At 39.8% G+C, this 144,179-nt stretch overlaps 8 protein-coding genes and 1 long non-coding RNA gene across 13 annotated transcripts in view; 4 read left to right on the plus strand and 5 right to left on the minus strand.

Annotated features, from left to right (window-relative positions):
- Positions 1-14,152: 14,152 nt before the first annotated feature.
- On the minus strand, positions 14,153-25,395 carry LOC105054091 (26S proteasome regulatory subunit RPN13). 2 transcript variants are annotated; one of them, XM_073245688.1, is made up of 14 exons: positions 25,173-25,395; positions 24,852-24,900; positions 18,895-18,987; positions 18,705-18,764; positions 18,244-18,282; positions 18,069-18,143; positions 17,906-17,972; positions 17,731-17,824; positions 16,344-16,462; positions 16,237-16,260; positions 16,039-16,133; positions 15,885-15,962; positions 15,747-15,801; positions 14,153-14,515 (listed from the first exon to the last, which is right to left on the minus strand). In XM_073245688.1, the coding sequence occupies exons 1-14, from the start codon at positions 25,307-25,309 to the stop codon at positions 14,367-14,369; spliced, it is 1,134 nt and encodes a 377-aa protein (XP_073101789.1). In that variant the 5' UTR covers positions 25,310-25,395; the 3' UTR covers positions 14,153-14,366. The 2 variants fall into 2 exon arrangements, with proteins under 2 accessions (XP_073101789.1, XP_010933797.3); XM_010935495.3 differs by having other exon boundaries at positions 17,731-17,827; positions 25,173-25,388.
- Positions 25,396-26,431: 1,036 nt separating this feature from the next.
- LOC105054090 (mitochondrial import inner membrane translocase subunit TIM23-1) lies at positions 26,432-27,474 on the plus strand. The gene has a single exon (XM_010935494.4). The coding sequence runs from the start codon at positions 26,652-26,654 to the stop codon at positions 27,222-27,224; it is 573 nt and encodes a 190-aa protein (XP_010933796.1). The 5' UTR covers positions 26,432-26,651; the 3' UTR covers positions 27,225-27,474.
- Positions 27,475-49,559: 22,085 nt separating this feature from the next.
- LOC105054089 (AAA-ATPase At2g46620-like) lies at positions 49,560-51,660 on the plus strand. The gene has a single exon (XM_010935493.4). The coding sequence runs from the start codon at positions 49,872-49,874 to the stop codon at positions 51,363-51,365; it is 1,494 nt and encodes a 497-aa protein (XP_010933795.1). The 5' UTR covers positions 49,560-49,871; the 3' UTR covers positions 51,366-51,660.
- A 7,987-nt stretch (positions 51,661-59,647) lies between these two features.
- LOC105054086 (uncharacterized) lies at positions 59,648-70,761 on the minus strand. The gene is made up of 5 exons (XM_010935491.3): positions 70,448-70,761; positions 67,175-67,475; positions 64,187-64,345; positions 60,841-61,133; positions 59,648-60,422 (listed from the first exon to the last, which is right to left on the minus strand). The coding sequence occupies exons 1-5, from the start codon at positions 70,640-70,642 to the stop codon at positions 60,207-60,209; spliced, it is 1,164 nt and encodes a 387-aa protein (XP_010933793.1). The 5' UTR covers positions 70,643-70,761; the 3' UTR covers positions 59,648-60,206.
- A 3,866-nt stretch (positions 70,762-74,627) lies between these two features.
- LOC105054352 (kinesin-like protein KIN-14E) lies at positions 74,628-82,407 on the minus strand. Of its 4 annotated transcripts, XM_073245941.1 has the most exons (21): positions 82,275-82,401; positions 81,846-82,181; positions 80,692-80,990; positions 80,422-80,593; positions 80,267-80,337; positions 79,993-80,173; positions 79,802-79,911; positions 79,586-79,685; positions 79,421-79,507; positions 79,119-79,295; positions 77,994-78,267; positions 77,737-77,898; positions 77,427-77,642; positions 77,091-77,128; positions 76,795-76,958; positions 76,546-76,671; positions 76,328-76,453; positions 76,170-76,235; positions 76,011-76,076; positions 75,868-75,930; positions 74,628-75,347 (listed from the first exon to the last, which is right to left on the minus strand). In XM_073245941.1, exons 2-21 carry the CDS (start codon positions 82,066-82,068, stop codon positions 74,877-74,879), a joined length of 3,192 nt encoding a protein of 1,063 aa, XP_073102042.1. In that variant the 5' UTR covers positions 82,069-82,181; positions 82,275-82,401; the 3' UTR covers positions 74,628-74,876. The 4 variants fall into 4 exon arrangements, with proteins under 4 accessions (XP_073102042.1, XP_073102043.1, XP_073102041.1 ...); XM_073245942.1 differs by having other exon boundaries at positions 76,011-76,073; positions 81,846-82,407; XM_073245940.1 differs by having other exon boundaries at positions 81,846-82,407.
- A 2,605-nt stretch (positions 82,408-85,012) lies between these two features.
- LOC140852564 (uncharacterized) lies at positions 85,013-89,046 on the plus strand. Its single transcript, XR_012135445.1, has 2 exons — positions 85,013-85,585; positions 88,727-89,046. It is a non-coding gene; the product is annotated as an uncharacterized lncRNA (long non-coding RNA).
- LOC105054085 (uncharacterized) lies at positions 86,581-87,591 on the minus strand. The gene has a single exon (XM_010935490.4). It carries the CDS (start codon positions 87,531-87,533, stop codon positions 86,847-86,849), a length of 687 nt encoding a protein of 228 aa, XP_010933792.1. The 5' UTR covers positions 87,534-87,591; the 3' UTR covers positions 86,581-86,846.
- A 1,163-nt stretch (positions 89,047-90,209) lies between the features above and the next one.
- Positions 90,210-111,401, minus strand: LOC105054084 (protein HLB1). The gene is made up of 15 exons (XM_029267253.2): positions 111,300-111,401; positions 110,826-111,183; positions 109,258-109,383; positions 108,982-109,051; positions 107,320-107,433; positions 106,074-106,157; positions 105,269-105,319; positions 103,727-103,756; positions 103,508-103,570; positions 103,298-103,363; positions 102,994-103,116; positions 97,991-98,026; positions 94,200-94,319; positions 92,368-92,547; positions 90,210-90,635 (listed from the first exon to the last, which is right to left on the minus strand). The coding sequence occupies exons 2-15, from the start codon at positions 111,152-111,154 to the stop codon at positions 90,525-90,527; spliced, it is 1,503 nt and encodes a 500-aa protein (XP_029123086.1). The 5' UTR covers positions 111,155-111,183; positions 111,300-111,401; the 3' UTR covers positions 90,210-90,524.
- A 31,813-nt stretch (positions 111,402-143,214) lies between these two features.
- Positions 143,215-144,179, plus strand: part of LOC105054083 (cytochrome b5) — a 4,410-nt gene continuing 3,445 nt past the window's right edge. Inside the window, exons 1-2 of the mRNA XM_010935485.3 lie at positions 143,215-143,350; positions 143,450-143,539. Coding sequence (XP_010933787.1) covers positions 143,453-143,539 — 87 coding nt within the window. The 5' untranslated portion in view covers positions 143,215-143,350; positions 143,450-143,452. The remainder of the gene's footprint in view (positions 143,351-143,449; positions 143,540-144,179) is intronic.

A 144,179-nucleotide genomic window follows, 5' to 3' on the forward strand; every position in this document is an offset into this window, starting at 1 on the left:
GGACACTGTGGAAGGTCGACCGTCGGAGGGGTCCGGAGGGAATTTATGCATTGGAGGGGTCTGGTTGGCGCTGTTGAAGGTTGATGGCTGGAGAAGTACGGAAGACACCGGAGACAGTCGATCACTGTAGAAATTCGACTACTGGAGCCCGTTTGTTATAGAAGTTCGTCTGGAATCCAATTCTGTTGTAGAAGTTCGGATGGAGTCCGATTCTTGTAGAAGCCCGGAAGGAGGCCGCTTACTGTAGAAGCTCGGATAGAGACCGATTGCCGTGGAAGTCCGGATGGAGATCGCTTATTGTAGAAGCTCGGATGGAGACCGGTTGCCGTAGAAGTCCGGATGGAGACTGCTTATTGTAGAAGCTCAGATGAAATTCGGAAGGCGGTCGACCACTGTAGAAACTTGGATGGAGTCTGATTACCGTAGAAGTCCTGCTGCCGGAGAAGTCTGGACATTGACGAAATCTGGAAGAAGCTCGGAGTAAAATCGATCGTGACAGGAGGAAGTCTGAAAGAGATTCGAAGAGTAGTCGATCACTGTAGAGAATCAACTGATAGTGAAGCCCAAAGAGCATTTGGAGCAGTCCAATAGACGACTGAAGGAGCTCATTATTGGAGAAGTCTGGAGGGTACGGTAGGAGTTCATCCGTTGAAAGAATCTAGAGGACTCTGTGGAAGGTCGACTGCTGGAGGAGTCCGGATAGTATTGTGGAAGCTCGGACGGCCGGGGTAGTTCAGAAAGACGCCGCACAAGGTCGGAAGTCGGAAGAGTCTTGGGAGGGTTGGCCTCTTACGAACTTCGGCTGGGATTATTTTATACCCAACACCAGTCTCCCTACTTTTGAGTTTGGGTTTCGAATGAAGGAAGTACAAAGAAATTTTTCCAGCCGAATTTGCCCCCTTGATTTTCATACTCGATTATTTCCAGATATCTTGGCGTTTGGCGTGCCAGTGCTGGGGTCTTTTCAAATCGAGGCGATCCGAAAAGATTTTTTTAGAATTTTCACTGGAGCATCGCCCCAGGTACGGTACAATAATATTCTGTCAGTCGTCAGCCGTCTGCCACAACGAGTGGGACATGCGATGGTTGTAGGTCAGCCAAAGAAGATCTGTAATCATTATTGCGTCGGACCTTGAGGTCTATTTAAACCCGTCTCCCTCCTTCAGGGGTTTCACCTTGTCTGAGATTTTTCTTCAGTCCCCTCTTCTTCCCCGAGAGCTTCGTCTTCCTCCAGTGTCCCTCTCGGTCTTAGGCGCCCCTCAGGTCAACCTCCATCGCCTTCGCTGCCCTCCTGCACCTCTCGAACCGGCCTAGGTTAGTTTCGAAACTCTTCTTTTTCTTGCTGCTCTTTCATTTTTCCTCCTCTGCATTCCGCCCGTTCGGTTTCTCCACGAGTGCCTTGTTTCCTATTTTTTTTAATTTTTTTGGGATTTTTTGGGGTTTCCATTTGATTCAAAATATCCTCCAACACTTCCTCCTCTAGCAGTTCTAGAAGTTCGTCAGCTCCAGCCCCCCAAAATCTTAGTACTGTAGATGAATCCACACTTAGGACCGAACCTCGTCCGGTCTTCATACCGACACCATTCCTAGCTCTTTGACCTTGGACGAACTCTCGCTGATTAGGATTCAATACAGGGTTCCTTCGGAGTATGAGCTTGAGCTTCCCAGGCCAACTGACCGGGCTAGCGCCCCTCTCCCTGGCCACTTTTGCTTATACCAGGAAGCCTTCCGCCCCGGACTTCGACTTCCACTTTCACCTTTTGTTGTTGCTCTTTTTCGCTTTTTAAATATTTCTCTAGTTTTTGTAGCACCGAACTCCTTTAGATTTCTGATAGGATTTCTTTCCCTCTATCATTTAGCTGAAGTCCGGCCAACTCTTTCCTTGTTTAGAAACTTTTATACCTTTAAGCGTTACCCCTCGACAAAGAACTGATGGTATTTTTCTCCCCAGTTCGGTAGGAAGGGGTTGCTGAAAGGTGCCCCCTCTTCTATCCACAACTGGAAGGAGAGGTACTTCTACGTCCGATGCCTGACTCTGAGGCTTGGGTTGCCCCCCTGGGACTCCCTGAGAGACTCTGTCCATCGGGCTTCCATCCTGGAGGAGGACGACCTTGAAGCCTCCAATAAACTTAAGACTTATCCAGCTCCTCTCCTCTCTGACCTTCTGAAGGAGCAGCTTTTATTTAATGTCGGTCTGAGCCCTCTCAACCCTGTCGGTATTTTTTTTTTCAGGTCATTCGCTGCTTCCTCTTTTCTCTTATTATGTTTCTAAGCTGTGCCGATCTTTTTTCATTGCAGATATGGACGCAGACGCAGCTCGGATACTAGCCAAGGGTCTCAAGGCCCACAAGAGAAAAGGTGCCACAACTTCTGGGTCGACGAGGAAGGCGAGGTTAGAGGAGACAAGCTCGGCCATGCCTGCCCAGGAGGCCATTACCGTTGATGCCCCCTCCAATGTCGAGCCCGCAATTCTTCGAGCTTCTTCAAGAAGCCCTCCGACCGAGGTTTTCGCTCTAGAGTCTCGTCCCGAGGAGGCACCGAGGGTCGAAAGGAGGAGAAGGAAGAAGACGGTGGCCCGCAAGATCCGCAGCAGCAGGGCTGCCATCGAGGGGTCCAACGGCTCTGAAGAGGATCCGGGGGAGAATCCCTTCAACAACAGGGATTTAATAAAAAAGTTGGTCGACGGATGCATTTTGCCCGAGATCATCCACAGGATCGTCCATGCCGATCCTGAACAGCAGGTTTGGGACTCTCTGGGGTCCTTCCTTGAGGTAGGCCGATTTACTTTTTTCTTTCTTTCGCTTTTTCACTTAGTGCATTCTTTAGCTTTCACATTGACTTTCTGACTGCTCTTGCAAATTGGACACCAGCTCATCGCCAATATCGAGGCGATGAACAATGCCAAGAAGGAAGCAGCCCAGGTGGAGGAAGGTCGCCAGGCTGAGGCTACCCGTCTTAAGGAGAAGGTCGCCGAAGTCACGAGTCTCCGAGAGGCACTCCTGAAGGAGGAACAAACTTCGGCAGATCTGAAGGCTGCTTTGGAGGAGGAAAGAAGGAAGGCAGAGGCCGAGGTTTCCAAGCTGAAGGAGCAGATCCCGACCCTAATCTCGGAGGCAAGGGCCGAAGCAGTGGAGGAGTTCAAGACCTCCTCCGAGATGAGGGATCTAAATATCAAGTTCGGCCAGGCCGCCTTTATCAAAGGCTTCGAGCTTTGCCAGGAGAAGGTGGTCGGAAAGTTTTTCGAACTCGACCTTAGCTTTCTGGATGAAGCATCCGATGATGAAGCCGGATCTTCCGAAGCTGCTGCCGGTCTCCCTCCAGCTAGGACCTCTTCAACTGCCGTAGCTGCTGTGACCGACCTTCCAGGGGCGTCGAGCTCCTCCACTTCTGCTCCAGAGATCCGAGACCTCTAATTTTGTACTTTTCTTTAGTTACGATTTTTTTCTCTTTCTCTTGTACTTAAGAATTATTCAATCAATGAAATCAGATTCCTCTTTACAAAGAGCTTCTTTTTCTTCTTCTACTTCTCTTTTCTCTCTTTTTTTTTTTGCAATGATTTACATTGTGACACTCTTGTTTTCCGATAACAGTGTCCTACCGAAGCTCTTCCCCTACTGCAGGAGATTCTTTTGAAGTCTATGATCCGGGATCTGAGAAGAAAAGTTCGTCACCTAACGAAAAAATCAAAGAAGATGAACGACGAACTTCACAGGCTGAGGAAGAGCCATTCGGAAGCTACCGTGGAGGTTACTCGCCTTCGAAACCTCCACAAAAGGGGCTTCATGGACTACATCCAGAAGAAGGCCAACTTCGTGAAGGAGCTTGAGAAACTCCAGAAATGCGCCAGTGACCGGTCTTGGACTCAGGCCTCCAAGATCAGCTCCCTCGAGGTCGAGTTGGCGGCCGCATAGGAGAAGATCGATCAATTGGAAGGGAGCTTGTCCTGGCTTACAACTCAGGCCGACCACGGCTGAGACTGGTCGAAGAAATTCTCCGACCTTCAGAAGTAGCTACAGGATGCCGAGATGAATTACAACACTCACCGAGTCGGCTGGTGCGGGCAAATAGACAACTACAGAAGGAGGCTCAAGACGACGACCGATGAGGTTGCTTGCCTTCAGAAGTAGTTGTCCGAAAGAGCCCAGGCTATTTCGGTTCAAGGCTCCAATGAGCTCCGATCCTTGAGGGAGACCATGGAAGAACTGTCCGTAGCCCTTGGGAAGGAGAAGGCCAAACTACAGCGGCTGAAAATTCAGCTGACCTATGAGCAGCAGGCGGTCAAGGATGTAGAAGCAGAGTCCGAAGTTTTGAGGAAGAGGCTTCGAAAAACGGAGGGCGAAAGCCGGTGGTTTCACCAAATGTATCAGGAGATGCTGTTAAGAAAGAAGGAACTGGAAGAAGAAGTTGAGAACTTAAAGCAATCCCTAATAATGACTGGAACCGAAAGTTTGAAGTTAGAAGAAGCCGAGCTTCCTTAGAGCTTCTTTTACTTTTTGTTCCATGTATTCTTTTCTTTTCTTATTTTTTTTTGGCCTTCAAAGGCTTTTGTAATGCTCTCTTTACTAATGAAATGAAAAAAAAATTTCTCATTACCTTATTTGTTCTTGCTCTAAGTTGTCATTTACCGAATTTCTCTTATCTTTTGTCTTATTCGATATCGACATTGTTTGAAAGTTTTCGATCATCACCATGTTGATTCATCCTTTTTGTTCATGACCGAAGGTCTTTTTGAGACCATTCGAATTTGACGCTTTTTTCCGATGTTCGAGCTTGGGGCCTGAACTTCTCGTTACTATGAGGAAGTCTATTTTCTTCTACTAGTGTTGGGTTCCCTCTTAGAGATTGAGGATTTTTGACAAGAGTTTTCTTCCTCGTTGAGACGAAATCCCTTGTGTCTTAGATGTAGTTCATTTTTTCCTTATCTCTGACATAGCTCGTCGCTTTTTCTTTTTCTCTCTCCTTTTTTTTATGTTTGGACGAGGGTTTTTTCTCTGCTCCTAACGGGGTTGTAGGGGTGTAGAGGAGCCGTTGAGGAGATTTTTTTTCTCATCCGATCTTAAACGATTAGGTCTTCGTTTATGTCAAGACGAGGTTCTTCTCCTGTTTCTGACATAGTCAATTTCAGCTCATGTTAGGACGAGATTTTTCTCCTGTTCCTAACAGGGCTGTGGGGGCACATAAGGGTCATTGCGAGGGCCTCTCCCTCCATCCGATCTCTTAATAACCGGGTCTTCGCTTTGCTCATGTTAGGATGAGGTTCTCCTCCTGTTCCTAACATGACTGTGGGGGCACATAAGGGTCGTTGCGAGGGCCTCTCCCCTAATTCGGTCTCTTAATAATCGGGCATTCGATTTTGCTCATGTTAGGATGAGGTTCTCCTCCTATTCCTAACATGGCTGTGGGGGCGCATAAAGACCGTTGCAAGGGCCTCTCTCCCCATCCAATCTCTTAATAATCGGACCTTTGATTTTGCTCATGTTAGGACGAGGTTCTCCTCCTGTTCCTAACATGGCTGTGGGGACGCATAAGGGCCGTTACGAGGGCCTCTCCCCCCATCCCGTCTCTTAATAACTGAGTCTTCAACTTTGCTCATGTTAGGACGAGGGCTGTGGGGGCACATAAAGGCCGTTATGAGGGCCTCTCCCCCCATCCGATCTCTTAATAACCGGACCTTCGATTTTGCTCATGTTAGGATGAGGTTCTCCTCCTATTCTTAACATGGCTGTAGGGGCACATAAGGGCTGTTGCGAGGGCCTCTCCTCCCATCCGATCTCTTAATAACCGCACCTTCGACTTTGCTCATGTTAGGACGAGGTTCTCCTCCTGTTCCTAACATAGCTGTGGGGGCACATAAGGGCCGTTGCGAGGGCGTCTCTCCCCATTCGGTCTCTTAATAACCGGGCCTTCGACTTTACTCATGTTAGGACGAGGTTCTCTTCCTGTTCCTAACATAGCTGTGGGGGCACATAAGGGTCGTTGCGAGGGCCTCTCCCCCCATCCGGTCTCTTAATAACTGAGCCTTCGACTTTGCTCATATTAGGACGAGGTTCTTCTCCTGTTCCTAACATGGATGTGGAGGCACATAAGGGCCGTTGCGAGGGCCTCTCCCTCCATTTGGTCTCTTAATAATCGGGCCTTCGACTTTGCTCATGTTAGGACGAGGTTCTCTTCCTATTCCTAACATGGCTGTGGGGCACATAAGGGCCGTTGCAAGGGCCTCTCCCCCCATCCGATCTCTTAATAATCGGGTCTTCGATTTTGCTCATGTTAGGATGAGATTCTCCTCCTGTTCCTAACATGGCTGTAGGGGCGCATAAGGACCGTTGCGAGGGCCTCTCCCCCCATCCGGTCTCTTAATAACTAGGCCTTCATTTGTGTCGGGATGAAGTTCTCCTCTTGTTCCTGACACGCTTAGTTTCGATTGTCTAAAGGAGCTACTCCCTATCGTTATAAGCTCATGCCAAAAGAAAAGATATGTGAATATGAAATTTTTATTTAAGGCAAAGTTATCGGTAATACATTCGTAAATTTTTCGAATTCCATGGTCGCGGAAGGTCCGCTCCTCTGAGCTCTTTTAGATAGTATGTTTCGGACCGGACTACCTCCCTGACCTCATACGGACCTTCCCAGTTTGGGGCAAGTTTTCTTTGATTTTGAGGTTGTGAAACAGCGGCTCGCCGAAGTACTAAGTCCCCTACTCTGAAGGCTTTGCTTTTGACCCAGGAGTTGTAGTAGCAGGCTACTTTCTGCTTGTAGGCTGCCATCCGAACTTGAGCTGTCTCTTGCTTTTCTTCTAACAAGTCGAGGTTGACCTTGAGATCCTGTGAGTTGCGCTGCTCGTCGAATGCCATGACTCGCATCGACAGAAATTTGAGTTCAATCGGGATAACGGCTTCTGTTCCGAAGGCTAAGACAAAGGGGGTCTCTCCCATGGGCAATCTTTGAGTAGTTCGGTATGCCTACAATACATGATAAAGCTCATCTGCCCAAGTTTTCTTTGCTTTTTCAAGTCTCGCTTTGATTCCTTACAACAGAGTCCTGTTGGTCACCTCGGCTTTGCCATTTGCCTGTGGATGGGCTATTGACGTGAAGTCATGGGAGATGTGTAAGTCCTCACAAAATTCAGCAAATCTTGCTTCAGCAAATTATCGTCCATTATCAGTAATGAGAGTTCTGGATAAGCCGAACCTTCAAACGATTTACTTCCAGACGAAGTCCTGCACTTTAGCTTCTTTGATTTTTGCCAAAAGTTTGGCTTCGACCCACTTGGTGAAGTAGTCAATTACCATCAGGAGGAACTTTCGCTGCCCGGACGTCATGGAAAAAGGTCCAAGGATATCCATCCCCCATTGTGCAAATGACCATTTGCACTCAAGGGTGTAAGTTCAAAGGCAGGCTGTCTTTGGATATTCGCATATCTCTGACACCGATCACACTTTCTGACATATTCAATGGAGTCGTGGTATATTGTAGGCCAGTAATAACCTTGTCAGAGCAGTTTGTGGGATAAAAATCTGGCCCCCAGGTGACTTCCGCAGACTCCTTCATGTACCTCCCACAAGGCAAAGTCGGCTTCAGAAGGTCGGAGATATTTCAGGAGGGGCAAAGAGTATGACCTCTTGTACAGCTTGCCCTCATAAAGGATATATTGGGAGGCCTGGTTTCTAAGCTTCCGAGCTCCTTTTACATCATGAGGAAGAACCCCGTCTTTGAGGTATGCAACCAGTGGGTCAATCCAGCTGGGTTCATGGCTGATCTCCGTTATAAGTTGCGGTCCTTCCGTACTTGGACATTTTAAGACTTCGAAGAGTACTTCCTTAGGTAGTTCAGTCGGAGCCAGGGTAGCCAACTTGGAGAGAAGATCGGCTCTGGTATTTTCTGCTCTTGAAATCTGCTTGATGTTAAAGTTGCCAAAGGCAGGGGTGATCTCTTTTACTTTTTCGAGGTACTTGACCATACTGTCCTCTCGAGCTTCATAGTTTTTGCTGACTTGTCCCACCACCAATTGGGAGTCACTGTAGACTTGGAGCCGATCTACTTCTAATTCTTTGGCGATCTTCAGTCCTGCAATCAGAGTTTTATATTTCGCTCCATTATTTATTACAGAAAATTCAAAGCGCAGCGCGTACTCTGTGATAATTCCTTCCAGATTGATCAAGATCAGGTCCGTACCTGCGCCAGACATGTTGGAGGAACCGTCCACGTAGAGGGCCCAAAAACCATCAGGGAGATCTGATCTTTCCTCAGGGGAGTTTGGCTGGAGCCCCGGGTTGTCAGCTTCACCTCGTTCAAGTTTAGCTTCTTCCGGGATGGTGCATTCCACTATGAAGTCTGCAAATATTTGGGCTTTTATCGTCGGTCGAGGTTGATAGTTGATGTCGAATTCTGTGAGCTCGACCGTCCATTTTGCTATCCTTCCGAAAGCATCCGTCCGATGCAGAACTGCCTTAATCGGCTGGTCGGTGAGCAGTGTTATGGTGTGCCCTTGAAAATAAGGTCAGAGCCTTCGGGCTGCAATCAACAGGGCATAAGTTAGTTTCTCTAATTTAGTGTATCTGATTTCAGCGTCTCTCAATACTCGACTTATGTAGTAGATCGATCATTGAATTTTTGCTTCTTTCTTAACCAGTACTGCCGTGAGAGCCACAGGGGAGACCGCCAAGTACAGGAACAACTCCTTTCCAGATTCGGACTTTGCCAATAGCGGAGGTGAGCTGAGATAGTTCTTCAATTCTTCGAACGCTTGCTGGCATTCAGTGGTCCAACAGAAGTTCTTTAACTGCTTGAGAGTCTGAAAGAAAGGTAGGCACCGTTTGGCCGACCTTGAGACGAAGCAATTTAGAGCTGCTACTCTCCCAGTAAGGCACTGAACTTTCTTTATTGACTTCGGGGTGGTCATTTCCTGGATGGCACGAATCTTTTTCGAATTTGCTTCGATCCCGCGCCCCGATACCATAAAGCCCAAGAATTTTTCTGAAGTTACTCCAAAAGCGCACTTGGTTGGGTTCAGCTTCATTTTGTATTTTCGAAGGGCGCTGAAGGTCTCTTCAAGGTCAGCGATGTGGTTCATTGAGGATTTGCTTTTTACAAGCATGTCATCCACGTAGACCTTCATGTTGCGGTCGATCTGCTCTTTAAAGATCTTGTTCACCAGCCGTTGATAGGTCGCCCCTATATTTTTAAGGCCAAAAGGCATGACCCTGTAACAATAAAGACCACGGTCAGTGATAAAAGCAGTCTTTTCTTCATCCTCCGATGCCATCTTGATTTGATTGTAGCCAGAGAATGCATCCACGAAAGTGAGAAGCTCGTGGCCCGAGGTTGCATCCACTAATTGATCAATTCTGGACAGAGGATAACTATCCTTCGGGCAGGCTTTGTTTAGATTTTTGAAGTCTATACATATCCTCCACTTGCCGTTCGCCTTCTTGACGAGAACCACATTGGAGACCCAGTTTGGATAGTTGACTTCTCTGATGAACCCGACTTTCAGGAGTTTATCAACTTCCTCAGTTATTGCCTTCTGCCTTTCTGGTGCATGACCTCGAATTTTTTTCTTCATCGGTCGATGTTTGGGATCAACAGCTAGACGGTGTTCCATGACTTCCACGTCAATCTCCGGCATGTCCGTCGGAATCCAAGCGAAAACATCCGCATTCTTTTATAGAAAATTGATGAGCTGTGTTCGTACTTCTTTTCTCAGGCTGGAGCCGATCTTCACCACGTGCTCTTCATTCCCATCGTTCAAAAGAATTAAGACAAGATCTTCAATTGGCTCACCCCGTTCTTTAGCAAGGTCATCGCGGGTGTCTAATCCATCAACCAGACAGGGGTCAGACTGACCATTTCTTTGTAAGGCTAAGTTATAGCAGTGTCTTGCTAGGACTTGATCTCCTCTGACCTCTCCGACCCCTTGGCTTGTAAAAAATTTCAATTTCAAATGGTAGGTCGATACCACAGCTCGGAGGGCGTTGAGGCCGGATTGGTCGAGTATTGCATTGTAGGTAGACGGCGCCCTTACTACCAGAAAATTCACTTGCGCTCTAGATTGTTTCGGATACCAACCTACAACTACGGTCAAAGTTATTACTCCTTCTATTGACACAGCATCACCAGTGAACCCTACCAATGGGGAGCTTATCGGCCCTAATCGATCGTTCGGAATGGATATTTTTGAGAATGCATTGTAAAATAAAATATTGATCGAGCTTTCATTATCAACAAGAATGCGGCGTACATCATAGTCAGCAATATTTAAAGAAACTACGATCGCATCATTATGGGAGAATTGAATCTTTCGAGCATCTTCTTTAGTAAAGGTTATAGATTTTTCAGTCCTCTGCCGTTTGGGCGGTCCGACCGATCTACTGGCTGCTCCCCGTCGGGGTCCTCTAGAGATGGTGTTGATGATCCCGATTGGAGGCCGATCTTCAGGCTGTTCTTCCCTCCTTGGCGGCTCTGGTTGTGGTAGGGCCCTCGACCGATCTTTCCTACCTTCAGGCCGGCGTCGGATGAATCTGTTGAGCCGACCTTGTTTGATGAGCTCCTCGATCTCGTCTCAGAGCTGAATACACTCCTCCGTGTCATGGTCATGATGATAGAGGCAGAACTTGTTAGGATTGCGCTTCCCGGGGTGTGTGCGCATCTTTTTCGATCTTGGCAGCTGCTCCATGATCTCCATCAACACTTGAGTTTTTGAAACATTGAGAGGGGCGTAGCTGTGGAATCTTCTTGGGGGAGAGCTCCGTTGAACTCTACAGTCCGGGCTTCTCTGCATACGAGCTCGGGGGGGAGTTCGGACACGCTTGTGTCCGGAGGGAGTTCGAGAACGTGGCCGAGCTTCACTCGGCCCTTTTTCAGCTGCGGGCTTGTTGGAGTCGCCCGCCTGCTGCTCCCTCGCGGCCTCCTCGTCCTTCAGCTTGAAGGCTTCTTCTGCTCGGGCATATCCTTCGGTCCGAGCCAGCAAATCAGCGAAGTCCCTGGGATACTTCTTTTCCAGGAAAAATAGAAGGTTATTCTTTTGAAGATCACTCTTCAGGGTGGCCATTGCAACTGATTGGTCCAAGTTTCGGACCTCCAATGCGGCAGCGTTAGAACGGTTGACGTAAGTTCAGATGGATTCTCCCTCCTTTTGCTTGATGTTGATGAGGGACTCCGAACCTCTCTGGGGACGTCGGCTGCTGACGAAATGAGCTGCAAACTAGTGGCTCATTTGATCAAAAGAGAAGATAGTACCCGACTTCAGTGTCGAGTACCAATTTCTTGCTACTCCCTTCAAGGTAGATGGGAAAGCTCGACACAGGATGGCGTCTGGCACGTCATGGAGTAGCATCATTGTCCGGAAGGCCTCCAGGTGGTCAACCGAATCCGAGGTCCCATCGTAGCTCTCAAATTGGGGGAGCTTGAAGTTCAACGGGATCGATTCCCGTATAATTTTTTGAAAAAAAGGAGGGTCAGTACAGATATCCTCACCATAAGCAGGGGGAGTATGGCGGAGCTCTTCGATCCACCGGTTCATCTCTTGGAACCTTCGATCCAGGAGATCCTCTCGATCGCGAATCTCGAGGGTCTTCTGGCAGAACGGAGGTAGGAATCCTCCGGGGGTGGAATCGTGATCAGACAAAGGGCTCTCCGCCCTCTGCTTCTCCTTTCCGGGGGATACAGGGCGACTGGCCCAAGTGGGCCGCCTGATCGTCGGATTCTGGAACTCCAGTGGTGCTCTTTCCAGCCGCACAGATGCCTGCGGCTGCTGCTATTGCTGCTGCATGGCCTGCACCGCTTCGGTGAGGCCCCTGACCTGCTGAACCAGCAGGTCGAACTGCTCCATACCGACTGCCATTGCCGGAGGAGGAGTCTGAGAAATTGGAGATGAGACTGGAGCTGGCGGATCTTGCTGAGATCTGGCCATGGAGGCTGTAGATTGCCTAGTGGATGCCTTTCGGAGAGGCATCATGTTGGGATCTGGTCGGAGAAGAAGAAGAAGATGACTGGAGATAGTCCCGTTGAGTACTCCTTTAAGAACAAAGGTCCTGCGAAGACACAGCCCTCCTTCTAGCGTCAATTCTGTTGGTGCAGAATTCTGTTGATGCCGGAGAAACTGGAGACGAGGGGATCACGGCCGCCGCTGGGACCTGTAAGGAAAGTCTAAACCGGAGTTGGGGGTGCTCCGGCAAGATCCTTCGACGCTCAAGTCAGTACTCTGCCTCAATAGAGCCGCTTACTGTAGAAGCTCAGATGGAGACCGGTTGCCGTGAAAGCCCGGATGGAGATCGGTTGCCGTGGAAGCCCGGATGGAGACCGCTTATTATAGAAGCTCGGATGAAATTTGGAAGGCAGTCGACCACTGTAGAAACTTGGATGGAGTCTGGTTACTGTAGAAGTCCTGCTGCCGGAGAAGCCCGGACATTGACGAAATTCGGAAGAAGCTCGGAGTAAAGTCGATCGTGATAGGAGGAAGTCTGGAAGAGATTCGGAGAGTAGTCGATCACTGTAGAGAATCAGCTGATAGTGAAGCCCAGAGAGCATTTGAAGCAGTCCAATAGACGACTGAAGGAGCTCATTATTGGAGAAGTCCGGAGGGTACGGTAGGAGTTCGTCCGTTGGAGGAATCTGGAGGACTCTGTGGAAGGTCGACTGCTGGAGGAGTCCAGATAGTATTATGGAAGCTCGGACGGTCGGGGGAGTTCAGAAAGACGCCGCACAAGGTCAGAAGCCGGAAGAGTCTTGGGAGGGTTGGCCTCTTACGACTTCGACTGGGATTATTTTATACCCAACAGGTATGAAGGACAAATAAGTTTTATTGTAAAGTTAGTTTTAACTCGTAGCCTGTTTGATTCGAGCAAGTAGGTCCGAAGGATATTTTATACTTAATGCCCTAAAGCCATCTGATTTGGGAGTCATTGACTGAAAATTCGCTACATGAGTCAAACAGAAAGCTTAAGGGGTTAAGACATTTAATAGCGGTATAACGTTAAAAAAAATAAAAAAAAATCAATAAATGAAGGACGGAAGTAATAATATACTTGTCCATATGAAAGTTAATGATTTAGAGATAAAGATAAGAATAATTTAGAAAAATTCAGAAAAAATTTAATGTTCTTAGTTTGACTCTCATATTGATTAGTATTAATATCCAAATGACATATCTTACTCACGCTCTACTGAACATCAATGGTCCTTTTGAAAATTAATTGGTAAAATTCAAAACTTTAAGTTAAACGGTACTTAATTCTAAATTCTTTTTTTACTTGAAGATGAACAAAATTTATGCACTTTTAGGAGAAGGTCAGATATGGGACTTGACCGCATCATCATAAAGATAAGACTAGATCCACTATCTAGATGTGCATCACATGCGATGCATGGGTAACCATATAAGAATCAAAGGGATAGATATCAAAACCGGCACATAGAATGATCCAATCATCGGACAAGATTTCTATTGAAGATATTAAAATTTTAAAATTATTTAAAATATAATATATATAAATATTAATAGATTTCTATAATAAATATTGGTATTATCTTTTAATTGATGTATAAATAAAAATAGTCATGAATCATCTACTTCCAAAAAAATCATGTAAAGAAAATCATATATAAATTTTGCAATTATCTGAATTTATTTTCATTTTTCATCCAGTATCAAACATATATCAAATGACGTAAAAATATGAATAATAATATATCTTCTCATTGTTCCAAATCTGGATCTTGAAAATGGTTAAAATTCAAATTTGAATTTGGTTATATATATATATATATATATAGACACATGCACATGCTAGATCATATCTAGATCCTATTAGAAGTAAGAAATTCTTCACCTTTTTCTAATGAACAAGAAATTTTATCCTTCAAATGTGGATCTAAACTTGACGAAATTTATAAATATGCATCTAGATCCAAGCGGATACAAAAATTCTATCTGAAACCAATCCAAAATGAATACAAAAATGGATATGATCAGAATAATCATCGAGCACAAAATATGTGACAACTCTTAAATTACCCTGCGCAGTCCATATGCACCAAACGGTAAAGATAACTCCGTCATTTGGGAGGTCAAGCACCTAGAGGTGGTTCTTGGTAACTAGCTTGCATCAGATTCTATAAAACCCACGGATATGGGAAAATAAATGACCACACAGGATTAGAATTAAAAATAATGAGAAGTTTATTGATCTGTGTCTATCCATCAACATGCATGGTTGAAATGAATGTCACAATCACGCTGACCATCCAAAACTTGCATAAAGATTATCCATGTGATTATAAGCCCCCCAATCCTCTCTCTCGCCTTTGCTTCCCATCAGACACGGAATAAAATGATATGAAATTTGTTCCCACAATGCCAACTGGTAGAATCAGCTTTCATCCATGGCGCCACTTCCACCACATTGTTGTGACTTAGCATCCTTGTTCTCGTCTTGCCTTGAATCTGTCTCTTCAGATTCTGATGATTTTCCCACTGTGTCTTCTAAAGCCTCGAGAAATGAGAGAACAGTGAATTTATCTGCAGACAAGAGAGATGTTTTAGGTACTGCATTAACTTCACATAGTCACAGAATTAAAAACTAGTATCAAATAAAAACAGTGCCGATGCTCAATCACAAGAATTATATTCTATATTCGTTCATTGGCTTATTGTTTTTTATGATTTAAAGATTTTCCTTATTCATTGTACAGGCTCCAATATGAACTCCATCAAGTTTTTGAAGGCTTTTTATTTAAAAAAATATATATTTTTTCATTCAGGAAAGGATCCTTGGTTACATTTCAGTTCATGCTAACTAGAGTTCTCCAAGTTCTGCAGCAAGCACCTCAGTTTGCCAGGTTACAATGACCAGTATCATGCACATGTACACAGAAGGTTGGCAACCAGCGATGGGTCAGTGAAGACATTAAACTTTGCCCATACAGCAAAACCCATGCTGACAGGGGTGCAACGGTTTACCAAGCTTTACTTGAGGACTTGTACGACTGAATGTGTGCGCGAGTTTACACAGGTTGCAGTGCATAGTTAGCTAGGGATGTAATGTAAATGAGCTAAGCTCAGGTGACCTAGGCCCAACTCAAGCCAGTTCATTTTGCAATCAAGTTGAACTCAGCAGGTAACTTGTTTTTGAGCCTAACTCCAGATGCTCATGAACTTGTTTAGAGAAATGGCTTGAGGTTCCTCAAGATATGTGTGTTTACATACACACACACACACAGAGAGAGAGAGAGAGAGAGAGTGCGCGCGCGCGCGCTTTAACTCCTAGAAAAAAGAATTAACGATTCAAAACCGGACTATGCTTTAACTCCTAGAAAAAAGAATTAATGATTCAAAATCAATAATGGATTGCATAAATTCAAAATCCAAGCCATTAAAATGATTTTTTTTTAAAGCATTATTTTTATTGTAGATTAAACTATCCTTATTAATAAACAAGAACTAAATATTATATATAACATATGTTAATCATTTATTTGTTTATATTTTGAGCTTTAATCGAGCTGAGCTTGAACAAGCCAAGCATATTAGCTTTAGCTTGGCTTCACCATTAATAAGTCAAATGCAAGGCAAGTTTCAAGCCAAACATGAGCTTTTCATGAACAGCTCACTTGTTTGACAGCCTTAAGCGTAACACAGTTCTATATAAGATTTAAATTTCCCAACCAACAACTTCATATTTCCATTGTGAATAGTAACAAGAAATTTGTAGTGCCAGGCATTGAATAGGGAGCTAAGAACTAATACTTACATTTGCTTGGGTCAATTCCAAACTGGGACAAGTCTATCTGTCCAGTCCGAAGCACCTATCAGACATTCAAAGAATAGGCAGGTTACCCAAAACTTGAAATAACCGCATCTTTAGTCAATGGCAAGGTAAATTTCTTACATGAGTAAATGTATCTACTTGCTGCCGGAATGGGGGAGACTGCAACAAGTCCATGAGATCAGCTGGAGTCCATGAACCCTGAAACAGCAGAACAATCAAAAACGGCAATGGCAGGTTACCATGTCTCCTATAAAATCTACCAATTGGCAGATACCTCAGGCAAGTATGAAGCCAATTGTTGTTCAAGTGGCAAAGTTTCAATCAGTGGCATGACTAAATCAGGCTTCAAAATATCACCTAATCCCAATCCTGCTAACCAAAATAAAATCATGAGTTGCCAGACAAGGAGGTCATGCACAGGCACACGCACATGAACACATATCAAAACCTCAAAATTTAGCTAGCACTTTACCTGCATCAGGATCTTCAACAACATCTACAATACCAATAAAAGAAATAAATCTCAGCAGCTCACAGTATCAAAGTAAAAGACACAAGATTAGGAGAGAGAAATGATACCTGATGGCTGAATGCTTCTCAATATTCTCTGTAAATCTGCCAATTGTACAGGTCCGGCAGATGAGGTTACCTCACCAGACAATTCAGCAGCCATGTTTTGATCAACCAAGTTTCCAGCTCTAAATATACGAAAGCCCAAAGAAAACATTAGAACCTTTCAGAAAAGATGCAAAAAAAAGAAAAAAAAAGGTTGGAAAAAACAACAAAACATTCAATAAACTCAGAGAAAAGGCAAGAAAAGAAATCAAATCCTCAGCATCCATATTATGGAGATCAAAAGAAACTGATCAAGTAGCCTGATTCTTTAGGAGAGTATAGATGCCCAGATTGGGAAAGGTCTTAAGACAGCCATCCATTGCTGGTTTCGAAAGACCAGTCTCCAAAACGAATGATCTGTGCAAGTTATCAGCAGCTATTACTGGGTGAAAATTATCTACTAGTGCTAAAATGTAGCATTTAATCCCTAGATTTTGCATCAATTTTCTCCTACTTGATACGAATGCAAGAAACAAGTATTTGCACCCACTCCAACATTATGCTTATGAATTATATCACGATTCGTATCATTGAGTAGTTATTAAGCTTTATCATCTTCTCTTGAACATCAATGTCACACTTGCTAATCTCATTTAACCAATGTGCAAAACCAAGTTTCACTTAAAATTTTTTGAAATGAGCATAAGCAAGCAAAGCATGCCAAGATTGATCATCGTTGTCTGATAGTTATATGCATCTCACTTTATTCCACCTGATTTACCTAGCAGCTCACAAACTTCAGGAAGATTGATAATAGCTTGCATTTTCAACTCTTTATTTCTGAGTTAACCATTAGTAGGACTGCTGGTCAGATGAGGATCCACAAAGCCGATCCTGGCACTTTCAACTCTTTGCTTTTCTTTGTCTTCCTTTTGAGGGGAACTGCCCTAGATGGTGGATTCACCATGAACATGCAAGATGCAACATTTAAACAATCCCTCTTTTAGTTAGTGGGTTCATCGAGTGAAATAAACATAATTAAGATAAGAAAATAATTAATGACTTGTATACCACAATCTATATGCCTTCCCTCTACTTAATACAGGTCCTACAATCTAAACTTTAGCCTGATATTGTTAGTAAAAATAGAAGAATTCTACTATAAGTATCATTCCTTTGACCAATTCCTGTGGCCAACTAATGAACTAAGCAATTAAACAAGTTAAATATGCAATTTAAGAGTTGCTGAGCAGGAGAGTCTTCCCCATGCAAAACAAAAATAAAACAGCTCCTAGACTCAGAACTCGGTTAGAATGCATGAACACAGTCAGGGCCTATTAAAATTTATATAACACAATTAAGCATCAGACTCATTGCAACATATCCTAGCTTGCTGACACTTTGTGCATACCTGGATGAGAGATCATCCTCAGCAGTATCTTCTGACATCTCAGACATTTGCATAGCAACTGAAGCTTCCACCTCATCTTCACCAATTGCATCATCTCCTTGATTGGAAAATACAGTTTAAAGAACAGTTAGAGACAGCATTATCACAAACTGGCACCTGAATGAATTAGATGTACCTAAAGGCCGGTTGAGGTAGTTATTAAATGAGTTGCAAATCTGTGAATCTCCATCAGCTCTTGGCTCCTGGAGTTAATGGAATATATAAGTATCCAAAAATGCACAGTAAATGGTAAATAAGCTCTTATGGGAAAACAAAAAATAGGATGTCCAAATGCAAACCTGCATCCAGAAAAAGAATTTCCTGTCATCAGAGCTGAACTTTAAGATGTACACTCTTTCAGAAGATTGAGTCACCTGAATACGGAGGGAAAAAAGAGTAAGAGGCATCAGGAATGCATAATCAAAATGTGCACTGAAACCAAAAGCATCAATAGTTTAATAAGATATGAAATACCTTCTCAAAAACAGCTTCAGCTGGGAAGATGATCTGATCCTGTGATATCTAGTCAAGAAACACAAACCTGAAAGTTCTGGGATGAAGTGTTTATCAAGAAACAAGAACCTGAAATAGCATGCTTGGTTAACCGTAAAGAAAGCTGTTTCAGGTCCATGAAGGAAAGAACTAGCAAAAGGAGAAAGAAAAGGAGGGTCAGTTGATAAATCAAATTAATTGGTGATTGTAGAAGCACTATGACACTTGAGCCTATTTATTACAACCAAGAATTGAATACATACAAAAGAAGTCCAGCCTGTGGATGAATGAATTTCTTTAAACATGTTAATGAGATTAAAAGGGAAAGTACAAAATGAAAAAGGTCTTATCACAAACAATTAACACCCATGGTAGCGTCGCAGACAGTAGTTTGCATAGATGTCTCTGTAAAAATATAAATTACATGAAATGAAAAGGGATACTTCTTCAACTGTGTTCTGGTTCCGATCTAGCCATTGCAAATGGACCAGTCCTTCCTCACCCTAATCATCCAAGCCCACAGAAATATAATTTTATTTCGACAAAGATTAGAAAGTGAAAAGTAACTCAAAAATCAAGTAGTCCAAATCAGTATAAATTTGCCACAAAAAACTTGTTTTAACATTAGCATACCCTTCCTATGCGGACAAGCCCTTTGCGAGTATCTGGAACCACTCGTGTTCCATCAAGGTACATCCTGCCAGCACGAAACTCCAACATGATTTCCTGGTTAAAAAAAAAATACTCAAATTTTGTGAGAAAAAAAAAAAAAAAGAAGCAACAGAAGATCCTAAGGATTCATAGTAGAGCATATTTCTACAAATCATTATAAAACACTCTGCGACCAGGCCAAACTCTATCTCCTTTTAAAACAAATTGCCACAATAGTGCAATAACTCTATAAAGAGAAAACACTTCACTCAATCCGCATGGAAGATCCACAATAACAATGCAATCTATTTCTATCAGGCAACCCGGATTGCATCCCCAAACCCCAAAGCGACAAACAAAAAATCAGTTCAGAAGTATAATTATTATTTCACAAAGTTTTTATAAAGAAGATGATGGATAATTAAATAAATAACAAGACATTTATAGGACTAAACAACCAAGAGATGAAAGAAAATAATCAAAGATCTGCTGCATCAAGGTCTTGAGCATTCCAGAAATACCTCTGTTATAAGAAAAGAAAAGAAAATCTTAAGATTTACCGACTTGGAATCGCACTCCTACCAGCCAGCCAACAGTACAAGTTGGTATGCCCCTATACCAAACCGTACTAGATCCGAACTAACATGGAAACAAAGGAGAACCAGAAAGAAAATAAGGGGCCGGGGGGGGGGTGGTGGAGGGAGAGGAAGGCTAGTGGTGGCCACCGGAAGGCTGCAAAGGCCCTTAGGTCCTATTTCGAACCCTCGACATCTGCAGGGTGGATTTCTACTGTCTGATGACCTCTCTGCTACCTTCCCCTCATTCCATTTCTCTCCCTCTCCCTCTCTCTTTATATCAGGATTTTTCATACCATGCCGAACCGGCCGGTACACCCCATATCGTACCAGACCGACGGAGAACCAGCACGATTCGGTTGGTAAATTCGATACACCGGCGTACAGGGGGGAAGAGAGGGAAAGTGAGAAAGAGAGAGAGGAGGAGAGAAAGGGAGGTGGGAGCCATTGGAGGCCAGCGATGGCCGACTGCGGCCGCCAAAAGACTTCCGAGCTCCGTATCACGCGATAGGACTTTCAAAAGAGCGAGAAAGAGAGAGAGAGCGCTTGGGGGGGCCGACCTACCGAACGGATGGCGCCTCCGTCTCCGTCACGAGGCCCCTGATGGCTGGTGAGCCAACACCGACGCCAATGCCTGAGGGCGGTCGAGCAGGCGGAGCTCCTCCGCAGCTCCGCCCCCTTCTTTTTCGAAACAAGTCATCGCCTGTTTTCATTTTTTTTTTTTTTGGTTTTAAACTGATGAAATCGGCAATCCAGTTGCCGACTTCAGAGATTTTTTGAAAAAAAAGTTAAAAATCATGAAGTTCATAAACTATTTGCTGACTTCATTTAAAACCAAATTTTTTAAAAAAACTCGCAAAATAGGAACGTCGCTCCTGTTTCACGCCCGCAGTGCCGCGCCCGTGGACTGCACCCTCCGGCGACCACGGCGGCCAGTCGGAGGCCGTTCGATGGCCTCGTCGGCTCCTTCCCCTCTTTTTCTTTCTTCCTCCTCTCTCTATTTCTCTCTCTTTCTCTCTTTTTCTTCTTCCGATTTGGGTCTGCTTGCCTTCGTTGGTTCACCTCGATTCAGTATGATATGAAATCGTACCGAACCGTACCGTCGGTCGGCCGATACAGCTGATGGTACCGGCTCAAGAAGCCTTACTTTATTCTCTCTAATCTCTCTCGTGTTGGACTGCAGAGCTCTGGAGGCCTTGGCGGCCCTCCAACGACCTCGATAGACCATCACTGGTCTGTCCATCTCCTTCCTTCCTCTTCTCTCTCTCTTCCTCTCCTTCCTTCTCCCTCGCTCTGTTTTTGCCGGCATTTTGAATTGAGCATCCGAACCGCACTGATTGACTACTGGTACAGTTCAACATGCCTCGAACCAACATCTAGTTCGGATTGGTTCGGCAAACCATGGAAAATCCCCTCACATCTTAATTGACATTCACTACATAAATTAGCATTCTTTTCCCAGCATTGCCATTTGAAGCCTATCAGACACTCACTTTCAGCACTTGCCTCAAATGTTCTACAATGCTATTCCCTATTCCCCCATCATATAGCTAGGAGCAGCAAAGTCCCACCTGAAAGAATAAGAAAGTGGAATGCCAATTTATAGCTCTCCCAATTCAACATGGACAAGGAACAAAAACAAAAGAACGTCCCCCACTTCTATCTCTCAAAAACATACAAATAATTCCAAACAACCACCTTCCAAACAAGTTAACATGTGAGGATGTTCTCTAGCACAAGCCAAGAAAAGACATTCTTTAAGAACCAAGGCTTCAAAACCAGACTCTATCATTACAAAGGAGGCTTCCTACAATGGAAAGAAGAGAACAATACTCAAAAGAGAAGTCATCTTTGGCACCTCATCTCCAAGCTCTTGAGTGATGATAAACAACTAGAACTTAACCCTCTCATATTGGTTAATTTTGTTCCTTTAGAATCAGCCATTCCATTCTGCCTCAAGTTGAAGCACTCTCATATGATCATTAACAAGTGAGAGGTAAGGCCTTAAAAAACACCATCCATACGTTGTCCCCTCAAGAAAGAGCATTTGGACCCCTCAATAGAGAAGGATGGTCAAAAGTCAACCAGTGGACCAGACTGCAGATATTTTTAAGAACAAATCATGCTTCTTTTCCTACTTTGACACGAACAACCAATCCCTCACTGCTCCCCCCAGCAACCCCCCGCGCCCCCCCCCAAAAAAAGGAAAAAAAGCAGCCTCCAGGATCTCAAAACTAGATTCATCATGAAGTTTTCAAAACAAAATCATCCTCTGCATGCTCCCCAATCTCCAGCTTGCAAAGCGAAAGCAGTGCTTCCCCTCTAAATGTCCCCATTTGAACTAAATTGCTTCCCGGAGTCCCCTTTTTTTCCTAACCTCCCAAATCATTTTCACAATAATCACTCTCAAGAAAAAGACCTACCACCCTCCAAAGTCCATTTCTTAACAAGAATGGTTTCATCAATTATATTTAACAAAAAAGGAGGCTCAGCTTGTGCTAAACTCTCCGTTCACAATGTAGACACCAATATTTGCGATATCATTAATACATTTCTTTAATAAGCAGGGTTCTTACATCTATTCTATTTTATTATATGTAACTAAAATAGAGGCTTAGCTCGTGCCAAGCTCTCTATTTGCCATATAGACACCCGTATTAGTAATTGATACAATTCTCTAATTTGGATAATACATAGGGCTCTTATAGCTGATATAAGAGGAAGAAGATACACCAATAATGGTTACTTATTTATAGATATCTGTTATAAATTGATTATTATAATATCTATTCCATTAAAGAAAAATGAGTGTAAATGACAGGTAATATAGTACCTCACTATTATCGATACTCAGTATAATTTATACTTTATTGAATTGATATAAGTACAATTGATACTTGAGAATACAACTAAAATGGATAATTATATTATCTAAACTGATATTAAATATCAATTTAGATATTTGACGGGAGTTTTTGCTTGACCGTCATTAAAAATTCATTGTTTAATGTGCAACAAAAAATCGACTATTAGACCTTCTATTTATGATAATTTGTTATTGTTATATTCCATTTCAAGAACCATTGGAAAAAGGAGGAAAAAACTATACCCTGCACGATGCATGGAGCTGTTATTAGTGACATTAATATTAATGACAAAAGTTTTTTCATGAAGGCTCAACTTGTGAAAAGTTCTCTGTTCGCTATGTAGATATTGGTATTAATAACATTGATATTAATAACGGAAGTTTCTGCTCGGACATCATTAAATTTAATTGCTTAATTAACAATAGAAATTAGCTATTGAAGCATTCTATTTATTATAATTTATTGCATTGCTGTATTGCATTTCAAGAACAATTGGAAAAAAAAAAAGAAAGAAGAAAAACTATATCCCATGCACTATGTGGATTATATGCTAGTCTCCTAATTATCATATATGCCAAATTAAAAAGTGAAGCTAGGGTTTGGTCTATGATATTTTCTTCCAAGTTTGCCAATTTTTTTTTTTTTTAAAGAAACTGGGCAACTATGAACTAAAGCGGAAAATAGCAAACACTGGTTTCACAAAAAAATGTTGTCCTAAGTATAACCCCAGGTAGCCACTCTCCCTCTTCTACTTCCTCTCCCTATGTGCAACCTGCTACTCTTCTCTCTATCCTCTTATTTCTCCTGCTCCTCCTCCCCTTTCATCTTTCTATCACTCTTCTTCAGAATATAAGGCCTGACCTAGCATAAACCTCCTCTAGACACACTCTTCTCATTTCCATATCAAGAACCCATCAATTTCTCTACAAATAAATCTACAATCTGAAAAGTTCATCCAAGAACAGCAGCACCATGATAGCATCTCCATGCGAACTCTTTCAATCTGAACATGTCCTATATTGGAATCATATTTGAAATCAGAACCTTGGTCAAACTCCCATTTGGCAATCTTGAAGAAGACATGCATTCCTAGAAAGTTCTGCCACATCCAAGATTCTAGTTCCAGCTAACTCTGACCATGACTTGACTAAAAATTCTTCTTTATATCTGCCTTTTGGTCTCTTGTCATCTTGTACAGGAAGTCAATTTGAAGCACACAAGAGATTATCAATTTTGGAACTATCAATATGGTTGGTTGGGGATGCTCTTTTTTTTTGGGGGGTGGGTGGTGTTGTGGGGTTCTTTTCCTTTCCTAGTTTGGTGTCAGTTATTCTAGAACATCCCTATTTCCTAGTCAGGCATTTGTGGCTTTGGATTGTTGCCTCTGATGTAGTTCCCTTTTTGTCCTTACACATGTTCTTTGGATAGGGATTTTGACTTGGTCCAATTTCAACACTTGAAATAAGTCAAATGATGTCACATAGGGCCACCTCTGGAATGGATTTGGATCTCATATCCTACAGAATGCCAGGTTGAAGAGCAGAGGAACCAAATAAAAAGAAAGAATAAAAGAAGGGACAGAAGTTAAGAAAAGGTAGAAATAAAGAGAGCAATAACCAACATATGCATATATCGAGAGGCTGTGGAAAGAAGATATGCAGAGGAAGAGGGAAGAATGGACATGAGTGAATGTATATTTTTGGAATAATAAATGTTTCCTTTATTAACCAAAGCTACTAGCTTTACTTGGCATGGGAAGGAAATGTATGAAAGCGATCACAGCTGCATAAGTTTCTTTTTTTTATAAACCAAATCTAATAAAAAATTAATATAGTTGGTAAGTAGTGAAAATGAGCTTCCCCTTTATCTTTAGTTTGAAAGCCACCACATACCCTTAGTAACTATTGCTCCCCCCCCCTCCCCCCCTCCTCCTCCGAAAAAAAGATATCTATGTAAATTATAACTAAATTGTGTTGCTCTTAACTCTCTAATCCTTATTTCTTAATATAATTGGACTCTACTGAATAGCAAATGACAAGGACGGGCCCTAGCAAAGCGGTAAGGTTGCTTCCTTGTGACCAAGTAGGGAATTCACCAACTCATGCTCTCTTAAAGTCACATAAAACTATTCCATGCATTCAGCCATACCCAACATCTCCACAAAATCCACAGCATTCTATTTAAAATCATTAATAGACCCTAACAAAGCCTACCAAAAAAGAAGAGGTTTATCCTTCACAGCATAAAACCTCTGTGGATTTCAAAGTTTAAATTTTCCAGTATGGTCCTTCTATTAAGTCTTTAACATATTCCAGCATGGTCTCAGTAGTTTCGAAGCAAATCAGCTCTCCTATCACACACCAAGTTATAATCTTTATAGGAAACAAACTTCTTTTCCTCGGTACAAGGCAAATTTGAAGCAAAATATGGAACGCTATGGAGATCAATCACAAGAGCAGCATAAAAAATAAAAATCAGCCAACCAATTCACGAGTACCTGCAATGGAGCAACGTTCTCCATGGATGGTGATCCAATAACTCCAGACCTAAGTTTCCATGACAAGAAATGATTAATGCCAAACAAGTATGGATGTCAAACTAACCCCAATCGTTCCACACGGAAACAAAACTACTGATAATAGATGTTAAAAACTAAGTAAAAATCAGGATAGTTCGGAGAAAAGCAAAACGAAAATTGGGGGAAGAGGGTGGGGGGTGAAATCATCCAAAAAATTAGGGTTTCCACTTAGTGCAAGCAAAACCTAATAAATCCGAAGAGACGAACGAACTGAGGAACAAAACTGATAGCTTTCCTCACCTTCTAGCGAGCAAAATCGAATCGGGGAATTGATCGAGTTTCGACGATTTCGACGATGACGGATTGGATTCGGCGGTGGGAAGGAGTTCGTCAGGGGTTTTAGAGACCCAGGGGCGATCTTTTATCAACGACTTCATCCATCATAGAAGCAGCGAGATTACCATAAAGTCCTTGCCTCTTGTGGGGAAACCTGGTCGAGAAACGTTCGGCGGGCGGACCGACCGACCGACCGACGGCTTGCATCCAAAGGGTTTCGCTTGGAGCACGGCAATAAGTCGCTCCGGGTTATGTTAGCAGGATTTGGGCACGTCGAGGCATGAATAAGAATAAAGATGCACCAAGTCGAAGAAAAACTTTTAGATTTACATGTAAGAGAGCAAAAACGATTATTTTACTCTTTGGTCAATACTTTCAAAACCAACGTTATCGATCATATAATAATAAAATATTTATTTGTCCTACCAAGATAATTGAACATTATGTTACATCTTTGGGGCACATCATTCTTTAATGCAAGAAAAATGATATCACTTAAATTATTTACGTAATTAATAGAAGCAAGAAAAATAAAGTGTTGCTCTGTTTTTGCTTTGGTTATACATTATGTTTCTTGTATCTAAATTGGATGGAAGCACGTGCCTTTCTAGATATTTTGAATTATATTGCCATTAGATAGAGTCTACAATCTTAAATTTTATCAATTATCATTGGAATACAATGCTGATGAAATGATCTATAATTTGAGTTGTTTTTGATACGGTTGGTGCATGATGGTTATGATAAAATTTCTCGATATTGAAAATTTTGATTTGGTTATGTACTGATAGAATTGTTAAGTTGTCGGTTTAGTTACCGATTGAAAAAAAAAAAAAATTAATTTGACTTCCATAACTAGTGTGTATATATTTTCAAAAAATTCTGCAGGTAAAAATATGACACGTGTGAATGGTAGACATACATACGAATGCATTTGACCCAGAATTTCAATTTTACAATTGCATAAATATAGAAACATCTTCTCTTTGTATCATAGAAGTTGGGTTTAGGGTGCATATTACCATATTTCAAACATGTGATCTAACTAGTTGGGCGGGAGAAAGATTCCGGATTCCACAAATCGTATCAAGAAATGGACGGTCAGATCCAACCGCAGTTTTTCTCTCAACAACAGACTAGATTCCAGAGAGCGCCAATACATCGTACCACACAATTCCAGATCTCGCACTACAATATAATATCAAAAAATCCAAGGGACAAGGCTACGATCTGTCACACAGCTCATCGATACCCTAATATAAAACCCTCTCCTCTCGCCGCCTTCGCATTCCCCTACTCTCTTCCGCTCCGGCGTCCTCGGAGACCAAATAAAAGGAACCTCTTTCTCCCTCTTCTCCTGTCTAAATCCGTCGCTCTCTTCCCGCGAATCCACCCAAACCCTAGAATTCAGAGACGAGAGGAGAAGAAAAGAGAGAAGATTCGATGGCCGATAGGGGAATCTACGGCGGCGACGAGCTCGATCGCCGGCAGGAGCCCAGCCGGCGACTCTACAACCCCTATCAGGATCTCCAGATCCCCTACCGGACCCTTTACGACCTTCCCACCTCGCCGGAGTTTCTCTTCCAGGAGGAGTCCGTGGCCCAGCGCCGCTCCTGGGGCGAGAACCTCACCTACTACACCGGCATCGGGTACCTGACAGGCGCCGTCGCGGGCGCCTCCCTCGGCCTCCACCGCGCCCTCCGCGCCGCCGAGCCTGGCGACACCCTGAAGATCCGCGTCAACCGCATCCTGAACTCGTCCGGCCAGGACGGACGCCGGATCGGGAACCGCCTCGGCGTGCTCGGCCTCCTGTACGCGGGGATGGAGAGCGGGATGGTCGCCACCAGGAACACCGACGATTGGATCAACAGCGTGTCTGCTGGGCTCGGCACCGGGGCCCTGTTCAAGGCCGCGAATGGGCCGCGCTCGGCGGCCGTCGCCGGTGCCATCGGGGGGCTGATGGTGGGAGCTGCTGTTGCTGGGAAGCAGATGTTGAAGAGATACGTGCCTATCTAGGGTTTGTTTGGAATCCTCCTCGCCCCTGATTTCTCCCTTTTTGTTTCCTGATTCTAGAGGAGAAGATATATGTGTCTCAATTTTGCACTTACATGTAACCATGAAAATGACCGGAAAGGTCGAATATTTGATTGGAATTAGCCGATAAAAACAATTTTATCCATTTAAACTTTGCTATGATAGTATAACGGTTTGTATTTTGGAATTTGAATATTAATTTATGTGGCTCTGTTCTTGTTGTTTATTTCAATCTGCCTCGGGTTCCTGAATTGAATTTTTCTTGTTGTTTTAATTTTTTATCTAATCCTGTATAATATTTGATGACATACGAAAGAATCATGGTTGAATGGAAAGTTTGTCATTTTAGGGTGACAGTGAATAAGTTCATGGTCATAAGTTTCATTAAAAGAATCTTTAAAGTTTAGTTTAAATATCAAGAAAGTTGTTGTGGTTATGGGATATGACAAGAAGTTCGCTTGATCCTTCCTAGCGCATTTATTTAATGAATTTTGCCTAAACATGTTTCTGTGAGTGCATGTGCTGAGTTGTGGGGATGGACGTTGCAGCATAGATAGAAATTCATAGGATTTTTTTTTTCTTTCTGGATATAAGATTGAACGATGGTTGTCTAGTTTTTTTTTTTTTTTTTAATAAAATTTTTAAAGAACTTCATTTCAAGAAATCCTCCTTCTAGCATTGTTATGAAGTGTGTGAAGAATCGTCATGGTGACTTTATGTCAATCTAGAGCTGTTTGTGTTCCATTAGTGGATCCTTCTAGCCCCTTCTAGCGGTGGGAAGAAGTTTGATTGTTTAGTCATACAACATAACTAAGCTAGGCATGCTTAAGGAACAAGGCTTGCTCTAGTTCAGTGCCCTGACAGTCTACAAGGTTTACTGAATCAATATTGGAGCATGGAGATTGCATCGGCTGGCGACTGGTTTGGTATGGCATGAGTGCATACCATGTTGTTCCAAGATATACCAAAAATAAAGAAAGGGAGAGAGAGAGAGAGGAAGGGGGAGGGTCAAGGGAAATCCTAACTATAATATAGTGTGGGGGGGGGGGGGGGGCGGAGGAGGGCCGAGGGAAACCCTAACCCTAGGTCTAGTAGAGCAAGAAAGATTGTGGGAGAGAGGGAAGGAGGAAGGGGGAGGGTTTAGGAAAATCCTAACCCTAATCCTAGCATGAGTTGGGGGGGGGGTGTGCAGAGAGAAGGGGTGGGGTGTTTTGGGGAGAGATTTAATTTATCAAAAAGTCTCGAACAAGGGTACTCTTGAACCATCGTGAATGGCTTGTTTTTGGGGGAGGGGACAATGAGACAGTTTGGAATACCTATTTCTAAATGTAAAAATGCATGAAACTCATGATTGCATAGCATTAATGCCCAATCATCAAAAAGGAAAAGCTGGTTTTGATTTATGGAGTATCTTGAAAGCTTTGATACTGATTTCTTTGTAAGTGGCAATGGTATAAATCTAAGGGATTACTAGGTGGTTGAAATTTGTAGAAGCCTATCTCTCTTATAATGAAGTAGAAGATCTCATTGGCAGGTTTGTGGTAGAAAGCATTTGTGATTAAGCTAATTATTTTTCTCTTTTTCCTTATTTCTTAAGTTCTGATTTTGGGCTTAAGAATGAGCTTTCAGAAAAGTTCATTGATTGGGAGTTACTCGTGACAATCACTTACTATTTCTTGTACAGTTGTCCTCTATAAGTATTTTGATTTTTTGAGTCTTGTAAATTGTAAATTGATTAACTGGGATTGTGTTGGATAGGTAGATAAAATTTGACAACATAACCACCTTGGTTAAAACTTGATATTTCATGAGTATTTATGTGCCCATCTTTATATAGTCCAACCTTTAAAAAATGCAGTTTCTTTTAGAGAAATTGCCGCATCCAATGAGTTGAGTTGTTCTTTGCTTGCTTATGTCTTAGGCAATCATTAGTTTGAAAGAGATGACCTTTGCACAGTCAAGCATAGAATATCTAGGTTTGATATCCTAGAGTTTCTTTCGGAATTGATGGTGATGTTTGGACTGTAATCCAGGGATAACTCTAAGAAATGATAATCTAACAAAGATGCATATTGAACTAGACAAAAAGCATTCTGAATGCTTGTCTTGCTCTTTCATTATTTCAACAGTAGTTTATATTCTATATCAAGTAATTGGTGCAATGCAAATAATTATTTTTAAATATAGAAATCTCTTTTGAGTTTTTGAGGTAGCTTGGTATAGGATATCTTTGATCTGGATTTGCATGTACTTCTTGAAACTTTTTTGTTTACATCCCTAGGTGGGATCGTGTATATCAAATGTAATTAACTGTCAGTTGCTTCTCTTCTAGTATGTCAAAGCTGTAGCATTATTACAAGGATCACTGACCCAGAACTAGACCTCGTGCTGGCTGGCCGGTGGGATGAGTCGGTATGGTCCCCTATTGGGCCTGAACCGACATAAAAATCGAGATGAACCAGGGAGGAAAAGAGAGAAAAAGAGAAAGGGGGGAGGGAAGGAAAGAGAGGCCAATGAAGATGTCGGCGGTGGCCATCGGAGGGCTGTGGAGGCCGTTGGAGGGTCGTCGAGGCCTCCTGGGCTCCAAAGTCCTCCATGAGAGAAAATGAGAAGAGAAATAGAGAGAGGAAAGAGGAGGGAGGGGAAGGCAGCAGGGAGGCCGTCGGAGGGTAGCTGGATGGCCCAAAACAACCCCATGACCGCCGTAGGTTGGATACAAGATCTTTGCCCATGTTTCGTCGGATTTTTTTTAGAAATTTTGATACATAGTGAAGCCGGCAATGGATTTGCCACCTTCATTGTTTCGTCGGAATTTTTAAAAAAAAATCTAATATGCAGTAAAATTGGCAATGGATTTGCCGACTTTATTGTGTATTGGATTTTTTTTAAAAAAATTGATGAAATAGGGGTGAAGTCCCTCTTTCGAACCACAGTGGCCATGGAATTGTTTTGGGCTGTCTAATGGCCAGTCGATGGCCCTCCGATGGCCTCTCCACCGCCTTCCACTCCCTCCTCTCCCCTCCCTTCCCTTCTCTCTATCTCTTCTCGCATCTCACAGAGGATCGTGGAGATCTAGAGGCTTGGCAACCCTCCGATGGCCTTGACGGGCCACCGACATCCTTTCCCTCTCTTTCCTCCCTTCTTCTCTCTCTCTCTCCCTATCTCTTCCACTCTTTTCTTCTCTCTTGCACTATTTTTGCCGGCGTTCCGAATCGAATACCTGAACTGCACCGATTAGCCACCGGTATGATTTGGGGCGGTTTGGCGAATTATGAATTATATTATGTTTTTAGCCTAATGATTCATTCTTGTGCTTTTTAAATATCTTTAGCACCCAAGTAGTGCTCTACATATATATGGGATGATTGTGGTCATTAACATGATTATCAGTTTCATATTTGGAACAAAATATCTCAGATTTGAAACTTCTGTAGATCTTTTGTAGACTGTTGTAAAGGGTAAATTTATATTTGAAGGGAATGCAAAAACAGACTTAGTTTTAGCCATCTAGCATTGCATTTAAGTCACTCCTATATTCCAGTCAATTGATTCCTTTAATAGTTTCTATTACCTGCATTTTTTAGTTTATTTGCTTCATTTACTTTTCACCTGAATTTTACATTGCATGTTTTGAAGGTTTCTACTTTCATCCACTAATTGAGGACATGAATATTGACCAGGAGCAAATATCGATTATTCTTTGTATGTTGGCTAATAATTTTATGTGTCCAATGAGGATTTGCAATTGTGACTATCTAATTGTTGCTGTCATTCCATTGCAATGATTCTCGTGCTATGTCATTCCAGTGCTATGTCAATATGAAACTTGAGTCTGTGCATCTTAGAGGTGATGAGTTTATCAGCATCATTCTTTGGATCTTGTATCAATCATGGCTAGATAGTAATTGTCCGAGTTTATGAGGATAATGAGTCATTCTATATACTTGAGATTGTGACATTTCTGCAAATTATTTTTGTGTAAAGAGTGTAATATAGGCTTGATTATAAATTTGACTAGCTCTTTTGCCTTTTTCTTTTCCTATGAATGTAGAAAATCTGGTAACTTCGGGAGGTTCCCATTATGATATTCTGTAACTTCCTTGTGAACCAGGTGACGAATATATGAAGGGCTAGAAAGATAATGAAATTTAGGTGAATCTTGGGTTATATTTTAGTACATATCTGTTAGGTTAGGTATGAATTGCTATTAGTCATGAAAATTTGCTTGATAATAGTGAAGTTGATGTTCCGTTGGAATCCCTGCATAGCTACTTAGATTTATGCCAAAAGTATTAATGCCAAAGGGAAAAAGAAGGCAGAAGTTGGATATTTGATTTGTCTTCCTCATTTCTCGTGGATCACAGTACTCGTGTCATGCCTTAAAATTTTATTTTCTTTCCTGCATTCTTGACCTCTCATTTTATCATTTAGAACTGATTAATGTGAATGCTTATCTAAAGCTATGACTCTGTTGTGAATTATTATCATGAAGTATGCTTCATTGCTTCTTGTCTGTAATGTTTCCCTGTATCTAGTTTACTGGTCTCTTTACAAGCTTGATGATTTTATATGAGTAATGGTTCGAATTGTCAGTTCACCTTTTGGAAACTTGTTTGTCTTTTTGTAATCTAAGGATAACATCAGCTATAACCTTGATATACTTCTTTCTGATGGCCTTCCTCTGAAAATAAAGTATTAGGTTAAGGGGGTAATGGAAGGTTTGTCCTCTCAAATCCATCAAGCAAAGGGGGTAGATGTAACTTTATCATATGATAAAGCAGAACCCAAACTGTGTGGTCAAGGCTTGATGGTAATTGACAAACCATAGATCAGGCCCTCAATACTTCGTTGTAGGAATGGAAGGAGAAATCCTGAAGGTTAAGAAAAAGAAAAGGTTCTATGCAGCCAAGCTCAGATGGTTAGGGACAGCAGAAAATCTGTTTGAATGGATATTGTGTCGGTTTTCCAGAAATGGAAATGGGTGTGGAAGATCGTCAATCATAGGGAGATTCACTTTGTTAACTTGAGTGTTGACTTGACGTGATTCCTTTGGTGTATATACTTGAGGAGGTGAAGCACTTGGATTAAAAATACAGTAACTTTCCATATGATTATGACAAAATATTTTGAGTGGCAAATGATGATTGGAAGCCAATGGCTTTCAGTCTTGCAGTAGTAATGAGCTGCTAGGGAAAAGAAAATGTAAATATGGTTACCCCTATTAGATGTTTGCAGGTGACCTTAAAATGAAGAATGGAAGGAGTCGGCTCTGGAACGTATCACAAATGTTCAATGTTAGCGACAAATTTTTTTTTTTAATGGGTGCTGCTTGTGCTACAAGCTTGATATTTATTCTGGAAATTGTCCAAGTGATCACGATATCTTGAGTTTCTTCGCAAGGTTTTTGAACTCGGGACTTGCTTCTTTTTTTTTTTTTTTTTTTTCCTAAAAAAAATTAGGACTGAATGAATATCTGACTTTAGATATAAAGAAAAGTGAGATTGGTAATCTAAGTTCCTTAAGAATAGCATCAACCATCTTGCGAATCTGGTTTGAGCTTGTTTTGTCATCATGTTGGAATTCGATTTACCAAGTGTAAAGCGTCTCTAAGATTATGCCAATCATGAGTTTTCACGAGTGTCTTGGCACTATCTTTTTGTCCGCCCCTCTCTTCAAATTAAAATTAAAAAAATACATTCTATCGCATAACAAGAAAATTTGACTTATTCCATCAGCTTTTTATCCTTTTTATGCCGCTGAACTGTTAGTGCAAGCAGATGTGCCAGGTGTGTGCCACTCAATATAGGAGGCAAAATGTCCGTGTGAGGATGTTTTCCATTAAAAACGCTCTTTGCCATGATTTTAGCCTAATCCCTGTGTCTTAAGGTCAGGCTCCTGATGATTAAGGAAATCAGTTGTCATCAAGATCGGCAAATTCACCTTCCCCTTTTTGTTTGAAGGGTTTATTATATCGGGCATGTGAATGTGCCTCTCAGCTTGAACAGGATGATGTGCTTATCTTATCGACTACATTTCTGCAGATGAGAGAGTTTTATTTCGTGTTTGATCACATGAAATTCATAGCTTAAGGTATATCAAAGTTTGTTTTTACCTCCCATTCTTTTGTGTCATCAGTAGATGAATAATATCAGCCAAAGAAATGAATACTAGGGTTGGAAGCTGGTTGCTTGCATAATTTGTTTAGAATTATAATTATGGGTATGTAGTACCTTTTTCTGACTGCTGACTCGTGAAATGTCTGGAATACCAGGGACTTGTTATTGTTTGCTAATGCTGATCCTGGTGTTACAGTTCTTATTATGGCTGTCATCATTTGGAAATCCTCTGCTCAACTAACATTTTTGACCTGCTAGTAGGCTCCATGTTGTATGCAGGTGGAGCCGTTATTATGAAGTGGAATGTGGCATGATTTTGTTGCCTTTTATATATTTTGTGGATATAGATGATGATCCTAAGATGCTCGACTCGAACTGTCAAACATGCAATGAAGGAATTCAACATGGATTTCCGATTACACAGGCCGAGCAATCTTGAACTGCTTTCACCTTACAACATGGACTTAAAGGGAGGCCATAAACCGCAGACTTGCCCATAAGACAAAACGTAATTAATCAAATTCAACAGATGTCCTAATTACATGACAAAAATGCACTTCTCATTATAGAGAATGATTTTTTTGTAAACAATAATGAAGATTTACAAAAGAAATACTACATATTAATGCTGTTAGAAACCAATGTCTCTGTATGTGTGCAAAAAGATTGAAGACTGAAGCGTGGAAAAAAATCATATATTAATCAGATCGGAAAAATTGTAACAAAACGGCAAGAAAGGATTATCAGATGCAAAACCTATCAGGCAGCAAGCTAAACATGAGGATGACACCTCATTAAAAGAGAATCTAAGGCTAAAGGAGAGTCCTCCAAATGGAATGGTTTGCTGGTTCTGAGCTATATACATGAGGTAAATGTTCTTCTAAGCCCCATTAACTCCTTTGAAATAGCATAGGTTCCATCATACAATTGCATTGCATATAAGTTAACAGTCATAATACAACCTCAGATGGTTGGGACAAGGGTCTGGTGGTTATGGTTATGGTGCACAATTTATAATCATAAGCCTAGTTAGATGGTTGTCCTAATTGTAAAGGTATTTAGATATTCTTAAGCTTTCCATCTGAAGTTTCCCTCAGTGTTATTATAATCAACAAAAATATTGCAAAATTTAATAATTGTTGGTAAAACTTGTGAAAAACACATGGTAAGCATGATATATTCAACTTTTTCCCTGAAGGCTTACATCTTCCTCTTAATTCCCTTGTTTCCTGCATATTCATCTGTGCTTCATCTTTTCAATTTTTCTTTTCCTCCAATTTTCTTAAGTATATTTGAGTACGGTATATTTTTTTAATCATGCCAAATGAATTTCAGATCTTGAATTTTGGAATAAAATTCCAGCAGGACAGATTCGTCGAACTAATATGAGGGTTGGGTGAAAATTTTAAAACTTGGCTGTCAATTTTCGCAACAATTTAGAAGGAAGGAACATCTAACTCTAAATGGGGAGAAGAAAACAAAGGAGCTAAGCACATGGAAGCAAAACACGGAATCCAGCAGTAAACTAATAGCCAAATTTAGAGAACCAATCAGATGGATACATCACGCTAGAAAGACTTGCTCGAGTTTCTCATCTTACTTCAGTAAAAATTCAATTTTAGTTGAGTAGGACACTGACTTACTGCTCAATATCTAAGATTCACACTGACAAAGATGACTAAAACCTATCTTTTCTTAGGTAAACTACAGCAGAGTTAAAGAAAAGAGGGAACATTACAAAAAAAAAAAAAAAAGAAAAGAAAAGAAAAGAAAAGAGGGGAAAGCTGAAGGCAATCATCATGACCTTAAAATGTGCTGCAACAAGCCCAGACTCAAAAGGCTGAAAAGAGTAGGGATGAGGCCATTCCTCCCAATACACAGCCCAGCATCAAAATTTTGTACTCTGGAGAATGCTTGGTGATACAGCTAAAGAATATAAGCTATGCATACATTTATCACAACAATCTTGTTCAAATAATTCAGTCTCAGGCAGTTAGATTACAGAAGAAAGAAACACAAAGCATCATAGGATAAATTTATAGTGGAGATTCTCACTGTTTGTCAGCCAGAGATCGGACGATCAACAGCATCGACAATCCAAATCCCCATAATGGCTGTAGAGCGGTAGACGCAAGGACCCTGCAACCAACACCAGCTGGCGCCAAGAAAACAAAATCACTATCAGACCCAATCCTCTTCCAACACAGAAAGAAAGAAAGAAGGAATGGGAGAAATCATCCCCATGCTAATGTGGAGATTCAAATCTCGACACACAAAAATGGCAATCTGGATAACATAAAATTATTTCAATGAAGTTCTTTCGCACATCCAAAGCCAAAGGCTACTCAAGGCAAACAGACGGACCAGTATTAATTAACTAGATCGATCAACCGGCATTGCCAAGAAAACGTCAGATTAGTATCTATTAACTCCAGAAATCGAAACTTTTGAAAACCCTAGAAGCCAATCCAACAGAGCCAGTAGATCTACTGCTCTTAAGGGGAGGGAGGAAGAAGTGGCGAGGGAGTGGACGACGAGGTACTTGTTCTTGAAGGAGTTGAAGGCGGAGGAGGTGGCGATGCGATCTTTGTTGGTCTTGCTCGAGTCCAGCACCGCCACCGACAAATTCCTTGGACGTCAGGTGGTAGAACACCTCCATTCTTTTCTCACTTTTTCCCTCCCCTCCTCCCACGGCGACCACCGTTCTCCGTTTGCCCCTTGATTCAGAGACAGAGAGAGACAGAGGGGGGTTTGTTGAGATTATTTGAATGTGGCTTTTGGTTCTCTCTTCTAACATTTTTTTCCCGGGAGCCCAAAACCCTGTTAGTTGGGCATATTCCAATTTTCTAACCACGCATCAAGCCATGCCATTATGGGTTTGTCAAAATGTGTTATTTAACCTTGTTTTTCCTAAGATAAACAAATTTGTTGACTATAAAATTGGATGATCTTAGGTTTGTTGAATATATTATAACACTATACCCAATGACTATGTTTTAAGTGGGGTTCTTTGATGCATTCATCTTGTTGAGCATGATCACAATCCACCAGCGTGCTTTGCTTAATCAGGGTAGTGGCACGGGCCGAATCCCTTTTATATTTAAATCAAATCAAAGTTTTACATTAAAATGAGTTATTTTTCTGAGACTTGGGTCTGATCGGGTTTAGATTTTACTATTGTTATCTAAGATTTTTCTGGTGAAGCTAAATTAAAAAAGATATCATAAATAACATGCATGAATTGCATTGAGGAATGTTGTATATCGAATAGATCAGGACTTCATACTCATGGATCCACTAATCTAATAGCTTAAGTTATTAAATTATATTTTAACATATTGATTGCTTGATTATTTTCTTAATATATTATATGGAAAAAATATAGATTGTTCTCAATAATTATTTGGGTCAATTTTGGTTGGTTTTGTTGTTCACCTATCTATATATAATTTAGATATAAAATTAAGCATATCTTTTGTGAATAATGGGCAAGAGGGAAATTTACCAAAATTGAGATGAATTAGGGATTGAACCTAAATTAGTCATCTTTTTGAATCCAAATCTAATTAACTGACTTTGGTTTATATTGGATAGATTTAATATTTATAATTAGTTTTTAGTGAAGTGGATTAATGCGATACATTTTCAGCAAAATTAAAACCAGCTAGCATTATTAACCCTATGAAGATTGGTGACTGTCAGTTTTTTTAGGTCCAACCACCATCAGTCCTATTGGAGGTTAGGTGGCCTTTCAGAGTGTATCCCATTGGTAGCTTCTCATGGAAATTGACCTTGTGCCCGTGTTCAAAATTGACCTTGGACCTACACTATTAGGGCGATCACTAATACACTTGGCCCTCTGAATATCCCTATTGGATTCCTTTTTATGCCTTTTCTGTTTAGTTCTGAAGCTCCATATCTTATAGACCAACAATTTGTTCCTCTTTATGTATTTTATGATCAACAGCCATCCCATGAGTGCTATCTATCGCCCCCCTTGGGCCATGGACAACTAGGTTTTATTCTTGGGCTCCCTGCCTGCCCATTTGTAAGCGCAACTAGTCCCGTTTTCCATTTCTTTCAATCCCCACCCGCCGCACCCGCTTCCCCCTCCTCCCCACCAGCGCTAGACACGAGCATTTGGATATATGCTTTGTCTTCCATCTTAGAGGTAGATCAGAACACCCAATCTCCAGCTGAAATACAGCTGGACATAGGGGTCAAATGACCATCTGATGGCTATGATGCTAATAGTCTTCATTCACCCTTCATTTTTTTTTTGGGTACATCTTATAAGTTATTAATAAAATATTAAATCACATGAGTACAATGTCTTCTGGTTTTTTTATCTGTTGCATAAAATAGTCATTGGTTGGCTAAAGGCCGATGAGTTGCACCTGATTGCTTGACGGCAGAAAATTTATAAAGATAAATTTGCTTGTCGAAAATTATCCGACAAGGAATCCTCCGATACTTAAGTAAGATAAAGAAAAAGAACAATTGAAAAGGCCAAAATGAGAGAGCCCAAAAATTTTGCGATCAGAAAACTTATCCAATTTTTTTGCTTAACACTTTATATAAGATGGAGAGTATAGTTACTGTATAACCTCTATCGCTTAGAATTTGGAACATGGGAGTTATTGCATTTACTAGATGATTATCTCATTAATTATCGTTAAAACTGAGTAATAGGTCATTAATGGATGATTATTGCGTAAGACCCCATAATTATGGGTAGTTAGTACCTACACCAGATAACCATCATTTGATCCCTAAATTTACGGGATTAAGATAGTCGGTGAAGCATCGAGGAAGTTGTCGGTCAAATGCCGATTGTATATCGAATTTAGTTGGTCAGATACCGATTCGGATTTCTTCCGTCAGTTTAAGTTGGCTCAATTCATAATGTCGCACATTTAATTGGTGGGGAGACGAAGATAAATGTTAGTCGGCCAGGCGTTGAGGGCCTACCCCAATAATCGTTAATCTTGTATTTTACTCTACCAACTATCCTGATAGCTATATCAAAGCCAAGATATTTGGATAATTTGATCATCTTATAAATTCTATAATTTTCCATCTTAATTGAAAGGTGTCCCGCTCATGTGTCAACCCATTTTCTTAGGCTAATGCGGAACTAAGGGATTGGCGCAATTTATGAGGAAATTACTATGAATCACATGAGATCGACCGAAGAATAACGTGTTGCATCTATTTTAAATCGGCACATGAAATTAAGCGGGATATGTGAGACGTTCGATAATATTTTTCCAACTGAAATGAGATAATATTACATTTCACTCTGCGTTATACATTAATGCAGATAGTCCAAGTATTAGCCTTCCAAATTCTTGCCGGTGAAAGAGTGTGTTTTGGCTGCAAGCATGTTTTGTTGGAACATGGTCTGTATCCCTGACTTTTCAACTATATTAATAAGCAACACTTATTTATTAAAAAAGAAAAAAAAAGTATGTGTTTTGGTAGAGTGTGAGATTTGGCGTGAGAATAATAAGACAAAGAAAAAAAAAAAAAAAAAAGTGAACTTAGAGATTTTTCTTTTTGGTAAATAAGTGAACTTGAGGGCCGTCAGCAGCCGAATTTTTTTAAAAATAATATTATTTAAATAAAAAATTCTAAAAATATTCTCATTTAAAAAGTATTTTTGAAAATACGATAGATGAGCCGACGGCAGCAAAAATCATGGGTTCAACCTATAAATTTGAGGCCCACGTGGCCAATTCATGGGTTGAGCCCACGAATATTTGGCCCAGCTGGCGAAAAAACTAAAATCATAGGTCGAACCTATGATTTCTTTTAAACTAATTTTTTAAAAAAAAATTAGGCCGAATTCATGGGTTGAACCCACGAATTCAGTCCGTAGCCACGCGGCCCACATGCAGAAGATCCACGTGGTTAATTTTTTTTTTAATTTCTGAAATCGTGACCGGAGGTCACGATTCTGACCGACAGCCTTAACCTACCTCCGACTAAGTTTTTTTTGTTTTTTTTTTCTGCTTCCCTCCCCTCCGACAGTCCTCCCCGATGGACCCTCCTCCGCGGTGCTCTCCTCCCCTCTCCGCCGACCCCTCCACGCCCCCTAGCCCCCTTGGCCACCCCGGCCTCCACGCCGGTCACCCCCCTTCAAGCCCCCTCGGGCCGCCACCCTCCTCCACGGCTCTCCCCCGCCCTCCTCCCCGATCCCGGCCACCGCCCTCCTCACCGGTTCTCCCCGCCGGCACCCCCTCCACCGCTCCCCTCCTTCCCCTCCGACTGCATCAACGAAAGGTATATATTTTTTTAATTATTTTAATTTCTGTAAATAATTATTAATGTTATGATTTTTATAATTTTAGGATTTTGTGAAATTAAATGATATTGTTATTTTCTAAAATTTTGTAAGTTTAAAAATAAAATTAATAAGTATTAAATGTTTTAGTTAGAAAATTAATTTAGTTAAATTATATAATATTTTTAGTTGGTATAAGTGAAAAAATGAAATTAATAATTATAAAATTTTGTTAAGTATGTTTAAATTTATAATATTATAATTTTTTGAATTATTATTAGTGAAGAAATAAAATTAATTTTAATAATTTTAATAATTTTATAATTATTGAAAGTAAAAAAAATTAATAATTATTAAATTTTTTAAGTATCTAAAATTTATAATATCATAAATTTTTAAGTTGTTATAAGTGAAAAAAATAAAATTAATAATTATAAATTAATTTAAAAATATAAAATTTTAAAATATTATAACTATCTGAATTGTTAGTGAAGAATTAGAAAATAAATATAAAATTTTTGTAAGAATGTAAAATTTTATAATGTTATAAATATTTGAATTGTCATTAGTGAAAAAATAAAATTATTAATTATAAATAATTTAAAATTATATAAATTTTGGTAAGTGAAGAAAATAAAATTGATAATGAAATATTTTAAAAGAATGTAGAATTCTATAGGTGAAAAAAATATCGATATAATTTAAGTTAATTTTTATTAAAAATTTTATTTTAATTGTTAATTTTGATCAATGTGGTTTGTTTTACATAGAGCATGCTAAAATTGTTGTATTTATTATGTCTGTAGTGATGGAAGAAAATATTACGGTCTTATGTTACATAAATGGTTCTACAATTTATGGACCGAATGGGATTGAATACGTTGGTCATCCTAAAAGGGCAGTTAGAATTAAATCTGGAATTAGATTTGAGAAGTTGAAGAATAAATTATGCAGACTCTTTCATATAGACAAAAGCAAAAATAGACTCACAATAATATATATAGATATCCACAGGTTGTACAGCCGACATTGTTAAAATATCAACCTGTTTCGATTACTGAAGATGATGATATTGAAGTAATTTTTTCAATGATTAGTTCTCACCTATGTTTATCGGGTGCAGAGTTGTATCTAGAAGTGCAACCTATTGAAACTGAAGAGAATGATTATGAAGTAACCGATAGAGATATAAGAACAACTTAGGACATTCAACAGATCGGTCTATCTCCAACAGCTCAGGGCATTGAGCATGTACCAGAGACTCAAAGTTTCAGACATGCAGAGGATCAATTTTCTCTAATTGATCCTGATGCGGTTGGTGTCACTATTAGAGAATCATCAGTTTATACATCTGTCAATGATATGGTACATATAGATAATCGATTATTTGAGGAAGATGACATACGGAATGGAGATGAGATGGACTTCCATCCTCAGGAGATGGTACTTCTGCTCCTGTAGATTGCGGACCTATGGAAGAACATCCAAGTTTAGGGGTATTTGAAGCTCCGTTTGCAATATTTAGATCAATTGATTGGACAGCAGCTAATGTATCATTGTCTTCTGGTTTGGAGGCATGGTGCACCAGCTAGGAAAAAGGTGCCGAGTTGTTAAAAGGACTTCATTTTGCAGATAAAATAGAACTACAAACTGCAGTAAAACAGTATCATATTGAGAGGCATTATGAATTTAGAGTTGTCGAGTCGGAGCCAAAGCTTTGGGTGGTAAAATACAAAAATAGAGAGTCAGGATGTAATTGGATGCTCCGAGCTATTAAACGAAACGATTACTTTGAAATCACAAGGTATATCGGTTTACATACATGTATTTTAGCTATGCTTTCTCAGGATCATTCTGGTCTTGATTCGAATTTTATTACCAATGAAATTCGGGATGTTGTAAAAGAAATACCCATAATTTCTATTGTCGGTATCGGTGCAATTATCAAAAATAGGTTCAACTATATGGCCAATTATAGAAAGTTGTGGGAGGCAAAGCAAAAAAGCAATGGCATTGATATATAGAGATTGGGATAAATCTTATGATCTATTGCCAAAATGGTTGCGTGCTGTATAGAAATTTAATCCCGGCTCTTGGGTGAAGTTCATCAGCACTTCTACCGATTATCCTTCATTGGCTGCATTTGATCATGCTTTTTGGATATTTGCACCATCAATTAAAGGTTTCAAACACTGTAGATCGGTTATCAGTATCGATGTTACATTTATGTATGAAAAATATCGAGAGAAGCTGATGATTGCAACAGCTGTTGATGGAAACAATCAAATTTTTTCACTTGCCTTTGTTATAGTGGACGAGGAGTCTACTGATACATGGGGCTGGTTCTTGGCTTGTTTTAGATGTTGTATTGGACCACGTCGTGGTATATATCTTATTTCAGATCGACATTCAGGTATATTATCAGCTTTACAGAACGAATATCTTGGCTGGCACCCTCCAGATGCACATCATGTTTATTATTTGCATCACATAGCGAGTAACTTCAATACTCGATTTTGGGACTCCAGACTCAGAGATTTAGTGAAAATAATCGAAATGCAGACACAACTTAAAAAATTCAATAAATTTTTGGCTAAGATTGAAAAAGTGAATTCGGAAGCTATTCAATGGTTGAATGAAATTCCAGTGGAGAAATGGTCTCGTGCACATAATGGTGGTCGAAGATTTGGAATGATGATCACTAATTTATTTGAATATTTTAATGGTGTATTAAAAGATGTACACTTCCTATCAGTAACTTCATTGGTCCAATTGACGTTTTTTCGACTGGTATCATATTTTGAAGGTCGACGTGCACAGGCAGATGAAGCATTAGGTAGAGGTGAAAGATTTGTTCTATTTGCTATAACTTGTGTGATTGCCAATCAATCTAAAGCAACATCTCATAATGTCACAAAGTTCAATAGAGCAAGTGGAGTATTTCAAATCCAAACAGCATTCCGTGGGCTGTATAACAATAAAGGCAACAATACTCAGGTGATGGTAGATTGCTGTAGAATCTATATGTTTAAGTTATTACTTACTATGAATAAAAACTATATGTTTGATCTATTGAACTACTATGCTTGCAGATAGTATGATTACCTGAGCATTTATGTACGTGTCAGAAATAGCAGTGTTATCATTTACCGTGTTCTCATGTGATGGCTGCCTGTGCACATGTGTCAATTGATTTTTGGCAATATGTTAATCAATGTAACACACTAAAGGAATATCATCGTAGTTACAGCCATAAATTTCAACCAATTCCGCATGCAGATTATTGGGCGCAACAAACAACTGACATCACCATTATACCATAGAAAGAACGATTGCGACAAAAGAGAAGATCACGACCTTCTAGATTAAGGAATGAAATGGATTGGACGAAAATCAAAAACAGAATTAGGTGCCGAAATTATGGTAAAGTTGGACATAGTAGACGGACATGTCCGACAAATAGACAATGATCTTTTGTATTCAAAATTATATTATTATCAGAAAAAATCTTATGTTATTATCTATTGTAATATGGTAGTAATTTTGTTCCGACTTATATCAAATATGTGTTTGATTTAGTAACAAAATTTTTTTTTTACAAATATGTTCTATAGCCTCATGCACATGGAGCCAGGACCGGTAGATCAGACGGTCTTATATGCTCAGGCATCTCATCGATCTTCTACTATTTGGGATGGACAGGTATGTATTTATATTAAATATATTTTAAAATTTAAAGATCTGAAGTAACTTTTTTTTCACTTTTGCAGGAGTATTCATTTCTTCGATGTCGATGGCGAGAGCTAGCTTTTTCTCGGTCGACCCCACTAGATATACGGATAGTTCCACTGTTGCAGCAGGTGGGTTTTTACGGACTTAGTCGGGTAGGCTTCATCTCACTGGATTGGCATTTGATCACCGCATTCGTAGAGCGGTGGCATCCAGAGACACGTACATTTTATCTGCCACCTGATGAGTGCACTATCACACTGGAGGACGTCAACATTCAGTTGGGTTTACCAGTTGACGGTCTTCCAGTGATAGGTAGCACACGTCAGGATTGGTGTCAGGTATGCTTTGATTTGTTAGGTGTTGTCCCAACCGATGATAAACTAAAGAGTTGCCGATTGAATCTTGCGTGGTTGGGACAGTAGTTTTCTGAGCTACCATTGGATGCAGATGTTATAGCCATACAACGTTATGCTAGAGTTTAGGGTTTAGAAATTTTAAAATAATTTTTTAAAATTATCAGATGATCGAAAATTATTCAGTTTAGGGTTTAGTGTTTAGGATTTCAGATTTAGGATTTAGGATTTAGGGTTTAGGGTTTCGGATTTAGGATTTAGGGTCGACCAAAATTCTCAGGTGGTTGATCGATTCGGCACGACTTGCCTGCCACATCGTCGATCGACTATGGTTCTGAACTCGATCGATGAGCTCGGATTGCGACACCGACAAATTTTTTGATTTTTTAATAATTACTCATTGTACACTAACTATTAGATTAACCACTTTGCTGCCAAAATCATATCTTAAATTGTACATAATTTTAGTCAGATTATAATACATCTAAAATTACAGCAACAAAAGAAAGGTACATATGCATACATCAAACTAAAGTATATTTCTCTAAGCATAAATGACGAAGATGGCAGATCTTCGAGTGAAGCCACACATACTACTCTAATTGCTGAAGCTTAATCATCCAGAGTAGGATCTTCTTGTGGTGGAGGAAATTGACGATAAAAATATTGTATGAACTGATCAAATCGGCTAAAACCCTCATCCAATCGGACACCCATCTGTGTGAATCCTTCATTTAGTCGAGAATCCATATGTGCAAATCGCTCGCTAACAGATATCTCCAATGCGTCTATGCGATCAGATAATGCATGCTTATCGAATGACTGCTGATCAGACCATGTAGCATGTGTGGGCTGCTCTCTGTTGGTAGGCTGACCACCTTCGTCACCGTTATATTCTTCTTCATCTATTTTAGACGTACGCATCCATACACCATCGTGAAATGTATACCCCATATGCCTCAGAGATGCATGATTGTAAATATCACTACGTTTAACCTTGACAACTTAATCATCGGCCATGATGTGGACATCAAATGCTTTGAATATAGTAGTCAGAACAGCTCCATATGGCAAGATGGTTTTTAAACTTTGAAAACATTCATTCATATAGAACACAATTAAATAGGGCAAATTAACTCTATCACATGAAAGAATCATCCTAAGGAGATAAACATCTAAATATGATATATGTTCTCTATGACTTCCTCTGGACAGAAAATTAAATGTGAAAATATGATGGATTAACCTAGTTTCAAGTGATAATAGATTTGCATCAGGTTTAGCGGTCGCACTTATATGATCGTCAAAAACAGTTCTAATACAGGAAGTATAGTCTAATACTGGATGATTCCAAACAATACTATTATTGAAAAATCTATCACCATCCGATGGAATATCTAAAATTTGATCTAAAATTTCACAGTCAAATTCGATTAGTTGTCATTTAACATACGATGAAATAGAACAAGACTTACTATTAAAACTAAAATTACTATAAAAATAGTGAACCGGAGTAGGATACATTGGTTTGTTGAGTGTAATAATAGATAGCTAACGCATCCTTTCAAATAAAAATTTAATACGAAAATCACAAAACTATTTAAATCGACTATCCTATCTCCTACAACTTTTCTTTCAAAAAAATTTGATTGAAATTTTTCACTATACTCATTATCTAGAAACAAGGACTTTTCATACCTACGAGATGGTTGCTTCCCTTTCTCTATTCGAGCTCTCTTTTTTTTCGATAAAACTTCATTTTTTTGGAAGCCATAATCGATTTTAAGAAAAGATGAGTAACAAATAAGAAGGTTGAAGAGTGTGCACTTGAAGGGAGGGTAGGATGTGAATGAGTAAGAAGGAAGTGTGTACTTGAAGGGAGGGTAGGGTGTGGATTTAAAGACAACAAATTTATGGGTTAAACTCATGTTTTTTATTTAATTTTCAATAAATTTGTGGGTTCAACTCATGAATTTGGTGCAACGGTCGGAATTTAAAGCAAATTCGTGGGTTGAACCCATGAATTCTATTCAAATCCAACAGCTATATTGAATTCGTGGGTTCAACCCATGAATTTGCTTGAAATTTCAAAAAAAAAAAAATGGTCGGAAAAAATTGTGGGTTGAACCCACGAATGTCGTGCGACCGGCTCAAAATCATAGGTTTAACCCACGAAATATCAATTCGTGAGTTCGACCCACGAATTAGCTTCGAATTCGTGGGTTGGCCCACAAATTTGTGTGGAATTTAAAAAAAAAAAAATTAAATAAAATCATGGGTTCAACCCATGAAATTATTTTTTAGCCACGTGGATTGAATATTCGTGGGCTCAACCCACAAATTGTCCATATGGATCTCAAGTTCGTAGGTTGAACTCATAATTTTTGCTGATATAATCCATCCATGATATTTTTAGAAATAATTTTTAAATGAAGATAGTTTGGATATTTTTTATTCAAAAAATATTATTTAAAAAAAAATCCGCAGCAGCGAGCATGTCAAGTGCACAAGAAGCCTCATAGTGCATCGACAAATTAAGATACGGTCAAATCGGAGCTGCCACCGCGCCGTTTCTTCTGCGAAACAAGACCGAGACCATTCGCTAATCGCTGATGTCAGTATCATGACTGGATCTTTCTTGCTTTCGTTTTATACTTAATGGGTCAGAGTAGGTTTAGGAGATTTTGAGTGCCCACTTAAATGACGCCAGCAAGAGATCCAATAAAAGGACGTACTCGTCCTTACAAAATTCTCTATAGCTCTTTTATAAAACACACACCATACTATCCAAACATATTCAAAGAAACAAACACAAGAAGTGCATTAGTATAGGAGTTGGAGTGTATATATATCACGGATTTAAGGAGTTAGATGAGGTGACGGATGTTAACGGAAAAAATATCAACGATAATATTATACCAAATTTATAATAAATTAATAAAAATTTTTATATTCTATCGATTATTATGTATTACATTGATTTCTACGAAATAATATTTTATATTATTTTTATATATTTTATATATTTTTAATTTTTAATTAATTTATTATAATAATAATATGATATCATCATTGCAATGAATATTTTTTCCACGTGTCTGGGGCGGGTCCAGTCTGACCGGGGGATTACAGTTTCCGTCCGAACGAGGTCAACTTCGTGCAACGTGCCGGGGATTTCCCGTGGCCATGCCGTTACGTCCTTCCGGGTAACTTGCCTTACCCAGGCGGTCGGACATGCTCCATTTGGTGACCGTGGGTCAGACTTGAAAAGGTCCTGACGCAGCTGGCAGCTCGGAGAAGATTAAAGCGGAGACCACGCGGCCTTTCCGAGTTTCTTCCCGTAGGGTTTGTAATAAACGCCTTGTTTTGCTTGGCTGAGCTGTCATCTCATTTCCTGTCAGCTACGGAACGGTGTTTTCTGAAACGGTAAACTTTGACAAGCACAGCCCGTTCTAGAACTTAGAAAAAAGACTCACATTTTTTATGATACTGCAGGACAGGGATGTAACTCATGTGTGAAGCCACGTCCCCTTCGATATATAGGTAAATTAAAATATTTAAAAATATTATAAAATATATATAATATTAATATTATAAAAAAAATTAATTATTTTTTTCACATGAAAAATATAATTTGAATTCAAAACTATAATATTTTAAAATATTAGTAGAGATTCTAGATTGGTATAGATAAAGTGAACCATTTGAGCTAGACTATTTCAATTTTGATGGTCCTACTAGATATATATGAGCAGAGTTGTAAGTCATTCGAGCTTCATTTGTGATTCGAATTCAATTTGAACGAACAGCTAACCAACTTGAGCTTCTATTCATTTTTGCATATATAAATTGTTTAATCTCTGTTTGTCTATGATTTTAGGTTCAAAAAATATTTATTAAGGATATTATGAAATGGGGCATTATATTTTTATGAGTTGATCAGTTAATTTTTTGCACCCAAAAATCGACAGTTATTTTATAAACTATTGGAGGAAGCTTGCATCTCCACCGTTATGTGCTTTTTTTTTTTTCTTTTCTTTTTTTTTTTTGGTATATGTGTATTTTTTTCTCCTTTCCCTCCGTCTTAATAAGGTGCTTGCATGTGATGATCAAGTTTACCATATTCGGTGAGCCAAGGTTGTTTCTGGATGGACACCCATCATTCCTGTACCGGGTCCTGCTCACGGATCAACTGCCAAAATGATGGCCTGCTCACCTTTTGAAGGAACTGTTTTCGGGTGTTCCACGCCATTCTCCTCGATGGTCCCCAGGCTTTGATGGAGTTGTCTTGGTCCATGGGAGCAACCAACGAATGGACATTGAAGAATGGACGTCTCATGAATCCAAACTAAAACCTTCGTATCCTCCCAGTTGGCACAGCTCTTCCGGGTTAGGTATTGGTTAATGCCTTTGGTCGTGTTTTTTCAGTTAATTTTTGGTTCAATATCGCTCAGGTCTTTAATTTTAGTTTAGATTTTATGGCTGTGGTTGCAACATCTTGTCACATTTGAATCGACCTGCTTGGAGACTAGCATATCTAAACCATGGGTTGAGTCCAGATTGTAACCGGCATATTTGGATGATAGAAAAGCCATTCAAGATAGGTCTGCATGAATCCATACAAGAGTAAATATGTATATATATGCACATATGCATACATACATATACATACATTATATATATATTCACACGCTCAAGCTTGGATAAGGTCGATTGGATTTGGGCTCGAATTCGATCAGATGAAAACACTACAATGTAAGTTCTATATCGATGATCCAAGTTATAAAATATAATCTATTATCTAAAAATTACTTACACATAAAAAATTATATGATTTGAAGATCCCTAAACTGTGCATCAAGTGATCAAAAAATATATCAATTTAATTTTATTTAGGTTATCGAATTTTTGACTACTTGATGCATAGACTAATAATTTTCAAATTATACGATTTTTTATGCGTAAGTAGTTTTGAGGTAGCAGATCACATTCAACAGCTTGAATTATTGATGTAGGATCTCTATCATAAAGTTTTAACTTGATCAAATCTGATCGATCTGATTTTAGTCTGATGCTCTCTCTCTTTATATATATATATATATATATATATATATATATATATATATATATATATATATATATTTATGTTTGAATCTTTGAAGTATAAAGCAACTCTCTAATAATATCAAAATTATAAAGATTTTAATTGTTATTAATCAGTCTAATAGGAATAACGATCTTATTTGTCTCGGCTAAGAGCAAATGGAAATAAAAAATTATTTATTGTGATGGCCAACATTTGCTATTATAAACGGTAAGTGATGGGCAATAATGGAAAGATAATGATTCTATTTACTTAAATTACTGTTCCCAAAATAAAACAAGCAAAATTTTCAATTGTCACATAGTTATGAAGTCAAAATCATTTTGTCAAGGAAAAATGTCAAACAACATATATAATTTTTATTGTACAACAGATTTTATAAAATGACATCAGTCAAACAAGTTTAATTTTTAACTTTCATCGATACAATAACAAAATGAACCGCCTTATGTGAAACCAGGACATTACTTTGGACCACCCAGCCCCAAGGGGCCACCTATCCTATACAAGGAACCCCCGAGTTACAGGGAGCCACAGATTCCCAGTGCAGTTCATTTCCACCTCTAGTTCCAGAAAATCTAATGGTGCAATCTGTCATCGCGTGATATGTGGTCGGTATATCATCATCCTCAGGACACGTGGCGTCGTCCTGCGCTTTCTCACCGGTTAAATTCCCAGCCCGCGATCCCCAGCCAATGTACCTCTCTCCCCAGTTCCCACCCACAATTCTGCTTCTGGAAAACCTTGCAATGCCACCGAAATCCCCATTTTATCCCTTTCAATCAACATCTTCTTGTATACGCGTGTTTGTCCTCCCTCTCCTCTTCCCCCTTCTTTGACCAATCCAAAGCCGGCGAATGCCGTCCCGTACCTGCCATCTCCAACCCCCAACTCCCTCCACATAAAATCAAACCCCTCCCAACTCCTCCCCTCCCCAACCCCCATTCCCTCTCTATCTCCACCCCCATTAATTCCCTTCTAATTCCAATTCTATTCCGTCGGTAGTTCGAGAGGACTAGAATTCTAACAATAATCCCCATGATAATCCCGGCTAATCCCTTCTCCGTAGTCCTGGCCGCCGTCTGCGGTCTGGCGGTCCTGCGGACCATCCTATCGGCGAGGGCACTGCTCTACCACCTGGGGCGGTGGTGGCGGTGGGTGGACGAGCGCGTGCAGGTGTACCAGTACTTCGAGATCCCGCGGTACAACGAGAGCTCCCAGGAGAACCCCCTCTACCGGAAGGCCGCCGCCTACGTAGCCTCCCTCCCCTCCCTCGAGGACGCCGCGGCCGCCACCCTCTCCTCCTCCGGCCGCAAGCCCAACGACTTCCTCCTCCACCTCGGCCCTGGCCAGTCCGCCCACGACTCCTTCCTGGGCGCTCGGGTCTCCTGGTCTAGCCGTTCTCCCGGCGGCGGGTGTCTCGTCCTTCGCGTCCGCCGTCAGGACCGCACCCGGGTTCTCCGCCCCTATCTTCAACATGTTGAGTCCGTCGCCGACGAGATCGACCTCCGGCGGAGGGAGGTCCGGCTGTTTACGAACGCCGGCGGCGGCGGGGAGGGGCCGCGGTGGAGGTCGGTGCCGTTCACCCACCCGTCAACGCTAGACACGGTAGCGATGGACCCGGATCTGAAAACCCGAGTGCGGGCGGATTTGGAGGCGTTTCTTAAAGGCCGGGCATATTATCACCGCCTCGGCCGGGTGTGGCGGCGGAGCTATCTGCTATATGGTCCGCCGGGGACCGGCAAATCCACCTTTGTGGCTGCCATGGCCAAATTCCTTGGCTACGACATCTACGACGTGAACCTCTCCCGGCTCGCCGCCGACGGGGCGGATCTCCTGTCTCTCCTCCTCCATACGACACCGCGGTCGGTGATCCTCGTGGAAGATCTCGACCGGTATCTAAGCGGGAAAGAAAGCGGGTCGTCGTCGTCGTCATCGGCGGCGGCGGCGAGGCTGACGGAGATGCTGAGCTTCATGGATGGAGTCTTCTCGTGCTGCGGGGAAGAGAGGGTGATGGTGTTCACGATGAGCGGCGGCGAGGGGGGAAAGGAGGGGTTGGACCCAGCGGTGCTGCGGCCGGGGAGGTTGGACGTCCACATCCACTTCCCGATGTGCGATTTCTCGGCATTCAAGACGCTGGCGAGCAGCTACCTGGGGCTCAAAGACCACAAGCTGTACCCCCAAGTGGAGGAGGTTTTCCAGAACGGCGCTCAGCTGAGCCCCGCGGAGGTGAGCGAGATCATGATCGCCAACCGGGGCTCGCCGACCCGGGCGATCAAGTCGGTGATCAGCGCATTGCAGCAGTCTGGAAGGAAGCTGAGCGAGAGCAGGTCCGGGCGGCGGACGGAGGAGACAGGGAGCGAGTGGAGCGGCGGCGGCGGGTTGGGCTTCGGGAGGGATTCGACGACGATGAGGGAGTTTCGGAAACTGTATGGTTTCATTAAGATGAGGAGTGGGAGCAAGAAGGAAGGGGTGATGCCAGTCGAGGCGGCCGCGGCCGCTACTCCTCCAGATAAGGAATATTCACACTGAACAACAGAAGGAGAAAGAGTTCTTATTTTGGAACTTAAGGTAATTAGAATTTAGATGATTTGTTTTTCCTTTTTCTTTTCTTTTTTTTCTCCTCTTCAAACTCCAGGTAATGGAATTTTATCTGGATTTTAGTTTTTTTTTTTTTTAAAAAGGTTTATGGGAAGGTGAAACGGGGATCGATCAAGGTGTAGAATGTAGAAAGAAATGGTTATGTAAACGGTGAAGTGCAAATGGCACACTGTTTTCTGTTTGGAATATGAAGATGATAGCTCAAGATCTTGCTTTATTCTTGAAATATTTATTGTTTTGAAAATAAAAAATTATTGGAAAATTTTGTTGTTGTGTTAGGGGTCCTTGAGTGTGATAGTTCTAGTTTAAAAACAGATTATCATGTTTCTATGAATCAGATTGATGGTGGAAAATTAAAAAAGCTAAACAATACACTACATATAATTAGTTGAATATCCAATAAATAGGTTATATAATTAGCTGGAGATAAAGAGAAAGTAAGGTCTAAATATGCTTAGCCTGCTTTAGGAATCTAGCATGGTTTTATTCTTCTTATATTTAGATGTTTGAATTTTGACTCTCCAGATATAAAGCTATTTGATTCTTGCATGAATGGAATAAACATTTTGTAAAGGGAATTTTACGGGAGGCATGTCGGCGCTCGAAAAAAAAAAGTTCAAAGTGAAAAAAAAAAAAAGGTAAGACAACAAGGAGGAAGATAGAAAGATGGAAATTTATTCAAAAGAAAACTATGTACAATCAAACATCCAATATGAAAAACATGTGACTTGATTATTCTTATTCTCAAGCAAATAGTATTAAAACTCAATTTATAAGCAAGATTCCATCTAGAAAACATACAATGGGCTTAACTCTCCTACTCAACTCCAAACTACCAGCATTATAAGTTAGCAACTCTCTCTGGACTCCCTTTTTGACTCTCATGAAAAAAGCTTGCTCTGGAGAGGAGCATCATTTAGAAAGTAAGCCCTAAAAGAAAGCTTTTGGAAGAAACCTCATAAGAGCTACCATAAGTAGTTAGAGGATTTCATGTGTTCATGCTTTTCAGTTCTAGGGATCTATATGAAACCCACTAAGAAGTAGTATCAAGTTTCATCATGTTATAATTCTCAATGATATGGTGGTGGTTCTTGGCATCATGTTTCCTTGAAGAAAGAAGTGATGTCAAACTTCGGAAAAGGTACATACTATTTCTTAGGGTTGCTTTAGCCATTTCTAGGCAATGCTCATCAAATTTTGTCAACAAATTCTCTATAAAATATTTGTTACTTCTCCAGCATCCAACATGGAGGTAAACATGTGCGATCTACGTGGATTCATGCTCAGACGATCAGCTTTTCTTTTTTCCAGCAGAAACGTGGATAGCCTGCCTTCTAAGAATCACGTTAGGGAGGTCTAATTACTTGCAAGAACAATCCTCTATTACGAACAAATCTTGATGCATTATTTTATTCCTCTACGAGGGAGAATAAGTTGGACTTCCCGTCACCGGATTAAGTGTCAGAATTCACGCGGCTCAACAAATGACGACAGCGTAACGCAAACGCTGACCCAACCAAGAGCTGACCCAGCCTTTGCTAATTAACTCTACGCGTGATTATCGCGCAAAACCACCTCCCATTTGTCCTGCTAGCCTCCAAAATTGCAACCATCGACTCTTAGTTCACATGCAATGCTGTCGTTTGAAATTAGAACTAGGATACTTTTTTTTTAAATGGCTTGGAGAGGCCAAGATAGTCCACATGATGGATTTGATCTTGAACTTGTTTTCAACTCAAAACAAATTATTGCACAAGGGAGACATCTCCAGCAGCCATCAGAAGATGGGCACTCATCAAACAATATACGTTTGATAGATGCCTGTGAAATATCTTATTTGATGGTGGTTTATTTTTTGATTGTGGCCATCCATAGCTGCACAATACTTTGCAGTGCCACATGTGCACTGTGGAGAATTTGTGCTTAGGAATCTCTTGGAAGTGACTCTGAACACAGTGTTCTTGAGCCCCATGGCAATATTTGTCTTGTTGGCCTTCTATTATTGGTTCTAAATTGTAGCTAAGTTGGCTCACCCTTGCACATTGGAGAATCCGAATCCGCCACCTTGGGGGTTGGCTGTGGGCCACCCGATAAGGCTGGTGCTGGTTCGTATGCATCTCTGTAATGGTGTGCGGATCACATGGACGGTTGTGCCTTCTGGATTCTAATAATGGCTCCATCTTAGTCTGGGCTCATGGGTGAATAGAATTCTAACTCATGTGGAATGTTGGTATAATATAATATAATATAATATAATATAATATGATTTCATAAGCACTGCTTATTGTCACAATATTCTCCCATTGTGGTGTGGTGTAGGAATCATTGGTTGGCAGAACCTTCTATCTAGGAACTTGGAAGCATTTTCCAATTAGCTCATAAGTTTATCGATTAGAATATGACCATCCACAGAATGTTCTCCACTTATTCAAGATCAAAGTTTTGCACACTTTGAATGGATTCGATCTTGTTAATGAGGTGATAGGGCTGAGATATTTTCACTATAGGATCTATTCTCTGTTACCTCTATTGGTGGTGTCTATTATATCCTCCAACTACCAAAGTAGAACTTTAACAACTACGTGCTCATCATGCACACATATAAAGTTTCAGAGTTCTTCAACTACATAGACCACTTAATTGAGCTGTGGGTGCAAAAATGATGCATGACAAGATTGAAAAGCAGATAAACGTACATGTACAATATGGTGATAGGCATGTATGAAGCATGGAATGGAAGGATATGTATGTGAAACAGCATAAAATATTAAAAAGCTAGGCACCATGTATTTCTGTAGAGTTAATTACGCGTAATTTCACAAAAAAAAAAATTCGAGGGCATAGATGGAGAAGACTTAATGAAACTAGTAATGGGACAACTCAATGATTAAATTATTTTAGAGAAAAAAACTCAAAGAAAAAAAAAATTAAATGATGTTTATAGAAAATTAGAATTTACATAAGACTTGATGAAACTAGTAACGGGACAACTCAAAGCATTGTTGTCGTAGCTCATAGTAGAAACTTGGAATCTGACAGCAAGACAACCCTGGCTTATTTTGAGATGGAAGAAGCCTTAATTATGTTGAAATAGGTATTGTGATAAGATCAATTGGAAAATGCAACCATTCTTGGATGACTAACCTTTTGCTCAGAAGCAAAATCAAAGGTATGCTGGCAGTGTAATGGTAGATCTCACAAGCTTACATCAATGAAGAATGATGATTTTGTTGGATTTGCATGAGTTTTTCGGTGAAAATAACCTAACATTTTCACACTACTAAATCACATCCATACGTTCTTGTGCATGTGTGGGTTTTTCTGGAGAACTGTAGGTTGGAGAGACAAAGGACTAGCAGGGCATGTTCAAACTGAAGCATGATTTAGTTTCACACCACAAAATAGGTATGCAATAGTCTTAGATAGCTGACAGACTTGTTCCAATATAAATGAAGTATGATTGGACCACATAGTGTAGAGTAGGTGCGCCTTAAGTTTGGTCAGCTTGAACACCAAAGTCTACAATGCCCATGGTGATAAAGGAACAAATTGAAAGGGACCTCTCTGAGCCCTCCATTTGTGCATGATGGAGAGAGTAGAAATTTGCCTCCGTTTCTTCCCATTTGAATCAGCATGCTTGGAAAGGTAATGTTCTTCTATAATTCTATTTACTTTAGAAAGATTATTAAGATAGGTCTTTCAAGGAAATCTGACTCTTTACGCTATCTTTAGAAGGGCCATGAAGAATTGAAGTTAGAACCTCCGGAAAAATTAATTTCACAAGTAAGCCGACATTGGAACTAATGCTGAAAGACAAGTGTCAGGGCTGAGTAGAGCTGGAGATTGACTGCAGCCTGAAACCCAGATCAACAACCTCTGGGGTTAAACTGGTGCTAGATGGAGATAGAACTGCTTGTTTTAATGAAAACACAATTGGATTATTGACATTATTCCATAGAATTTTATTTGGGATTACCAAAAGGTATCAAGTCATGTCTGCATCAGTTTATAGCGAAAAAGTGAAGAACTTATTTGGATGGCAGTGCATTCCTTGGTTCATGCAACCAATCTATGTCAAATGGAGAGATTGTACAAGTGGTAAATCATTCAGTTCTACACAAATTGAGCATAGATAAGTTCCAAGGTCCAGATGTTCTGGCAAGGCAAAACATGGATTGAATGTGAACTTAAAGCATGGATAGATCACACTCGTTTCAAGGCGATGAGAATTGGTTAGATCCAAAAAAGCCATGTCATTGGACCTGCCTTTCAGAATGATTCATGACCACAAAATGCATAGGTTAAGCAATACGGCCCTCCATGCATGCACTCATGTTCCACCACATATCCCAAGCTCCTAACTGATCCATTCATGAAGCTCCACATTTCTTCCTCTCTCAAAGTGATGGAAATTTTTTGAATCAAAATGGAAAGAAATCAAAAAAATGGTCCATCAATCTCAAACATTCTATCATAGAGAGTTTACACTGATTGTCCTTAATTGGCTAGTGTATCTTGTTGTGGTGTAAAAAAGAGGGCTTCATTATTTTCACATTAGTTGCAAGTCAAGAGAGATTTTGATTTATATAAGGAGGGACCATCCATCCCACATGAGGCGTCTTTTGAAGGATAAAATCATGAAGCCCATAGGCCAGAGCGGACCATACCTTACGTACCGAACTATGAACCCTTGGTCGCAATAGTGGCGCGCCAGGTAAAGGACCATCCTGCAATTATAGGGCTGCTCCCATATACAGACTCTTCCTTAACTGAGGGTCTATGTTGTGGTGTAGAAGGGAGGATTTCGGTAGTCGCACATTGATTGTGAGTCAGAGGGGGGCTCTGGTTTATATAGAAAGAGACCATCCATCCTACATGAGGTGCCTTTTAAAAGGCAAAACCGTTTTCATAGAGGGCAAAAGATGTTGAGGTATAACTGCTACCATTTCACTTCGCACAGAATATTTTAATCTGATGAAGAAGCAAAAGCACTTTGGGGTTATTTATACATGCCTTCTACGCATTTCAAAACACATAAAGAAGAGATGAATTGGCACAAAAAAAGTCATGTTCCAAGATACCAAACATTTATAAGTTAGAATGTTCTGTTCCAAATGAAGTCTATATACCATCATGGAACTAGGCTTTTCTGATATTTGTTGAACATCTTTCTTATTTAGGGAAACTACTTCTAAATTAGCTTCACCCATCAGTCAAGTGTTATGCACTACGATAATAGCATATTCTTAGTATAATAAAACAAAACATATTATAATGCTTGCATATTATTTATAGGTGTAATGTGAAGTTATGCCTACTCTTTTTTTAAAAGAAAAGCAATAATCATGCAATATTACTGAACCTAGATAGCTCATCAAGCAGCTTTTGGGACCACAAAACCACGGCTGACATAAGTGAGATGCCACCTTACGCAGATAAACCATTTATTTTTGTGAACTCAGTGAGTTAGACGAGGGTATTAGCTATGTGGTGTAGAACCAATCATATAATTAAACATAGAGAAAGCAGTGATGATTTAAAAATTTAACCAAATACTGTACTTTCAACAGTAAACCTTGTCAAACTCTTTACTCATAAAAATTTTTTTAAAAAAAAAAAAAAATCTTGTCAAACCCCACAGCTACAGAGTCGAATGATCAAATTAACTTGACTTGAAAGAAAGTGGAGAATCAGTTTTAGTGTTTGCAAACATCTTTAAAAAGCTTATAGCCTTGAGCACCACAGTCATTTGTCAAGTATTATTCAGCTTGTGATACTAATTTCTGTGATTATGAGCCACAATTGCGGACAGATGAAGGTTCAAACCAGTGGTTCAGAGAATGACACCAAAACTAAATATGTACAAGTGGGAGTTAGAGGGAGAGGAAGCATGACACATCATGCACTCACAGGCCAACCCTGCCAGACCTATTGCTATCATAGCAAGACTTATTCTCCTTCCAACTAATTAAAATGTTTCTTAGTCTAAAAGTTTGCCCAACTACAGGTCAGCTTCTTACCTTTTCCAAGACCTCCTGTCTCTCTTTGTTTTATAGGATTGGTGGTTACATCTCATCCTAGTCTACTAGAATATTTAGTCCAAATATTAGGTCTATATACTGATTTGGATCAGGTCTTTACTGGCAGATATGCTTGTTTGACCCTGACCTAATTTAGAATATGGTGAAGGATACCCAACACAGCTGAACTTAACTAGATCACTCTTACTTTAATGGATCAAATAACTTATCTCATTTATGATGGATTAGGTTGGATGACAGGGTACATCCTATGCACATTTGTGGTGGTGGAACAACCTCCTTGTCAGCTATAATCATTTTCCAGGTCCTCAGTGCTTCACCATAGCTTTTCTTTAAAAATAGAAAAAGAAGGGAAAATTAATGTGCTTCACTAAGACAATGAAGAAAAGATTACATAAAGGAGGCACAAGGCATCTAAAGTAGGGAAAAAGAAAAAAGAGGAGAAGAAAAGGCAAAAGAATAACAACTCCACTTCAAATCCTGAAGAATCTCATATGTTAAGACCTGCATAATTCTTCTTGTGTGTCATTATATTTTTTTAATGCATTATCTTTGTCTAGGTACAATCGTACGACGAGCATCGACCAATCAAAAAGAGAGGGAATGGTGATGAAATTGAGGCTGACCGATTTCGGTCGGCAGACTTAAAATAAGACCATTTGGAGGCGTGACACAGCTTGTTTTTTGTTACTTTTAATTTTTTTAATAGAAAAATGGAATAAAAAAAGTGTGGCATATATCTTCTTTGATTTATGATGATTCGTCTGTTAATTACCTGGTTCTTTAGTGTTGTGAAGGTACCGACATCTTGAGGCATCATTGCATCAGTTTTCATCAAAGAGCAAGTTGAGCTGCCCCAGTTATGTCCTCTATACATTAATGAATCTTAAAAACAGAAGGTCAGACCTCCTTTACCAGCAGGGTAGGCTGTCCCTAGAGCCAACCCCACCAATCAGCAGGAGGTTTCTCTGGAGGAGTTGGTCTTGGTCACCCATCTTTGTCCTCCCTGATCCACTTACATGTCTGAAATCTATTAAAAGCCATTGACCAGAGATGCAAAAGACCAATGCCCGAGTCCTTACAACAACTGAATGCATCCCAATGGAGGGACAAACTTTGAAGGTTGTGATTGGGTGGCCTACTTTGAGTTCATAATATCTAGCATCATCTCAATTTAATTGTCCTATGACTAAGAAAATAGCATCGTTTTTATGCTAATACCATGACTGGTTGTTTCCAATACACTCCCAAAGAGAGAGACTCATACACAGCAAATCAAGAAGCCTCTCTATAGATGGATTGTTTAAAAGAAGTTTTTTTCTTTAAAAAAAAAAATATTGAGATAATTCAAAGATCTCCTGGCCAAGAATTGTTTGCTTAGCAGGCCGGTACCTCATTAATCAACTGAGAAAACTATTCCCATAAAATGAGGCAGGTTAACATGAGATTTGTTTTGTTTACTTTTTTTGTATACAATTAATGCGAGGAACAAGCATTATTGTGATGGATGGATCAGAGAAGCAATATTTTTTGGTGGATGTCTCAGGCTGACTCGGTGTATTGAGACTTCCAGAAGTAGGTTTCAAAGCTGATCATCACATTGAGATTTAGAAAGAAAGCCAGAGCATTCAATGACTAAGGTGAATGTGTATCACCCATAGACTCGATGTTAATTGTTAAAGGCTTTGACCAAGTGTTGAGGCAGAAATTATTGGTTAGAATTGTTCTACCATACCTTAAACCATCCAACAAAAAATCAACATATCATTTGATGATTCAAAATTTTAAAACTTTACATTTGACTGAAAAGTATGAACGGAAATAAAATACACAATTAATCATGATTAACCATTTCCAATCCAACTTTTTCTAGATTTTTTTTTTTTTTTTGGATCTCATTGAATGATGTGGCGATGTTCTATTGAATGGTTTCTACATGGTAGAACATCTCTAACCAATAATTTCTCTTGTTGAGAGGCTTGCTTTCATTAACGTCTGAAATGACATCCGCAAAGGAAGATCTAGTTGGAAGCTTCCGCAAGGGAAAATTTAACTCCCTCCAACTTTACTGCCATTTTTACCTTTTAGTTACAACCATATAGAACCGCGTCAAAGCCAACCAAGTCACGATTCCAACTGCCAATGGAGAGTGAAACAGACAAGCAAATCGGCTGATGTAATTGTAAAATTTAAAGCTTTTTCCAATAGCATGCTTTATTGAGACACATAAAATTAATTTAGAGAGCATTAACATCTTAACATACAATAAGTCCACAGCTCATACAACATCCATTGAAAATGAACAAATGGATACCCTCCCCAAACACAGATGAGGAAAATAGATAATGCAAAACAATGTTCAAGTTCTTAAATAATTTTCCTCCTACCAAAGTTCCTTCTGTTGTTTGTATGTTATCCCTTCTCCTACAACCACGTGACATGTATTACTACTAGGATATTTGTCTAAAGACAAAATAGTCCCGATTTAGTGTGTTGATCACGAAAGTAAACAAAAGGATAAACAGTAAAATAGCTTTAGGACCAGGACATCTTCCAAATATGATACTTCTCAACCCATGAGAATGTTGTCTCCAAAGACAGGTGAGTCAGCTGCTTCGAATCCAAGTCGAACCCAGGACTATAATTGCTGAGAGTGCAATATCCACATGTCATGATTCTCAAAGTGAAGGCATCACAGTTTGAAAAACCTTCAGAATGGTTTAAAAACAGACTAAGGGTCCTGGGCTTCTGATTGGCTGTCGACAATATGGGACACAAGCTTAGAAATCTCCAATATGGCATTCTGGACCTGATCATCATCTTGCTCTCTATGCCTAGACCATTGGGGTGACTGCAAGCCAAATGTGTATTCACTTGTTGCTCGTTTTGCCTTTCTAGATGCAGATAATGCATTCACCAGGTCTGACAGTGCCAATGCCCTAGGTCTCTGAAACATGCAACAAAAAAAGCATTTGGGGTATCATTTATTATAACCATATAAAAAGGTTAAAGACGAGATGATAAGCACTTTATCTAGACAACCAAAACAGAACACACCTAAACAGATAGCTTGATATTATTGCCAAAGAAAAGGACTGATAACCTCCATATATGCAAATATGTATTAGTACTGGCATGCACCCGTGTGCTTTGGTGTGTGGATGTGTGTTTATTAGTTTGCCAAACCAAACTTATTTATCTAATCATTGCAAATTATCAAAATAATGTTGAATTTTAAGATATCCACAATTTTTGAACAGTCAAACAAATAATCAAAATGGAAAAAGCAATACTGATTTCCGGACTCTTGTCACACAGAATATCACGGTAGAAATGCTAATTGCGAAATTAAAGTACATCCTTACATTCCGTTGCTTCCCCTTCTTTTCATCTTCCAGCAGGTCCCTGACAGGGAAGTAGGCTGCTTGCTTGCAGACTTCAAGTATATCAGAACCGGTGAAACCAGCACAGAGGCTGGCAATGTATTCATAATCAATGTCTTCAACCCTTTCCCCCTTTAAGATAACCTTCAATATTTTTGCTCTCTCACTTTGATCAGGCATACCAATTTCAAAGGCCTGGGTGAAACGCCTAAGTATTGCCTCATCTAGTTCTGATGGGCGGTTTGTGGCAGCAAGAACCATCACACGCGCATTTTCTGCAATAACACAAAAAGAAACCTTTGAAAAAAAAAATCATAGCCCAATCCAGAACTATTTGGGAAAGTATGATGGGTCCAAACCTTCAACAAATTGAAACTGAAATAAGAAGAAAAAACAAGAGAGAGAAAAAGAATGCCGGGCTTGTTTTCATTGTGGTGATGTAATATCATGGCATTACATGAAAACCTCAATGCAGAGAATAAAATCCAATTCACCGTTTCTTTTGATCTCTAGCTATTTTAGAACTTCAATGATGGTCTGCTCAAGATTATGAGAATTATATATAAGGAACATAATAGTCATGTGATTTGGATTTGGATTTGGAGATTTTTAAGAGCAGACAGAAGATTTTTCATCTTTTAATGTTGCACTGTTCTCCTATTCTTCTTTATTCAACAATTAGTTTTTTCAGGTTCTGCTGTACAAGTTTGTGATACACTGCCTTCATATATTATGAATTCAACCATCTGAACACTGGAATTCTCCAAGATACTCATAAAGTTATTAAACAAGTCTATCCACCAAAAATAAACTGTCAGGAAGTTCAGAAACTGTTACTGTGGCATGACACGACAGTTTATGATCTTACAGATATTGGACAGCAAGCATCATGACCCACTTAGCTTAGCTGATGATTCATGTTCGCATCTAGATTTCCGGAAACATCTGATACAAGGCTATAAGTGAGTCTACCTCAATCCTCCAATAGGCTATATCTCTTAATAAGAGCCAGCTTACATTCACATCTTAAAATCCTCAAAGAGGCTACCCTGTCAGCACTCACAATGATCATACGCTTCTGTGGCATTATCTACTTCATTGATACAACCATCCAATAGGTGGAGGGCAGTGCCCAAAGGGCAAAAGTGGACATAACGATCCTAGAGATCCACTCTTCTTTCCAGCTTGGGATCAGATGGTAATAAACACTTGCATGGTAATGATATACAAAACACTGCAGTGAACAGTTGAGCTAGAAAAGTACACAATTACATCAGAGAATAAACAAATATCAAGGGGTATGTTGGACAAATAAGCTATCCAGGACCTCGCCTATTATTTGACCAAAACCAGGGACTGGGACCCATATCTCCCTTAAATGAACTGCAGGCAAAATCCTTTCCTAAAAAAGCCTGCAAAGCATTCATCTTAGTGTGATTCATTTTGCAACACCATGTTGATGAGGATTGCATGCACATGCAATTTAATGAATATTACCATGTTGACCACGATTGTGCTGAAATATCATAGGAAAGATTCCCAAATTCCAAGTATCTTACCAAAATGTAAAATATACAAATTCTTTACCAAATTGCACAGGAACCTCTTTGTCAATCAAAATAAAGACAAATAATATAGAACATCAGCAAAAACAAAACATATTTATTTAGTAAAGATTTATCAAAAAGATACCCAAGTGAATTTTTAGTGTAAAAAATGCACACACTTTACCAAATAGCACATGATAAAACAATTAAAAGAGAAACAACATTTTGATCGCTGCCAGATATTAACAAATGTAATAATGCTTCTCACATAGTTTGATAAATTCCTTTACAAATATTCTAGCTATTAGAATAAATAAATGACAACCAGAATAGATTAAATTATCAACGTTAAGCATGAACTGGCCAACGCCCCTGTGGTCACACCATTCTTCCAGTTGAAAGATGTTCCAAGTTCGAGCCTTAAGAGGCAATTCCCCAATTTCTGAACCTGGCTAATTTAATACAGTTGGGCCTTCTCCCTTGCTCTTCTCAATTAATAAAACAAGGTCTAAAAGAGAGACCTGCTTACTTTACAAGCATCACTTGTGCACCAAGACATTGATTGCAAAATTAAGACCAATGTCTTACATCTTTGAAGACATGGGTGATTTGACTGATAATGCTGTTGAATCAGACATAATGAGTACAAACTGGGTAAGTGGGTTTTGATTTAGGCAAAACATGATACAACCAGTACAATTTCCAGCTCTGTCTCAACTTCGCCTAATGAGGAACTCAACCACTCAACCCAACCTCAGCTAACAATATATTTCCAACTTACAGGTAATGTGTTAGATATTGTCAAATTGAAGGATGGTATGGCTCAGAGGAAAAAAAAAAAAAAAATGCATGCTGGTGTGAGATCAGAAGTACCAAGTGGCTGATGGCAGACATGTTTGTTCACCATGAGCAAAGGACTTGAGATGAAAAGATGAAAAGAGAAACATAAAAGTGATAACAAGAAGAATAAGAAAGACATGCATATGAATGACCACCTCTGAATTCACCATTTGATTTCTTTGTTCCTTCTAGAAAACAGTAGAACTCCTAGCTTTGATTTATTCCAGCTGCGAACCTCCTAAACATCGCTAAAGTGACCATCGTATTAGCATTTACTTGCTTGTGAATGTGTTCTACACACATGTAGGATTTCTTCAAATATTTGAAGTAAATTCCCAAGAGAGCCCTGGCATAATTTGACTTGCATCCCAATAAAATGATTTAATAAGCCACGAATATCAAGTGGGTGTAATTTATATATGAATTATAACAAGACCTGCTAACCTTGCTACATGACTTCAATGCGTTACATAGTGAATGGCAAGTTTAAATATCCAGAATGCAGCATAGCTTGCAGATATTTTGTTGATTAATGACAGCTTTGACATGAGAATGTGAAAATGGCCATCTTAAAATATCTTTTTCAAGAAGCATGCCTTAGTTCAACCATTAATCTATTGGTTGACAATATAGTCATACCTACTTAGCATTAATTTATGAATAAGGTAAATATCTATGCATGAACTCATGCTAGAATTCACCCTCCCAATTCCATGATATGGCAAATACACAATTAAGAATCTTATAATGCCCCAGGTCTTTAAGAAAGAAACCAAAAGGAATCAAAATGTCAAAATGTAGAAAGTTCCCCTGAGTCTTGTACCAAATTAATAACAGAACATCAATATCATTTGACAGTAAATAATGTAAAAGTTTGTGAAATAATAAGATATAGAAGTGAAAATTTTGAAAAATATACGATTCATTATTTAGGTACTTACGGTCTGTGGTGAAACCATCCCACAAAGACATAAACTCAGTTTTCATGTTAGTTAAGGCTTCATGATCTGTTGTGCGCCGCTGTCCCAAGAAACTATCAACTTCATCAACAAAAATAATAGCAGGCTGGAGCTTATAAGCCAGAGAGAATACAGCAGCCACTGCACAAATTCCAGTGAAATACCACTGAGCTCCAATTATCGAGAAAAATGAGTTATGATGTTCAATAACATTAGTACAAAAGTTTGTAACAAAGAAGCCCTTCAAATTTTTTGCTTCTACATCCACAAAACTACAGGCATATAAAAAATTGTAAGAAATTATGTCCCCACATCATACACACCAACTTAAAAAGACCATCGATCAGGCAATCCAACAAAAGGAGTGTCATCCATTTTGACCAATCATTGCTCCTGTTCAGGAGGCCAACCAACATAATGACAACACAGTACAATGTCAAACTTAAAGTCACGACGATAAGTTGCATCAATATCAGAAGCTCTCAGCAAAAGAAAACACTCAACAAATTGTGAAGTTGCCATGCCTCTTTTTGGTTACGCACCGTGATTCTGTAATTCCTAAGATTTCTTTATTAAAGATAATTATTAAATACACAGCCTTCGCATGTCTGTTATACTTAAAGCCTACCTATTAATATTATAATGTCTTGTTACATGTTTGAAATTTTGAACTCTTCATTAACCAACTTAAAATACAACTATTGCCCATAAGGTTAAGGAAAATCTTCCTCAATGCTGAGGAACCAAAGTTTATATGTAAGCAAAATATTTAGGTTTTGGATATCCTTCCACCAAAGCATAACCAAAGAAATCAGCATAGTAAATGTTCCCAAAATATTCAATCAAAAAGTACAAAATGCCAAAACTACGAAGTAAGCCTTCCCTGGATCTTTTGTCTCATTTCAAAGGCTTCTCTTGATTCTAAATTTGGCCAAATGACTACATGACAATCCTGTTAGGTGCCCACCATTCGGTGCTTGAAAGATCTTGACATGCATATATCAGCAGTCAAAATTTGAGCATAAAATGGGCTAAACAGGAAGAAAAGGAAGCAGACTGCAGCTTCGTATAGATCTCATAGATAGGTTTCCTTTATCGGTGTGTTCCAACATAAATGAACAGTAAATTTTTCAGAAAGCTAATTACAGAAAGCCTGGTCATTTGATAATAGTGGGTTTGAGAATTTCACTTTAAATTCTAAAGCCTCATCATAATGTAAGCATAAAAATACATGATTTCCACAAGTATTTATATCTACATGACTTCTGTTTATCTAAAAACACTATTAGCATTTCCAGATACCAAGGATTTGTCACACACAATATTATAGCCCTTAAGTGCCTGAATTTGGAAAGTGTATTGGGATGGACTGGGAAGGGGCACAGGCCACACAGCAAAGTGACACTCTAAAATTTTAAGACCATGCTTCCAATTAATGTTATCATAAATAACGATGCAAGGTTACAGAACGAATACATTAGTTTAAAAAAAAAAAGTGAGCAATAAAGATTCTCGATTGACAAGGTAGACATGGGTGCATGATGAAGCATAGAATTAGATGAGTCCTAAGGTTTAGAATCTAATTTCAATGTTAATCTATTCTAGTAACTAAATACAGCCATAAATTGAGAATATGAATATGAGTTCTGTTTCAACAAAAAGAAATATTATTTTTTGGATTCGTCGGTGAGATATATCTTTTGAATGTGTTTGATGCACATAATAGGTGTCATTTCAGCTGAGTTATGAAGGCTTGAGAGGACTAAAACAGGATTAACACAAAAATGTCTTCTATTTTTTTCTTACTAAATATTTTGGTTTCAGGTTTGACAAATTTTTGTTGATCAATGTTAAAATTAAGCGCTGGTTTCTTAAGGTTTGAGTGACAAATTGTAATGATGAAGCCATAACTCAGGAGATGGAATGTAGATAATGAATGAAAGAACTATGGTTCCTTCTTTTTGCATCTTTCTCTCCCCTTGCATGTTTTGTTTTTAATCTTTTAGGGAGATTTTCCATCAACTGAAGCATTAAGAATAACCTTGAAAAAGTGAAAAGGTTCACCCTGGATCATGTATTTGAACCAACATAGACTGTTGTGAATGTCTAAAACAAAATTCAGTTTTTTTTCCTAAAAAAAACTGATCTTAAATATTTTTCGAATAATAATATTGACACCCATTCCACAACAGTAAAACAGCAAATGAAATTCCAAAGGAAAGGCTCCATCCTATGCTGAAGGTTCTGGCAACTAGGCTGTACAGCATATCAAGTAAGCCTAATAATCAGCAGTATCATCAAATCTTCACTTCCCACAATACTTTATTTAGTATATAGCCCAAAAATTGCATGGACAAGCTATCAAACCATCCTGGTAAGCACGACAATATCCCAAAAATGGTGAGGTATGCTGGCACAATGTCTCTTTGTGCCCTGAATTTTGAATAAAGATGCTCATGTATGCACAAATCTATACCTTTTCCCTCCTTTTCTTTATTAGAAGGAGAGAATGAATTACTAGGAAGAAAACACATGACAAATCAATTTTTCTGTGTCATTCCTAAAATCAGTAAATTTTCTAACCATAGCTCAACAGATGAGGTAGAGACAGTCCCATTAAGGAAAAACAAATATTTGATATAAAGACAACATATGCAAAATAATAATGATTTTAGGCCATGGTAACTTTGATGAAGCTTTACATTTACAGATCTTCAGAGAAATGGAACAATGAATATGCATATAAATAATATGCCATCAGCTGCATTGGTGTAAAATGTGATGATTTACTTCTGTATTTGGATCACAAATCATGAGATGCATCAAGTGAGTCAGTTCATATACTGAAGAACTTATCAACATATTGACCAATCATGTACCAACTAATGCCAACTATGTTTTGTATCAAAAGTTCAATATTTTATATAACCAGCCAATCATTACATATATGATTCAGAATTTCAGACTTACCAAGTTTCTGAGCATCACCAAACCATTTACTCATCAGATTAGATATCCTCACGTTGATAAAAACAGCTCCAGACTCTTTGGCTATAGCCTTTGCAAGCATTGTCTTTCCTGTACCTGGTGGCCCATACAACAAAACTCCTTTTTGCGGACTTAGAAGCTTGCCCTGGGCAAATAATTCAGGTCGTCGTAGAGGGAGGATAACCAATTCAAATAATGCTTGCTTAATATTTTCTAGGCCTCCGATGGACTCAAACTCCACATCAATATGGTCAGGATTTATAACATCACAGGCAATTACATCCTACATTACAATACAAAATATAAGAAAGCATGGATAACAAATTCACACTAGTTTAAGAAATCTACTTTCATCTGGACATTGTATCAATAGCAACAAATTCATGAAAAATTGAAAATTTAGATGTAAATCAAGATCTAAGTATACTGATAGTGTCGGACAAATTATTGAAAGACCCATTGAGCCATTTTATTTAGCATATAACAGACAATGGAATGACCAACGCCAAGGCTTGCAAGGCTCAACAATCAAAGAACAAGCCTGGTGGAAGTGATCAAACTTGAGGCACCATTTCATTACATAGCAACAATAGTTTCATATTGAAAATATCAGTTTCGGTGATTTCAGACCACCATGAAAGAAGCATGTTTCACATCCTTCTGTATAATCATGGAGACTAGCACATGGTCCACATTCTAATGGCAAAAAATAATTTCTCTCAATAAGCTATGCAGCCCTATTAGTTAACTCTCTTTAACAAAGCATGCCTTGAATTGGTCAATCATTGTAACAATTTAATAGGAGCAACAGGCACGTCTGCTTCTGCCTCTCATGGAGAACTGAAATTTCTTGCACAAAAAATTAAGGAAAAACATCTAGAAAGCAATGAAGAGACAGCACTTTCAAATTGTACTTAAAGGGAGGGTAAAAAGAAATAATGCTAACAATGGCCATAAGACTAGATAAGAAGAAAGCCAGAAAATTGATGTGATGTTGACGAACAATCATAAAAAACATGCCAAACAACAGATCCATCGAATAATAAGAGGCCCAGAAAACAAAAAAAAAAAGGAAAAAGAAAACTGCCCTGAGGTACTACAAAAGGATTAAAAAAATAGAAAATAAAACAATAAAACTAGCACTTGGATTTCTTCAAACGACAGCTATCAACTCCCAAAATAGCATTTTCTTTTTTTTAACTCAAAACAAAAATTTCATTTGCTTTTTTTTTTTTCAGTTCTTTAAATAATCTCCCTCTTATCCACAAAATATTCTTGTTTACTATTTTTAATTAAGTGCATATGAGAGGTGGAGTATGAATTGAGAAAGACCAAAATAAAGGGAGTACCTTTATCTCGATGAACAAGAACATAATGGACATGCAGCTAAGTTTGTGGATGCAAAGAAAATTAAGTCAAATCCTATAAGATAATATCTAGAGTTGTGCCAAATCTTAGTTGATCATATATTTATCGCACCAGCTTTAGTGACCCAAAAAATGAAAAGACCTTATTTCACATGAAGTGGCCTCCAGCTCTAGACATTTTGTCCGGCGGCATCCTTGATATAGTGAAAAGCATGTAACTATGGCATTATTAGTATCACCCACAAACTCTAATATCCCATCAGAAAAGCAGGGTGGCATGGTGGAAGGGTGCCATGATTAACTTTATTTTGGGATGACTAAAGCAATAGTGGTATGTAGAATTACAATTAGAAGTGTTGATCATAAAAGTCCATACGACCATCTATATGTGCAGAAAACACAAAGTTAGCCATCATGCCTACATCCACCAAAATCAGGAATTAAAACATTCATTTCCAGAGGCTGACTATCCAAGGGAGAAGGGAAGTGTGAGATGGTAGAAAGAGGTGGACATCCTCAAGATAATAATGATAATAATCAAAAACATCACTAAAAGCATATTGTATCTAGTCATCAATTGCAGCTAAGTGATCAGCAATGGCAATATATGATCAAAGGTAGAGATGGTCTCGCTTTTCTTTTGAGATTTGACCCACCTGCAATGAAGTCAGCAAACAATAGTTTTTTTCCAGATAATTGTTGTCAAGACCACAGCATAGGATGAGCATAAGTTTCATTGAGATGAAAGGCTAAAATGTCTAGAAATTGAGCATCGGAGAGCCAATAAAGAAGAAGTTAATCTTCTGTATAGCAGGTAGTATGCCCCTGGTTGATTCAACTTTGTTGGCACTCTAACTGGATTCAAGAAATTATGAGCTATGTTTTTTATCATCAAGAAACATGAACAACTCAGCATCAAAACACTGGGAGAGCTCCATTATCTCAGGTATCATAATACTGCAGTATGATTGACAATTACTACTTAGACATTTGAATGAACTCCAAGAATAAGAACGCTAGACTAAAGAAACAAAATATTTAAAATAAACAGAATAGAGGCAGTAAACCATTCTATCAAAATCAGATAAGAGTACAAAATGATGGATTATACACCTACAAACTCCCTTAACAGGGTCATAAAAGAATGGCTGTGTCACAACCAAACGAGATAGGAAAGGGAGGAAATATACAGTACATTAGCTAAAAAAATTTATGAGAGACAGCAAATACTGAAGCATGGCTCCTTGAATCCCCTTAAAATAGAATAGGTAACTCAATCCAGAAAGAGGAACTTGTTTCATTTTGATCCACACAGACCATTTGAAACAACACCCTTGCCTTCCCTCTTGCAATACATTCATTACAGGGCACGCAGAATGAGGTTTCTCCCGCCAACAACAGGCATTAATTTTTTCCATTGCTACAAAATCAAGAGCACAAAACCTATCGAAACTGTCCCTTTTTATATGGCATAATCTTCCATGGACTTGGACCATCGAGCTAACCTAATGACACGAGTGGAATAAAGCCGAAGACACGATTTTGTCCTTCAAGTTATGGTACCCGATGTCGAAGAATCCTAAAACAGGAACTTGAACATTAAACTACCTACTAGAGCTTCTTCAGGAAGAAAGAAATAGCCAAAAAAAAAAAAATCCAGAAAGCCTTAAATCATCAAAACTTCAAACTTCTGAAGGTCAACAAGGCAAAATGCAATGCAAGAACAAGGGTTTTCAATTTTGGAACAAGATAGGTTTCCTGTCCACCACGAATTCCAAAGCCAACAAGAGAACATGAGAAACCCTAATCAATCAGCAACGGAACCAATATTCACAGCAAGAGACATGAAAGAGCAAAACTAAGCGGCAGACGCATCCAAGAAGCGCACCTCGTATTGATTGGTCTGGATCATGGGGCGGCCGAGGCGTTTGGCGATCTCCTTCTTCTGCTCGAGGGCCTTCTTGGAGGCGGCGCGGTTTGGGTCGAGCTGCCGGAGGCCGGCGAAGAGGACGAGACAGCTCAGGGCGGCGCTCGCGGCGTAGAGGACAAGCTGCTGGATAAACCTCGTCTCCGACGCCCCCATCTCTGCTTTCTCTCGCTCTCGCTTCCCCGGGCGTCCGCGCGTCGGCGGGGCTCGTCGTCGGAAAAAGCAAAAAAGGAGAGACCCCTTCCCCTCCCTTCTTTTTCTTAATTCGACGTAAAGGAGGAAGATTAGCGTTCAAGATGAAGAACGAGGAACGCGTGACGGCGGGGCCCAAGATGTCAACGGGTCGAGTAACGGGTCGGGCATTACCCGCACCCGTCCTAACTCCTGTATTTGTCTCCAGGTGCAAATGCCGATGGAGCCTCCGGATGAAGCAGACGGGTATAATTAGGCAAAAAGGTTTAGACAAATCAGATCAGATATTTTTTTTTAAAAAAAAAAATACATATAAATTAATTTTGATTAGCTAAATCAGATCAAATAAAATTAGATTTTTTTTAAAACATATAAATCAATTTTTCAGATATCGAGGAAGAGATTTGTAAAAAATTATATGCATCGATATCTGAAGTAGATTTTATCATTATTTTCCCCCATCTCTTGGAGATCAAGTAAAACCCATTTTATTATTAAGTTTAGGTTGGGTTAGATTAGATACCTAATGGAATGGAATAAATTGCTATCTCCAACGGCAGCTGCTCCGAGATTTTATTTTTTTATTTTTTAAAATATAATAAATGAGAACAAAAATGAAAGAAAGTAAATAAATTTTTACCACTCAAATTACATCTCCGACATCGCAGTTGATAGCATAATTTTCCATTAAATGCCAATCATGGGACATAAAACAGTGAAAGGATCAGCAAGTGTATGACCTACAAATTTTGTTTTCTAAAGAGCAGGACTTTAGTATTTTTCATCTAATACCAAGTCGGATCCTAAAACACAAAAGCTGGTCGCCAATCAGAATTGTAGCCTTATGTTTATCAGAGGTGGGAGATGTCGATGGTCCACATGTGCCACATCAGATTAGAAATTAGGTTGATAAATAAATTGCACTACATGTTGGTAGCCCTCGACCATGTATACCTTGATGAAAGGATAATTTAAATTCGAAGTATAGACTTCATTGACTTGGTGAAATTGGCAGAGAGATAATCAAAATTTCTAATATTTTAATGAAATATCATTATAATATGAGTAATGTTAATCCTAATGCAATGTGACATGAGAAAATTGGTATGGTACATAACAAATCATTATAATCATGCAAACACCACGATTGGGTGATCCAATGACAATTCACTTCTTTTCCACTTAAAACGTTTTTAAAATACAATGATATGTTATGTAGAAAAATTAATTAATTCATGTTCCTCCGGCTCCAAACCTCAAATGGATTTGGCATTTGAATGCTCATCTATGCATCTTGTTGTTCATATGGATATTGGGTCTCAGCAAGTTGACATGTAATGTTGTGCCACTAGAAGGGGGTTAGACCAAGTTATGCTTGTGAGGATTTGGTACATACTTTCTTCATATATCTTCTCCCTGGTGCTGCATGGCACTAATCATGTTTCTGCCATGAATTAGCCTCCTAACATAACAGCTGCCGGATAGCCACAATTCTATGTCATAGAAAGTATGATAAGCTAGGGTGTCGTACATAGTCACTAATTATCTGATATTTCATAACTATTATGGGATGTAAAGGACGGGCAAGGGTTCAAAAAAATTTTGGACCAATTTATGTGTTTCATATAGATTTTAGTAAATTATTTTTGATTATTTTTTTAAAAAAACATTGGTGACATTTTAAAGTATTGTCGATTAAGTAATTTAGGAATATACTTAAGCGTCGATATTACAAAATTTTCTGAAGCATCAGCTTGTTCTACACGGTTTATAATACTTTAAAGCGTCAGCAATCAACGATGTTTTCTGTTAGCGTCAAAAAAATAATTTTTTATATTTTATTTATCGATATATTTTTAATATTTTTGAAAAAGTCGGAAGCCATTTTTATGATGCTTGTAAGCATCAGAAATAGCAGTTATCAGCATGTTGGCAATGATCTATGATTACTATAGGGAGTGGTAAACATGGTTAGTATTGTTGGAGGGAAATTTAAATTTGAAAATCATAATCTGTGGTCCAACAAGTAATACAACGGTGATCCTCGTATGGTTGATGAATGTGTTGGCTTCCTAGGTCTACAGAAAAATTATATCTTCGCATGGTGTTATGTTATCACCCTCTAATATTATTTGTTGGTCTCCTTCTGAACCAAACTGGATTAAATTGAACTTTGATGGCTCCTACAGGGCAAATGGATGTAATATTGGTTCGGATCCGAGATAGCTATGGATCCATAACGGCTGATGGGGTCGATCCCGTGTTCAGAGAATAGGGAGAATGGGAATGATTAAAGTAGAAGGAATAAAGGCAGCAAGGAGACTGACTTATGGGTGGAAGGTGACTTGGCAACAACTTAGTGGCTCAATCAAAGGCCTAATTATAACCATCCATACATCTTGGCAACAGCTACTTGTAAGAGGGAATTTGCACTTTAAAGTACCGAATTTTTTTTTATTTTTTTAATGAAACAGATGGCTTATAGCCACACAGCCAACATAATTAGAAAACAAAATATCTTTAAATTGGGGAGGTGAATCTGTGCGCCCCATCCAAGCACCTAAGTGGCTATGTCATGACTGATGCTGCTTATAATTTTCCACAACAAAACCCATGCATGTTTTGGGCAATATATGGTCAACTATTACAAAAAATTAAGAAAGCTCAGCTACTATGCTCACGAATCAAATTTAATTAGAAGAACGGGAAAGAAGGAATTTAAACCTGCACTGTACAGTCTTCAAAGGTGACTTCCTACCGGTGTCTTACTATTTTATTTTTTTGATTCCCATAGGTGTATTTATTCTATATTGGTTTAATAAAATCCTATCTATCCAGAAATTTTTTTTTTTTTTAAAAAAAAGTTGACTCTAGCAGCATCGTGCATGCAAATTCCTGAGCCTGTTAAATAGAGCCATGAACGTAACATTAGAGTTGTAATGTACACAGATGATAGACTACATTGATAACCTAAGATTTTCTTAGGTGAGCAGTTTGCACAGCAAAATACTGCACCATGCTCAATGGCCATCATTAGAAAATGGATGGCTCTTAACAACGATTGGCCATACATGGCATGTCAGTTCATCTTGTATGATAGCCATCCATCTTCTGAAGATAGCCATCAAGCATGATTCAGCATTCTACTCACTGATGGCTTACGCTGGATGTACAGACGGTGGCTTTAAGCATATGAACTGCATGTGCACTCGTCCAGTTATTGATCTAATGTAATACACAATGAACCAGCTCGGTTCATTGTCAACTTCAAGTGAAGAGTACATTTTAGCAGGCAAGCTTCTGCGTAAACAAAACTCCCAAACATTTTGATGGCAGTATACTATTGGTTTGAATAGAGGAAGGATGTAACTAGCAACAAAATGACTTGCAGGGATGATATAGGAACACATACATGAACAAATGAAACACATAAAAATTTAAATATCAAACTAGCATAAAAGAGGAATATGTAGGATCAACTTTCAACAAGAGCTAAGAACACTATCAAAAGAATACATGCAAATCTGCAGCTTGTTAGGCATGGAAAATTATTTTTTTCCCTTAAGTAAATAGGCATACAAAATTTTTCCCAGCTATTAGTAATATATAGCTACCTATGTGCTGCTATAGTTTAAATGGTCACTGCTTTTTTTTGCAACTAATGAAGTAAACATGATAGAAACCTATACTTTCATGAATGTACAAATACTCGGCATCTCACAAATGAAGAAATCATTAAAGCCTCTGAAATTTATAAACCTCCTCACCAAATTTAAAGAATGACGCATTCTTTTACATTAATTCACACAACTTTTAAGGCCGATGCTTACTGCTGAATCTAAGAGATTAAAGTTGTTCCGAAAGTATATATGAATTGGTGAGGTGCTGAGAAGTGCAACTAAAAGCATCCCATGAAAATCAAGACATTAAAGTTTTGCAGATACTCTGCAATGCAGTTTTATTCAAGATATACATCAAAAACATATTATATCAAACTGACAGCATCAACAGGTTTGAAAAAATATATATACATATTTTTCACAGTAAGCTTGTTCTTTAGTGATACAGCCAATATACTTGGGTTAGACCAGAAAATACCATCATACATTTCCAAGCGAATTGAGTCTCAAATTTAAACCACCAATCTATGAAGTGCTATTTAAGAACAAGTATACAGATTATCCAATTCCTTTGCAGATTATCTGGTCCACACTTTTATCTTGTCTTTCTCCAGGTTATTTCTGCTATGCGGAAACACCTTTTGAGTAGCAACCACCTTTCTAGTCAGCCTTCCAAATGCCTTGGCTGGATCTATTTTCCTAACCTTGCCCAATTCACTTGGTTGTACCCTTTTCTCTACTATGGTTGTTGGCGTTGTAATATTGTTTTCAGATTTCCCAACCATCGCATTTCTGAGTTCTCTTTTCCGTTTGATCTCATGAAGAGGGTCAGCTCCTCGTAACAAAATGGAACCCGGACCAGTCAGTGGCTTGTTAATAGAGTTTGAGCTTCTTAGAATCTGAGGGTCTGTTTCACTCGTTGATTCATCCCTCGAAAATGCTTTCCCTTCAGTTGGTGTTGCAAATTTGAGAGCATCATTAGAGTGCAACAATGACATAGATTTTGACTGATCTCTTTCTTCTCTTAGCTTGCTTTCAAGCTCCTTGACCTGAGAATTGAAGAGAACATATCAGTTACCACCACTACTATTCTTTGTGTGAGGACTCATGCAGATGTGTCTTTAATCCCACATCGGCTATATACTGGGTAGATCTTGAGTATTTATATAGGCCAAGAAATTCAAAAAATACCTTTCGATTAGTCTTTTTGGGTGAGATCCTGAGTTGTAACAAATAGTATCAAAGAGGATGTGGCCCCCATGGCCTATGTAGACTAGGGGACACTATCCTATTGGGGCTGATCACCATGCTTGTGATTAGATTTGAATGGATTTGGACCTGTAGTTTGATAAGGATGCCAGGGCTTAAATGGGGGTATGTGAGGACCCATGCGGTCGTGTATTTAGGCACACATCAGCTATATATTGGGTAAATCCTGGATACTCATATAGGGACAATGAACCCAAATAATACTTTTTGGCTAGCTTTTTTGGATGAGGTACTAGGTTGTTAGACTTTGATTATATTAAAGAAAGAATGGATCACTTCCTGCTGCAAAATGCCAACTACCTTTTGTTCAAGCATCAGCTCAGATTGCAGTCTCTCCTTTAGTTTGTATTCAAGTTCCTTAACCTGCACAGCATGCTAAAAATATCAGCCACAGTAACTTGGTACCAGAATAATTGGACCATGTGCATCTGGTTGACTAGTACCTTTTGTACAGGTACTGATTCAGAGCATAGTTTTTCTTTAAGCTTGCACTCCAGCTCCTTAACCTGCTGAAACATTTAATATAAAAGCACCTGAACTAATTATTACTGCTATTTTCATTCACAGATAATACACAAAGCAGTATTGTTTGTTGCTGGAACCTTTTGCTGAAGAATCATAGATTCAAAGTGTTGTTGATCAGTCAATTTGTATTCCAACTCTTTTACCTGAAACAAAAAATAATATAGTTGAATTTGTTTATTGAAACTGCAGTCTTTTAGTTGGAAAAACACAATGACCTTATGTGATCAAACTATACCTTTTGCTGAAGCGTGATGCATGCTTCTTCTTTCCCCTTCAATTTTTCTGAAAGTTGCCAATATTGCTTTTCTGATAAGTTTTGAGACTCTGCCTTCGACTCAAGTTGGCTTTCAAGCTCTTTGTTCTTCAAGAAAATAGGATACAGAAATTGCAGATTTTACTAAGAGCAATTAATTAAAAAAAAAATCAGATGTTTTCATAAATAATATGCAATACCTTTTCTTGCAAATTTCTGCAGAGCTGTTCTTTTCCTCTCAGTTTATTCTCTAAGTTTTGGCAGTGTTCTTCTAGCTTCTGCAAGGACTCGTCTTTAATTCTGGATTCTTGTCTTACTTTATCAAGCTTCAAGATAAATTATAAGAAGGAAAGAAACAATTGGGTCAGCTAGGCGACTGACGCTGAACATTAATGCATAATATAAACAAAAAACATTGTAAGCCAGCTTATAAGCTCCTCCATACTCACCATCTGTTTCATCTTTTGAAGCTCTCCTGTGTCAACCTGCTTCCTTGCAGGACCCAACTCTATATTTCTGACTCGACTTGCAAAGTTCAATGAACTGAGAGTTTCACCCAAGTCATTATTTGAGGGGCCGATTTGCACAAACATTAAAGCTTTCGACTCACCGCCTGCTTATATAAAAAGGAAAACAAGGTTAGGTAAAGAATTCAATGGAAAAACAAAAGCCTCAATGAAATTTTGTTAACAAGGGCAGATATCTGAAAATAAACTGAATGTTTATACATGAATCAGTGACATACTTAATGAATCTTGCAGCAAATGTGTCAGCTTGGAATTCCTGAATGAATCATAAATTTTGTTAATTTGACAGCAAAATAATAAAGTAATTTACATAGGATTTTGCAAGTCATTTTTTATTCTATTGGACATCATGCCCTACCTTCAAATAAATGAATGTAGTGTACACATGTAAAAATAATCAGTGGGAAGAGGCATATAATGGTCCATTGAAGTCCAAAATGTACCAGTTTTGCCAGAAAAAGAATCTATTTTTGTAGGAAATGAAAAAAGTGTATTTCTCTTGCAAAATTCCCATTATGCCTCCTATAGATTGTCATGCAGTAAAGCTTCAAAACCTGTATGGAATGTGACTGCTTTTGGTTGCAAGAGCAGACATGACATCTCCAAGGGCTGAAAGTGATCTATTAATGTTCTGAGCTTCCTTAAGCCTCTCCCCCTGCACATCTGTCTTTGCCAACCTCTCACTTCCTGCCAAATCTATGAGCCACAGCTTGCTTTTTGTGGACTCTCCATTCATGATATTTCTTGCTCTCACCGTTATGCAAAGCATGCTGAAGGCATGGAGGATGACAATCATGAGAGTATATAAATATAACATCATCAAAATAACATTCACACAATAACAAAGAATGCCAGGATACTGACCAGTGGGATCGACTACTGTGCTCATTCACATTATTAGATCCAACAGCTCTGGCATTACTTCCAGCTTGCAATACATCCCAAACTTGCTTTATGTTCTCTACTTTGGACTCCACTATCCCTGGCACATGATGAAATCCTTCAGCTGCCTGTCTTACCTCCAGCCTGATAGACGAGACGAGCAGAACTTCATTACACTAATACAAGAAACAAATATTTTCTTCTTGGAGAAAAAGAAAATTATAAGGAATGAATTATACTTCTTTGTTGATGGGAACGTTGCCAGTAAGTCTCTGATCTGCTCATTGTACACCTCAAGAACACTGACTGCTATGTCATAGTTAAACGTCTCCTTCCTCTCTGCAGCAATTTTAAACAATTCCTCCAAAGTTCTGTAATTCACTCCTCTGTTCTGCTCATTACCCTCCATTGTGAAAGTCTTTCCTGTTCCAGTCTGCCCGTATGCAAATATGCACACATTGTAACCATCCAAGACTGATGTAACCAATGGTGATGCATCCGCATAAACCTCAGCTGCTCATCAGTGATGATAAGGAGTTAATTGAATACAGTATGAATAGAGCCTAATGATACATCTATTTGTTTTGATACAATTACAGAAAGGATGACTTTGTACTAGTTTCCTTACTAACATGCTCTTTAAGTTGTTCAGATAACAGGATGCTACAGAGCTTGTGGGATGATAAAATTTTCTGTTATACAGTCTTTATGTATGTGGAAGCAAATCAATAAAGTGGTGGTGTAAGGGAATATTGGAGAAATTTAGTCATCTTTTCATCTGTGTACAAGTGCATGTAATTAAAGCATCAATAAGATAACATGAGGATAACAGATTGGTTTTATCAATGTAAAAGGAATATCTCCTGAATCTAATTAAGAATATCCTGTAAAAGCAACACATTCAGTGCTATAATGGAAACTAGCCACTGGTTACTAAATGCTTTTCAATTTCATTTTTTGAAGTGAACTATAGCTTAAATTGCAAATTTTTCATCATAATCTATTCATATTATGGGCTCAACTTTGTCCTAGGTTGTCCAGGATCCACAATTTACAAAGCACCATTTTATATATCAAGCAATACTAATCTACTTTGGTCATCCTTTAGTTTAGGCTCACCTTTACTGAAGGTTGTAATGGCCCTCACATGCATTATTAAGATTTGTATTCATTGATAAGTTGTTGCTTGACCATCCTTTGGTATTCAGACCATCAAATTTAAGGTGCTTTTCAGAATGGATCGTCCAATTAATCAACAATAGGCTACCTTGGTCATCCTTACGTAAATGTTCACCTTAGGACAGAAGGTCGCAAAGACCCTAATATGCACCATAAAAACTTTGCATAACCTGACAAGCAGTTACCTTGACCATCCTTTGGTGTATAAACTCTGTCAAATTTAAAAATCTTTTTGGTAGATTCACCAGTCATGATCCCAATATCACCCTCCTTTGCTGCATCAAAGTCTACTATGGTTGTGCAACCAGATAAAACCTCCTCCTTAGTTAAGGGACGACACCTACAAAACACCCTGATGTTCCCTGAAGTAATAAATGTGATAAAGCTTGGATTAGACTTCTGTAGTCAAGTGATCTCAATACAACATTTAAGAGAGAGAGAGAGAGAGAGAGAGAGAGAGAGAGAGAGAGAGCGATAGAAAACACACCTTTTGTCTCTTGGACTTGATTATATAATTTCTTTCTCTTGGCTATCTCTTCACTATACTTTATTTTAAGATCTTCACACTGTGTAACTGCAAGCATAAAGCTATGAAAACCTCATGGTAAATGGATTTTAAGCATCTTATTGAGTTTACTGCAATTGAACATACCTAAGGTCTGAACAGCAATGATCATCTTATTCAAGTCAGGTGTTGAATTGGCACATTCATGTGCCTCGATAGCAAGCTGGGATTGCTCTTGTTTCATTGCCTGAGATAAAAAGAAAATGATAAAATAAAGGTTTATTGATGACCAGATTCCCTTATAAATTAAAACCATCTTTGATTGTGCAAGCTTCATGCACGTTTACAGGATATAGTGCATACCTTAATTTTTTCTTCCAAATTAGAGAGAGCAGCAAACCACGACTTCTTATCATGTTCATACCTTTCAGAAACATCTCTCAATTTGCCCGTTTGTTTTCCAACAGCTTGTTCTATGAGCATAAAAATAATATGTAAAGACAAAGTTGACCAGACATAAAAGAATACCATTCTAGTCGGATCAAATTGCTTACCTAGAGTATCAGTTTGGAAGAGCCTATTGTCAAGCTCCATTCTTAGCCTTTCCAGCTGTTCATTTGTAGCTGTTAGAGACATCCATGCTTCATAGCATTCATCAGATTTTAATTTGTATTGACTAGTCAGCTCGTGTATTTTCTTCTCATACTTGGCAATATATTTACTTCGAGCTCTAGTCTGCAGGATGGACAATGAGGCAAAATAAACCAATGCAACAATCTATTCTAATGCAAAATTTCAAGATTCCAGTCTAAATTTTTTGATCCTGACCTGAGTTGGAGAAACTTCTATCTCAGCAGCACATTTGTTACATATCAGATGCTCAGGTTTCACCAAAGGTGCTGCATTAAATTCCAAAGAAATTCAAATTACTTCTAGTCCAACCATAGAGGACTCATAGATTAGATGATCACTACAATATTTACCTGACAATTTGGGTGCTTTTCTAATGCAAATCCCACTAACAGTTGGAGTCCCACTAATTCCTTCAAATCTTATGACAATAACTCCATTATCCAGCACAGGGACTCTGACATCAACTAGCTGCAGTGGCTTATTAGCTCCAACAACTGCATATACATCAAGTTCAGATAGTATCTGCAATGCTTACATGGAAAGAGACTTTCAGAAACCTCCACAAATGGTTATCTAGATCCCAATAAAAAAGATCAATAAACAAAAATTTGTCTCCTTGCCTTCTCTTCTTGCATGGAAACATCAAACAGCCTAATTCCTTTAGGTCCATATGTGTTAACTATCTCTGCAAAGTGCAGATCTACAAAATAGTCTCCAGGTGCAAGACCTTCAAACTTGTAGCAGAAATTTCCATAACGTGCAGACTGATACAGAGATGGGTAATCACCCCCTTCAACTATCGGCTCATTGGTTTTTATTACATCTCCGCCTCGAAAATAAGAGTCACCCAGAAAATTTATATGGGAATCTCGTCCTTCTATTGGAGAGCCACCAGAATTCACAAACATTACAACATCATCTGCCTCAACAAAAATGTAAAAAAAAAAAGAAAAAAAGAAAAAAGGAACAGAAGGGTTACAACCAATGCCTACCGTGCGACAGAAGAGAACAATAGCTCAAACTCAGAACCTTCAGATCAAGAATGCTATAAAAATATTATGGCAAACGAGACATCAAATTTTACAGTTCTCATACGGACATACATAACCGAATCTAGAAGATAAGAGACTCAATTCAATTTAATTCGTTCTAAATAAGTGGAAAAAAAATCTAACAAGAGCTCAAAGTTTATGATTCAAATCACTTTGGAAGATAAATAAATGCAAAACTCGAAGACAAAACAAACATCAGGTTCTAGATGTCGAATTCCAGCCCTAATAGATAGCATTTCTTGAAGTTTAAGGGCTCAATTTGATTAATCAACAAAAAATAACACAAGAAATATCAATCAGAGAAGACAAAATCTGAAGATATACGACTCAAACTACTTCAACTGTTAGACTAAAAAATGCCAAGAAAACAGAAAAATTGAAGCCCTGATTATGGAAATCCAGCCCTAAAGCTTAGCAATTCGAAAGACAAGGCATTCATGTCCCGTCAGAAAGATAGCAACCAATAATCCAATTCGATCTAAGAATTGAAAACACCATTTTGTGCAGATATAAGCCTTCATACTTCTTGCGAAATTACAAGTCCAACCCTAATAATTTTCAGCTGAAAAAACAAAAAAATTAGATACCGTAGGAACCAATTAAGAGATCAACAAGAAACAAAGTCTGAAGGAGACATCTACCAGCTCCAAGATCTGAGTGCCTTCGTAGTATTTCATCCGAGTAGACAGCAAAAGCAAAAGAAAGAGTAAGAAGAAACTAACCTCGGCAATCCATCTCCCTAAGCCCGCACTGGACTAGCCTCGACCCAGAAACCAAGATCATCGAATCAAAAGAATCATCGGCGGTGACGCCCATCGTCGAATCGGCGTCAACTACGGGAGACTTCTCTGAATTTTTCGTCCAGAAAGACGGGCTCAAAACACCGGAATCTAGGGTTACGGTTTCCCGGTATGGGCAGAAAGCGCTCTGCTGGCTCCCTTCCATGGGATCCGATATTCTCAGCTGAAAAATTTTCAGAGATCTCTGAAATCTTGGAACGGGGAGATTGAGACAGGGAGCCGATAAGAGTTTCCTTCCTAACTTTTCTTTGCTTGGAGCTTGAAAGGTTCAAATTCGAAAATAATACGACCGTTGGAAGCACTCGATTGCTGCATCAATGCATTGTTCCAGGGAATTTAATAAATGTTTACCTTAATTGAGAGGCCAATCTCAACCGTCCATTCCGTGAACTCTTCTGGATGGAAGCCTAGATTGGGAAGGGTATAAAGCCGTGCCCACGCTCGGAGAACCTTTCGGTGGGGTGCTTACCGTGCTTCCTCCCAACCGTGGAATTACCACGGACTTAATAGTTTCCAGCCCGGGCAGCGCAACAGTGGAAAATATTTCCCTTACATCACATCTCAGGTAATCATATGATCCAATTATCCGAGGACATGTGGCTTAAATTTGAGAAACTATATCCTGCACCACGTGCGCATCGTAGGAATAAAATGAATAAAATGAATAAAATGAGACTAATTGTTTGGGACAGCAATCTGAAATGAATGATGAATGAGATCTAAAGAAATTAAGATGATTGACATAATACACGACCATCAAATTCATCAGATGCAAAATATAATTTCTCATCTCCTGATAGGATGGTTGTGCAACTCTTAAAGTTCGCCTTGTAGTTTACCACAAAAAAAAAAAAAAAAAATCACCTTATAAAGGAGACCTTGGCAGGTTTTTATTATTATTATTATTTTTTTGAGCTTTGTGAGGGATCTACCTAACCTGCTCCTCTTCCAACCACCAATGTATGGTAAGTTGCTAGTGATTTTGAGAGCTCAAGGGAACATCATCCTTTTAATCTAATCATGCTTGCTGGTACTTTTTTAGGATGAACAACCCATCGATGGGCTAACTATTAGTAGTTTGAAGTAGGGTCTTTTTTAAACAAAAATCATATGGGGTGGTCATTGTAGACTATCAATTAGGACAGACTTATTTTCATATCATAGTTTTTTTTTTTTTTGTATCTTAAAGAGAAAACTCAATAGTTAAATAGAGATTGAATTTTTCTTACTAACGAAATCTATTGATTTCATAACTGAAAAATAATAAAAAAAATGACACACCCAAAAAAAATTTTAGAAAAAGGCCATTCATATCCCTTTTTTTTATTCATCGAGCATCTCCATCCTTTTCCCCATCAAGCTATTTCTCTCATCTGTGCGCTCTTCCCCCTAAGTTTCTTTCTCTTCTTCCAAATCCCACGTATCATCTCTCCTACTTGTGAGGTTTTCCTCAAGTCCTTTACAGGTACATATTTTAAATTTCATCAGTACATAATACATGATTAAATGGTATATACTTACTAGATAATTTATTAATACATACAGTAAGTTTTCTTGATACCAGCAACGACCTAATACTTGCCTAAAACTAAATTGATACACAAATTTCTATGATATTCATTAGTTCATAATATATGGCTGGTTGATACATACATAGTAAAATATTCATTTAATATTCTAATACACTTCTTTAGAAAAAAATGATACACAGTTTCTAGAATATAATGCTCACTAATATATAGTACATAACCAAAAGATATACGCTAGATGGCTTACTAATATATATTTTAAATCTTTTTGATACACACTCAATAATGATCCAATAAATATTTACATGTAAATTGATACATAATTTATCAAATTTAGTATTCATTAATATACAGTATATAACCAATTGATACATATCTAGTAAAATATTCATCCGACGTTCCGATACACATCTCTAGATAAATCAGTATATATTTTCTATAATATAGTGCTCACTAATAAGCCACCTAGTGTAATGATTTATAGTATACGTCAGTAAGGAAATTAAGGAAGATCTCATAGGTAGAAAAGATGGTGCGTGAGATTTGAAAGAGGAGAAAAAGACTCAAGAGAAAGACTTTACAGATGGGAGAAATGACTTGATGAGAAAGAGGATAGATGGAGAGGCTTGATGAAGAAGAAAGAAGATATGTATGATTTTTTCTTATGAAGGGTCCCTATTAGATGTGCAATTTTATTTTTTTTATTTTTCAGTTATGGAACTACTGGACTCCATTAGTAAAAGTCTTATTCTTATTTGACTTTTGATTTTTTTTTTTAAGATGCAAGGAAAAAAAAATATGATATGAAAATAGGCCCACCCTATATGATGGTCTATAGTGCCCGCTCCATATAATTTTTGTTGGTCGCTTTTTTAGATTTTTGAGCTCTGAGTAGGGGTGCAACATCGATGGACCAGGTTGGTTTAGGGGTTGAGTCATGCCCAACCCAACTATCTACCTTAAACCCTAACATATCTTTGGCTAACTAGAAATGGGTTGATTTGGGTCAAGTTACATAAACGGTATTTAAGATAATTATGTAAATTTGGTGATTTTTTTTTTTGAAAAATAGAAATTGGGTGACATCTTCGACTTATGCTACCATATTACTCTTAAAATAATCAACTCCATACATTATTGAAATATATTTAGCTGTTTTGGCAAGTGATACTAATATGAATGGTTAATAAAACAATCAAATATCATAAAGCTGCAATTTGCAAGAGATGTGACAAACGACAATGTCCCCCATCATTAATGGACTGGATTTGGATTGTGTCCTGAACATGATGTGTGTTGCGGATGACTATTAATCTATTATTTCCACTACGGTGCAGGAAAAACAGAAAAGACGACTTTGATCTTTCAAAAATAAATTTTATTTTCAAATTTGATCATTATATTTTTAGTTTGAAAAGATGTTGTTTTCTTGATATGTTGTTTTCTTGCTTCTTTCTTTCACAGTGATAATTGAACGATGGAGACTACACTTTGTTTATATGAATAAAAAAAAAACAAAGAGAGAGAGACGTGGAGACAATGTTTTGATATAAGAAAACTACAGAAGAAATTGCTGTCTAGTTCCTTCTCATGACATCTGAAACATAGAGCTTGCTCATAATTTGGAATGTTGGCCTTCCAAGCCTTGCCAGGTTTGGTATGGATATGAAAAGGACGAGAAGCATAGCATCATAAAGCGATGGAAGCTGAAGGGATAGGCCCTTTCGCGTTCATCAAAACAGCTTCTTCCCTGCCCCTCATTCCTCACCAGTCCATTCCAATCTCTCTCCAACAAAAAGAGAACATTTTTATAGCTTCTTTTCTTCCAGCGCGTGTCAAAGGGAGAGGAGGGAGGAGAGAACCCCGTTATTGTTTTTCCTTTTGGGCTGGTGAAGTGGATCCTTAGTACTGTAGACAGTCGGCGTACTGACCGCAGTAAAGAGAGAAAGCTTTCTACTGCACGACGACTCTTTTAAAAAATTTTTTTATAAAGGTGTGTCCATGCGGAGATGGGGGTGCTGGGGATGAATTTTATTAAGATTTGGAGAAAGAGTAGACTCAAAAGTTTTGATCTTTTTGTTCAGATCTCTATAAAGTTTTTGAGCTTTCGGAGTGTACGAGGAAGATAGAAAGGTAAGATTTTAGCTCTTCTGCAAATTTTCAGCACTTGATTATTTTGAGAAAGAGTCGGCTCAAAAGTTTGATTTTTTTGCTCAGACCTCTGTAAAGTTTCAAGCTTTCTGAGTGTACGAGGAACGCCCAAACGTGGGAATTTAGCTCGTGTCTTGAATTTTTCAGAATTTGACATCTGCGTCATGCTTCCATTGAAAAAAGAAATTTTTTAATTCGCTTAAGAGGAAAATAGATGATTCATTTGTAATTTTAATAACTTTTGAGTATCTATTTGTGAACATCCGTTTTATCTATTTTTAAGACTTCTCTAATATGATGCCAATATGAGATTCTTCTCTTAAAAAAATCTTTTTCTCTGCAACTAGAGATAAAGCAGGAAGAACTTTGAGTTCTATTTACTGTGACTTTTGTTGGGCTTTAGGCCCTGGTTCCTCTCAGAAAGGTTGTTCACCTTACCTCTGTCTTTTGTCTCTTAAGTAATTTTTGTCTCTACTTAAGTAATTTTTGTCTCTATTATTCTAATTGATATTTGTATTGCAAAATCACTGAACCTCCACGCTAGAATAATTTAATGTATGACAGAGATTCGCTTCTTGTAAACATAAGTTTTAAAAGCAGATTCTACATGGAACTCACCCTACCGAATTCACCAATTTCACTCTGACAAAGAAAGATAATTTAAACAAGCATCGCATGCCAATATACTGATCCTGCAAAGCTCTGCCATCTTAATCAACCAAATCCCATACTTCCAATAGAACACTAATCTAATACAAGAACAAGAATAATAAAAGTTAAATATACATGCTATATGGCAGGGAGAGAGAGAACGCCAGTAGTTCTTTTACTCTTGAGTCATCAACCCATTAAGATAAACAGGGTGAGAGAATACCGCTCCCAAAAGCTACTAAGATTTGTTCAGTCCAGTTCAACTTTCTTATTTAATTTTTGAAAACAAAAACAATACCAAACAGGTATAACAAAACGTATTAAAATGACTAAAACAAAGACAACCTGCACCTTTTTGATTCTAAACTAAACCATGATTACATACAATATCCAATGGATAATAAAACTAAATGATGATTACATAGCAAAGTAGAAATCTTGCTTCATTCCGATCTACCAAAAGAGCAAGACATCTAAAAATACAATAACAACAAAGCCCACACCAATCAGGAAGAAAGAAGGCAAAAAAAGGAAAAAAAAAAAAAAAAGAGCGAGTACAAGAGAGAGGAGGGAAGAGAGAACATAACGATCCTCAGAGGAAGCCGGTCTTCTGTAAGACGGCGTTCCGCACCCGCCGGAGATCCCTCCCTTTGAGGGTCCGCCCAACGCCCTCGAACACCGAGAACGTCATCACGTGCGACCTCGCCACGATCACGTGCGGCGGCACCATCTCCTCCTCCTCCTCCTCCTCTTCCCCTCTTTCCTCTTCCCCGTCCTCCGCTTCCACCCTCCTCCCCCTCCTCCAGCTCGGCCATGCCGGAACGTTCACCGGTGCCGACTGGTGGAAACCCTTCCCCATCCCCATCCCCATCCCTCCCCCGGCCTCCTCTGCGCCCGCTCTCCCAGCCGGCACCGGAACTGACACGCTCCCACGAGCCGCCGCCGCCGCCCGCCGCCTCTGCCGCACGAGGGGCAGGCTGTCCTCCGCTAGCGCCGCCGAAAGGCCAGACCTTTCCGGCACGAAGGACCTGGTTTCGGACCGTCGGTGGCGGTAGCTTTCGGACGGCGAGTAGGAAGGTAGGCCGGCGGCAGAGGGGGAGGAGGAGCCGGAGGAGAGTTCGGAGGCGGAGGAGAAGGAGGAGGACCAGACAACGTCGCTCTCATCGAACTCGAGGTTAGGGTAGGGGTCGGAATCGGGCTGATTCAAGAGGCCGAAGAATCGAGCGGAAGAAGACGACGTTAGGTTGGAGTCGAGGGGTACGCTCGTCTCCTCCCCCATCGCCCCTCCGTCGCTTCCTCTCTATCCCCTTGTCGTCGCCGAGTCTCCCACGGTTCTTTCTTTATACCCGAGCGGGGGGCGAGCGGAATAAGAATTGCATCTTATCGTGGTCGTGAGGAGCAATGGACCGCCACATCAGCTGGGGCTGACAGAATCTTGAGAAAAACGGATAACCTTGGATTTGCTCATTCTTCCTAACACCAGACAGCTATGTTCACAGGGTCTATTACCATACATGGGTTCGGATTGTACCTTTCAAGTGAGAGAATGGTTGATTTTTTTTTTTTTTTTTCCCCTCCGCAGCATTATCATTGGGTCACACCCCATACAGCTTTCCACACCCTCCATGCTCTCTTTTTATCTATCAGCTAAAATGGCTATTGTGTGATTTAACGGTGCAAAAAAATAAATTATTTTTTTCAATACAACAATCTCATAATGACTATAGTGTGATCCAACAATAAATACTGTAGAAAAAAATTATTTTTTATATAAAAAAATATAACAATCTTATAATTACTATTGCACGATCTAGCAGTGTATATCGTGAAAAAAAGATGAATCATTTCTTCATACAAAAAATATAATATTTTTATAATAATTATGATATGATTCGATAATATATATCATAAAAAAAAAAAAAAGATGAACCATTTGTTCACACAATTGATACATACATCAAATATAGTGATTTCATATGTAGAGACGATCTGGATTCTATTTTGGATTAGATGAATTAGTTGATCTAAACCAAACACTCAATGCCACCTGTGCATTAATCAGTAGTGGGTGATTGATTAATGTTATGCTATTTAATCATCCATCAATGGTTGATGCATGGTGCAGAGGTGATTCAACTAGACCCTCTAGTAAATTATAGAGGACTCCGGTATTCGGCGATATGACACAAGAACCCAAAAGTTGCCATCAAGATGAACAAATTTCTTGCTTGGACTTTGACGCTCTCCTGCTTTTAGTTGCTTTCAATCTATACGGGCTGGTCCCTTTAGCAAGGAATGGCTGATGCAGTGGATATGGCTCTCTATCATGTGGTTTATTTATCTCCAGATTGGAATAAAATCATCCACACTTTTGCCTTCCTCTTCGGTGTGGTCCATTCACCCCACTTTCATTATTCAAATCTCATTTTATCAATTGTGATGATTCTACCAATGCTGGGATCCTTTTCATAGATTATTGACGAGAATCCACTGAAAGGAAAGGTGGGTGATCCTTGTCGGTAGAAGCTACTGCTCGCCCACAAATAACCGACGGACCTCCAGCTTTGACACGTTCCCTCACAATGGCCGTACACCAACGACACAGTCTCTTGATGAGATCGATGGTCGTCATAAACTTATTTGGTTAATCAGAAGCTGTTGGTGGTTGTCTTTTTGTGCACCAAAGTTGGTAGATTTGATATATTTTTCTTCGAGTTTTTTATATTATTGTACTGGGGAATGCATGATAATGAGAATACAAACATAATCCTCCCACTCTTGCCGTATCTTTACAGCAGTCGAGATTTGATGCGTTGATGTACTTCGGTCATATTTTTTTTTATAAAGCTTGTAGTAGAGTGGTGGCAGTGTTCCGTTCAATCATGTATTTCTTAATTTCACGGAGCAATGATGAAGCCAAGAAAGGCCGCATGATTTGACCGCTGGCAAGTGTTGGACGTCACCACTAGCAGACATGGTGGACCCATTGGGTCCCACAGCAGCAAATTATGAGGCCTACGGAATGCTGCCATCTTTCCCGTCCTTCCAACTTGCGGTTCATCTTTCTGGTGGGGCACACATATATCGATGGAACACAATTGTGACCAGCGACAGCGACTGATGGCCGAAAAAAAGAAATAGTGCAGTGGGAGAGATGTAATATTAACCAGCAGCCAATCTCTGGCCACCATTCCCTTTCATCGACATAGCAGCGAAGATTACATGTTTTATAACATTAAGAACTTACCAGGCCAGTATTTGGGGATTCCTAGGGGCCCAAATGGTCCAAATCCAGACTCACGTCACACTAAACCTCTGGAGGGAAAGAATAGGTTTTTTTTTTTTTCTGCCGATGGTTAGCTCAATGATTCCCTATTGCAGTGTTGGAATGAGGAAGTAAGAGAGAGTGACGTGAAGGTTAAGCCATTCACCTGCTGCCATAGCAGATATGGAAAAGGGAAATAGAGCGGTGCTGTATAGCATTTTATTTTTCTAAAGATTGCCTTTCTGATTTTCTGATGCCTTGGGGCAGATTATTGTCTTCCACAGGAACTAGAAGCAGCAGACGAGCAAAAGCGAAGCAGGATTACCATTTTGTTTTCTTCTTCTTTTTTCCTTTCTTTTGGTGCCCCGGGGGTGCGTGAGTGGGAATGTGATGTGGAGGATTGGAAAGTTTGTTTTTCTTCTATGGTTTAGTGATGAGAGGTTTGATGTTTATTGCCCAAAGATAATGAATAAAAGAAAAGCTTAACAGCTATCTTATTGCAGGTACACTCAATTGATATGCTTCATTTTTACTACAATTATACCTCCTAATTTATCTTGGATCCATCCAACTTAAGATAGGTCATCAGTAATGCTACTGTCACCAGCAAAATAAAGCCATGGTTGCACAAAATCAAGATGGCTCATGAAGACATCACTAAAAATTGCACGGCATCGGAAAGCAAGCAGATTAATCTGTAAAGCTAGGTGAACTTTCTTTATTTTTGCAAAATAAATCATTAATTACCTTTATTTCAATCAATCCCCAAGCTGCTGCTGTATAGATATCCAATAGCAAAATCTGGAGGATATGCTTACCACTATGTATTCCCCACCTTCACAATCTCCTCGATCTATAATACATGGGGAAGGAGTACAAAAGTGTCGGTGCATCAAAAAACCATTTTAGAAGACATGTATGATCAAATATTCAAGCATCATTTAACCACCAACATGGACACAAATCACATGGTATCTCAAGCCTACTTGATGCAAAACGGAAGAATCAACCAGTTATAATGCCTGCGAGAACATCACTCTTTCCTCTTGCAAAAATGGTGTAAACAAGCCGGATTGCATCTAACCATCCATCAAGAGAATCCCATGTGTCAGCAACCTGGTATCAGAACAGTAACCACATATCAGTATTCAAACTTGAATGAAAAACGATGATCTCCTTCACAAACCAATATAAAGGCCAAAGTTTGTGCTTGTATTGGTGCACGCAGAGAGGGAGAGGGGGAGAGAGAGAGAGAGTTCATTTACTACCATATAACAGAACAAACTCTTTAATTATGTGAGTAACAAGATCTTCAAGCACACAACTTAAATCAAGAAGAATCAGAATAATATCAAGCAAGCTTGAAGAAAATAATTTCAGTGTGTATGTTGAGGTTGACCAAAACAACATAATGGCCATGCCAGGAAAAGAAGTATCCCATCTCTGTGCGTGTGTGTGCGCGCATGTGCCCTGTGTGTCATGGATCACCATATCAACTGCACTGGCCAAGTAGCTATTGATGATTGCAGAGGCCCTTACTAAGCATTAGGATGCACATCCCTAAGCATTAAGAACTACCCAACTTAGGTTGGTACCAGCCTCTGATCTATGCATCCAGCATCTTGGTTAGCCATGCCACATATACGAAAAAAATCCCCTTGAAACAAAAATGTTCTGAAAGAAATTCTTTTCCAAAAGGATCACAATTCAGCAAATGCTTCCAGAGCAGTTACAACATAATATAGGGCCAATTATCACAAAGTTCAATGCTACGTCCACCTTCCTGATAGTTTAGAAACAAAAGAATTTACACATTTTTAGCTTAAAGTTATCTAACTGTTGTGTCTATACATTAAGTTTCATGGCAGCAAGAATATCATATAAGGCCAATTATCACAAAGTTATTGATATGAACACTGTCCCAATGATATGACCACACACACACACGCACGCACCCACACACACTCTATCACAAAGTTTCATGATATGAGAACCATCTTAATAGTTAGAAGATGAAAGAATTTACACACACACACACACACACAGCTTTATGGCTTGAAATGGGCCAGAGCCAGCCCAAGGCCCATCGGCATGGGTTGGCAAGGCCCAGCTTGAAGCCCGAGCCAAAACCCAACATGTTTGAGGTCAGGCCCAGCCCTTCAGCCCAACCAAGCTTATTCAGGTTGGGCCCAATTGGGATCGAAGCCGAGCATGGTCCGGAACTTGAAAAGAAAAAATAGGGCCTAAGGCTGCACGAAGCCCCACAAAAATTCTGGGCGGGGCTTGTTCGATGGTGGCCCGGCCCAAGTCCAGCCCTAGTGATATGACTGCTGAGGATTTAGTGAGATTTAGACTGACGACCCTAATATTTTGTCAAGAACCAGGTTTGAATCCTAAATGTGGATCAGCAATAAATCTCATCCAGTAACCACATTAAATTTTTTTATTAGGTTCAATTTGAGCCTTGGCAGATCATAACCTAATAATATATCGGGTCTTTAATTATTTAAGTATAAAATGCATAAGTTAAAATATAGCTACCAAAATATCATACATACAAGTAGCAGATAGATATGGGGGTACTGATCCTATGGTCATCAAATTCAGATCTGAATTAGACCATAACTATTCTCACATTCGCACAAATAAGACTGTTTGTGAATCAAATTGACCATGGATTCAACCATCTCAGACACTTGCACAGAAAATAAATGGAATTCAGTTCTTAAACATAAGAGATAAACAAGTAAGGTGGTTACATGAAGATGAACAAAGTGAGAATATCTGCAACAATTTCATTTATCTAAATGCTGAAAGCTTTGAGCAGCATTTGGAGGGAATTTCTTACCAGATATATTGATCCATGAACTGTATCTATACAAAGGGCTGCACCTGGTGGCAGGGTTAGGTCCGCACATGCTGATACAGAGACAATATCCGGAACATCAACTTTAACTAGTGATTTATCATTGTGTGCAGATCCTTGCAGCCTGGCAGAGGGGGATAATTGTTTGTCGCCCTTAGTGACCTGAAAAGTGGAATATAAGTGGCAGTCATTAGCACCAGATAAGCATTTCTATAAAATATTTTCTAAATTACTGCTTCCTTGTGAAACCATCAGATGCTGATATGCATGTATAAGAAAAGAACTTGTTGCCTGGAAAAATAATGAAACAAGAGTACCCATTTTTTTGCTAAAATTCTCAGTCAAATTGACTACAAGTAACATCAAATTATATGAGGACAAAGTCACACATGTACAGCAAATATCACCGTCAAAGCACAACAATTCGTCCATTAAGAAATGTCATTAAGATAAGAAACATGGCATGATTTCTTTCATGCTCAAAGACGAGGAGAATATATAAAAAAATATTTGTTGCTATTTGACCAACTGAATTTCCTTCTTTTCTACCTTTTTGACTGTCTCCTTAAAATTCGACATACCAGCAAATCTCATCTATCTATTGGGTCACTTCTGCTTGGGGCCTTGCTCGTTTCAGAAACTAAAAGGGTTTATGAAGTTTAAAAAAGTCTCATGATGTTTTGCTGGAGAAAATATTGATGCTCCATCACATTAGTATATCCAGACAAGCTAATGTACCAAATCAAAGTAATGCATGTAATGTTCATATGCACAAATGGGAACTGCAATTTTCAGTCACGATCTTCGCTCCCCCAACAAGATGATGAATCATAGCAAATGTAATGCAGGTCACAAAAAAAGTCAGCAAATGTAATTTGAAATTGTTACTTCATATAGAGAGCATCAATATGAAAGGTGTGACATATGCCTACCCATGGAAGAAACAATTGAACTCATCTTCATGCTTTCCTTAATGGAGAGATATCTACTCCTATTTTTACATTTGCAGATTTATTCGACAAAAAGCAGAGGTTTTTCAATTAGTTGAGCTTTTTCAATTAGTTGAGCTTTTACGCCAATCTAACTTGAGGAACAATTAGCAACTTTGACTAGATTGCTAGGAGATTCAAAGAGCATTCTTCTGGCAAAATGGGGCTTTAAGATTAAAAGAGCATTCTTCTGGCAAATGGGGCTATAGTCAGCACTTGCAACCCTCTGCTACTGGATGGAGGTTCTGTGTTCAAACCCTGAGATAAATTTCCCCAAGCATTTGATATGGGTAGTTCTTCCATCATTTCTATGGCTTTCCACCATTGTTTCAGAGTTTGGGGGGGTGGGGGGCATTCTACTGCAATTTACTGGCAGTAGATAAATGTTTTGTAAAAATAGGTAAATTGTGAGGTGACTCAATCTTTCCCTATAAAGATAATGAGTATCTATTTATTTTCATTATAGATGTTAGAAAAATTTGGATCACATGCGGAATCACTGATGTGATTTGCACTAGTAACTCAACTCAGCTTTTTACATGTTATGGAGGGCAATTAAAATACATAAACATACATAATGGAACAGTGGGAGAGGCAAGAATTGACATGGGGTATGTTCTTCTAATAAAAGATTGCAACTGAATAGCCTCAACTTCTAATATAACAAACAAACCAAGAAGAAAACATAAGACAATAGACTTTATGATTTATGACACAGAGTAAAAGTAGCTTCCAATAAAAAAAGAATTTGTCTCAGAACATCTAGACAGAATACATTGCCCTCACCAATCTGTTGTCAAATTTAGAATAACAAAGCAATCTAACCTGTTGAAGTCCTTCATGATTCAAAACAAACTGGGATCTTTCCCAATCTTTATGAGGTGCAATTGGGTTCTTCGCAGGTGGTGCAGTCAAATATCCCACTTTTAGGTAGGGCAGAGGTAGCTGTGAGGAAAACACATCATGATTGGGAAACAAAAAAAAAAAAAAAAAGAGAAGACATCAGAGATGGGCATAACTTGAAACATAATTGCTACACAAGAAATAAACATCTGATGCATTTCAAATTCATACAAACTAAATGGGTGACATAACTGTAGGCTTTAGGACATGCTACAAGGTATGAACTGTAATGACATCAAGCATCGCTAGAACTGGTAAATTGTGCAAATGACAATAGAATCAGGGAATAAGGCTTGTTTTTTGGATCAAGGGTTAAAAATGCTTGATTGGATAATCAAATTAGTAGGCTTCTATGGTACTAGGAAGCAAATTCAGTAACAGGAATTTAGGACCCAGGAATGTAGATATGTCCACATACAAAAAGTCAACATCTCAAGCAGCCACAGAGTATGCATTATATCTTGCAAATCCTTGAAGCTTCGAGTCTAGCTCAACCTTGGTTTCACTTATTGCAAATATAAAATTTTAAACATAAAAAAGCATATTATATTTTCATTTCCTCATCCGAAGATACGATAATAACATTCGATTCTTTTCTTGGCAGTAGTGTGGGGCTAGGCCTCCCTAATTATTTCCAAGGAATACATCCATTGCTATCAGCCTGAGCACACTCTCTTTTCATGCATGGGATGGTCGGTCCACCGGTTGTCATTATCACCCTCAAATACGCTTACTCCAGCAATCCATTCAGCTGATTGCTTGCCTCCATGAAAGATATGAGAAGCTCTGTAATTATCAAGTAAACGAACAATAGCCCAGATGCCCAATAGGATAGGCATATAAATGTACAGGTCCAGTATGTGCTATTGATCCAAGAAATGATAGTGATAGAATCCAAAGCAGTTGTTCATGGCCATGACAAGACCATTGCAAACTGAGGGAAGCTCTGCCATTGTTACTGAGCAGGAATCCATATGGCAGGAGCAAGCATGGGTAATCCGACCTCTGTGATATCATGGAGAATGAACCTTACTCCACTCTATTTGACTTTAACTGCATCAACTCTCAAGGTAACCAGGAAATTACAAAGTAAAAGAAAAGGGGGAAGGCTTTACAGAGCCAAAGGTATAACAATAGACTGATGGGGCCAAAGTTTTGTTAGTTGGAGGCATGACATAACTCCAAAGCAAGGGGCATGGATCACTGAGCAAGTGGATAAGCATTGCATACTATTTGTTCAAAACTCATCCATTGCAGGTAACCAAAATAGCCCAGCCCAGAAAGCTGAAAATGCTCTGATAGATTTCCAAAGTGCCCTTATCTGCAGGGTCATTTAGTAGCTGGCCAGCAGATTGAACTGCAAGTCGATTTACAACCACTAGAAGATGGACAACAAAAGTTGTGTTTAGCATGAAAATAATCCACCTAACATGGTCGGCATCTTCAATCTCATCAGCGCATACGTCATAAATAGATTTGCTAGTCAAGAATAACCAAAACCTGCAAAAACCAGCCCTGAAAGGAGCCTCTCCTGTTGAATATATAGGCTTGTTTATTATTTTGTTCTTCTCATACTCAATATTGATTAAATACCATTATCTTCTAATCTCACCCTAACTTAATTGGTAGAAATAAGTGCTGTAATCACAATTTACTTATTTTGTGGATGATAAGGGCATATATCTCAAACCTTGTCTTCCTTAGCATCAGCTTATAGTACACTACCCAACTCAAAGATTAATATGGTAACCAACAGTCTCATGATGGCTTTATGTCTGAAAATGCCTCCTTTTTCCTGTTATCTTTTCCTCATTTATTAATCTTTTTAATAGAAAATATTATATATAATTATCGATTAAAATTTTAACTAAAATATTTTTCTTTTCTTGTATGCTGTTGAAGAAACAAACCAGGGGAAAAAAAACCTTTGAAAGTGAAAATTTTAACTCCGGGGTATTTCAATATTTTTGACACTTATTCAAATCAATTCCATCATAAGAAACCAATTGACAAAGCATACTATGTTTTTAAAAAAATCAAAAAAGAACTTAAAGAACAACGAGTGTTAGCTAAAGGTAAAAGTGAGAGCATACAGCATGAGTCTGGACAAGACCATGTGCAATCCAAACAACCTTTTGTTGCCTATGGGGTAGCAAATAGCTATGATCTATATCCATGCACTGTATTGGTAAAATTCAATTCAGAGGATATAACCAAACAATGCATGCTAGGAAGCAAGGATATAGCTTTGGAATACGGATACGACGGGAAATGGATATGCTGAAACAACAAATCTTGAATAAAAGGTAATGTATGGCTAGGATATGGTTTATCATAGGATACCATTTAGTAACATTCAAAACATCACAAATTCTAACATAGTTTACAAAACAAACATTCAATCAATAGAAATAATAAATATAATTCTACTAAGTGTAAGTTGACAAATGCAGTTAACATTCTATATCATGGAAACATAAAATGCAGCAAGTCAACGAGAATTTGAGCAGCAGAGTATATGAATAAATAAGAATAGCAGTAGCAAATACTCAATGAGTCGGCAACAAAATTAAGAGAAATCGAAAAGCTGGAACCAAATAGGAAACAAATGCAGCAAGCTAACAACACGATAAAAAATTATTATCCAAAAAATAAATGCAGCGACATAAACAAAAAGCCAGATCATAATTAAATCTTATGAAGGAATAAGCTATCTCCAAAAAAAACAAGATTTGGATATAAACCTTCAACGTTGCCATGTGCCCTACCCATCGTCTCATACACATGGATGAGAAATGCCAAAATTTAAAGCAAAGGGAAAAAATCAAAAAAAAAAAAAAGAAAAAGAAAGAAAGTTGAAAGAAGAAAAACTGACCCTGAATAAGGCATAGGAGATTTCATTGGGTGTGGATATAAATCCTGGTTGATAGCCCATTAGCACATCAATAAGTATCTTGGACAAGTCTCACAATCTCAATGCCAATTACTATACCAGCATGTCATCAGTTCCATACAGTATGCATCTATACCAAGAGAGCTCCCAGCCTCTTTTTTCTCAGTTTTTCTATCACGGCACCATCCAAAACAGGGGAAGTACAAGGGAGTTCAATATAGTATGCACCCCAGTTTCGGGCGGTACTGGGCAATATGGGGCATTTCCACTCGATTTGGACTGGTATAGACCAGTTCAACTCATATACCAATCCAAACATCAGTACCATGCCTATCCAGTACAGTACAGGTCAATACAACAAACCTTCATCTTTTTAATATCCTCGGTATCCAAGAAGTTTTGAAACCTATCCTAGAAATATCCAAAAAGTATTTGGACACATTTGAGTATCTAGATCCTATTTTAGCCATAGAAAATTCAAGACTTCTTTTCTCTGTGGGACATGCATTGGAGCTATATCAAGGCCGTACCCATATCCAATACTTATCGGGTATGACCTTGGGTGGTGTTTTGCACTATGAGAGCTTCCTAGTATGCAAGTACCAATGTGGAGGAATTAATTACGTTACAAAAAAAAAAAAAAGAAAGAAAGATGAATGCAGACATCTTTTGGGTGCTTTTGCCTGACTTTATTAAACAGAAACTAAATGGTAATTATGTTATTATGTAGTAGTCAATTCAATAAGCAATAAGACTAGCATATAAAAATGAATGCTTGAATAAGATAATTTCAAAAAGAAAATAGCAGAACTCTACTAACCATAGAACGAACTAGTCTCAAGGCACTGCGGTAAACCTGCATGGATGCAAACAAATAAAAAAGAAGTTTAATATAGTTTGGCAATTAGAATCTCTGCAACAACAAATTAGCATTTCACAATATGTTCATAATCTTTGATTAAAAATTGCAAAATCATATTAGCTCAAAAATTTGTCATACAAATGAGAATTACTCAAAGAGCACCTAGCTATAGTTATAGTTTCCCCGATCAGTATTGATTTTTTATAAGAAGCAGCAGCATGATTTTTCTCTTTTAGCAAATAGGATAGCAAAAACACTACCTAATCATGAAATGCATGTTGTCCTGCAAGAATATGAACTTGCATATGTACTACCAGCAAAAGGGAATATCTAGTTTCAAGAAAAGCTATGGTTTAAAACACACTTGCTATATGAAACTAAAAAATCTTCAAGTGACAGCATTGCTCCATTTTATAGCATGGCCATACACAGAGAGTTCAAAGGAACTCGCAGGAAGGAGAACAATCCTCTAAGTGGTGCAAGCACGGAACCTGCGTATGAACTCTACATGATACAAGTCCATAAGAGATTGAAACATGAAAGATTACATAAGTGGGGTACATGCTTAACATATATGTCATGGAGTTAGACTTTCCCAAATACCCTCCAAAAAATTGAGGTGGATAAAACCAAACCTAAGAAAGGCAGAAAACAATGCAAAAACACATTATCATTATATAAAACAGGCTATACAGAAAAGCCCTAATAAGGCTCTCTAGAAAAATTAAGCAGAATTTATGATCAGTGATCAACCCAACATCAACCTCTAGAAGTCGCTACCAAATTCCGAGAAGAGGCAAATTTATGCAAAGGAAGGGAATGAAACCTATATTGGCCAGCTGGCAGGTATAGAGATTTACATTTTCGTTTGCAAGTTAAGCTCATGAAACTAAAGAGCAACCATCCAATATCCCCCAAGAGTTGGAAAGAGTTTAGACAAAGGGGGTGATAATCATATATGCTAGGTAATTGTTCATACCTTTAGGCTGAATATGGCATGAATGGAGTAGAATCTATGGGCTTACAAAGATCATGACACAAAATGTAAATGGGCAGAAGGAAAAAATTATTAACCAATAAAAAAGTGAGAAATATTTTTTTTAGAGACTCAACAATCCGAATACACTGATAAAAAAATCATGAAATGATCAATTGAATTTGTGAAATACCATAGATGCTAGCTTCTACATATGACCAAAATGGGAAAGCTGGACCTTGTAGTTTCCAAAACAACCAGAAGTTAAAGCAGCGAAAATCAAATCGGAGTCAGAAAGCATTAAAATTCAATTACGTTCAACCATAAAAACAGGGATAGAGAAGATGCCTAGCAACCTTCAAATGCCAAATTAGAACAGAAAACCACTCTTGAAAGTTGAAACTCTTTTGAATAATAAAAGAAACTTCCAAAAGTCTGAAAAGAAATAAGAATCCTAAAACAGCCAAAACAAGAGGCTTTAAAAGAGAACAAATAGTGTTACACTAATTCCAGCCAGCTAGCTAGGAAAAAAAAACCAAGAAAATATGCAAGCGCTGAAATATTCACCAGAACTGATCGAACATGTTGGAAATGTCTCAAGAAATCAAACAATGATCTGTTTTAAGTAATTAAAGAAATGGACCAGCAAATCATTGTCTATGGAACCCAAATACTTGGGACACTGATGGATAGTTATGTATGGACCTGCAATAAAAAAACCAGTATGATCCAAAGGTCTCCAGCTATAGCTAGTCGATTTAGTTAAACTTCTTGCTAAGGTTTTATTTTAACAAAAAGATGCAGGTACACTTCAAGATGCAACTTTATGTCAAAATACATCCTCTCAAAGTTTTAAATCCCATGGGATGGGGATGTTCCAGTTTTTCCATGGAACGGGATGCGCCATCGTCCCGACTCGTCCCGACATTTGGGACAATGGATGTCTCAAGATATCTTGATTGGGATGCTAGTGGGACGGCCCTGTCCCAACACATAGGATGGTACCCCATCCCAGTGTTCCATAGGACGTCTTGTCGGAACTTGAATCCTCTAACAACCCAAAAGCAAGCAGCAATAAAGTTACAGAAATTGGACATGTTGATCACTTTTCACCAGCAGAAGAGGAAACAAATGAATAATGGCCATCATTTGGACAATCAAACACCAAATTCCGGGTCCTCAAGAGAGGACAAACTAAAGTTTTTATTGAAATCAAGGAAAATATATTTTAGTAGCCCAAAAGCGAGAAGTGATAGAGAAACTGAAATTGGGCATGTTGATCACTTTTCACCAGCAGAAAAAGAAAAGACAAAGGAACAATGGGCATCATTTTCAACAGTCAAGGACCAATTGAGTCCTCAAGAGAGAACCAACTAAAGCCTTTCTTGAAATCAAGTACTTATCTAATGGCACAGGCAGCAGACCACCCCCCCCCCCCCCAAACCAAAAAAAAACAACCCAACCAAAAAAAAAAAAAAAAACAAAACAATTAACATAGTTGGGCAAACACACCAGCGAAGGTAAAACATTGAGAAAGTCACATGAACCCATCAGCATCAAATCTTAAGTTCATGACAGTCCAGAAACAAGAGTTAGATTGGACTAAATGCAACATCCTGTTAAGGCATAAGCAAACAGGAATCTCACAATATAAGCAAGAAATTTGAAGAGAAAACCATCTATTAAAAAAAAAAATTAACCGCAAGAAGGTTTAGATTTTCAGCCAAAATGTGTGGAATGGAACTCTTAAGCTAGCCCCTGAAATTCACTTGTAGCCAAATTTGACCAGTTCAGTCCACTTTCACCCAATTTCAGTGGTCTCAACCAAAACTGGTAAATAGAAGCAAAAGCCTTACTTAAACTCTTCTTTCTTCCAATTTCTTTCTTGACTTAAGCTTGATGACAGGTCATATATCGAGCCTCAAGAACCCATTTCCAAAGGTAAAATTCAAATTTGCAGGGTTTGAGTAGAAGCACTTAGGTGTTGGTTGTAAGGAATTTAGGGGGAAAGGAATTTATTTACATAATTTGTTATGTCAAAAGAATAAACCCGCATGAGACAATCCATAGTCTAAACTTTTAATCCAAGAACTCCAACAAGCTTTATAACCTATTAGGTAAAATTATATAAGGTTAAGAATTCTAAAGGGCTTGCCACATGTACAAAAGCAACAATTGCATTCCCTCTTCACTCTCTAAACAATGGCCACCAAAACAGAATCCATCCTATACAGCATTAACAGCTTCTTAAGCAACATCCTTAAATGTGTGTCACCAATACTAGCAGAAGACTCAAAATATTATTAGTAGCATTTCCCATTTGAAAAAATGAATATAAAATAAAATCTTAAATAGGAAAGAATCCCATTTCACAAGACATTAGGAACAAGAAAAAAGTTTAGTTCCTAAAAGGAATGCAAGAATGAAGCATTTGAAGGCAGAAGTGTCACCCCAGATATTTAATGAAGGTTCTGGGTGCAATGACACCTTTGCACAATTGAGTACAACCAAAAAAGGTCAAAATCCTCTTAGTCACTCCAAGAATGGATCATTGTACTTACACAATCGTAAAATGTCAAAGCTTGATAGAAATTTGAAATTAACTATTTGGGGGATACCTAAGTGCAAGCGCTAATACATTAGTTATCAATCGCACCTCCTATCACGGATTCACTTGAAGTGTTTGAGCTACGCCCCCTATTTATTGTAGATAATATGAAATAGTTTTTGTTCGCCAACTTATGCATTTCACAAGTCAACTTAGTGTAACAGTAAAATTATATGTTTACATTGCATAGACAGCCACCATGCATCAAGTTACTCTAAGGACTTGTTTGGTTCACGAGAAATGGAGGCGGGAGTGACAATTTCTAGGAAGTGGAGAAAAGTCCCTTTGTTTGGCTAGAGTTTTAAGAGGAGAGAATGTAAAAAGCTCTTTCCATGAGAAAATACTTCCCATATTTCATGAGAAGTGGAAAACCATGGAAAAGGTGGGTTTTGAAAGTTCCCATGGAATGAAAATTGATAGCCATTTTTTCTTTCTGAAAATACCCTTCTAAAATTATCCTTATAAATATTAATATTATATTATATTAATACTATGCTAATATGTATATTAATATAATATAATATTTATATTAATATAAATATTATAATATTTATAATATATTAATATTATTTAAATATTTATATTAATATATTAATATTTATATTAATGTAATATTTTTATTAATACTAAGATAGTATTTATATTAATATATTAATATTAATATTAATATTATATTAATATTAACATAGATATTATATTAATATTTATATAGAGTTTGAGAGCAAAAAGGTATGGTTTTATATCTTTTACGGGTATAATAGATATTTTATACAATTTTTTCAGAAAAATAGATACTCCACCAAATATAAACTATTTTACAAATAAGTTACTTTTCCATGATCAACCAAATATACCAAAACTATATTTCTCAGCATCATATTCATAGGAAGTAACTTCCTGAAAAATAACGTCTCAAGAAGAAAAGTTATTCCTGTGAACCAAATTGAGTCCTAAAATCTGCGGTATACAGAAAAGGGGCATCTGGATGTGGCACTTTGTATTTGCATTCAGGTACCAATAAGTCAAATAGGTATTTACAAGGAAGCCACATTCTTATTCTTTTTTCACTATATTCAGACTTGACTTTCTGTCTCCAAAGCTATGAATATGATATAGATGTTCTTCCAAAAATACAGCAGTCTTTCTCACCTTCAGAAAAGCCAACAATACCTCCCATTGGCCTCATATTCACTGAATAGCCATGCAAGTAAAATGTGAAATTTTAGAGGTTTTCCTTAGGCTTAAACAAATTCTCTAACATATAGTAATAATTGAATCCACCACTCATATAAAACTATATGTATACTTCATATCATCTTATTGCAGTCTAAGAAATACTCAGAATGATCGAGGAAAATTAAGCTGAAGGAATGCTACCGAGTAATTTGGCTTCAGAGCATGAGCAGCTGCAATGTAAATAGCTGACAGGCTGTACAGCTCATTAGGAGAGACTTCTTTGGTCGGTCTCCCAGATCTTAAAGTGTCCTCTGCTAACCCATACTGCAATATGATAGACAGTACAAAGATCAGATCAATTCACCATTAACTAACCCAGTTAAATACAAAGAATGTTGCCCTTTCATTCCCATTGTGATAGCATATCCAAAAAAAGCAAGGGAGTCTTACAAGGCAAGACACTGATATTTACTCAAGAGATGGTAATAGGACACCAGATACTCACCAAAACTGTCCCGAGATTGTAAATTGCTCGATGGAAATCAAACTGTAGTTGGATTGCAGCACGGAACTGCCAACATAGCATAAGTGGATGTAATAATCACAAATAAAGGAAGCAAATATGTTTATCAGAAACATACATAGAAAAAACAATTGTAGGTGAATATAATCATGGCAAGTTATTAGGTATCATGCCCCAAGCTGATAATTTTACCTTATTTATCGCTGCTCTAACAATAGTCTGCTTCTCTCGGACAGGAACAATTGCACTGAGTTCCTGCATTGCTTGTATTTTAATTAAAAGTAATATAAGTGATACAAAGATAATTCCGAAATTTCAGAAAGTAAAAATGGAACCACTAACAAATTGCTTCCAATCAAGAACTTATTAGACTTTGGAAGACAATGCATGCATATTAGAATATAAGCGTACCTGTAAAGCAAGACCCCAGTTGTTAAGTGCCTGTAATTAAAGAACAAGAGAATTAACAATAAGGGTTGATCAAGCTTAATTTAGTAGTAATATTATTGTACACACTTAAATGATGATAAGTCAAACTATTTAAAGAGAGATTACTGTACTGAAAAAATGATGGAGAAACAAAGTTAATCAAAAAGAAAAAAAAAAAGAGCATCAACCGATAACCATGAAGAAGCCAAGATCTTGTGCACAACTTTGAGCACTATACATGCAGAAGGACACAGTTTCTCCCAGTTGCCAACATATGGGATGAACTATTCTGGAAAGACTAACTAAATGAAGTCAGAAACTACAGAGATGAGAACTCACTTACCAATCTTATTGTCTGAACAATAACTCATAGTTTGAAAAGATTCAATGAGAAGTTTATTGACAAGATATCCAGCTATTGAGTTCATTGATTCCATTCCATGGAGCATGATTGGTGGTACCAACAATGTCACCATGCTATAAAGTTTCAGCTGAAAATATCTGATTGTTTCAAGTACTGATATCAAACTTGCATGGCAGCTAGTAAGAAATGTTTGTTTCATTTCACCTGAGACATTTTAGGATTTTAAATATAAAAAAGTGTCGGTTTAGTTTAGTCTGCAACACACTGATCCTGGCTATTTCTGTCGATAATTATCAACTAATGGTTGAAGCCCATAGGGACTTCATTAATATGAATCAACTTCATGCACAAATGAGCAGAAAGGGGTCAAAATGCAAAAATGATATCCAAGTTCTCCTCTTCCTTTTGTTACCAAACAAATCAGTACCAAGTGGAATACTTCAAAAAGCAAAGGAGATTTACCGGATTGGAAGCTCCCCAGCATGTAAGAAACTTAGAACTTTGGGTGCATAAGTTTTTCTTAATCTACATAATTTGTTAACCAGATGCTCTCTCTCCCTTCCTTGGCTCAAAGCTCCTTTCCATAGTTCAAAATCAAGTATTGTTCATCATGCCACAAAAATGCTTGTCTGCTCTGTTCATATTCTTGGTCCAACTTAGTCATGCTGGCATCGTACATGCCAAAACTTAACTTGCTTGGGAACCCTTCCTATCACATGGAATACAAGCATTTTGCCCACTTCTGGGAAAAACTTGGCTATTAGAAATGTTATATTCTAACTCCACTCCTTCAGTGAAACTCATAGGCTACTAATGGGTTTACATAGTAAAATGTGATGCATATGAGTGCGTGGAGAAGTACAATGTTTGATTGTTCACAAATATTTTGCTCAAGCACACAGAATTTCCTACAAAACTATAGCTAGGAAATTCCATTCATATTATTTTAAGACATTTTATTTATGGGGAGACAAACTCTACTCATAAGTCTTGTCTCCATAAAATGGTTGTAACAAGAATTAGTCAAATTTTACATACACCAGGTATAATAGCTTGTCATGGAAAGAAAAACATAGTATAAACAGAGACAGGAAAATGCAGATCAAATAACACAACGAGTATAACAATGTGAGGCTAACATGTGACCACATACAGCATACCTGAGGGCTGTTCCAGTTGAGTTGAACAGCTTTCTCGTAGTTTTTTGTTGCCTGCATCCGAAAACTCAGATGTTAGTAATGAAATTGAAAGACTATGACACTATACATCTAAGAAGTATCCTCTGGATGGATGCGTCAGGTTGAACAACAACAAAGAAATAGTTACCAAAGCAATGTCAAATATTATAAACTTCCAGTAGTCCTCATCTCAGAGCACAATAATGGATTGGATAAGTAACATCTGACCAAATGATCAGAAATTCTGACCCACTGATGTCCTAGAAATTATATGTTAATTGCAAGAGATTTATTGAGCAAGGATCTACTGTATTGAATGATATATGCCATTTTGATGACATTATATTTTCCTTATCACAGTTTGAGCAGGATCTCGATTAAGTCATGGACAAAAGCTACATAATTGTTCAATTTTTTAATGAACCACAGTCCTACCCGGACTTGATCCATTTGCATCAAGAAATTTCAAAAAGGTCTGGGTCATCATATGTTATAAACAAGGTTATGAAAAATATCATCACTTCATCAGGAAAGATGATTATGATATTGTATTTAGACATGACATAACAACACTTTGTGAAATTATAAAGGCAACAATAGTAACATTAGTCAGTGAGAAAAGCAACCAAATAATGCCAAGCATCAAAGCTAAGGCCAACTTATGGCTATCATGATTATGTCATCCAGTAGGAACATATACATCACATGCTTGAAAAGTGTTTACTATCAGCAATAAAATAACCAAAACACCAATGGTACAAAATTTAAAATGTCAATAAGGTTCAACCTGTTTCCACAGTTCTTCAGCTTCCTTGGTGCGACCACGCATTTTGGCCCGATCGGAGATAGCTATGGCCCAATTGTAATATGCCTGATGAAAGAATAATGATTTATCAAAGCATAAAAAGCTGGTGAGCAACCTGTACAGATCATATGCAAAGAAATGCAAAGGAATAAGGCCGAATTTAGTAATACAGTTAAACCAATGATTGTACGATTAACAGTACAGAACAGAACAACTCAAAAGCAAAAAGTTACACAAGTAGGATAGCATAGTACATGGATAAGTTCAACCTGGATGTTCGCCCTTGCGGACAGAGGAACCTAAAAGGAACTTAACTTGCATGATATGACATTTTAGCAGTGCAGAACAACTCAAAAGCAACAAGTTATACTAGTAGATAAGATACTGGACAGATAAGTTCAACTTGGACATCACTTGCCCAGACAGGAGAACATAAGAGGAACTTGACTTGCATGTTGTGACACTTTTCTCCCTGATGACACATCCAAGCATACTAGGACTGCAGCTATGAAACATTTTATTCTTCCTCTGAAAAATTCCCTATTCTAAAGAAAAGACATTATTAGTTAATAACTCTTGAAGCTGAAGATAGATACAGACCAAACCCTTCAATAAAATGTGTCACATAGTTCGTTAAAAGCATGAACAACCTCCCTTGGAAAAAAAGAAAGTGCAATATTAGCAGTCATCACACTGTAAACTTTTTCCACACCTACTTAAAGGCTGTCAGATTATCTGTCATGATAGTCAATCATATGTTTTCTCCAAGCTGAATGAAACATAAGCACATTCCTTTCTTCTCGCCAAGTCTTTCCATTACTTGCCTAACGCAAGATGTCACTAATAGAGTATGTTTGAACAAGCACAGTCTTAGTCACTCATGAACTTAAACATAATGGCTTTAAGATGTCAGAGATATGTACAGGCTTTTCATGTTAAATGTTTTATCATGGTCTGTATATATGTAAATCTGCCTGTACACTTACATACAGAGACAGCCTTAATATTCTTTTCACCTTTTAAATGGCCATAAATATATGAAAGTTCAATGGTGCAAGCTGGACTGGCAGTTTATGACCAATTAATGATAAAGATTTTATTGTAACAACATCTTGAATCAATAGGAGAAGACAATTATTTCAAGAAACTTGAATATATAATCTGCTAATGAAGTTAGATAAATTTTTAGAAATGGGACTAGAATAATAAAGTGGACCGAGAGACTTACATCATGAAGTGTAGGGCAAAGCTGTGTAGCTTCTTCATACTTTTTACAAGCCTCCTCAAGTAAAGCATCTTTAGAAGGAGAACTAGAATCTGGATCAACATTATCTGCACTCTCCTGCATCGATATAGAATGACAAATAAAGAGTATACTTGCACGTTGCATTTATTTCAAGGAATAAGAATGCATTCATCATTTCTAATCTTAGCAATTGCTAATAATTACAATAACAATAATAATAAAGCTAAGCAACCTAGGATTTCTTATTTAAAGTTAATGGTGCAGAGATTTGCTCAGAGTAACATCATTCAATTCCCATTTTAACCTATTATAATTATATAACAGTTGCTAGCAACAGGTAAACTATCCATTCACGTTTGTGCTTTATTAGTAAAAAAGTGTTGAATATTAAATATCAAAAATAGTGATTTATATGATATGAGAACTTTATACTTGCTAATAATTGCACTAAAGCCTGTAAAGAATAATGCACAATGTTATTGAAACCAAAATTCCTCCCATGAAGAGACAATCCTGCAGTATAAGATCCAACCTAACCCACTAGTGTCGGTGATAGGGAATCGTTTTGTTAAGTGGACAGATTTTCAACGTCAAAGAACAAAGAATGAAAATTCGTCAATGGAAAATTGTTTAAGTGACAAAGAGCAACGTACATATGAATGGTGTAGCTAGGCTTGCCCATTCATTTGCTGGTATCTTGGGTTCCACTGATGCAGGCAATCATCAGTTTATTAGTATCTCAAAATTCAGATTTCACAGGTTATTATAATTTAATTATATAACTTGACTATCCACTAGAAAAAAAAAATTGTACAAACTTGGAGCAGTATGATCCCAAAATCTATAGCTCAGAAGTTGTTAGTAAAAGAAAGATTAAACTTAGACACTTTCAGTGGGTATTATATAAGTATTCATAATAGATCAGATCAAAGAGAGCTTGAGGAATCCATTAGACTATAGAATGAAATTGGTCTCATATCGAGCAAGGCATGCCAACTTTTTTCAAAAGTGGAAGAAAATTGATTTGGAAGATTGAATAGCAAATAAGACTATGCTCATGAACTAGTTAGTAGCAGTTCAGTTTGCTGAAATTTGTTAATCAATACTTATTTGCACATTCAACTAAAGTTAGAGTTTGTATCTCATGATAGATAAAGTATCCTTTGTATACATCATACAATATATGTCTTGTATGCTTCCTTTTTTTTTTTTTTTTTGATATCTGCATTATAGATTCAAGTTTGCATGCTTATTAATACCCATTTAATTTCAATGCCTAAAAGTGCTAAAACAGTATGGCATCTGCTAACATGTAGAGAAAGTAGTCATATGCACATGTCCCAACAAACTTGTTCAACATGTCACAAGCAAGTAGGTTGTTAAAAGGCCTAACATGGGGCAAGGCTTAATGGTAATGGTTATGTTTATGTTTATGGTTATGGTTATGCATGTAAGAAAAAAGGCATGTGTGTGTGTGTGTTTTAATGAGTCATGTCATTTCCTATCACAACATATCCATGAACACCTTCAAGTACCATAATAAAACCTACAAATAATACTAGCACTATGCATTCATCAATTATTACAGAAACCCATAAGTACTACATATGGAGAATTTAAGCAATCAAAAGTTTAGAATCATACCTGGAGTACTAGTGCCCAATTATAAAATGCATCATGGTCTTCTGGGTTTCTCTCAATGGCACTAGCATACCTACCAAAAAGGGGACAGGTGAGAAACTAAATTCAAGCATCAAAATGAACATCCCATTCAAAACAAGCCACGCTGCACTTAAGTTCGGTAGGTTTAAACCATGATAAGAATGAAACTTAGACGGGTACTTGTAGAGGACTCACTTTAGAAGGATACTGGATGCTAGAACTTTAACAACAAAATGATACCATAATAATGAAATATACCTTTTAGCAGCAAAAGCAAGAATTCGTTGGCGATTGCGACCTTCCTCATCCACCCCAATGACATTATTGATCAAATCCAGGGCAACATCATTCTGGCCCAAATAATGTTGTTGCAAGCCATCTTGGCTGAAATATAATAAGAATGGGAACTGTGAGAAGACTGAAGATCTATCACCCTTTTCCTGAGGGAATTAGAAAAGAAAAAAGAAGTGGCTTCTTTTTCAAGGGAGTAATATGATACAGTATATGAGGCAAACAAGCCTCTAATTTTAATCCATATTAAGAAAAAAAAGGATACAATGAATCCCTAAGAGCAGGAAAACATGTGAGCGAACATGATTAAGAGGATAACATGATAAAGAATAGAAAAAAAGATCATTTAGTAAGGCAACTTTGGAAATACACCAGTGTCATGGAAATTGCACTTAAGGGACATGCATGTTTTTCACATAATAGATGACATAAATAGGAAAAATTTTTAAGAGAAAGTTGACACGTAAAGAATTAAAAACAAATGGATATGCATGGTAATTAGCAAATCAAAAGCCCTCCTGTTAAAGGGAAACACAAGAGATCAAACACCCCTAACCTGCTGGCACTGATAAACTCACTCAACATGGGATGTGATCACTAGAAATTTGGCCATTGATGATCTTAATGCAATTGATATTGACTGTTCATCAAGAAGATGGCCTTGCGTGAAAGAAAAATATGTAACTATTGCCTGATCCATGTGATTTGAGTAGATCGGTTGTCAAAAGCAGAACTTGAAAGGCTAGCGAAGAAGGTTAGTTGATATTGTTTCTTAATAGTTTCTCAAGCTTAGCCCTCAAATTTTTGTATAGAATGACCTAAGAATGCTGACATGCATCTCCCTTTCACTGGTACGAAAGCCATTATGAGCTGAACTTCTATGCTTTATGATATGTTTGCATCCCAAACAGCATGCCACATCAACATAAGATGGATCAGTCTTCATTACAGGGCATGCATAAACACTTAGAAAATAAGAAGACACTTGAAAGGGTCAACACTCAAGAGTTTTAATGCAAAAGCTAAGGTTATTCAAACAACTGAGGAAGATATCCTAACAATCTCCATGCATGCAGTCACTAGACTTGATGCACCCTGAATTATAAGGTTCAAGAAGCATACCAACTAAGCGACAGCAAATGAAATCAGAAGTCAATGCATGTTAACGAACAAACAAATATTTCCCAGTTGTCGTGGTAAAACGAGCAAAGCTGATCGTTGAAACTTTAATATTTTTAGTCAAATATAATGAATCAAGAATCGATCCATTTTGCCTTCTATTTACGGGAATAATTCATTACTCCGCATAAATGTTGACCACAAAATTGCCCAACACAGACCCAAAGCGGTCCTTTGACTCCAAGATTACCAGCTAAATTTCATGTGGGCTGTAATGGCCATAAGCACCAATTCAGTGCTTGATAATCCATAAATTTCCTCAAAAAGAACCAAAAAAATCAAATTATATCCATAAGATCTACCTTCCCGAGCTTAACGAGCTGAAAAAACGAATGAGAAATGAGAAGAAGAGCAACCTGTGTGAAGAGCTCGCCGCAGTGCTGTCCCCTATTGCATCTCTTCCGTTGGATCCGGATGTCTCTTTTGCACCCGCCCCCTTCTCCTCCTCCTTTAGCTCATTCAGAAGCTCCCTCATCGTAAACGTCCGATTTCCCTCGCCGTTCAAGGGCTGGGCTTTGCCGGCCGACTGCGGCTCTTCTGCCGCTCCCTCCGATGCGATTGCGATCTCCGCGGCCTCTGGCGCGGGCTCGATCCCGCTCTCGTCGGCTTCTACCTCGGTTCCATTCGGGAGCTCCGGCGTCTTGGGCTCCGTCTCGTCACCGGGTTTGGTAGCGGTCTCCTCCATGGCCAAGATCGAAGAATTAGGGTTTTCTTCTATGGAAGAGAGGAAGTAGATTCAGCTGCAAAGAGGATATCGATTCTAATAATTTTTTTTTATTTATTTTCTTTTTCTTCTTCTCGCGCTAACGCATCGAGGGGTAGAACAACACGGCTTATGCTGGGATCATTATCATCGCCTCTGCGAGATGGGCGAGTAACTCCAATTGGGACCCGAAACTGAGAAGCTGATAGAGAAAGAGGTAGAAGGGAAGCAAACTTGGCGACTCATAACTTCTGGAACTGAATGGCCGGACTCTAATTTTGGGCCGGGATCCAACAAAGGGTGTTTAGGCCCAATAATCCAGCTAAGATATCAAAGGTGTACGCAGGCAAAGAATAAATCGGTTTACTCCGTCCCGCTAACTGAGTTGATGGCTGCGTGGCATAGGTTGAAAATATCTGCTAGCACATTGCAGAATGACAAGATTTTTTTTTTGTTTTTTTGGTGAGCAGAATGACAAGATTTTGTTGGAAAATGACTCAAAAATAGTGGTCAATCGGATTAATGATAAGGCTCTTCACATCATCGAGCTTTGAGAAACACTAGAATGCTTTGTTCCACATTATATTATGTCATGCAGTGGATTTTCTAGCTCATTCATCAAGTGTTAATTAAAGTCTTTAAGTATGGTTCTTACCCAAAAAAAAAAAAAAAGGTCTTTAAGTATGGCATGAGGAATTTCCTCCTGTTCTAGCTTAATTCATTATTGCAAATGCTTGGGATATTTCCTTCATTTGAACGTAGAGATTTCCCCTGTGTTACCACAAAAAAAAAAAAAAGAGATTTATGTGTTTAAAAAAAAGAATAAATGGGTTTTGTATGTGTGTGTAACTGTATGTTTGGGGGTACAAAACAAATTATATATATATATACAGAGAGAGAGAGAGAGAGAGAGAAAATTCACCTGCACTATGGTACGCATTGGATCGTAGATTTTTGGAGAGCACCATCCAAACATCAAATATAGAATCTCTAATTGTTAAACAGAGATGTGACTGCTGAGATAAGCATCAATTTTAAAATTAATTAAATATAAATATGGAGCTATTAGGTTGGTTTAAGCTAGAATAAAGGGTGAACCATTATTTAATATTAAAAAATTTGAAAATTTATTAAAACACTATATATATCATACAATAACCATAAATAATCTGAAATTTATATAATGATAACAAATCAAAATTTTCAGCTATTATATTTTAATTGTGGATCAAACAAGTAAAAAACACTTGTGAATATAGACAAGGTGCATCATGATTTTACTACTGAAAATATATAGTGTCAAAACTAATTGATCGATAACTTTATGAATAGAGGTTCAACTGAGCGGAATCAAGTCGAATAGTTAGAAGTTCGAACTCGACTCGATTTAAAATATTTAGACTCAAAACTTGGCATGAGATCGATCGAGTCTTAATATCCCAAGCTTGAGTTCGGCTCAAAGAAAAACAGATAAAACTTGAGATCAATTTGACTCGACTTAAATATCAATCAAGCTACATTCGAATTCAAAATCAAATTTTAATCTATTAATAATATATAAATATATTATAAATAAAAATATATATAAATTCGAGTAGGTTTGTGAGCTTTCGAACCGACTATCTTGCCATTCAAATTCAATTCGAAAAACTATCTAAGCTATTTGAGTTCAACTCGAGTTCGATAACAATCGAATCGAGTCGAGCTCGAATAACTCGTAAGTGACTTGACTTATTTGTACTCCTATTCATGAATGGCCATGGTGCCATCAAATGAAAGCATTTTGAACTTCCCCGTGGGATATTACCTTGCACCTTCTTTCTTGCAATTATAGCATAGCACCTGTGATGGCCCAACCCGAGTGAGAATCCCAGCCCACCAAAGCCCAAAAAAAAAAAAAAAAGAAGAAGAAAGAAAAAAAGGGGAGAAGACTCCCAAAGGGAGTCTTCTTCCTCCTCTCGCCGGCTCCCAATCGGAGTCGGAAAGAGCTCCTTCCGGCCCTACTTAAGGAGGAGAACCTTCCTCTCTCCCTCTCATCGAGAAATCCCGAGGCAAAACGGCGGCAATCGTCAGAAAATCCTCACGGAGACCCATCACTGTGTCCGTCCAATTGCTCGTCGGAAAAGCTTCGCCGGCGTCGGAGGTAAGCCTCCTCCCCTTCCTCTCTTCTCCCCTTTCCTTCCCGTGCCGGTATGTACGCTCACCGGCGATCGGAGTGGCCGGATTTTGTTGCGGAAGAACCTCTATTTTTGCCCATTTTTCTTCGATTTTTTCGATGCCGGTGGTTACCGCCGACCACCGGTTTGGCCCTCATCCTGCCGACGGTCGCCCCATGCCGGTCGTGCTGTCGGTCGAAACTCCAACGAGGGGACCTCACGGTCCCCTGTTTCGGCCCAAAAGAACCCACGGGAAGAAGAAGAAAGAAGGAAAAGAAAAAGAAGAAGAAAAAGAAAAAGAAAAAGAAAAGAAAAGAAAAAGAAGAAAAATAAAAGAAAAAAAAGAGAAAGAAAGAGAGAAAGAAAAGAAGAAAGAAAAAATAAAATAAATTAATAAATAATGATATAAATAATAAAATATGAGAAAGAGAGTTTCTCTCTCTTCTCTCTCTCTCTTCAGCCTGAACTAGTATTTTCTCTCTCTAGAATTGGACTTTCTCTCTCTACTTTCTCTCTCTAAAATTCTCTCTAGATTATTTCTCTCTCCTAAGATTTTTTAGAATTTTGAGAAGAATGATGATGAATTTAAATGATCCTCGTGATGGATTTTTGATTTGTGATCGTCGGATGGTACACCGACACCCACTTTGATCAAATTAGATATTTTTAAATTTTAATTTCTATAATTTTATTAAATTATCCACATGATAATTTTAGCATGATTTGATCTGATCGATCGGATTTGTTGAATCATATTGTCTGAAGAATTCAAGATGAGTTTTCTCTCTAGAATTTTCTCTCTCTAAAATTTTTTCTCTCTAAAATATTCTCTCTCTTGATTGATTCTCTCTCTAAAAAGATTAGTGAATGAAAAAATTTCTTTTAATAGTTCTGATCTGATTCTAATGAAGAACCCTAATCCATGGTTGTCAGACAGCGTACTGAAACCCACCTTAATCAGACCATGAATCTTTAGATTTGATCATCCATGATTTTGATCTAGCCATGATTTGATTTGATCATGTTGATTTCATCAATCGAGATATTGGATCAATCATAATGTTGGATTATGTCACCTGATCAATTCGAATTGTACCTCATGAATTCTCTCTTCTCTGATTTTCTCTCTCCACTTGATTTTATGAAATCGATGAAGAAACCTCGGTCCTATCACTTCGAATCCGATTTGATCTGATAGTCAAACTTTGGATCGTTTAGGTCCTAATTAGATTTTGATTAGATGAAATTAGATGATCGGACCCAATCTAAATCGTTGAAATATGATATTCGTATTCTTTCTAATTATTGAAATTGATTCTGTATAAGATTGTGGATATTTGATCATGGGATATCGCGATATGATCTATGAACAGAATTTTTGGAAGAAAAATTTATAGAATTATGTGAGTTTATTAGAATGCGTTCGAGGTAAGTAATGTTTCACTTTTTTTAGATTTATCGATAATTTATAATATATTTTTCTGACATGATTTGTGAAACGATACATGAATTGGATGAATAGTATTTTGTTATGAAAATATCTTATTTGAAATGTTATAATGAAGCATGATTGAACATATTAATTCCATGATGCATTATATTGATTTATTTCGATACTACATGATTATATGTTTTATTATCGAAATTAGAATATGAAACATGATTTATGAAGAATTCTGATATAAGAAATATTATGAATTGACAACCTGACTATGTAAAGGACCCTGCCAATGGGGGCATATACATTGGCAATTGATTTGTCCTGAGGATTCATGTTGCCAGAGAGACCAGCGACAAACCGTCAGAAAGACCAGCGGTTCCAAAGGACTTTACTGCCAGATGATTCGCAGCTCACCGCAAGAAGATACGCGGTGTTATGATCCTGCCATAGAAAAAATATGGTCATAGCTCATGGTTGACGAAAAAAATTGAAGAACGAAAGAAATTGAAATCTGGAAAGAAACTTGAGTTTTCAAAAAAGAAATAAATTTGGCATGAATTATATTGCATAATTGAAATTAATTTCGAATTGATGAACTCTATATGCTTATTTTCTATAAATGATTATTTACTTAATTGCCTGATGAAATCTGTTGAGAAGTGATCATTGCTTACTGGGCTGTCTAGCTCATTACCTCCTATTTTACTGTTTTTACAGATGTTGAGGAATTAAGATGATACAAGATATGAATGAAAGTGTGATCAGAAGCAGAATCTCTATACTTTTATTTTCGGTTGAAATTCTTATTGAATTTGATGTAAGGCCTATGAATCATTGTTGAATTTATTTAGATATTAAAGAAAAAAATTTAGGTCGTTAAAATTTTAAATTTTAATTGAAGTCAAAGAATTAACTTTCGATTCTCATTCATACCTTTACTGGTATACAATAATCTTGATTAACTCTTGAGTCCAATATCCCATAATCTGAAATAAATATAAATCAGAACTTTTATTTTAATCTAAAGATATCAATTTTTCATTAACAACCTCAATAATAGTGTCAGAAAATTTCTTGATCAACTTAGATACGAAATCTTTAAATTAAAATTTCATACACATCATGTAGTCTCCAAGAGACATAATAAGATCTATTATCTAGATCTAAGGATGATGATTAAAGATTTCAGTACGATGAATATTCTACAACCTTATAATCAATTTCATCAATAAGAAATAAGTTTCTTTGCAATATCCTCAAATATGCATTCATCCTAATATGCTACTTTATATATAATCCATATACCAAATTCAATTTCGATAAATATTCCAATCAAGCATCATAAAAGATTTTTCTTAGTCCATCTTGGAACAATATTTTATCGTCAAATCTTTATCTTGCCAATAATAGTCAACTTCTCAACTAGAAATAATATCATAATATTATTCTCACATCGCATTTGAACTTACGATTCACTTGAATAACCAATGATCAAACTAATAACCATAATACACAATAAAATTTTTATGTTAATCCCTTTTGTAATTACTTTCAATCAGAATCTAACTAATCATATCATGATCTATAGATTATCCATCATATTTCAAACTCCATATGTTATAATCTCTTGCGATCCTTTTATACATAATCTCAATATTTAATCAAAATTTATAAATATTTCTCCCACTACAATCATCAAAGATCTATACTATAATGTCCCTGGTGTCTATCCATTTACACCCATTCTATATCTGATTCTATGTTTCATAATTTATCCACTTATACTCTGATACCACTTTAATTGTCACGCCTCCGACCCGAGATTTTGAATCGAGGATCATGGCAACCACCGCATACTCATAGAAAACTCTTCCCATAAGCATGCAAGGCAACTTATCATACTATCCTAAAATAACAGCGGAATAATTAGTCAACGATTTAAATTTAGGTCGTTATATTTTAAATTTAAATTGTTGACTAATTATTCTACTGTTGTTTTAGGATAGTATGATAAGATACCTTTCATGCTTATGGGAAGAGTTTTCTATGAGTATACGGTGGTTGCCATGATCCTCGATTCAAAATCTCGGATCGAGAGCGTGACAATTAAAGTGGTATCAGAGCATAAGTGGATAAATTATGAAATATAGAATTAGATATAGAATGGGTGTAAGTGGATAGACACCAGGGACATTATAGTGTAGATCTTTGATGATTGTAGTGGAAGAAATATTTATAAATTTTGATTAAATATTGAGATTATGTATAAAAGGATCGCAAGAGATTATGACATATGGAGTTTGAAATATGATGGATAATCTATAGATCATAATATGATTAGTTAGATTCTGATTGAAAGTAATTACAAAAGGGATTGACATAAAAATTTTATTGTGCATTATGGTTATTAATTTGATCATTGGTTATTCAAGTGAATCGTAAGTTCAAATTCGATGTGAGAATAATATTATGATATTACTTCTAGTTGAGAAGTTGACTATTATTGGCAAGATAAAGATTTGACGATAAAATATTGTTCCAAGATGGACTAAGAAAAATCTTTTATGATGCTTGATTGGAATATTTATCGAAATTGAATTTAGTATATGGATTATATATAAAGTAACATATTAGGATGAATACATATTTGAGGATATTGCAAAGAAACTTATTTCTTATTGATGAAATTGATTATGAGGTTGTAGAATATTCATCGTACTAGAATCTTTAATCATCATCCTTAGATCTAGATAATAGATCTTATTATGTCTCTTGGAGACTACATGATGTGTATGAAATTTTAATTTAAAGATTTCGTATCTAAGTTGATCAAGAGATTTTCTGACACTATTATTGAGGTTGTTAATGAAAAATTGATATCTTTACATTAAGACAAAAGTTCTGATTTATATTTATTTCAGATTATGGGATCCATGTGAATTTATAATTTAGAAATTTTGGATTTAGAAATTGATATGGAGTTTTTTTTTACTTTTGTTAACGAGGTCTCTAATTGAATCTACTATTAAATGAAGATTTGATGATTGTTATGAAAGGATATTTGATAGATATTGAAGATCCTGATGATAGAAATTTTAGAAAATAAAATAATGATTTAAAATTCTTATATATTCTGATTATGTCCAAATTTGGTGGAGCATCGAAGGATTTTTTCTTCATTAATTTGATTTATAAAAATTTTTTGTTTGAAAATTATCGAATTGAATTGATATGAGAATTAAGATTTGAATCATATTGATTATAATAAATCTATACGATGGCTTTAAATATGATATTGGACTCAAGAGTTAATCAAGATTATTGTATACCAGTAAAGGTATGAATAAGAATCGAAAGTTAATTCTTTGACTTCAATTGAAATTTTAAATTTTAATTTTTTTTTTCTATTGATAAGGTAAAGAAATAATTTGATCAAACTTTTTTTTGATAAACTTAAGAAATTTTGATTGTTAGATCAGAGTGCGCAGCGGAAGCATGGTAATATGGATTACTTTGAGTAAGTCAAAAATGTTGACCCTTTGAGTTAAAGAATTATGATAGATGATATGGTTTGATACAAAAAATTTATTGATATTAGAAAGAATAATATTTTAAAAAAATTTTGAATTATTTTAGATATCCTAATGTGATTTTTAAAAGTAGTGCTTCCACCTACTATGGTACAAAAAATATTTAGCATCCTAATTCTAGGATGAGTGGACCCTTGATTTTTGATTTTAGATTTAAAATATTTAGAGATAAATTTTCTCTATCCTAGAATTAAATTTTATAATTCTCTATTTATTAGAAAGAATTTGAGATTGTTTATCGAATAATGATTTCGATCTTAGATTATTATACTCAAATATTTATCTCCAAAGTATAATAAAATTTAAAGTTTGGACTCTTTTGATCATTATTATTTCTCAGACTGAATAGAAAAGATTGAGGTTTATCTATTGATATTGATGATTATTCTATAAAAGATGGATTAGAGTTATTTATAATTTAAGTTGAAAATGAATCGATTAATTAAAAGTTGTTAATGTTTAGATAAAAAAAATTGATATACTTATTTAGAATAGAGATATTGATTTTGATTATAAGAAAAATATAGTTTTGATTTAGATCAATTTTTGAGTTATTGATTTTTATTATGGAATGACTTAATGATAAAATTTGTTTCAAAAAAATAGAATATTTAAGAGTTTGAGGGTTTGAGTAAGAAAATTTTGATGACTAGAAATAGTGATATTGATTCAATCAACAATGGTGATATTGATCTTTATGAAATGACTTAATGATGAAGTTGTATCAAGAATTAAAATATCAAAAGTTAGAGAATGAGATTGAAATGATAAATCTTCAACCTTTGAAAGTATGAATAAGAGAAAATATTTTTGAATTTTGATTGATTAGGATGTCATCAAATGATTCATAGAAGTATGTTTTCCTATCTTATGATGGGTTGAAATTAAGAGTGGATAATATTTTGAAAAAAAAAATGAATAATGATGATGAATGAAGTTCTTATGCAAGAATAGAGACATTGACCTTCTTCTATTCACAAGAGATAGATTTGATTTTAATTTGAGTCATGAGATATTGAACATTAATTTTTACCGAAAATGAGATCATAATTTTGAAATCTTGAAATATTGAAAATCTTTGAGATGTTGGTCTTGATAAATAAGAAAATGAATGGTTCCGTTTCAGATAGATATTGATGTACCGACTTTTTCTTATGAAATAATTTAAGAATAAATTTATATCAAGAATTAGAATATTAAAATATTTATGGATGAGATTCAAGTAAGAAACTATGAAGACTAAAGCAAGAAAAATTTTGAGGACGAAATTTTTTTTAGAGGGAAAAAATGTGATGGCCCAACCCGAGTGAGAATCCCAGCCCACCAAAGTCCCAAAAAAAAAAAGAAAGAAAGAAAAACAGGAGAGAAGACTCTCGAAGGGAGTCTTCTTCCTCCTCTCACCGGCTCCCAATCAGAGTCAGAAAGAGCTCCTTCCGGCCCTATTTAAGGAGGAGAACCCTCCTCTATCCCTCTCATCGAGAAATTCCGAGGCAAAACGACGGCAATTATCGAAAAATTCTCACGGAGACCCGTCATTGTGTCCGTCCAATTGCTCACCGGAAAAGCCTCGCCGGCGTCGGAGGTAAACCTCCTCCCCTTCCTCTCTTCTCCCCTTTCCTTTTCGAGCCGGTATGCATGCTCGTCGGCGATCGGAGTCGTCGGATTTTGTTGCGGAAGAACCTCTGTTTTTGCCCATTTTTCTTCAATTTTTTCGACGCCGGTGGTCACCGCCGACCACCGGTTTGGCCCTCATCCTGCCGACGGCCGCCCTACGTCGGTCGTGTCGTAGGTCGGAACTCTAATGAGGAGACCTCATGGTCCCCTGTTTCGGCCCAAAAGAACCCACGGGAAGAAGAAGAAAGAAGGAAAAGAAAAAGAAGAAGAAAAAGAAAAGAAAAAGAAGGAAAAGAAAAGAAAAAGAAAAAAAAAAGAAAAAGAAGGAAAAGAAAAGAAAAAAAAAGAGAAAGAAAAGAAGAAAGAAAAAAATAAAATAAATTAATAAATAATGATATAAATAATAAAATATGAGAAAGAAAGTTTCTCTCTCTTTCCTCTCTCTCTTTAGCCTGAACTAGTATTTTCTCTCTCTAGAATTGGACTTTCTCTCTCTAAAATCCTCTCTCTAGATTATTTTTCTCTCCTAAGATTTTTTAAAATTTTGAGAAGAATGATGATGAATTTAAATGATCCTCGTGATGGATTTTTGATCTGTGATCATCGGACGGTATACCGACACCCACTTTGATCAAATTAGGTATTTTTAGATTTTAATTTCTATAATTTTATTAAATTATCCACATGATAATTTTAATATGATTTGATCTAATCGATCGGATTTATTGAATCATATTGTCTGAAGAATTCAAGATGAGTTTTCTCTCTAGAATTTTTTCTCTCTAAAATTTTTTCTCTCTAAAATATTCTTTCTCTTGATTGATTCTCTCTCTAAAAAGGTTAGTGAATGAAAAAATTTCTTTTAATAGTCCTGATCTGATTCTAATGAAGAACCCTGATCCATGGTTGTCAAACAGCGTACTGGCATCCACCTTAATCAGACCATGAATCTTTAGATTTGATCATCCATGATTTCGATCTAGCCATGATTTGATTTGATCATGTTGATTTCACCAATCGAGATATTGGACCAATCGTAATGTTGGATTGTGTCATCTGATCAATTCGATTTGTACCTCATGAATTCTCTCTTCTCTAATTTTCTCTCTCCATTTGATTTTATGAAATCGATAAAGAAACCTCGGTCCTATCACTTTGAATCCGATTTGATCTGATAGTCAAACTTTGGATTGTTTAGGTCCTAATTAGATTTTGATTAGATGAAATTAGATGATCGGACCTAATCTAAATCGTTAAAATATGGTATTCGTATTCTTTCTAATTATTGAAATTGATTCTGTATAGGATTGTGGATGTTTGATCATGGGATATCGCGATATGATCTACAAACAGAATTTTTAGAAGAAAAATTTATAGAATTATGTGGGTTTATTGGAATACGTTCGAGGTAAGTAATGTTTTATTTTTTCTAGATTTATCGATAATTTATAATATATTTTTCTGACATGATTTATGAAATGATGCATGAATTGGATGAATGATATTTTGTTATGAAAATATCTTATTTGAAATGTTATGATGAAGCATGATTGAACATATTGATTCAATGATGCATTATATTGATTTATTTCGATACTACATGATTATATGTTTTATTATCGAAATTAAAATATGAAACATGATTTATAAAGAATTATGATATAAATTGTTATATTTTAAATTTAAATTGTTGACTAATTATTCCGTTGTTATTTTAGGATAGTATAATAAGATGCCTTGCATGCTTATGGAAAGAGTTTTCTATGAGTATGTGGCGGTTGCCATAATCTTCGATTCAAAATCTCGGATCGGAGACGTGACAGCACCCTATGCTGGTTAAGGTGTGCTGGGGGACCAACATACCTTGCAAGTTAAGTCCACATGAATGCAATGTATTAGCATACATGAACTACTCTTAAAACTTGAGGAAACATGTAAGTTACTCGGTAAAAGTCCACAAAAATAATTTGACACCTATATATAAAGAGAGAGATTGCCAAATTTCTCCTCATATATTGGGTCAAAGTACCCTTTTGCATTTACCGCACTAAGAACAAACGACGATATTTTTAAACCTCCATTTTTAATTTTCCAAGACGCATTTCAAATAGCCAGTCCTGCACATTTGTAACGATTTCCCAACATTGAATCATATATTCACCAGGATGGTGCATATTTTTTCTTGTTGCGGCCAATTCCTCCGTTGTTCGATCGCCAGTGTCGCACACCTGCAAGAAAAGTTCTCACAGATCGGAGATGCTTCCGACAGGGATCCTTCAACGGTCAAGTCAGAGAAGAGACTAGGCAACAGTGAAAAATTAGAGACTCAGCGGGAGAGAGAGCTGGGAGAGAGAGTTCAAGAGCTAAGAGGCGCTTCAGAGAGCTAGAGGAAGCTTGCTCAGAACTTAGAACTTACCAAGACTGTTGCCTTACTCCATTTTATAGTAGAATGCGATATGGTCCCATCATTAATGATGCAGACAACTAGGGAGTTGTCAAATCATCGGAGGCTGTCAAATTACCGTGGGCGTCAAGTCACTGGATCAATCCATGTCCCTGGCAGGACAATGCCCCAGGACGGCCATACCGGATGTCCTTGACAGGATAACTGCTCATAGCGGTCGTACGGTATTTGGATAGGCTGGCCGACTATACGTCGGTACTCGACTGTCGGGACGTCGGGTGATGACCCGGAGACACCATCGGCTGATCTGGTGCCTGGTGGAAGTCAGACGTCGGCTGCCACCCTCGACAGTGAGTCGGTGATTTGGGCTCGGTCGCTTGATCGGTCGGGAACAGTATGGGTCTGTTTGGCCGACATACCTTCGGCTGCATATTGTCGGCAGTCACCATCGGAGTCGTCCATCGATTCGGTCGGTAAAGTCGGGCGACGGTCGGATCGGTCCGAGGGTAAGTCGGCGTACAGGGATCGGTCGGTATATCCCAATAGTTGCCCCCCCCACTCCTGAGTCGGATGGCGTATTGGCCAGCGCTTCCACGTGGGCGACGGCTTCGGGCGAAAGGAGTGGTTTCCCATCACGTCATGCTCTGACTCCGACGATCGTACCAATGAGCGATCCGATGTCGGATGACTCGTTGGGAACGTAAACCATCGTCTCCTTGGGAATACGAACCACCGTCTCCTTGAGAATACGGACCGCCGTCTCTTTGGGAATGCGAACCGTCGTCTCCTTGGGAACACAAACCGCCGTCTCCTTGGGAACACGAACCGCCGTCGATTAACGAATTTTGAGATGCAGTTTTTTCCGCCACGTGTCAGGGGGCCATTGGGCCGAAACTGTTCATGCGGATAGAGGCGATGTGGCTCGATCTGGGGGCAGGTGCGTCGAATCATCGGGCTGAGGAAGGGCCTAGGCGGTGCCACGTGTCAGCATCCGGGAAGCCCTCGTTCGTCGTGCTTTCATCTCGACCGTTGAAGGGCCTTATATATATGCGGCCACTTACATCCAAAACTTCACTTTTGCTGTAAATCTGCTCCTGGCACTGAGGCTCTATCGAGTTGTACCCAGTCTCAGGTAGTTGTCTCCATCCTCTGCTTTTGAAAGCTCCTTTCGAAGTTTTCTTTTCTGTGCCTGTTTCTTTGCCTCCTTTCTTCTTTGTCATTTTTCTCTTTGTTCTTCTTTCTGAGGCTAGCATTATGGCTAGGACCTCTCCTCGAGAAAGTTAGTCAGAGAACCCAACCGACGATTCTTGGTCGACCCCGGAGGTGGAGGCTTCTTCACTTTCGAGGCAGAACGTCGAACGGCTCAGGGAGAAGTACGATATTCCGGAGCAGTTCGAACTCTTCGCCCCTGGGGTCGAGGGTTGGGTTAACAATCCGCCTCCGGGTCAGGTGGCCTTCTACGTTGAGGACCTTTGGGTAGGTCATCCATTTTCGATTTTGGAGTTCGTCCGAAATATTTTGGATTATTACGGGCTTTGTCCGGCGTAATTGGCGTCGAACTCAGTCCGGTTAATAATTAGTTTTGCTCTGTTGTATCGGTTTTTGCCGACCTTTCTCTGCATTTCTCTCTTTCGGGCGTTCTTCGTCCTCCAACCCCATCCGAAAGCCCGAGGGTGGTGGTTCTGCAATCTCCGGAAGGGTCTTTTATTTATTACCGGTCTTCCATCGTCGATCCACGGGTGGAAGAATCAATTTTTTTTTGCTTCTTCTTCGCTCCCTTGGGGGTTTCCTTCCCACTGGGGTGACCCTCGGACTCGGTCGAACGAAAATAGTTAGGTGGAGGATGGAGACCGAGAGGACTTTCTCTGACTGAAGGATGTGTTGGTGTCGAAGCAGAGGGAGCTCGTCACCGAGCAAGCTCTGTACGATGCTGTCCTGAGTTCGGTTCTCCGTTTAGGTACATCTCGGTCCGTCAATCATTTTTTGTCTTTTTTATCCATCTTCGGACTTGTGCTAACCCTTTGTTGAAATTACAGGGATGCCACCGAAAGTGAGGCTGACAGACGCCGACATTCGGCAACATGCGGCGAAGAAGAGACCGGCACCCAGGGTCAGACCATCGCAGCCTCCTAAGAGGTCTTAAATATCATCGCCGACCGACATTGCGACGGTGGCAGCACAGTCCGACACCGAACGTGCATCGGGCTATGAGTCGGTCATCGCTCTGTTGATGCCGGCGGTGCCACCTGAGGTGCTGTCCGAGGAAGGGGCAGCTGAGGGGGCAGTCGAAGGAGCGTCGGCTCCCCCACCCGCTGAAGAGGTTCGGGCTGAAACATGTGAGCCTGAACGACCTGCGGCGGCTCTCGTCGCACCCTCAGGAGGAACTCAGTCGAGTTCAAGTTTCCCATCCTTCTCCGATCTTCAGGCCTGGGCGACAGGTCGGGGGAAGGCTCCAATGGCGCCGATGGATGACTCGAGGTCGGCGGGCCACATCGCATCGTCCGACGTTCGGATCCCCGAGGGAGCATCGGCCCTGGCCAACCACGACTTGGCTAGGAGGTTGTGTCAGGCAACCGTTCTCCCGATCGATCGGGAGCTCTTGAGGGGTTGGTCGGTGTCTGACATGCTTTCCTCTTTTTACCCGACCATGATCTAGGTGAGCTCTTCTTCCTTTTCTTTCCTCTTCTTTGTTATCTTTATCATTTCATTTTTCTGACGACCGGCCTTCTATTTGTAGCTGATCTACAATATGTCTGAGCTAGAGGTCGGGTACTGGAGGTTCGGCGACGTTTGGATGGCCTGAAAGAATAGGGCCGAGACCGCCGAAGCTGAGAAGGCAGTGTTGGTGGACCAACTGAAGTTGTCGATCGACCGTGAGGCTAGGCTCGAGGAGAAAATCTCCCGACTCACCAACGGCCTAGCCGCCTCGAAAGTCGAACTTCAGTCGGCTCATGAGCAAATCCAGCGCAAGACCCACTCCGTTCACCAACTACGGCAGGAGCGGGATGGCTGCATCAGGGAGCTCGAGGCCGAGCACGAACAGCTTCGCGTTAGCCTGAAGAACCTGGCCAAAATTGAGGAGAACTTGTCCTCCGCCCAAGCCGATGCCGACATAGCGAAGGCGAAGGCGGAGTCGGCCAAGGAGGCACTGAGTCGGACGGTGAAGGACTTTCGTGGCTCGAACGAGTACCGGGAGGAGCTCCTCGAGAGCGGCTTCGCCTCCTATCGGGTGGGGTACGAGGATGCCGGGGATGTGATTCAGAGTCTGCACTCGGAGATCGACTTGAGCGGCATCATCCCTCCAGGGTCGGAGGACCGAGCCGCAGAGGAAGAGGCCGACCCACTGCCGTCGGAATGAGTTGCCGAGGATGAGGCGTCTCCAACCCTTGGTCCCTCTCCGACCCGAGCGGATACGCCGGTTGCTCCCGAACTTCACCCAGTGCAAGAAGTCGACTCTGATGAATAGTCAGAATATCTGCCCGTTATCTTTGTATTTCTATTTTCTGTTTAGTCTTTGATATCTGTAATCGGGCTTCATCCCAATTTTGTAATCGGACTTCGACCCAATGTTGTAATCGGGCTTCGGTCCAATTTTGACTTAACAAAATCAAAGACTTTTCACACTTTTTCTCGCATGTGGTTGAATGTGTTTGATTGTCCGAACCATCTCCGAGTGCATAGGTCGTAGCTCCGACATATCTCACTAGGATGTTTGGTAGGATCTAGCATCTGCCGCCCGGACCTTGGTCGAGCATGTACGTCAGGCCGAGTGTCGACCGATTAGCGAACGTAGCTCATTGGCACGATCATTCCGTAGAGTCAGATAGTAGAGTAGTGTCCGACGTATTCGAATAGGATAACGATGAAGAGTCGAATATCCATTGTCTGGTCCTTGATCAGACGTGCACATCGAGATACGTGATAAATGGTGGCAAGTCGAATATCCTTCGACCGGTCGTGATCAAGTCGGTTTGTTGTAAGTTGAATACCCATTGCCCAGACCTTGATCGGGCGGGTACGTCGTGGCGCATGATAAACGATGGCAAGCCAAATATCCTTCGATCGATCGTAACCAAGTCGGTGTGTCGTAAGTTGAATACTCGTTACCCAGATCTTGGTTGGGCAGGTACGTCACGGTTGTCTTGGCATTTTGCCCTTCTCAGTCAAAGCTAAGTGGGCAAGTTAGCCAGCTGCATTGGTCGAAGCCCTTTGCCTTTTGAGGCGAAGGCCGTTGGTTCGACGATCGAGCCGTAGGCTCGGCATAGATTCGGTGATCGAGTCGTAGATTCGACGATCGAATCATAGATTTGGCATAAAGTCGTAGATTCGGCGTAAAGTCATAGATTCCCATTGAGATATTGGGATCAAGTCGGGACGTCGAGGCCCGTATTTCGACACGGGCCGACCTTCGGCAGGGAGCCAAACTTTGTAGACTCTGGAGTTTTGAAATTATATTATATTCAAGTAAGAAGGGCATACAAAGTTCATTGGTAATACAATTTCAGATGGTCAGCATTTCAGGTCCGGAGAATGGCCGTCTCTTCCAGGGTTTTAAGTCGGTAGGAGCCCAGCCTGCAGGTGTCTGCAATCTTGTTGGGTCCTTCCCAGTTTGGGGACAGTTTCTCTTAATCCTGAGGCTTCGAGACTTCCGCCTTCCTCAAAATCAGGTCTCCGGGTCTGAAAAATTTTGGCCTAACTTTAGCATTGTAGTATCGGGCCACTCTTTGTTGGTAGGAAGCCATGCGGAGTTGAGCCTCGCGTTGGAGCTCGAACAGGAGGTCCAAGTCAGCTCTCCGATACTCAGAGTTGTCCGGTTCACAGTATTGCTCAACTCTAGTCGATGGTAGCCCGAACTTTAGTGGAATCATTGCTTCCGTCCCATAGGCCAGGTTGAAAGGAGATTCCCTGGTCGGGGCCTGGGGTGTCGTTCGGTATGCCCACAGGACTGAATGCAACTCTTCGACCCAGAGGCCTCTGGCTTCATTCAGTCGAGTCTTCAACCCATACAGAATGGTTTGATTGGTTACTTCGACTTCTCCATTGGACTGTGGATGACCGACCGAGGTCAGTCTGTGCGTGATATGAAATCTCGCACAAAACTCCCTGAAATCATTGTTGTCGAACTGTCATCCATTGTCGGTGATGATGGTGTGCGGTAATTCGAACCTAAAGATGATAGACTTCTGGACAAAGTCTTCCATCTTACGCTCGATAATTTGCGCCAGAGATTCGACCTCCATCCACTTGGTGAAGTAGTCGATCGCGACAACTATAAACTTTCTTTGGCTAGACGTCGGAGGGAAAGGGCCAAGTATATCGATCCCCCACTGGGCGAAGGGCCATGGGGCGACAATGACAGTCAGTTGGTTGGCGGGCCGGTGTTGTAAGTTAGCATACTTCTGACATGGCTCGCACCTTCGAACCAAGTCAGCCGCATCTTTCTTTATGGTGGGCCAGTAGTAACCTTGCCGTAGGACTTTGTAGGTCAAGGATTTGCCCCCCAGGTGACTCCCGCAGATCCCTTCATGCACCTCCCTGAGTGCGTAGTCCGCATCCGTCGATCCCAGGCACCGTAGCAGGGGAAAGGAGAACGACCTTTTGTATAGTCGCCCATCCATCATTACATACTGGGAGGCCGCCCATCGAAGTCGCTTGGCTTCCATGGGATCTTCGGAGCTGGTTCCATCAGTCAGGTACTGAACGATCGGATCCATCCAGCTTGGCTCGATCGTCAGTTGTAGTACCTCCTCAGTCCTATTAATGCTCGATTGCTCGAGACTTGCCCAAAGCACCGTAGGCAGATGTCGCAAGCCTGGAGAGTGCGTCGGCCCGAGCATTCTCTGACCTAAAAATGTGGGAGATCTCGAAATACTTGAGGTGTGCCACGAGATCTCCCACCTTCTGAAGATATTTCGTCATGGTCGGATCCCGCGCTTCGAATTCGCCCTTGACTTGCCCCACAATCAGCTGGGAGTCGGAGAAGACTCTGAGGCTGTCGATCCCGAGCTCCTTCACCACTCTCAAGCCGACGAGAAGCGCTTCATACTCGGCTTGATTATTGAAAGCTTTGAAATTGAATCAGAGGGCGTACTCGGTAACCACTCCCTCCGAGTTGGTGAGCAGAAACCCGGCCCCGCTTCCTTGGGCATTGGAAGCTCCATCTATGTGTAACACCCAGATCGACTCGGGGTCAAATTCAGGAGTCGCAGCTTCTTTGGAGCTCCCATCTTCCGACATTTGGTCGGCTGTCGAGCATTTCACAATAAAGTCGATCAGGACTTGGGCTTTCAAAGCGGGTTGCGGTCGGTACTGGATGTCAAACTCGCTCAGCCTGACCGTCCATTTCGCCAGTCGTCCTGATGTGTCAGGGCGACGGAGGATCGCCCTCAGGGGCTGATCGGTGAGAACCATGATGGTGTGTGTCTGAAAATATGGACAGAGTCGCTACATGGATACGATCAGGGCAAATATCATCTTCTCCGCCCTTGAGTACCAAGTTTCAGTCCCGCGGAGCACTTTGCTGGTATAATATACGAGCTGGTGAGTTCGACTCTCGTTCTCCCGGAAGAGCATCGAACTAACTACCTCCGGGGCAGTAGCCAGATAAAGGTACAATATTTCTCTGACCTCTGGCTTCACAAGCAGGGGCGGAGAAGTCAGATACTTCTTCAGATCTTCAAAGGCTTGTCGGCACTCATCTGGCCATGAGAAGTCCTTCGTCTACCTTAGGGTTTTGAAGAACAGAAGGCATCTCTCAGCCGATCGAGAGATGAATCGGCTGAGCGCGATGATCCTTCCATTGAGCTGCTGCACCTCTTTTTTAGTATTCGGATGCCACATGTCGATGATCGCCTTTATCTTCTCGGGGTTGGCCTCGATTTCGTGCTAAAAAATGAGGAACCCGAGGAACTTCTCCGAAGCTACCCCGAAGGCATACTTAGTCGGATTTAGCTTCATCCGATATCGCCGAAGAGTGCAAAAGGTTTCTTCCAAGTCTTGGACATGATCTGAAGCCTGCACGCTCTTCACCAGTATGTCGTCCACGTACACCTCCATGTTGCATCCGATTTGATCTTTGAAGATCTTATTGATGAGGCGTTGGTAGGTGGCTCCGGTATTCTTCAGACCGAAGGGCATCATCCTGTAGCAGTAAAGACCCTTGGCAGTCACGAAGGCCGTATGCTCTTCATCCTCAGACGCCATCCGGATTTGGTTATATCCGGCGAAGGCATCCATGAAGCTGAGCAGTCGATAACCGGATGTCGCATCCACCAGTTGGTTGATCTTCGACAGGGAGAAGCTATCCTTCGGGTAGACCCGATTCAAGTCAGTGTAGTCGATACAGATCCTCCACTTTTCGTTGGCTTTCTTCACCATGATGACATTTGTGAGCCAGTCGGGATATGTGGTTTCTCTGATGAAGCCCACCTCGAGTTGCTTGTCCATTTTCTCGTCGATGGCCTTCTGTCTTTCGGAGGCGAAAGCCCGTTTCTTCTATCTCATCGGCTTCGCACCAGAGGCGATGTTGAGTCGGTGAGTCATTATTTTCGGAGGTATGCCGGAAATATCCGCTGCCGTCCAAGCGAATACGTCGGCGTTAGCTTTCAACAGCTCTATCAGCTGCCGTCGCTCCGGGTCGGATAACTGCAATCCGACCCAGACGACCTGTTCAGGATTCTTGATCATCGAGATGGAAATCAGCTGTTCAGCCGGTTCACCCCGCTCCTCCTCTTCCCATTGGTCCAGCTTGTCGACTATCAGAGAGTTCTTTGATTCATTGCTTTGAGTGGAGATTTGGAAGCACTGTCGGACGAGTTGTTGATCCCCGCGTATTTCTCCGGCTCCATTTTTAGTCGGAAACCAGACCAGCAAGTGGTATGTCGAGACTATCGCCCTGAGGACATTTATTCCGGATCTTCCAAGTATGGCGTTGTATGCTGAAGGTACTTGGACGATCGTGAATGTCATATGGACGGTGCTTTATCGTGGTTCGGTCCCAGCTGTCATGGAAAGAGTAATTTTCCCTTCCATTACGATATTTTTCTGACGAAATCCACTAGGGGCGTAGAGACTCTCCTGAGTCGGTCGGTCGACAGTCGCATTCGAAAAAAGGTCGAGTAAAACAAAATATTAGTGGAGCTTCCATTATCAACAAGAATCTTTTTTACATCATAGTTCGCTATCATCGTCGAGACAACAACAGCGTCATCATGGAGAGTTTGGATTCTCCGAGCATCCTCATTTGTGAAGATGATTACATTATCCTGGCACGGCCTCTTCGTCGACTCCTCTTCGGCAGTCGTCTCCCGATCTAGTCGTCTGGAGATCATGTTGATGACCCCGACCGTAGGCTGATTATTTGCTGCCTCTTCAGTCGGTTGGGGTTGTCGGTCGGGGAGGGACCGAGCCGACGGATCCTTTCGATACTTTTCGAGATACTCTCATCGTATAAGGGCCTCTATTTCATCTTTGAGTTGGATGCATTGCTCGGTGGTATGACCGTGGCCCCGATGGAACCAGCAGTATCTTCTCCGATCGAGGCTCTTTGCCTTCAGAGGCGGGGGCCGTCGCAGGTATTTCACTCCTTTGATCTCCATCAGGATCTCCGCACGAGGAGCAGAGAGAGGAGTGTAGGAGTCATACCTGTGATGCGTCGGTCTCGGACTCTGACGTCAGGGTGATCTCGGGCTCCGTCGTTGAGGCGAGACCCGTTTATCGGTCGGGGGCCTGTTGGGTTCAGCAGCAGGCTGATTTTTCTTTCGCTTCTCCTTTTGGCCCGTGCCTTCGGTCAGACGCCGGTCGGAAGCTCCTTCGTCCACGCGCATGTATTTGTACGCGCGCTCCAATAATTCGGCATACATCAGGGGGAGGATCTTGTCCAAGGAATATGTGAATCGGGATCCCCTTAGCCCCCTCTTCATGGTCGAGATTGCTATGTCTTCGTTGAGGTCCCGGACCTCAAGCGTGACCACATTGAATCAGGCCACAAAATATCAGAGCATCTCGTTTTCTCCCTGTTTGAGGGAGAAAAGACTGTCCGAGGTTCGTGGTGGTTTCTGGTTGGTGCTGAAATGGACCACGAAAAGATGCTCGAGCTATCCGAAGGAATGGATACTCCCTGAGCGGAGGCCGGAATACCAGGTCCTGGCAACTTTACGAAGCGTGACGGAGAAGCCGATGCAAAGGAGGGCATCGGTTGCCCCCTGAATTGTCATGAGAGCCTTGTAGCTCTCCAGATGGTTAACTAGGTCGGTGGAGCCGTCGTAAGGCTCCACATGAGGTATCTTGAACCGATTAGGGATCGATTCGTCGAGGACAAATCGAGAGAGAGGTTGGATGGTCCGAAAGTCGATGTCGTTTGAAGACTTCTGACCATCCGTCTGGAGTTGGACAAGCCGACGGTCGATTTCTTCAAACTTACATTCGTAGTCGTCTAATCGTCGATGTTGTGAAACCCCAGGGGTCGAACCTCCCGACGAGCTTGAGAGTGAGGCGGACGGTGTCCGCGGCCGCTTCTCCTTCCTCGCCCGCTCCAGCTGGGAAGGAGAAGGACGTTGAGATCGGTGGATGTCATGTCGTGACCGCCTCACCCCTTCTCGATGGGAGTGCTGAGACGGCTGCTCTTGAGGAGGAGATGAAAGTTGATGCAGACATCGGCGGCTACTTCTGGACGGTATAGGGTGCGTCGCTGGTTGTTCCATCGACAGTTGCGGCAACTGAGTCGGTTGTTGTTGGAGACTTTTGACCGTGTCCGTCAGAACGGTCAATTACCGCACGATCGCCGCGATTTGCGCCTCCATAGTTACCACCGGATGCGGAGAGCTGGGCTCCGCCATGGAAGGTGAAGGAGGGGCCTCTTCCCGACGGGAAGAGCACCTCGTCGATCCGGTAACTCTCGATCGCTGAGCCCTGATTTTTGTCATCTCGAGAGATTTTTTCAAGCTCTGTGGAGCTCGCTGGCTTACCTCTGTCGAATACCCCTACCTGGCGCGCCAAAATCTGTTGCGGTCAATCCCCCCGTTGCCCGATCGCCGGTGTCACGCACCTGCAAGAAAAATTCTCACAGACCGGAGATGCCTCCGGTGGGGACCCTCCGACGGTCAAGTCAGAGAGGAGACTAGGCAACAGTGGAAAATCAGAGGCTCAGCGGGGGAGAGAGAGAGCTGGGAGAGAGAGCTCAAGAGCTAAGAGGCGCTTCAGAGAGCTAGAGGAAGCTTGCTCAGAACTTAAAACTTACCAAGACTGTTGCCTTACCCCATTTTATAGTAGAATGCGGTATGGTCCCAGCATTAATGATGCAGACAACTAGGGAGTTGTCAAATCATCGGGGGCTGTTAAATCGTCGTGGGCTGTCAAGTCACTGGCATCAATTTATGTCTTTGGCAGGACAATGCCCCAGGATGGCCATACCGAATGTCCTTGACAGGACAACTGCTCATAGCAGTCGTACGGCGTTTGGATGGGCTCGCCGACTATACGTCGGTATTCGGCTGTCGGGACGTCGGGTGATGATCCGGAGACATCGTCGGCTGATCTGGTGCCTGGCGGAAGTCGGACGTCAGCTGCCACCCCCGACAGTGAGTTGGTGATTTGGGCTCGGCCGCTTGGCCGATCGAAAATAGTATGGGTCTGTTCGGCCGACATACCTTCAGCTGCATATTGTCGGCAGCCATTGTCGGCAGTCACCGTCAGAGTTATCCGTCAGTTCGGTCGGTAGAGTCGGACGACGATCGGACCAGTTCGAAGGTAAATCGGCGTACAGGAGCAGTCGGTATATCCCAATATTTCTCATAATATCCGATTCAGGAGTTTCAATTTCTCTTTCTTCTTTGGCATTGTTGCAACGGAAAGGCATCAATATAATTGGATCACAGAAACAGAGAGAGAGGGAGAGAGAGCACTCAGTGAAAGATTTATTGCTAATCTTTGTTCAACAAGGGGAACAAAGATCAGCATAGATCATCTGCCGATTGATTCTGGTCTTGCTTCATCAAACTCAGATATCTACAACACTAAGCAAAATTGACAACCGTCGTCATAGAGGTTCACTCCTTAGAATAGAAAATAAGGTGCACAAAAGAAACACAGACAAGATTGTATTTTGAGGAAGGGTAGGATCCAATCTAGAGTTCATGTCCTTGTTTGCATCAAATCCTACAAAGATATCGATCAGGTTACCCGCTCGGCAATGTCCCTACTCTTCAGAGGTGGGGTGTATCAATTGCTCTTTCCTGGTTACCAGCATGACTGATACAATGATACCGCACCAAAATTATGTGGCATAACATAGTCAGGGGTTTTCCACATCTTGTGTCGACACTATAACAAAATGAACATTCGTGAAAAGCTGCTTCATGTTGCTGCTAATTGACCTCATATATGGATCTTGCTTCTGAAGAAAGCTTGGAAGAACATGGACTCCTCAGAGGTCAACTAGTCCGGTTTTTAAGGTATGGATGGTATGGGATGAGCATAGAGGAATTCCCTCTAATGGCTTTAAGCTTGATGATTCCTAAATTGGGCATGGTGGGGGCTCTTTTAGCTTCATGAGGCATCTGCCATGATTTTGTTGGATATATTACTGAATTTCTAGCTGCATTAATATAGCCCATTATTGATTATTTGTTCCAGCACAGATTCTTTGTAGGGTGCCCGCATGGCACTGGAGGGTGCTGTGCATTTATGAATGTCGTCCATCACAAGATGGACGGTTGTGATGGATGGCCATGAATGGGACCATGGCCATGTGTTTTGTTTGATGGTCATTTATCTTGTGATAGACAATATCCATGCATCGCATCACCGTACATGCACTGGAGGGGTTCATGCTCTATTCGTTTGCTTCTTATAAATGACCCGCACCTACCAGATGAGACTTGAATTTGGTTACACATTAATATTATGGGCACGATTCTGCGGGTTCAAGAGAGCATTATATGGTTGGCTCACATGAAGGACCCTTCTGCTACCATCATCTGCTAGAATAAACAGCTCTCACTCACATCGATAGCTGGCCAAGAAGGCTTCTCTTGACTGCTTTCATGTCAGTAATCTAATCAGCCTTTGGAGTGCCAACGGGAAAGTACCAATTTTAACTACTTATCCCACTACGGTACTTTCCAACTCAAATGAAGAGTTCTACTTGTATCTTTTTCTATTCTTGGGATATCTCCACTTTCCATTGACTATCTGAAATTGATGTCATCCCTCCCCACTTGAGCAAGAAAATGTGAATTCAATTCTGCTTGGCATTGTTTCCTGATAGGTAGGATGGATATAGAGTAGCAGGTAGCAATAGGCTTTCCTAATTTGAAAAAAAGAAAAAAAAATCCTTGGCCTCTTCTAGTTTGAAAAAAATCCATTCCATCTTTATATACAGTCCACAAATGTCACTGTATCATTGACTTTAAGAAAATAAGAAATCATATTTAAAACCTGAATTCGAAATGCTGAATCAAAGTGGAGAATTGGGATTGTTCCACCGAGGCTGGATTCTTGCACATGTTGGGGCTAGTTTTCTTTGTCCTTTACCGAAGGGTCAAATCGTATCACCAATTTGTTACGTAACCTACCAACGGGCATCACTTCCTTCTTCTTCTTTTTTTTTTTTTTTTTTGGATACAAACGGTCATCACTTGCTTCGCCTGTGAGGCGACAATAGGAATTTGAGGAGGACCAAAGGCCGTGGCCGCCGCCCGCCCGTGTGAATGAGAGCGGCGCCGTGCGACCATCGACACCAACGTGATAGCGCCACGCCACTCGCATCGCCCTGCGATCCAAGAGAAATTATTGTCTGGATCACGCCCTACCCCCCAAATCTCACGGTGGATAACACGCCACAATAGTCTTTGAATGTCACGAATTCCCGATTGCACGTTATCCACCATGCACGTGCTCCGAGATTTATGCTGGTCTATCTAGGCGTGGTCTAGGTAATGATTTCTCGGATCTAAAGCCAAAAGCCACTAACTTTTCCATTCGCCCTCTTCAAACAACAACATTACTATCATGCCCCTCCCTTTGTCTCGGGGCGACCGATTCATCGATTACGCCGGTTGTGGACAGATTGCGCCGCCAATATGGTCAACAAAGACAAGTAACAGATTAATAATTAATTTTCATCTTAATATAATAGTCGAAATTTAGTTATGATGTTTAAAAGAATAAACTTTTGTCATATAATATAATATATATTATTTGACTCGTATGTAAGAATATATTGATTTATATTAGTCAAGATAATAACATCTAATATATTATTATATATTGTATTGACAAAATACTATAGTAGTGCAGTCCATCTAGATGAAAATCTTTGATCTGTGCTTAGTCAAGCAATTTGTGAGATTTATCTTGTTAGAAATGCACGTGTTTTGATATTCCAATTTTTTTCAATCTTGACCAATCATAATCCGATTCTGTTAATGTAAAGCTAGTGAACCATGTGACCTATTATCTCCACACTTTTAATTCAATTTGGAAAATTACACTATTTTTTGAATTGTGCTCTAAATTATTTTTTCTTTCTCTGCAAAAAAAAAAAAAGTAATTTTTTCCCATACATCATTAAAATAAGGAAACATACCATTACTTTATTCTCAAATGTTCTTGTAACAGCATGTTCATCCATCAAATGAAGCAGCTTTAATATCTAGCCTAATAGCTAGTCTTATATTGAACCTCATACATCATAGCATGATTGATTCGATCTCGACAACTGAATCTATTTCAAAATAATATGACACATTCAATAATTTTACGTATCATGGGTTGGACTTGCGGCACAATATATGCCAGCTCCATTGATGGAAGGCTCGTAACTAGACTTGATGTTGCAAGTCAGGTTGGACCGCACCACCCGGCTATCAAAAGCCACCGTAAACACCAGCTCCATTGAGATAGAAGGATTCGTAGAGAATATGGTGGTGTCAACCGTAACATAATAATTCATAGTTAAAGGTAGGGGAAAGGAACTCTTGTAAACACCAATGTTGGTGTGGGGGTGAATGTTAGACTTTTTATGATGTTTAGTAACAAAAATTCAAGATCTAACAAATATATAAAACATATCTTAGGATATAGAGTTTTGTTAAACTTGGCACCATCCTTTGAATTCTTTAAATATCCAAATCAAGAAAGTCTTGGCTATTTTGATCTTCTGCTCCAACTATCCTGGCTATTTTGATCTTCATTCTCTAACTGTATTGGCTGTTTTAATCTTCCTTTTCCAACTTTCTTCCTTTTATGATGTCCTTAATGATGGGTATGGATTAATCTTGTTTGGATGTGTTGCGGCCAATCGCCTCGTCGCTCGATCGTCGGGAAGCGTGCACCTGCAAAAGGAAGTCCGCACTGACCGGAGGCGGCTCCGGCGGGGACCCTCCGACGGTCAAGTCAGAGAGGTGACTGGGCAACAGTGAAATGCAGACAGAGAGCTCTGAGAAAGAGAGAGGGAGAGAGAGAGAGGAGCGAGCCTGCGTATGCGGGAGAGACGGGCGGATCGACCCTTTGCACTGTTGCCTTCCCCGGTTTATATAGTGGAGCACGGTATGGCACCGTCATTAATGGCGCGGACAGGTGAGGAACTGTCAACTCACTGTAGACTGTCAGAGCCACCGTAAAAACGTCATGTCGCCGTGTGGCCGTCCAATCACCAGGGTTGACCCGGCTCTCGGCGGGACCATGTCCCTAGGTAACTGCGCCGCATGTCCGTGTCAGAGCTGACAACGTCTGGCGGCTGTACGGTGGTTGGAGGAGCCGACCGACCCAAAGTCGGTAGCCAGCTGAGTGGTGTCGGGCCCCTCCATTGGTCGGCGAGCATCATGTTGCGAGAGTCGGCCATCAGACTTCCTGGTCGGAGTCGGTCAGTCGGTCGGTCGGAGTCGGCCAGTCGGTCGGTCGGCCAGTCGGTCGGTCGGCCAGTCGGAGTCGGCCGTCGGGGTCGGCCAGTCGTCCGTCGGGGTCGGCCAGTCGGTCGGTCGGCCAGTCAGGGTCGGCCATCGGGGTCGGCCAGTCGGGGTCGGCCGTCGGGGTCGGCCATCAGACTTCCTGGCCGGAGTCGGCCAGTCGGTCGGTCGGAGTCGTCCGTCGGGGTCGGCCAGTCGGTCGGTCGGCCAGTCGGTCGGTCGGCTAGTCAGAGTCGGCCAGTCGGAGTCGGCCAGTCGTGGTCGGCCGTCGGGGTCGGCCAGTCGGAGTCGTCCGTCGGGGTCGGCCCCTTCGACCGTAAGTCGGTCGGTGGGTATTCCCCAACAGTTGCCCCCCTCCACTCCTGAGCCCGATGTCGTGTTGGCTCGCGTGAACACGTGGGCGACGGCTTCGGACGAAAGGAGTGGTGTTCCATCTTTTCCTGCCCCGACTCTGGCGATCACATCAATGAACGATCCAATATCGGTCGTCCCGACTGTAGGTCGAGCATGCACGTCGGGTCGGAGGTCGGCCAACCTCCGAACGTTGCTCGTCGACACGATCATTCTGCAGAATCTGATAGTCGAGTAGCATCCGACGTATTCGGATAGGATAACGATGGCAAGTCGAATATCCATTGTCCAGCCCTTGGTCGGACGTATGCGTCGGGATGTATGATAAACGGTGGCAAGCCGAATATCCTTCGATCGGTCGTGACCAGATCGGTATGTCGCGAATGCGACTGCGGTCATCTTGGCATTTTGCCCTTCTTAGTCGAAGCTAAGTCGGCAAGTTAGCCAGCCGTATTAGTCGAAGCCCTTTGCCTTCAGAGGTGGGGGCCGTCGTAGATATTCCGCTCCTTCGATCTCCGTCGCAGAATCCGATACGTCCTCGACGATCGAGACGTAGATTGAGCAATTGGTTCGGCGATTTGTTGATCAGGCCGACGACGGAGTCATAGATTCGGCGATCGGCAACCGAGCCATGTTGGTCGGGGCCTTTTGCCTTCAGAGGCCGAGGCCGTCGGTTCGACGATCGATGATCGAGTCGTTGATTCGGCGATCGACGATCGGCCATGTTTGTCGGAGCCTTTTGCCTTCAGAGGCCGAGGCCGTCGATTTCGACGATCGATGATCCAGCCGTTGATTCGGCGATCGACGATCGACCGTGTTGGTCGAAGCCTTTTGCCTTCAGAGGCCGAGGCCGTCGATTTCGGCGATCGATGATCCAGCCGTTGATTCGGCGATCGACGATCGACCGTGTTGGTCGGAGCCTTTTGCCTTCAGAGGCCGAGGCCGTCGATTTCGGCGATCGATGATCCAGCCGTTGATTCGGCGATCGACGATCGACCGTGTTGGTCGGAGCCTTTTGCCTTCAGAGGCCGAGGCCGTCGATTTCGGCGATCGATGATCGAGCCGTTGATTCGGCGATCGACGATCGACCGTGTTGGTCGGAGCCTTTTGCCTTCAGAGGCCGAGGCTGTCGATTTCGGCGATCGATGATCGAGCCGTTGATTCGGCGATCGACGATCGACCGTGTTGGTCGGAGCCTTTTGCCTTCAGAGGCCGAGGCCGTCGGTTTCGGCGATCGATGATCCAGCCGTTGATTCGGCAATCGACGATCGGCCGTGTTGGTCGGAGCCTTTTGCCTTCAGAGGCCGAGGCCGTCGTAGATTCTCCGCTCCTTCGATCTCTATCAGGATCTGCGCACGAGGAGCGGGGAGAGGGGCGTAGGAGTCATACCTGCGATGCGTCGGTCTCGGACTCCATCGTCAGGGTGACTTTTGGATTCGTCGGGGTGGCGAGACCCGACTATCGGTCGGGAGCCTGCTTGGTTCGGCGGGTTCCCGACCTTTCCTCCGCTTCTCCTTCGGGCCTCTGGGTTCGGCCAAACGTCGGTCGGATGCCCCTTCATCCGCGCGCATATACTTATATGCGCGCTCCAGCAGTTCGGCGTATGTTCGGGGGAGGGTTTTATCCAGGGAATAGGTGAATCGGGATGCCCTCAGCCCCCGCTTCATGGCTGAGATTGCCATGTCTTCGTTGAGGTCCCGGACCTCGAGCGTGGCCGCGTTGAATCGCGCCACGAAGTGTCGGAGCGTCTCGTTTTCCCCCTGCTTGAGGGAGAAAAGGCTGTCCGACGTTCGCGGCGGCTTTCGGCTGGTGCTGAAATGGGCCACGAACGAGTGCTCGAGCTGTCCGAAGGAGTGGATACTTTCCGATCGGAGGCCGGAGTACCAGGCCCTGGCAGCCTTGCGGAGTGTGGCGGGGAAGCCGATGCAAAAAAGAGCGTCGGTTGCCCCTTGAATCGTCATGAGAGCTTTATAGCTCTCGAGGTGGTCGACTGGGTCGGTGGAGCCGTCGTATGGCTCCACGTTCGGCATTTTGAACCGACTGGGAATCGGCTCATCGAGGACCAGTCGAGAAAGAGGCTGGGCGGTCTGGAAGTCGACGTCGTTCGAAGACTTCTGGCCGTCCATCTGCAGTTGGGCGAGTCGGCGGTCGATCTCCTCGAACCGTCGCTCGTAGTCGTCCGCTCGTCGATGCTGGGAGACCCCAGGGGTGGAGCCTCCGGAGGATTCTGAAAGAGAGGCCGACGGTGTGCGCGGCCGCTTTTCCTTCCTCGCCCGTTCCAACGGGGAAGGAGAGGGCCGCTGGGACCGTCGGTCGTCGCGCCGTGGTCGCCCCTCCTCTCCGTGGGAGCGCTGTTGGGAGCGCTCGCATGGAGGCGACAGGGGTCGGCGCGGCCGTCGGCGGCTGCTCCTGGAAGGCATAGGTCGGGCCGCCGGTTGTTGCTGGAGGCTTTTGACTGCGTCGGTCAGTACGGTCATCTGCCGTACGATGGCCGCAATCTGGGCCTCCGTGGTCACTGCAGGGCGCGGAGAGCTAGGCTCCGCCGCCGGTGGGGGCGGGGAGGCTTCTTCCCGGCGGGAAGAGCGCCTGGCCGACCCAGTGACTCTCGATCGTTGAGCTCTTGTCTTTGTCATGCTGCTCCCCTACCTGGCGCGCCAATCTGTTGCGGCCAATCACCTCGTCGCCCGATCGCCGGGAAGCGTGCACCTGCAAAAGAAAGTCCGCACTGACCGAAGGCGGCTCCGGCGGGGACGCTCCGACGGTCAAGTCAGAGAGGTGACTGGGCAACAGTGAAATGCAGACAGAGAGCTCTGAGAAAGAGAGAGGGAGAGAGAGAGGAGCGAGCCTGCGTATGCGGGAGAGACGGGCGGATCGACCCTTTGCACTGTTGCCTTCCCCGGTTTATATAGTGGAGCACGGTATGGCGCCGTCATTAATGGCGCGGACAGGTGAGGAACTGTCAACTCACTGTAGACTGTCAGAGCCGCCGTAAAAATGTCATGTCGCCGTGTGGCCGTCCAATCACCAGGGTTGACCCGGCTCTCGGCGGGACCATGTCCCTAGGTAACTGCGCCGCATGTCCGTGTCAGAGCTGACAACGTCTGGCGGCTGTACGGTGGTTGGAGGAGCCGACCGACCCAAAGTCGGTAGCCAGCTGAGTGGTGTCGGGCCCCTCCATTGGTCGGCGAGCATCATGTTGCGAGAGTCGGCCATCAGACTTCCTGGTCGGAGTCGGCCAGTCGGTCGGTCGGAGTCGGCCAGTCGGTCGGTCGGCCAGTCGGTCGGTCGGCCAGTCGGAGTCGACCGTCGAGGTCAGCCAGTCGTCCGTCGGGGTCGGCCAGTCGGTCGGTCGGCCAGTCAGGGTCGGCCATCGGGGTCGGCCAGTCGGGGTCGGCCGTCGGGGTCGGCCATCAGACTTCCTGGCCGGAGTCGGCCAGTCGGTCGGTCGGAGTCGTCCGTCGGGGTCGGCCAGTCGGTCGGTCGGCCAGTCGGTCGGTCGGCTAGTCAGAGTCGGCCAGTCGGAGTCGCCCAGTCGTGGTCGGCCGTCGGAGTTGGCCAGTCGGGGTCGGCCAGTCGGAGTCGTCCGTCGGGGTCGGCCCCTTCGACCGTAAGTCGGTCGGTGGGTATTCCCCAACAGGATGCATGAGTGGAGAAAGGGATCAAGAGCTTTTATATAAGCCTTTCATGATTCTTTCTATCAATGAATTAATTAAATAGGTATTCTTAATCTTCCTAACTTACATTTAATTTCGAACATACATTGAATGTATTTTGTGCTTTTCAAAATGAATCTAAGCCATTTATTGAATGAAAAATTATGTCATTTATATTCATGCACGAACTAAAATGTATTTAGAAATAAAGTCAAGGGACATAATAAATGTAAGATACGTGCATATAGATAGATTCTAAAGAAAATTAATATAGAAAGTCAAGGGACACGATGAGTGTGGGTAGACGAAAAGAAAACTTAATGTGATCATATAGACCACTTCAATTCCCAACAATGGAGGGAGGAGAGGAGCGACATCGGCATTTGATTGGTGTGGAGCAACTAGCTTTCTTTCGCTTTCGACTGGTCTTCCAACAATAGTGGGAGGCATTATGTAGGACAGGAGGGGCTTTGAGGGTGTGGTAAGGGGTCAGGTAAGGTTCCCAGGTTCCAAATAGAGGGAGGGTTCTCCAACGCCGATGAGGGGTGAGGCAAAGTGTGAGAAGGCAGAGTGGGTGCGATATGGGGAGGAGGGATAAAGGAGTTGAGTGTTGCAAAGTAGGGAGGAGGTGGTGGGCGACCAACGCGAGCCCTGCAATTTGTTTAGTAGTCATCTTGGATAGTGGATTGAGCTACATTATTTCAGATGATTGGTAATTAAAATGCAACCTGATCTGCAAGATGCAATTGAGGACTCATTTGGTTCATGAGAATTGGAAGAGGAAAAATTTGACTATTGGATGCTAGAAAAAATTATTCTTGGTTGGTTGGAGTTTTCAAAAAAGAAAAATTAGAAAAAAGTTTTTTCATGAAAATATAATTTTCATATTTTATAAAAAAAAATCATAAAAGAGGTAGATTCTTAGAATTCTCGTGGATGAGAATTGAAGGCCTTTTTTATTTTCAAAAATATCCTTATACTATTATCCTTTTATATCATATCAATATAATATTAATATTTTTATTTATATTAAATTATATTATATTAGTATTTATATTAATATAAAAATATAATATATTAATATTAATATTAATATTATAATATTTATAGTATATTAATATTAATATAATATTATTATTTATGTCAATAGAATATTATATTAATCTACAATATAATAAATTAATATTAATAATATAATAGTTTTATTTATTTTTGATATAATATTTATATTAATATATTAATATTTATATTAAAATTAAATTAATATTTATAAAAAATTTGTGAGTAAAATTATATGATCTTATATATATTTAAAGTATAATAAATATTTCACACAACTTTATAAGAAAAATGGATGCTTAACCAAATATAAACTACTTTGAAATAAGTTATTTTCTAATGATCAATCAAATATATCAAAATTATTTTTTAAATATCATATTTTAAAAATTAATTTTTTAAAAATAATATTTTAAAAAAATTTACCACCAAATAAATTATAGATCGCCATTCTTTAAATAATTATAACTCAACTTGTAGGGCAAACCAACTTGAAGCATATGAGTTGTTCTATTTTTTTTTTTTTTGAACCAAGAAAAATGGCATCCTGAGCTATGAAAGTTCCCCGTATCTAAATCCCATCGCACGTACGGTGGTGCACGCTGCGCGGGATATAATTTTCCGCTTCCAAATTGCATGGAATAAGCACTAACTCCGTCCGTAATTTTGCCGAGAAGTAAAAGACAACCCGCTAATTCCAAGTGCGTTATCCCATCTTTTTTTTATTGGTTTCCCAAGCGGTAAGAAATGAACGTTACCTCCACCCGTAATTTTTCCAAGAAATGAATAACAATATCCCCGCGCAGGGGCAATGTACCACGTAACGGACCGCATCTGGACACATATAAAATATAAAAAATTTATCTTATGGTAACTACTTATATGCAGTTGGAGATTGGGAGCGCGTTGCCCAGGCGCGCCCATCGGGGAGGAGAAGGGAAGGGAAGTAGGTGGAGGAGCAAGAAAGTTCGGTCTTTTCTCGTCTCTTTCTCGCTTACGCAGCTGTAAATTATCTCTCTTTTCTTCCGATTTTTCACCTAAAAATTACTGATTCGGTATATAATTCATCGGTTTGAGATCTAAGATCGTGGTTCTTGGAGCAGCAAATGGCCACCGATCCCAAAACCTACAACTTCGATGAGGTCGCCAAGCACAACGTGGCCGAAGATTGCTGGCTCATCATTTCCGGAAAGGTCTATCCTTTCTTTGTCATCTACATTTGTTCACCTTTCTCATATATCGTTGTTTTTCCCCTTGTTTTGTTTATTTAATTTGGTCGTAGATTTGCATGTATAAGCTTTCATAGGACTCGCTATGATGATTTCTGTGCGAATAGCTGCTCACAGGTGATAGGTGAGAAGCGAGGTTTCCTTGGGATTTGAATTGATTGAAGTAGGGATTTTTATGAGGGTTTTGGAAGTGTTTGTTTTATTGACTCGTTGATTTATTGTGACTAAGGGTGGGGTTTTTTTGGCCCTTCTTTTAATTTGGATTTAAGCCTTCTGAATGGAGCTTCTTGGATTTATTTGTTTGGACGTTGAGACTACTGGTTTTAAGAAGCCTTGCTCTGTTTGATGATAGGTTAAACTGCTTCGATTTCTTTTGACATCGCTGTTTTGATTTCAAATCTGTACTTTTTCTTGGAAACTTCCATTTATGGTTTCCAGGACCCATTGGTGAAACTGAAAAACTGGGATATGATTGTCGAGTGGTAGATTGTTTCTCTTCCATATTTCGAAAGTTTCATACTTTCTAGGTTCTCTGTGTAAAATCTTGTAGTTTTATCATATTTTGGCATTGAAAACTAGGGAGTGATTGTTGGTGGAACAGGGA

Source organism: Elaeis guineensis, chromosome 11 (genome assembly GCF_000442705.2).
Source record: "Elaeis guineensis isolate ETL-2024a chromosome 11, EG11, whole genome shotgun sequence".
NCBI classification, from domain to species: domain Eukaryota; kingdom Viridiplantae; phylum Streptophyta; class Magnoliopsida; order Arecales; family Arecaceae; genus Elaeis; species Elaeis guineensis.

Excerpts from the sequence above, each read along its gene's own strand:
- LOC105054090 (XM_010935494.4), top strand. The coding sequence starts at position 26,652 with ATGGCCGATAGGGGAATCTACGGCGGCGACGAGCTCGATCGCCGGCAG.
- LOC105054352 (XM_073245940.1), bottom strand. The coding sequence starts at position 82,068 with ATGGAAGGGAGCCAGCAGAGCGCTTTCTGCCCATACCGGGAAACCGTA. Across the intron at positions 79,508-79,585 it reads CATTGCTGTTCAGACCTTAG|TTACACAGTGTGAAGATCTT; the intron begins GTATGTTCAATT and ends TTATGCTTGCAG. Across the intron at positions 76,959-77,090 it reads TTTGCTGCAAGATTCATTAA|GCGGTGAGTCGAAAGCTTTA; the intron begins GTATGTCACTGA and ends TTATATAAGCAG.
- LOC105054084 (XM_029267253.2), bottom strand. The coding sequence starts at position 111,154 with ATGGAGGAGACCGCTACCAAACCCGGTGACGAGACGGAGCCCAAGACG. Across the intron at positions 105,320-106,073 it reads CTGAAGAACTGTGGAAACAG|GCAACAAAAAACTACGAGAA; the intron begins GTTGAACCTTAT and ends TTTCGGATGCAG. Across the intron at positions 98,027-102,993 it reads CTCTGAAGCCAAATTACTCG|GTTTACCGCAGTGCCTTGAG; the intron begins GTAGCATTCCTT and ends GCATCCATGCAG.
- LOC105054086 (XM_010935491.3), bottom strand. The coding sequence starts at position 70,642 with ATGGGGGCGTCGGAGACGAGGTTTATCCAGCAGCTTGTCCTCTACGCC. Across the intron at positions 67,476-70,447 it reads TCCAGACCAATCAATACGAG|GATGTAATTGCCTGTGATGT; the intron begins GTGCGCTTCTTG and ends ATTGTAATGTAG. Across the intron at positions 60,423-60,840 it reads AGAAGGGGAAGCAACGGAAT|AGACCTAGGGCATTGGCACT; the intron begins GTAAGGATGTAC and ends TGCATGTTTCAG.
- LOC105054089 (XM_010935493.4), top strand. The coding sequence starts at position 49,872 with ATGATAATCCCGGCTAATCCCTTCTCCGTAGTCCTGGCCGCCGTCTGC.
- LOC105054085 (XM_010935490.4), bottom strand. The coding sequence starts at position 87,533 with ATGGGGGAGGAGACGAGCGTACCCCTCGACTCCAACCTAACGTCGTCT.
- LOC105054091 (XM_010935495.3), bottom strand. The coding sequence starts at position 25,309 with ATGAAGTCGTTGATAAAAGATCGCCCCTGGGTCTCTAAAACCCCTGAC. Across the intron at positions 18,988-24,851 it reads AGAACGTTGCTCCATTGCAG|GAAATCATGTTGGAGTTTCG; the intron begins GTACTCGTGAAT and ends TTTTTTAACCAG. Across the intron at positions 15,963-16,038 it reads TGGCTTCATACTTGCCTGAG|GGTTCATGGACTCCAGCTGA; the intron begins GTATCTGCCAAT and ends CTGCTGTTTCAG.